Source organism: Tachysurus fulvidraco, chromosome 21, assembly GCF_022655615.1.
Source record: "Tachysurus fulvidraco isolate hzauxx_2018 chromosome 21, HZAU_PFXX_2.0, whole genome shotgun sequence".
Lineage (NCBI taxonomy): Eukaryota > Metazoa > Chordata > Actinopteri > Siluriformes > Bagridae > Tachysurus > Tachysurus fulvidraco.
This window is the reverse complement of record NC_062538.1, coordinates 2,814,341-2,945,266: the sequence shown is the minus strand read 5'-3', so window position 1 is coordinate 2,945,266 and position 130,926 is coordinate 2,814,341. Positions and strand designations below refer to the sequence as shown.

Genomic DNA, 130,926 nt, shown 5'->3' with positions numbered 1-130,926 from the left:
AAAGAATTAATAAGCTAATAAATCTTAGATTCAGTCTATGACTTTTTAAACCCCATTTTTTAGTCCTGGTGATTGTTGAAAGGATGCATTTCAAATATTGCTTTTTAAATCGATTTATTTATCCAAATTTTCTTAGCCAAATAGGAATTGTTTTCTTCAGTTTGCGTCCTGCTGGGGAATCGAACCCGGGCCACGGCAACGAGAGCGTGGGATCCTTAGAGCTTTAGAAACAAATGGCTGCTTTTAACAAATCTGCTTCATTTGTCTCTTATTTATTTTTCATTTTTAATCTGTAGCTTTATTATTACTTCATATTAGCATTTTTTCCCCTCAAATATAGTTCCTCTTTTTTCCATTTGGATAACCATGACTGGCATCACTTCTTTTTTTTTTGTTTTTTTTCCTGTTTCTTTCACGTCTACAAAGCCACCAACTCATGATGTACAAACCAAAGTGCTGAAAAAGCCTTTTTTTTATTTTCTGATTTTATTGCATTTCATTTACCACTAAAGCTTTTGCAATTTCGAACAGAACATAAAGTGCATTAAAAAAAGTATTGGCACCCTTGGGTACTGACTTTACAGTTTTTTGTTTTTTTTTTGATGTAAAGGTATTTATGAGGAAAAACATTCTCTCTGTTTATTTCTCCTTATGACTTTGAACTTTCTTATAAGATTTTAAGTTTCAGGTTTTGTATTTTGGCTTGTTTGTTTATTCTAATTGGTCTAGTTGGAGCAAACATCCTATTTCTGTAAAGCAGAACAAATCAGATAGGAACAAACATCAAAGTGAACAGTAGCAGACTTCCCTTAGCGAAGGCGGTCCTAAATACAAAGTAAGCTGTTTTGATGTACTTGTTTCAGTTTTCTGAGGTAAACCTCAACAGTGTAGTAGCTGACATCGCAGACTCTGCAACTCTTTTTGGTGTTCATTCATCAGACAGAAATGAGCCTGAAATTAGTTTCTAAGATTTTTGACTTGGTGTACGCTTGGTGTATGTCGTTCCACATGGGAAAGGAAAAATCTTCTCCAAAGAAGCTTAAGTAAAGACGCTTCAATGAATTCATGGATTAATTTAAGAGACTGCTGCGGGATGAAGCTGGTGATCAAGATGATCTGATGAAAGGGTAAATAAAGAAGAATTGTACTTAATATTACTTGGATATAAAGCTGTAGGATTGAGTTAAACAACGTAGATGTGTTTAAATTCATTGTGCCCAAACACTTGTACTAGAAATGAATCATTTTTACATGGAATTTTTTTATTTGTTCGTGTTTCTGTTGTTTAAACACGGGATCACTTCATTTTTAAGATGTGCTGCGATTAAACTCAAATAAACAGATCTATCAGCAGAACGGTCAGGACATTGGTTTGCTTGTTTATGGACCAAATCGCAAATAATTTCAAGGGAATCATTTTGTAGGAATCGGTTTTATGGGAATCATATTGTAGGAATCATTTCTTTGTAAGAAGCATTTTTTAGGACTCATTTCATGTGATTCATTTTGAATCATTTATACATGAAGTAGTTCTGAAGTAATTTATACATGAAGTAATTCTATACACTCTTGGTGGCGCTAAAACGTGTGTGTGTGTTGATACGCATTTGTTTTTGGGTGGGTTGATCGGTACGATTAATGATGGTAAGTACTGAAACAATTCGTACATAAATATATGCAAACATCTTAGTATTGTAGCTTTAACAACTGAACTGTCAGGGCCTCAATTATTTGATCATTTAGTTTTTGAGCTGACATTTTTATGGCGAGTTTTAAACAGATTTAATATTGAAGGTGTTATTTATTAATCGTTGTGAAATATAAGGACTTTGTGAACTATTTTTTGTGAACATTTCTGATCAGCATGCAAGAGGAACATTCACAGTTTAAAATGTGAACAACACGCACTGTTTCGTCATTGTGATGGCCGTCCACAGGCCCCTAATATTCCGACAACACCGAGTTTAAAAAAGAAAACTAAAAAAAAAACTAAAAAAAGAAACAAGGATTTTATTTAATTTTATTTACGTTCAAAATGCACAGCAACAAGGAAGTGTGTAGGGTTTAATCTGTCGCTTTGTGGCTTGTTTACCTCCATATCCGAGTAGCATGTTGGACATGCTAACCTGCTAACTTTACAACTTTAGCGATTTCCTCATACGGAAAGCAAGCATGTTGTTGTTTGAAGGAAAAAGAAACGATTTGGAATTGGATTGAATTAGTGAAAAAAAAGGCTTACAAATATCTCATGTAACAATCTATGTGTTTTAGGTAAATGCATTTGGAATGTTTTACACTGAGCTTCTTATCCAACATTTTATGCATTAGGAAGTTTGCTGTAATGTTCTATCAGCAACACTGACAAAAACACTAACACTTAATGACTGAATCCAGTGAATAAAATTAATCTAAAATATTTTCACTATTTGTAATATGTAATATTTGTTACAGCAGTGATCTGCTGTAAAGGAAAGAAGACTGTAATGATGTAATCATAAACGTCTGGACTTTAAAGTTTTTTTCATGACTAAATGAATAACCAAAGAATGCAGTTAGAAGAATGCATTTCGAACAAAATGTCAACCTGGGTGAATTCAATAGAGAAATGATTTAATTGCCATTACTGATTTAATTTTGATTGATAAGGAAACTTAATATTGCTACCTGCTGCTACTGATACTCCTATTACTGCTACTGTTATTGCTTCTGTTGCTGCTACTGTTATTGCTGCTACACCAGTTTGCTAATTCTATTACTACTACTACGTCTGCTACTAGTTCTACTATTACTGCTAATGATGATGATGATGATGATGATGATACAGGGAGACCATCTGACTAAGGAGAAACCGAGCGACCCCTCTGAAGAGACTGTGCCACAGCGCTCTGCTTCAGGTGAACCCGAGCAGGTAAACATGCTGCCTTTCTCAGTAATTCTGTAAGTTTCTAATATAATTGGTCACGTCTTCAGCTCGTAGCTTTTATTCATCAATAGAACAAAATAATAAATTTGACGTGATCATAAATGCTGGTTCAATCTCATGTGAAATTGTCTTTTTTTCTGCTTTTGTAGCTTTCTGAGATGTGTGTCAACGACCTGGAGCCTTTAAACGCAGTGGTCGTTTATGGAGAGGAGGAATTCCCAATGATTAATCAACGACCTGTGAGTTTCCTTCTGTAATGGCTGCTTTCTGCAAACTAAACAAGGCAGCTAATTGGTTGTAGCTCCAGTCAGGCAACTCTTATTGCTTTCTTGTCTGGATTTATTTCCTGTACCTTTCCACTGCAACAAATCACTAAAGAGTATTCAGACACAACAGCAGTATTAATCTGTAATATTTTTCAGATCCAAGTTTCCTCCATTTTTGTATTTACTGTAATCGTGTTGTTTGAAATAAATCTGTAATATCGACTCGTTTCCTTCTTGTTGTTTTTCAGAATGAAGAAGACCCTAAGGAGGACGGTGGCAAATATAATCTGCCATGAATGAAGCAAGATACTTATTTAGAAACTTGCTTTTATTGATTAAATCCTTCCTGTAAAATGAACTGGTGGTCAATGTTATTTGTCAAACAGTTCTGTGTTCCATGTCAGCATATTTCTCTGCTGTTGCTGGGAAAAGAAAAATAATTCAGATTCATTGACAAAGTGTGAGGTGCTGAGAACCATTCCACGATTTATTCGGTAAATTTTATTAAGTAAAATTAATAAGACTGCGGACAAATGGGACACGGTCTTGTGGATGGATCCTGTAGACTGATTGCCATGGAAATGTGTAAGGTTTGTCAGGTCAGTCCTGAGAACACTGGGTGTGTAGAGGGAAAATACCCCTAAAATCCGTCTCAGTGCATCTACTGCAATGGCTTTGAGAGTCAGGAGGAACCCGGAGAACCTGCAACAAACTCGTATGGACACTGGGAGGAAACAAACAGCAGACTGAGCATAGGATCGAACCAGGCCCGTTGGAGCTATGAGGTTGTCAGGCGATGCTGCTTTGCTCCACCCTATCCTCACAATCAGCCAATCACGTTGCAGTAGCACAATGCATACAGTCCTTCAGATACAGCTCAAAAGCCTCAGTTCATGTTCACATCAAACACTAGAACCTTGTAAAGAGAGAGAGGTCAGAGGAGCACATCCATCTGTTTTGTGCTGACTTTGAGGAAACTCAGTTAACTACTCTTTTCAAACGTGGTGAGCAGAAAAGCATCCCAGAAACATCTCCATACACACACAATATGCAGCAAAATGAACACTGAACACAAGAATCTGGCTTCCCTTAATGTTTGTTCTTTGTGTAGTTTATATAGGATGTTTTTTTCTTACCACCATCATGACTGGCTTGCTGATTAGAGACAAAATTAAAAATGTACATCAAGATTTCTGTAGAGCTGCTATGTGTCCTTTCATATACATTGTTCGAAGTGATACAGAAATGGAATCTATGAAATGGAACCTTGAGGCTACAATATGGCAAGTGCACATCCAGTTCTGACTCTACAGTGATCAGAGTCTTAACCAAACCAGACAGCTAAAGATAAGAAAAAGACCAGATGCGAGTGTTTTCCCCACTGCAGCATTGAATTCCTGTTGAGCCGAGAAGGAAGTTTGATTCGTTTGATCACCAGAAAAAAAACAGGTCTTGGAAGATTTCATTGGCTAGCAGCAACTGATCAGTGATCTAGTGAGCTAGCTGGGTAGCTAAACATCATGTTAGTTTTTAGTGTGTTAGCTTCAGTGTGTTACTAAGTGGTTGCTATTCTATTGCAGGTGGTTGCTATGCTATTGCAGATAGTTGCTATGCTATTACTATTAGGTTGCTATGTTATTTCAGCTGATTTCTATGATTTTACTGAGTGGTTGCTATGCTATTGCAGGTAGTTGCAATGATGTTACTAAGTGGTTGCTATGCAAATTCATGTGGTTGCTATAATGATACTAAGTAGTTGCTATGCTGTTGCAAGTTGCTTTGATGTTACTACGTGGTTGCTATGCTATTGCATGTGATTGCTATGCTATTGTAGGTGGTTGCTATGGTGTTACTATGTGGTTGCTATGCTATTGCAGGTAGTTGCTATGGTGATACTAAGCAGTCTATACAATGTTACAAAGTGGTTTCTATGCTATTGCAGGCGGTTGCTATCCAATTTCAAGTGGTTGCTATGGTGTTACTATGTGGTTGCTATGTTATTGTAGGAGGTTGCTATACTGTTGCAGGTGGCTGCTATTCTATTGCAGGTGGTTGCTATGCAATTGCAGGTGGTTGCTATGCAATTATCTTCATTTGGAATATCAACCTTGCTGCAGGTTTTTTCCCAAGGCAGATTCTCATTAATAGTTCTGAGCTAAACTATGAACTCTGATCAACAACTTGCCGCTATATAAAAAAAGGGTTGTAGATGAGATTCTGTGAATTATTAGCTGCTGTCCTGTTGACGTGTGCTGAGGGATGTGTAGGTTTTTGCATACAAACTACCAGAGTACATTTGCATGGAAGTGTATGTTCCCTTTCTAACAAGCAGGAAGACCAACGTCTGTGTTTTTATTTTTTAATTTCCTTTAAGCATTTTAATATCTAATTTTAACTGTAGGCCTGTGTGCTTTGTGGTCGCTCTTATTTCATATCAATAGCAGAAATTAAACTACAAGAATAAAGTTTGTGAAGGAACTTTGACATTGGCTTGATAGAGACTACTGAAGAATATAGGACATGGTTACTAGGGCATTGCTAAAGGGTCTAATTGCTAATGTGATTACTAGGTGTTGCTACAGTAGGTGGTGGTGATACTATTCCAGTGGTTAGTGGGGTGTTGCTTGGTGGTTGCTATAATACTTTAGGTGGTAGCAACATCTAGCATCCAGCTGCAATAACATAGCAACCCTAATCCTAACCCTAACCTGGAATATCTTAGCAACTACCTAGCAACACTTAGTAATAACACAGAATATCATTATACCACCTAGAATATTATAGCAACCACCTAGCAACACCCCATTAACCAGCTAGAAGAGCATCACAACCACCTAGCAACACCCAATAACCATCTAAAATTATAATAGCAACTACCCAGCAACACCCCACTAACTAGCTAGAAGAGCATCACAACCACCTAGCAACACCCAATAACCACCTAGATTGATAATAGCAATCACCTAGTAACACCCCATTAACCACCTACTGTAGAATAGCTCTCAACCACCTAGCAACACCCAATAAACATCTAAAATGATAATAGCAACCACCCAGCAACACCCCACTAATTAGCTAGAGTATAATAGCAACTACCTAGCAACACCCCACTAACCACCTAGAATAGCATCACAACCACATAGCAACACCCAATGACCACCTAGAATATAATAGCAACCACCAAGCAACACGTACACCACTAACCACCCAGAATATAACAGCAACCACTTAGCAACACCCCAATAACCACCTCCAATATTGCTTAATGCTCTCTATCAAACCAACATCATACACAAACTTTAGCCTTCTAATTTGTTTATGCTAATGATATGAAAAGGCAAATTCAAATACAGTACCTGCGTTGTGACCTACACATCTCACTACACAACACATCTCACACTACAGAACACAGCAGCTAACAATTCTCATCGTCTCTCCAACAAAAGTGTTGTTTCTATACATCAGTCCAGAATTATAATTAAACTGATGACCTTTAAATCAGTTTTTATCCAGAGCTTCACTTTGAAAAAGAACTTTTAGGTGAGATCTTCAGTTACTTTGAGGAAGATTAAGGAAGGAAGATGCTTCAGTTGTTCATTGGACTGCAAAGGTTTAAAATGATCGACTTTAAAAGAACTCACTGTGGCAAGAAGGAGCTGACAGCCAGGATGGATTTCACAAGCTGGTATGTACTGAACTGTGTTAATATTGTTTATACATGTAACACGCTAGATTTGAGTTAAACCTACAGTGTTACATACATAAACAACAAGTTTGTTCAAAATTTTAATATCTATATTATCATTAGTCTTCTTTGCAATGAAATATTCATTTGAATCTGATGTAGTACGTTCAGTGTCGCTTTAATGTCCAGGCTTTTAACGTACTTCCGCTACGTAATACACCGGGTCATGTGGTAGTACTTTTTTTACAACCAACTCACATAAGACAATGGTAAGTTGCTGAATCGTTATATTTATTAGCTTTAAATTTTTTAGCTTCTCAATTTGTTTATATAAGTATATGTATATAGTCTTAACACTTTAAAATAAATTCTTTACCTAGCATTTACCTTCATAAACTACCATTGTTTATTTCTTTAGCGATCATCAGACAGGCGTCGACGCACCAGTAGGCCTCAAAACCTGAATCTCTGTCTAAATAAACTAACAAATGATGATTTTTGTCATAATTAAGTTCAAAATACACAGTAATTGTGAATGCTTTATTTTATTTAGCACTTCTTTAACCAGTTAATGCTACACTGATAAATAATGTATATCTACATCCATGCTAGCATGATAACCTCTGTTCGTTGCTAATTGTGAAGTTAGGAGCTAATTCGAACTGTTGGTAGTGTAATAGCTATAATACAGATAGAATAAAACTACATAGATGAATGAGTTTCATTCATATTTTGTCATTTTTAACTGTTATATCTTTTTATATTTTTAATGTGACATTATTCACTCTTTTGTAGTATTACTACTGTAATGTTCTGTAGAAGTAAAACATTACAATTAAATGCTAATGTCTTGGTTAATCATTAAGTGTGTAACATTTTGAACAAGTCTCAATGAAGTAAGTTGAGATGTGTATTAACTGATATTAATTGATAAAGGCAATAATGTTAGTTCAGGAATTCTAACCTAATATTTGTATATTTGTATGATGATTCAGGGAGGGAAGGTTTCAAAAAGAATCAGTGATGTTGAAGAGACGGTACCTCTGTGCTCTGCTTCACCCGAACACGAGCCGGTAATCATCCTCCTTTTACCACAAATCCCATTAGTTTCTATTGTCCGCGGAAATTTCTTCAGCTAGAAGATTGTATTCATCAGAAACACTATAAATAAGGTGACTTTACAGCACGCAAATGCTGGTTTAATCCCATGTGTAGTTTGTAACGTAGCTCTTTTTTTCTGCATGCTTTGTAGTTACCTCAGCAGTGTGAGGATGACCCAGTGCCATTAAACGCTGTGGTCGTATATATAGATGAAGATGAGGAATTCCACATTACCAACCAACCACCCATGACTGTAAGCGAATAATCCAAATAATCGAGTCATAAATGTGGACTTTAGTCATTCAGTAATGAATAAACATGATTTTGTGCTTTTGTATTTACTTAGCAACATTTTAGACATGTTAATTAAAGATGTGCTTCAAGTTGGATTCTGAAACTTAAGCTAATGTTAAAATAGATGTTTACTACAACTACTACAAATACTACTACTACTACTAATGATAATCGTATGGCAGGGGTTCATACCTGAGGGAGAGACACACTCGGAAGAATACGATCCCTTGATGACATCTTCAGCTGAACAGGAGGAGGTACGTATTTAATTACTTATTTACTCACATTCTTATTCATTCATTCATTAATTCATTAATTCATTCATTCATTCATTCATTCATTCATTAACTTATTTATTTACTTAATTAAATAATTAATTACTTATTTAATTAGTTAAACACTTAATTACCTAAATATTTATTTATGTGTTTGTTTATTTACCTACTAATTTCTTTACTTATTTCTTTACTAATTAATTAATTACTTATTTCAATAATAGATTTTATTATCTGATGTCTAAAGTTTCAGACAGCTTTTTCATTTGTTTTATTTCCACATAGGATTTTTAACTTAGGTCTTTTTCTCCATGTCTTTTTCTCCAGGAGATGGATGAAGTATCAAGTTGCTTGAAGCTACATTTTTGTTTTGGTTAAATTAGACAGATAATTAAATATAAATATTAGAATATTTGATATGTAATTAATTAAATATTGTTTAAAAAACCTGCTGTTTACTGTGTTATTTGTGAAGTGATCGTTGTGCTCCACTACACCACCAAGACAACACAACTACCAGCAGATGGTAGCACTGAGCTTCAAGGTCTGAGTGGCATTTTAGTCACTAACTCCTGAGCTAAATGCTGTTACTACACAAATAACACCTCTTTTCTATCGTAGTAATGTAGAGAGGCAGCTACAACCACATTTTGTGTAGTACCAGCGTTTAGCTCAGGAGTTATTGACTCGGGAAATTCCAATCTGTGAATATGTGGCCAACTTCCTGCTCCTTCAGTTCTCTCCAGTGCTGGAAAGCTGATCCTATATTAACACATCCTACTTCTTACCTCATCGTTAACCTTTCTTCGCTTTCTTTCTTGGTTTTTATCCTTCATGTCAGTGTTAAAACCGCTTTCTGCTAATGTCACACATGCGCACTGAACACTCTCTCCGCCGCATATTGACAAGACCCGCCCCTTTCTGCTCATTGGCTACACGTTTGTTTTGATTTTTGTTTAGTTTGGCGGCCCGACAGTTTTCTGAAGCATTTCTCAAATATCGGAGACCCTGCCTTTACATGAGATTCTAAAATTGGCTGCTACTCAGGACATAATGCATATGCAGGCTAAAAGATGCCAAGTTTCAGGGGCAAATTAATAAAATTAATTAGTTTACTGCCACATAAGATTTTAAGTGTGTGGAGTCAATTCATGTTGTAAAGAATCATTTGATGTTGCATCTAAGGTGAAGCACCCTGCAATTGACTCAACAATTTGTTTCTTTTGCTTTTACACAGTGACACAAATCAACACAGCCATACACTCATAGCCGTACAGTCAGTATTTTAGATAAGTTTACAGCATTGTCAGCTTTAGATCAGTTCATACACCCTGAGGGCCACTGTAGCTGCACCTTTGTTATTGTGAAAACATCACAATTACTTGTTCGGGCTAAACACTGCTTTTGCTCTTTTGTTAATGTCTTTTTGTTGCTCGGAGTTTTCCAGAAATTCATCACAAACCTCCCAACAACTTTTTTTATTATGATGTTATATATAATAAGATATGAGTGCAGTGCAAGTATTTAGACACCTGGGGGAATCAGTACTGAATTAGCAGCATGGTATGCGACAGCTTTTTCTTTCTTTATTCTGAAAGAAACTTTATTCAACACGTGGAAGTTTCGCCAGTTCTTTGGTGACTTGGACTCTAATTTAAACATTGAGGACTGAATTGAGGAGGCTGAGGCCTGCATTGGGGATGGGAGTTGGACTGTACAAGAAAGGGTAGCATTTTTGTTAGATAATTTGGGAGGGGAAGCCAGAATGGAGATCAAGTGCCGACCAGTAGCTGAACGGGAAACTCCTGAATTAATATTTCAGGTGTTGAGAAGTATGTATGGTGCAAAGCAGACATTTATGCAGTTGCAGAAGGGGTTTTATGATCGAAAAAAAAAAGAGGGTGAATCCCTGGTTTAATTTTATCATGCACTTATGTCTTTGATGGATGCTATTCACATAAGTTGTCTAGATGGTGTCCCAAATGCTGACCAATTTCTTCGTGACCAGTTTGTAGAGCATGTTAATGATGTATCGCTTAAACGTGAACTTAAACGTTTTGTAAGGCAAACTCCACAGTGTACTTTACTTGATGTTTGAAGTGAAGCCATAAGATGGATTGAGGAAGGGAAGAGTGAAGTTAGTCAGTCTGCTGCTCAGTTATGGTGTAATGCTGCTCGAAGCAGAATAAGTCAATCACAGATGCATAAGGAATCTACTGGGTTAAAAGAAATGAAGGAGCTGTTAAAGCAACAACAAGCTCAAATTGATGAGATTACCAAGCGACTTGATTAACTTAAACCCTTGAGTAATGAACCTTCTGCCTCTTTGACAAGGCAAAATACCTCTCAAAAGTGTTTACGTTGTAATTAACAGGGTCATATCGCCCGATATTGTAGACAACCATGGCCTGTTGAGTCTGGATCTAGGTCAGCTAGGGTGACAACAAGAGAAACACTTGTAGAGGAGGAAGAATCAATCTGCCTCCCTTGTGGTTTTAGTCAGACTACTGAAGTAAGCAGTGAAGGTTTAAAAACCTCTAGCCTTGTTTGTCCTATGGTGATACAGCATCTTATTGGCACATGTCCTACTGTTAGCATTCAAATGAGGAGTGTTCCTGTTTCATGGTTACTGGATACTGGGTCAATGGTAGGAATACCCTGTTCTTTCATCCTTGGTTATAGACGGGACGTCAATTTAAATTTAGGGGTGTGTATTGTAATGGGGTAGAAGGTGTAGGACTACAAATTAGGTGGACTACAAATCCCAGGAGTCAAGAGAGTATAAAAGCAAGTAAAACTTGGTGACTTCCTCTCTGTGTACCATGTGCTAGGAAAACTTGTTCGGTGTTTTTCAAGGCTGTGCAATAGCAGATGAAAAGACCAATTGATTAATAAACAGTATAGCAGCCTAGAACTGAATTGTAAAGTGTCCTCAAGTTGTGTCGAGTGGTGCCTCTGAGAATTAAACAGACATATTTAAGAGTACAGATAATGCATGATTGCCGTTTACTTTTATTGAAAGCATTGATGGCTTAATGGTTATTTGTTTTCTTGTTTGTTTCATTTATCTTGGACCAACTAATGACAGTGGGTTTTTTTTTACCTTATATATGTGGTGTACTCTGTTAATGTGGGGGGAAACAACTTGTTGTGGTTTGAGGTTGCAAGAAATGACAGAAACTGCAGAAATTACAGCAATTGGGAGACATTCAGTTTTTACACTCAATATACATTCAAAGCGGAACTTCATTTAAATTACCAAAAGGGAAAACTGTGTATAATGCTTGAGCAGGATTTGGTCTGGTTTCTTATTGACTCAAATGAACCCAAAGTACGTCATGTATTTTGTCACTATGCTGGAATAAACTTCTTGTTCTTCATTAAGATCTTCAACATCATAGTCTTATTTTTACACTACGCATTTTTTATTTCTTACAAGGTTATGATTTACTGTTGCTGTGGAGTGCGGATTGAACGGGTTTTTTTCACTTATTTGCAGAGCAGCAACTATTATTAGGGCCTTTTTACACCTGGTCACTTCGTGTGTTTTCTCTGATCCGATAGCTATCTGATTTGTTAAAACTGTTCCATTTACGTCAGGCCACATAAATGCGACTTGGCAAATCAGATATCGATCTGATCTTTCTACCCCCGACCAAAATGCAAATACATTTTTACCTCATTTCCGGGGTAATTGAAATGGAACATGCTTTGGTGTATGCGGTTGCTACAAAAAACAGCATTTACTGTTTGCTGCATTTTCTCTGGTGACAGCAGTGCATTTTAAGACTCAACGAGACACCTGGGTGAAAGATCAGAGCCAGCGCTGGTGGGAAAACATATTTGTTTCTGGCGCGATGCACGACTCGCGAGTCACCGGCGAGTGCCGTACTTCCGTCGGGAGGAGTTATAGCGCTGACGTATGTGGCTTGAACAACCACATGCATTTACACCTGTCCAGTTTCATCTGAAACGCGTCCCAGACCACCTCCTGAAGGGGTTTGAACGATTGGATTTATATCCGTCTCCAAACCGTTTCGGAGGGCATTTACACCTGGTCTTTTTACCATCGGATAGCTATCGGGTCACAGAAAACGCAGGAAGTGACCAGGTGTAAAAACCCCCTTAGATAGGATTGGGAACCCTGTTGTCTTTAATGGTTACAAGATAGTTATTTTTCTTTGTTTGTTTGTTTGTTCGCCATTTTTTTTTCGTTGTGATGCTACTTGTAAATGTTGTAAAATAAACCTTGTCATATTTGCAAAGAAACACACTGTAGTGGTTACCCTTAATTTTAAGGTTCTTCTCATGATGGGGTTACACTAGTATTGAATTTTGTCCAAATTGTATAAGAGATTGTGAGACAATGAGGTGGATGTTCTCCATGTCAAATTATTAGATTAGATTAGAATAGATTAGATTAGATTAGATTAGATTTTATTGTCATTGCACATGGGTACAAGGCAACAAAATGCAGTTAGCAATTAACCTATGTAAATATAATCTATATATGAATATATAGAGAATATACATAAGATATTGTTGGGATATTATGACAAATCCCTTAATACACACTTGCTGTGGGTTAAAACAAACCACTAATCATCTTAACAATAAAGCCTGTTGTGTATAAAAGCTGACTTATTAAACACAGATGGGGTGTTTTTTCCTCTTATATTGATGGGTACAGAGGAAGTTGTGTTTGAGGTCATTTGACATTGGGGTTTCTATAAACCATTGCTTTCTGTGTGTGTGTCTCTCTCTCTCTCTCTCTCTGTGTGTGTGTGTGTGTGTGTGTGTGTGTGTGTGTGTGTGTGTGTGTGTGTGTGTCTGTGTGTATGTCTCTGTGTGTGTGTGTCTGTCTGTGTGTGTCTGAGTGTGTCTCTGTCTCTCTGTGTGTGTGTGTGTGTGTCTGTGCCTGTCGCTGTGTCTGTGTGTGTGTGTCTGTGCCTGTCTCTGTGTCTGTGTGTGTGTCTGTGCCTGTCGCTGTGTCTGTGTGTGTCTGTGTGTGTGTTTGAGTGTGTCTGTCTCTTTCTGTGTGTGTCTATATGTCTGTGTGTGTCTGCGTCTGTCTGTGTATGCATCTGTCTGTGTCTGTTTCTGTGTGGGTCTGTGTCTCTGTCTGTGTGTGTCTGTATGTATGTGTGTGCGTCTGTCTGTGTGTGTCTGTGTGTCTGTATCTGTCTCTGTGTGCATCTGTCTGTGTGTGTCTGTGTGTCTGTCTCTCTGTGTCTCTGTGTGTGTCGTTGTGAAAAATCCTAGAGATGTGTGACATAAAATAGTTAAAAATAACTAATCTGAATTAATAAACCTACATTGTACTAAAACAATAAAAATAAAAGCTTTATAGCAAATAATCAATTAAGCTTAAGTGCCTTTAACTGTAGTAGATAAGCTAAACAAAACAAGACGCACACACTCATGCTCCAAAGTGCGGATACAGATGGAGCTCAAAACCCACAAGTTGACTAACACACCAATGTAGGTTTGAAATATAGGTTTCCTGTGTCCGAGTTGTCCGATTCTGAAGAACAGCACAAAATTTTTTTTTGATCTTCTCACTGTTGTTACTTTACTGTCAGTATAAAAAAAATCTAATCAAATAATGAAATAAAAAAAATCTATACTAAAGATTTCTATGAGCAGAAATACATCCTTGAAATTTCACAGTGCCTAAATTTTACATCACAAATGCTTAATGACAAGAAAAACGTTTCTGATGGACTGTTATAATTTATAACAATAAAAAATGTAAAAAACAAACAAACAAATAAATAAATAAAAATAAGTATGAAGTTTCTTTTACTCTTTTTGATAAAAAAGGGATGAAAAAATAAAATAAAATGATGCATAAATATAGAGTAATATGAAAGTTCTTGATATGTAGACCATAAGAGATTCAAATTAACCACAGGAAAGGAAAAAAGACCCAAAAACAAAAAACACAATTTCCTGTTCTGTAGCTGCCCTAAACGAATACAACGCCCACACGCAGTGACCATAGAGAACTGAACTACATGTCAGTAGGGAACGTGACCTTCTTCAGGGAATCACCTTACAGACTAAACCAGCTTTCAGCTTGCTTTCATTTAGTTAAGCTTCCCTCATTTAGTATTACTAATTTCACATGGAGACTAAACTTCCAACAGAAATCTTCAGTTCTTTTGAAAAAGACAGGAACAAGCTTTAGCAGTTGATCAGAGCTCAGGAACAAACTGGACTTAATTCAGGACAATCTACAATGAGAAGAAACTGGAGACCAGGATGATTTCTGTAATTTTGTGGTAAGTAATGACTGGTGAGTTGAGTTCCGTATTAGACCCCTTATATACACAATAATATGCATGAAGTGAAATAAAACTGCAGCTAACTCTGTGTATGAATTTTAAGGAATATTACTTAAATATAAAAGTACTGGTTGGAACAAAGCATCGTATTGAAATTCATAACGAATATAGATACATTCATATAAACAGGGAATAAACAATTTGTCTAAATTTATATAGCAATCGATCCTGACTGTTTTTTTATGCACCATGTTATACAGGGCGTTATCAAAGGAATCAAAATCAGAATCAGAAAGAGCTTTTTTTGCCAAGTATGTTTTCACATACGAGGAATTTGTTTTAGTGACAGAAGCTCCACAGTGTAACAGAATGACATTGACAAGACACGAACACACACACACACACACACACATTATATATATATATATATATATATATATATATATATATATATATATATATATATATATATATATATATAATATAGACAGTTTGTATGTACAGTGGAAAAATGTGCAAATTGAAATATAAATGTGCAAATTGAAATATACATAAGTAAGTATGTGTTTTACGTAAATAACGTAAGAATAGTGTTGTGTGTTCCGTGTATGTGAAGTGTTCATCAGATGGATTACCTGAGGGAAGAAACTGTTCATCTGTCTGGTCCTTCCGGTGCTCAAGTCTCTGTAGCATCGACCAGACGGCAACAGTTCAAAGGGAGAATAGTGTTGTGTGTTCTGTGTATATGTCAAATGTTCATCAGATGGATTGTTAATTTTGTTTATATATTTTACACGCTAGACTAGATTTCTATATTATCATTAGTCTTCATTGCAAAGAAATATTCATTTGAATGTAATACACCGGGTCACGTGGTAGTACTTTTTTTACAACCAACTCACGTAACAAAAAAAATGGTAAGTTGCTGAATCATTATATATTTTTTTAGCTTTAAATATACCTCAATTTGTTTATATATGTATATAGTCTTAACACTTTAAAATAAATGCTTTAGCTAGCATTCATGGGTAATCTTCAGCTACCATTGTTTATTTCTTTAGTGATCATCAGACAGGAGTCGATGATCTGAATGCTTTGTTTTATTTAGCACTTCTTAGCCAGTTAATGCTACACCGATAAATATATCTACGTCCAGGCTAGCATGATAACCTCTGATCAGGTTCTAATTGTGACATTAGGAGCTAATTCGAACTGTCGGTAGTGTAATAGTTATGAAACAGATAGAATAAAACTACACAGATGAATCAGTTTCATTCATATTTTGTTGTTTTTAACTGTTATATCTTTTTTTAATGTGACATTATTCACTCTTTTGTAGTATTACTACTGTAATGTTCTGTAGAAGTAAAACATTACAATTAAATGTTAATGTCTTGGTTAATCATTAAGTGTGTAACATTTTGAACAAGTCTCAATGAAGTAAGTTGAGATGTGTATTAACTGATATTAATTGATAAAGGCAATAATGTTAGTTCAGGAATTCTAACCTAATACTTGTATATTTGTATGATGATTCAGGGAGTGAAGGTTTCAAAAAGAATCAGTGATGTTGAAGAGACGGTACCTCTGTGCTCTGCTTCACCCGAACACGAGCCGGTAATCATCCTCCTTTTACCACAAATCCCATTAGTTTCTATTGTCCGCGGAAATTTCTTCAGCTAGAAGATTGTATTCATCAGAAACACTATAAATAAGGTGACTTTACAGCACGCAAATGCTGGTTTAATCCCATGTGTAGTTTGTAACGTAGCTCTTTTTTTCTGCATGCTTTGTAGTTAGCTCAGCAGTGTGAGGATGACCCAGTGCCATTAAACGCTGTGGTCGTATATATAGATGAAGATGAGGAATTCCACATTACCAACCAACCACCCATGACTGTAAGCGAATAATCCAAATAATCGAGTCATAAATGTGGACTTTAGTCATTCAGTAATGAATAAACATGATTTTGTGCTTTTGTATTTACTTAGCAACATTTTAGACATGTTAATTAAAGATGTGCTTCAAGTTGGATTCTGAAACTTAAGCTAATGTTAAAATAGATGTTTACTACAACTACTACAAATACTACTACTACTACTAATGATAATCGTATGGCAGGGGTTCATACCTGAGGGAGAGACACACTCGGAAGAATACGATCCCTTGATGACATCTTCAGCTGAACAGGAGGAGGTACGTATTTAATTACTTATTTACTCACATTCTTATTCATTCATTCATTCATTCATTCATTCATTCATTCATTCATTCATTCATTCATTCATTAACTTATTTATTTACTTAATTAAATAATTAATTACTTATTTAATTAGTTAAACACTTAATTACCTAAATATTTATTTATGTGTTTGTTTATTTACCTACTAATTTCTTTACTTATTTCTTTACTAATTAATTAATTACTTATTTCAATAATAGATTTTATTATCTGATGTCTAAAGTTTCAGACAGCTTTTTCATTTGTTTTATTTCCACATAGGATTTTTAACTTAGGTCTTTTTCTCCATGTCTTTTTCTCCAGGAGATGGATGAAGTATCAAGTTGCTTGAAGCTACATTTTTGTTTTGGTTAAATTAGACAGATAATTAAATATAAATATTAGAATATTTGATATGTAATTAATTAAATATTGTTTAAAAAACCTGCTGTTTACTGTGTTATTTGTGAAGTGATCTTTGTGCTCCACTACACCACCAAGACAACACATTTTACCCTCTAAGGCAGGGGTGTGAAACATACGGCCCAGGGAGTTCAGTCCGGCCCGGGGGATAAATCTGCAATATGAAAAAAAAAAATCATTTTCGGTGGAACTACCAGCAGATGGTAGCACTGAGCTTCAAGGTCTGAGTTGCATTTTAGTCACTAACTCCTGAGCTAAATGCTGTTACTACACAAATAACACCTCTTTTCTATCATAGTAATGTAGAGAGGCAGCTACAACCACATTTTGTGTAGTACCAGCGTTTAGCTCAGGAGTTATTGACTCGGGAAACTCCAATCTGTGAATATGTGGCCAACTTCCTGCTCCTTCAGTTCTCTCCAGCGCTGGAAAGCTGATCCTATATTAACACATCCTACTTCTTACCTCATCGTTAACCTTTCTTCGCTTTCTTTCTTGGTTTTTATCCTCCATGTCAATATTAAAACCGCTTTCTGCTAATGTCACACATGCGCACTGAACACTCTCTCCGCCGCATATTGACAAGACCCGCCCCTTTCTGCTCATTGGCTACACGTTTGTTTTGATTTTTGTTTAGTTTGGCGGCCCGACAGTTTTCTGAAGCATTTCTCAAATATCGGAGACCCTGCCTTTACATGAGATTCTAAAATTGGCTGCTACTCAGGACATAATGCATATGCAGGCTAAAAGATGCCAAGTTTCAGGGGCAAATTAATAAAATTAATTAGTTTACTGCCACATAAGATTTTAAGTGTGTGGAGTCAATTCATGTTGTAAAGAATCATTTGATGTTGCATCTAAGGTGAAGCACCCTGCAATTGACTCAACAATTGGTTTCTTTTGCTTTTACACAGTGACACAAATCAACACAGCCATACACTCATAGCCGTACAGTCAGTATTTTAGATAAGTTTACAGCATTGTCAGCTTTAGATCAGTTCATACACCCTGAGGGTCACTGTAGCTGCACCTTTGTTATTGTGAAAACATCACAATTACTTGTTCGGGCTAAACACTGCTTTTGCTCTTTTGTTAATGTCTTTTTGTTGCTCGGAGTTTTCCAGAAATTCATCACAAACCTCCCAACAACTTTTTTTATTATGATGTTATATATAATAAGATATGAGTGCAGTGCAAGTATTTAGACACCTGGGGGAATCAGTACTGAATTAGCAGCATGGTATGCGACGGCTTTTTCTTTCTTTATTCTGAAAGAAACTTTATTCAACACGTGGAAGTTTCGCCAGTTCTTTGGTGACTTGGACTCTAATTTAAACATTGAGGACTGAATTGAGGAGGCTGAAGCCTGCATTGGGGATGGGAGTTGGACTGTACAAGAAAGGGTAGCATTTTTGTTAGATAATTTGGGAGGGGAAGCCAGAATGGAGATCAAGTGCCGACCAGTAGCTGAACGGGAAACTCCTGAATTAATATTTCAGGTGTTGAGAAGTATGTATGGTGCAAAGCAGACATTTATGCAGTTGCAGAAGGGGTTTTATGATCGAAAACAAAAAGAGGGTGAATCCCTGGTTTAATTTTCTCATACACTTATGATGGATGCTATTCACATAAGTTGTCTAGATGGTGTCCCAAATGCTGACCAATTTCTCCGTGACCAGTTTGTAGAGCATGTTAATGATGTATCGCTTAAACGTGAACTTAAACGTTTTGTAAGGCAAACTCCACAGTGTACTTTACTTGATGTTTGAAGTGAAGCCATAAGATGGATTGAGGAAGGGAAGAGTGAAGTTAGTCAGTCTGCTGCTCAGTTATGGTGTAATGCTGCTCGAAGCTGAATCACAGATGCATAAGGAATCTACTGAGTTAAAAGAAATGAAGGAGCTGTTAAAGCAACAACAAGCTCAAATTGATGAGATTACCAAGCGTCTTGATGAACTTAAACCCTTGAGTAATGAACCTTCTGCCTCTTTGACAAGGCAAAATACCTCTCAAAAATGTTTATGTTGTAATAAAGTGGGTCATATCGCCCGATATTGTAGACAACCATGTCCTGTTGAGTCTGGATCTAGGTCGGCTAGGGTGACAACAAGAGAAACACTGGTAGAGGAGGAAGAAACAATCTGCCTCCATTGTGGTTTTTAGTCAGACTACTGAAGTAAGCAGTGAAGGTTTAAAAACTTCTAGCCTTGTTTGTCCTATGGTGATACAGCATCTTATTGGCACATGTTCTAATGTTAGCATTCAAGTGTTCCTGTTTCATGGTTACTGGATACTGGTTCAATGGTGACCACAATAACAGAGTCTTGTTTTGACCAACACTTTTGACAGTTTCACCAGATTTTTAAAAAAACTTGTGGTTGGCTTCAGCTAAAAGCTGACAATGGTAGAAATACCCTGTTCTTTCGTCCTTGGTTATAGACGGGACATCGATGTAAATTTAGGGGGATGTATTGTAATGGGGTAGAAGGTGTAGGACTACAAATTAGGTGGACTACAAATTCTGGGAGCCAAGAGAGTATAAAAGGAAGCAAAACTTGGTGATTTCCTCTCTGTGTACCATGTGCTAGGAAAACTTGTTGGGTTTTTTACAAGGCTGTGTAATAGCAGATGAAAACACCTATTGATAAATGAACAGTATAGCAGCCTAGAACTGAATTGTTGTGTTGAGTGGTGCCTCTGAGAACAAAACAGATATATTTAAGAGCAGAGGTCCCCAACCTTTTTTTCACTGCGGACCGGTCAATGTATGACCACTACAATGCTAAATCAATGAGAACCCTGAGCTTGTTTCTTTGCAACGAGACGGTTCCATCTGGTGTAATAGGAAACAATGACACCCGAAATGTGTTGCACTATTGGTGTTAACTTCCCCTTAGTGTTAGATTTTGCTAACACAAATAAGAGTTAATGTCCCTCAGTGTTAAATTGTGGTGACACTATTAAGAGTTAATTTCCTTTAGTGTTAAATGATAGTAACTCTATTCAGTGTTGAGCAGTGTTAAATTTTTACTCCACACAGAGTTAATTTTACTCTGAATATTTAACACTATGTCAAGAGTCATTTTATCACCTAATCTGAGTGGGACCAAATACACTCGGATCTAGTGTTAAATTTAACTCTTAAAGAGTTATTTTAACACTGCAAAATTTACTGTGTAGTATTGAATTTTGTCTAAATTCTATAATAGATTGTGAGACAATGAGGTAGATGCTCGCCATGTCAAATTTTTAGATTAGATTAAATTAGGTTAGGTTAGATTAGATTAGATTTTACTATCATTGCACATGGGTACAAGGCAACGAAATGCAGGTACACTTGCACACAGATTTTGAAGGAACTCGGCTGGTAGGTTGTTCCAAACATCTTGGAGAACTAACCAAAGATCTTCTGTGGATGTCGGCTTTCTCGCATCCTTCTGTCTCTTCATGTAATCCCAGACACACTCGATGACGTTGAGATCAGGGCTCTGTGGGTGCCATGCCATCACTTCGAGTACTCCCGGTTCTTATTTACACTGAAGATAGTTCTTAATAACTTTGGCTGTATGTTTGGGGTCGTTGTCCTGCTGCAGAATAAATTTGGGGCCAATCATACGCCTCCCTGATGGTATTGCATGATGGATAAGTCTTCTTCTTTCGGCTTTTCCCTTCAGGGGTCGCCACAGCAAATCATCTCTCTCCACCTATTCCTATCTTCTGCATCCTCAACACTTGCACCCACTAGCTTCATATCCTCATTAATTACATCCATATAACTCCTCTTTGGCCTTCCTCTTTGCCTCCTGCCTGGCAGCTCCATGTCCACAAAGTCGGCAACAACCAGAGCTCCAAAAAGATGAAAAAAATACTCTGCTTCATTTTTGATGTGACGTTTCAAGCACACAGGCTCTTCTTCAGACACATTTAACACTGTGTATGATGTGTCTGAAGAAGAGACTGTGTGCTTGAAACGTCACATCAAATAGCTACGAAACTATGAGTTTTTAATAAAAATAAACTTTTGAAGCCCTGGTTTGGAGCTCTGGTTTTGGCAACTTTGGACTTTATTTTTAATACCATTCAACAACCCTAACTAAACACATGGGATCCTGACAATTAAGGTCTCGCTAGGTAAACATTTTTAAGCAGGTGTGAGCTGCTTGGAGCAAAACTGACTGAATGCATTTAGAAAGCAGAGCTTTTTCTCATTCATTAATCACATTACCATTTCGTTAAAATCAACACATTTAAACGAACAGATCCCTTAGTAATTACATTTGAACAGAATTTGTTGTGAGCCTGCGGCATGCAAGAGATGTTATCAGACACCGGCATGTACTGGATGGAGTTACAGGACTCTACATACCTGATACTGTTTTTCTTAATACTGGTCCTCAGCAAATAAATAATAATAAATATCAAGGTACACCACGACCAATTATTAACTTATCTGGCAATAGACAGACAGCCATAGATAATACAAAGAGGAGGAGAAATAGGGAAAGAAAAGCTAAATGTAAGGGGAAGAAACAAAGAAATATTGATGTAAAAATGCAAAAGGTTGAAGAATTGGTTGAAGAGTTAAAAGATCTGAATATGAGTGTTTAAAAGAACCGAGGGATGAGACGCTGTACCTAGACAGCTGGAGAAGATTCCAAAAGAAAAAAGAAGACTATAATGCATTATGTGTTATTATGTTTTATTTTCAGAATGTTCAAGAAAAATTCTGAAATGCTTTTCTTTTACTTATAATCATGTATCCTCATGTAATAAAGTTGATTAGATTAATCTTGTGTATTTTACTGTAAACTTTCTAGTAGTAAACACTTATAAAGCCTACTGTGTATTACTGAGAGTATCTGCACACACGTGTTTCAAGGCCTGCTGTTAAAAGTAAAGCCTTCTGTGTATTGGCGGGGAGTAACCTGCATGCGCAGTGTTTTATAGCTTGCTGTCAAATTCCATGGCGAAAGAAAGCTTCAGTTCTATATAATCACAGCCTGAGAAGTTGCAGGAAGTATGACAATATATAGAAGTGTTAACCGTGAGGTTAGAAAATAAAAGAAATAAGCAGCGCACACAGAGTCGGCTGGTGAGATATGTTTGAGAAACCGAGAAGTATTTATGAAATAAGATGGTAGCCATCTAAAAGGCACAAAGCCAACCAAACCTGACAGCCAAATCTGGCCACAGTAAAAAAGTATAAAAGCCTGCCTTGAATCACATCGAGTGTGCATTCTATTGTAGACAGCCTTAGTGCATGTTATACTTTAGGTGCATCATAGAACAAATGCAAGTTTACACTTGGAGATTGTTTCTTGGTTTGTTATAATCTTTGCATCTTAATACATTTTACTTATTCTAGTACTGTTTGATTATTTGAAGGAAGATTTTATTTGTAATCTTTTTCTTTTTCTTTTACATATATTACACACACCTATTTGTATTACACTACTTTTAATAAAAACAAGGCCTCCCATTGTGAGGATCCTGAAAAGACAAAAAGGTCTAAGTCTGCCTCCTTCATTTAAAGATTCAAACAATAGTTTAAGTAGAAGACCTTGGAGAGGATCCTTTGTTAGAAGACCGAGGGGACTTCGAAGGACACCTGCGTTCAAGGTAAGACCAACTTTTAATAGTTGATCTTGTTTTTCCAACACGACTGTCACGCTTGTGACACGGTGAGACAAAAAGGCGAGTGAGGATCCAAGTGCAGTTGAAGATTTAATGACAAAACAGAAAACAGATAAGCAGGCAAAACAGGCTATAACATAGAGTGGAACAGGAACAGGAACAGGCCACATAACACACCAAGCACCAACACAAACAACGACCAACAACAGGGAAGTGAACAGACAGAGTAAATATAGTAGACAGGAGCCAATCACAAAGCAGAGACGATTAGAGACAAAGACAAGACACCTGGGGAAGAGATGGAATGTAATTAGTGTCCATGGTGAGCAATGAGTGGGCGGAGCAAACAATTAACATCAGGGAGAGACGGCAGACAGAAACAAGGGGAAAACACAGACAGACACGTTACAACGACCTCGTGCAAATTAAGATACACTCCTTAGTGGGGGTGCGTAAGGTTTCCTACGCAATCCGAAAACATGTGTCGCTAAGGGGCAAGTATATCAGTATAATTACTTCACATTCAAAAATCAGATTTTGATTTAGGTAATGACTTGAGGTCATCATGTTCATATGTAACAGAATAAATCAGTGATGACTGAGAAACTGCAATCTAGACTAGATGACTAAATGTGCAGTTTAAATAAACATATGAAATATACATATGCAAATAAGTATACAATATATACAATTTGTATGTACACATGTGCAATTGTGAAGTGTGCAGTTGAAGTAAACAGTACAGACAATATGTATGCATGTATGTACAGAGTGCAAGTATGAAATGTGCTATTGAGGTATACATAGTGCAAATATTAGGAGTTGTGTGTTCCATGGTGTTAATTGTTCATCAGATGGATTGCTTGAGGGAAGAAACTGTTCCTATGTCTGGTCGTTCTGGAGCTCGGGGCTCTGTAGCGCCGACCAGATGGTAACAGTTCAAAGAGGGAGTGTGCTGGATGTGAGGGGTCCAGAGTGATTTTCTTTGCTCTTTTGCTCACTCTGGAGGAGTACAGGTCTTGGAGAGTGGAGAGAGATGTGCCAATGATTCGCTCAGCAGTCCGGACTACCCTCTGTAGTCTTCTGAGGTCGAATGTGGTGGCTGAACTGAACCAAACAGTTACTGAGGTGCAAAGGATGGATTCGATCATGGCAGTGTAAAACTGTTTCAGCAAATCCTGTGGCAGGTTGAACTTCTTCAGCTGACAAAGGAAGTACAACCTCTGCTGAGCCTTTTTCACAATGGAGTCAATGTGAATGTCCCACTTCAGGTCCTGGGAGATTGTGGTTCCCAGGAATCTGAATGACTCCACTGCTGTGACAATGCTGTCCATGATGGTTAGTGGGGGAAGAGCAGGGGGGTTTCTCCTGAAGTCCACTATCAACTCCACTGTCTTGAGCGTATTCAGCTACAGGTTGTTAAGGCTGCACCAGACAGCCAGCCGCTCAACCTCCAGTCTGTAAGCAGACTCGTCACCGTCCTGGATGAGGCCGATCTGTGTGGTGTCGTCTGCAAGCTTCAGGAGCTTGACAGATGGGTCATTAGAGGTGCAGTCATTTGTGTACAGGGAGAAGAGTAGTGGGGAGAGAACACAGCCCTGGGGGGCGCCAGTGCTGACGGTGTGGGTGCTAGATTTGAGTTTACCCAGTCGCGCTAGCTGCTGCCAGTCTGTCAGAAAGCTGGTGATCCACGGACAGACAGAGGAGGGCACGGAGAGCTGGGTTAATTTGGGCTCTAGTAGTGATGGGATGATGGTGTTAAAGACAGAGCTGAAGTCCACAAACAGGATCCTCACATAAGTCCCTGGTCTGTCTAGATGCTGCAGAACATAATGCAGTCCCATGTTGACTGCATCATTCACAGACCTGTTTGCTCTTTAGGCAAACTGCAGGGGGTCCAGTAAGGGTCCCGTGATGTCCTTCAGATAAGCCAGAACCAATCTTTCTGATTTCATGACCACAGATGTTAGAGCCACAGGTCTGTAGTCATTAAGTCCGGGGATTTTGGGTTTCTTTGGGACGGGGATGATGGTGGAGCTTTTGAAGCATGAGGGTACTTCACACAGCTCCAGTGACGTGTTAAATATCCGCGTGATGGTGGGGGCCAGCTGATCAGCACAGGCTTTCAGACAGGCTGGTGAAACACTGTCTGGGCCTGGAGCCTTTCTTCTCTTGGTCTTCCTGAAGACCTGACACACATCATCTTCACTGAAGTGGATTGAAGGTGTGACTGATTTGGGGGTTACGGAAGGTGAGAATTGGGCTTTTTCAAACCTGCAGTAGAACTCATTCAGGTCGTCTGCCAGTTGTTGAGTCACCACAGTGCTGGGGGATGGTGTCGTGTAGTTGGCGATGGCTTTCAGACCTTTCCACACTGAAGCAGAGTCATTGGAGGAAAATTGAATCCGTAATTTTTCGGAATAATTCCTCTTTGCCACTCTGATCTCCTTTTCCAGTGTGTATTTGGCCTGTTTGTACAAGACTCTATCCCCAGTTCTGTGAGCATCCACTTTGGCCTGACGGAGCTGGCTGAGTTTCGCAGTGAACCATGGCTTGTTATTGTTGAAGGTTAAGTGAGTTCTGGTAGGAATACACAAATCCTCACAAAAACTGATGTATGATGTTACAGTCTCTGTGAGCTCATCCAGGTCGGAGGCAGCAGCTTCAAAAACAGTCCAATCCGTGAGAGCAAAACAGGCTTGTAGATCCTGCTCTGCTTCCTTAGTCCATCTTCTTACAGTCCTTAATACAGGTTTAGCTGTTTTTAGCTTCTGCCTGTAGGTCGGTATCAGATGGACTAAGCAGTGATCAGAGAGTCCTAGAGCTGCCCGTGGGACAGAGTGATATGCATCCTTTTTTACAGTGTAACAGTGATCCAGTGTGTTACTGTCTCTGGTGGGACATGGAACATGCTGTCTGTATTTAGGCAATTCACGTGAGAGAATCGCTTTATTGAAGTCCCCAAGCATTATTACTACAGAGTCCGGGTGTTGTTGCTCACTCTCTGTGATCAGATCAGCGAGTGTCTGTAAGGCCGAGCTCATGTGCGCTTGCGGTGGAATGTAAACACCCACCAGAATGAACGAGGAAAACTCCCGCGGCGAGTAGAACGGTTTGCAGTTAATGAAGAGTGTTTCAAGATCTGGACAGCACATCTTCTTTAACACAGTTACATCAGAACACCACCTTTCATTGATGTAAAAACACGTCCCGCCGCCACGCGATTTTCGCGTTGATTCCGCGTTGCGGTCCGCTCTGAAGTGCTGAAAGCCCGGCAGACTTAACGCGCTGTCTGGAACAGAGTCGTTCAGCCAGGTTTCCGTGAAACAGAGAGCAGCAGAGTTCGAAAAATCTTTATTTGTCTGGGTGAGCAGAAGGAGTTCGTCTGTTTTGTTGGATAGAGAGCGGAGATTTCCCCAGATGAATGCTAGGCAGCGGTGTTTTTAAACCACGCTGTCTGAGTTTCACGAGCGCGCCGGCGCGCTTTCCCCGTCTGCGCGTCCTGAAACGCTTAAACAGCGCAGCCGCTCCTCCAACTACGATATTCAGCAAAACGTCTGAATACTCAAAAACAGGAAAAATATCTTGTGGTGTATGCTGCCGAATGTTCAGCAGTTCATCTCTGGTGAAACTGATCGGGTTTTCTTTGTAGAGAACAGAAAAAACTAACAAAAACAGAACAAACACTGCGGAGCTAAGCACTGAGGCTGCCATTCACGGCGCCATCTTGGAATTAAGCAGCAGTAAGACATCTGTATGTGTTATGTGGAGTAATCAGGTTCCTGAAATGTTAGACAGTGATGAGAACTCAGAAAACTCTGACTGTACAGTTAAGTTCCCCATGGCTCCAGTTCACTTGACTACAACTACGCGTGCTAATGAAGGAGCGGAGGATCCAGTGACCTCTAATATGGTCAGAGGGTTTAAACCCAATGAGCTAGAAGCTGTGATTAGAAGTATTGGTAAATTTGATCCTGCCAAACAAGATCCATTAGATTTTCTAAAAGTTTTTGAACTGTATGCTGACATTGACAAATTCACAGATTGTGATGAATGTGTGTTGTTAACTGTGTGTTTGCCTGACACTTTGTCTGGAGTGTTAAATCAGAAAGTCAAAACTAGAACTGCCAATAAGTTAGAGAGGAAACAGGCACTGCTTGAAGTCCTAGGTGTAATGTCCATTGACTGGGATAAAATGTGCACATGAGGAAAGGGAGCACCCCATGGCATTTTCAGAGCGATTATTGGAGACATTTAAAACTTTCAGTGGCAATCCTGACATCACACCGAATGATGTCAGTTTCAAATCTGCTTTGATTAACAAATGTGACTCACGCACTTGTTCTGCTGTGTTGATGTTTGTAACCCATCTCTCTGATTATAATGTCATTATTGCTAAAATGACACCGTTTTTCAACAACAAATCTAACACACAGAGAACCCATCCTCTTTCAGCAGTACTTGTTAAAAATCTCAATAAGAATAGAGCCAGCCAGGTTTCCCGGAAAAAAGAAAACTACACTACTGGAGATAGAAAGGAAAGACTACACCCTTGTAACCCTGATAACCTCCTGGTTTGTTATTCATGTGGCAAAGAGGGACATAGAACAGGTGCCAAAAAGGACTTAAACCAGTTACAGGCTACAGTAAACAGACTGAGAAACGAGCTCAAAAATCTGTGTAACTCCTTGCCTGTTGTTTTTCACCAAACTACAACAAATTTGGCAAAGTCAGAAAAACAAAATGCATTCTGGTCAGAATGTGCACCATTACAAATTTGAAAGTAGTGATGACGTTGTGGTAAAGAATTACCAACATGAGGGCTCATGGTCTGCTAAATGGGGTAGACTACGCAGGGATTCACGTCACAAAACTAAAAACCGTCAACCTGGTAAGAGATCATTCCACATAGATCCATTAATATCATAAAAAGCTGATGGCAGTCATCAGGGCCATGTGAATAGGCAAGTTTATATTGTATGTGTTTGTAATGTTTTTGGGTGCGCTGTGTTTAAAAAAAGGGGGGGGGGGGTTTATAAATTCAAAAATATGTTTTCAAGTGTTTTTCGGGTCAAAAAGAAATAAAGATGTGGGGATGGACTAGGAAGGCAGCTCTGGTGACAGAAGTGCCCAACACTGTACCAATGTGCTTATCTACAATGGATCCATGTTCGGGTCTTGGTGAACCTTACAGCCTGATCTCCAGACCCAGATGAACAGTGTAACAGGAATGTATAAGGTCTTCTTGACAACAGCGTTCCTGAGGTATCACAGTGATGTTGCAACCAGTTCATCACCTCCTCAGAGAACATCTTCAAGTAAATAATCTCAAGGATTTGAAAGGATTTGAAGAATTGTTTGAAAGGATTCTAAGCATGGACAATTTGGGAATATTACAGAAGAACGTATTAAAGAATGGACTTTAAGGACTTTTAGGTTTATCACACAGTTACCATCAGGAGAATGGTGAGGACTGGACATAGAACACTGTGACAAAACTACATTGGTTTTATTTGCAAGTGTGATGCCTTGGAAAAACAACCATTATGTGGGGCTCCCACACTAATTATGAGGCTTGTGAAATCGACCTAACACATGTCCTAAATAATTGTACAAGAGTAATAGTTTCACACAGGAATACATGTCACCACAACTAATGATCATTTTTTCTATCTTTCTTAATGATAACCACATGATAACACTTTGTCCGATTGTATAATTCCAGAGACAAGCTTGGTTCATAGGAAAATATTACTTTCCATATGTTAATTTCACTCTACAGACAATGTCATTGAATCCAGCAGACAATTAGTCTTTGAGGAAGATGTACCAGAATTTGATTTTGAGTTATCAAAAGGGGGTTCCCTGAATCAAAAACAGCGTAAAAGAAAAATATTCCGCTTTTCTTAACTTTTCCCAATTTCTTTTTTTGGAATCCTCCTGGCTGGCTCACCAATGTAAGAGATAAAAAAATGCGTAGTGTGAAAATAAGACGATAATGTTGAAGATCTTAATGAAGAACAAGAAGTGTATTCCAGCATAACAGTGACAAAATACATGAAGTACTTTGGGTTCATCTGAGTCAATAAGAACCCCGAACAAATCCTGCTCAAACATTTTATACAGTTTTTCCCTTTTGGTAATTTAAATGAAGTTCCACTTTAAATGTGTATTGAGTGTAAGAACTGAGTGTCTCCCAAATGGTTGGGTCACACTTTGTTGTCTAGCTGATTGTCTTTAAATGTTAATCATGGTCATGTATACCTTGTCTTGGTATTGTTACAATTGTTATCAACCAAATGGTCACTTTAAATGGTAATCGTGGTCACGTAGACCCTTTGTTCGTGGTGATCCTTAATGTTCTGCTGTCGTTTTCATATTTATAATTGAATCAAGTTTATACATTTAGAGCCCTAAATGTATTACCTTATGATACTTGAACCTTTTTAGGAATGAGCTCTTTTAGATGTGTACCTTGGAGTGGAATTTGGGTTCAATTTCTGTAATTTCTTACAGTTTCTGTGTGTGTGTGTGTGTGTGTGTGTGTGTGTGTGTGTGTGTGTGTGTGTGTGTGTCTGTGTGTCTGTGTGTGCATATGTCTCTGTCAGTTGTTGTGAAAAATCCTAGAGAAGTATGTGTGACATAAAATAGATAAAAATAACTAATCTAAATTAATAAACCTAAATTGTACTAAAACATAATAAAAATAAAAGCTTTATAGCAAAAGCTTAAGTCCCTTTAGCTGTAGTAGATAGGGATGAGCGAGTACAGCATTATCTGTATCTGTATCTGTTTACCATATGAATGATCTGTATCTGTATCTGCACTCGGAGTGGGTGAGGCCTAACCCGGAGGTGGGCGGAGATTCTCTGAAATGGGTGGGGCTTTAACCGGTATGTTATTTTAAGCATGCAATTGATATGGGTTGATAAGAAATTGTTATATTTGTTGCTGATTAGAAAAATATTTACAGGACAGCATCAGGATTGAGCTTCAGATCAATGGTTTTGATCACGATAGCAAACGAACTATATTACAGAACAAGTTTTGCAACAATGAAAACAAAACAATGCAGTGCAATTAAGAAGTAAAATGTAATGAACAACATAAATTTCTTTTTTAACTTTAATTTTTTTTATGATCAGTGTGATTTTTTTATTTATTTATTTTTATTTTTTGGTTCTTATTTATTTTTCTATTTCCACACCAGGGGTGTGTGTGTGTGTGTGTGTGTGTGTGTGTGTGTGTGTGTGTGTGTGAGTGAGTGTGTGTGTAGCTTAATAATTAATTTGTATTATTTATAACACGAGCTTACTACCTTTTATGTTTTTTGAAATACAGCAAAAACGTGTCAGGCACTCAGTGTCTGGTTACTGGTTAGAGACAGCTGAAGGTTTAAAAAAGAAAAAAAAAATCTCCGACAGGCAGAGACGCAATGCGAGTCGCATTCTACCAAGCAAGCATCAGAACTCTACTGATTAGTAAGTATGTATTATTAACGTTGCAACCAGAAGTAAAAAGCTGAAGAAACAGTAAACGTTATCAGAAAAGACCCGCAAACCCGAGTGACTGAGGGAGAGACAGTGAGCTGTTCTGTGTGTGACTGTGTGTGGGCAGAGCGAGACACAGCAACAAAATACATCAGTATGTGTATAGGAGAGCGGCGCTGTGACTAGTCTATCACAGAACGCTGACACAATCAGCTATCCGAGCACAGATATTGACTCGTATTTCTCATATGATACTCGTACTCGACAGAATTGCATTATCTGTACCGGATACTCGACTGAAACGAGTATCCGGCTCATCTCTAGTAGTACATAAGCTAAGCAAAACAAGACACATGCACTCATGCACTCATGCAGGTACAGATGGAGCTCAAACTCCAATGTAGGTTTGAAATATAGGTTCCCTGTTGACAAGTTGCCTCATTCTGTAGATCAAGGTCAAAGGTTTCTAAAAGGTTTTCATCTCCCACTGTTGTTACTTTACTGTCGGTATAAAAAAATCTAATCAAATAATGAAATAAAAAAAATTCTGTTCTAAAGATTTCTATGAACAGAAATAAACGCTTACAGTTTTTTTTTTTTACAATGGCTATGACATATTTTTCAATACACATTTTTCATCCCTTTTTTATCAAAAAGAGTAAAAGTCGCTTTCTTCATTCTTCACAGCAACATATATATATTACATTTTTTATTGTTATAAACTATAACAGTCCATAAGATTTATTTATTTTTTTTTTTGTCATTTGTCATTAGCATTTGTGATGTAAAATTTAAGCAGTGTGGAATTTCTTGTTTATTTCTGTTTATTTCTGTTCATAGAAATCTTTAGAACAGAATTTTTTTCATTTCATTATTTGATTAGATTATTTTATACCGATAGTAAAGTAACAACAGTGGGAGATCAAAAACTTTTATAAACCTTTGAACTTACAGAATCAGGCAACTTGTCAACAGGAAACCTATATTTAAACCCAAGGTGTTAACCTTCTTTGGAGTTTGTAGGTGTGAGCTCCATCTGTATCTGCACTTTGGAGCATGAGTGCATGCATATTGTTTTGTTTAGCTTATCTACTACAGCTAAAGGCACTTAAGCTTAATTGATTATTTGCTACAGTATAAAGCTTTAATTTTTATTATGTTTTAGTACAATTTAGGTTTATTAATTCAGATTAGTTATTTTTATCTATTTTATGTCACACATACTCCTCTAGGATTTTTCACAACAACACACACAGAGACACACAGACACACATACACACAGACACAGACCCACACACAGATACAGACCCACACAGACAGAGAGACACACAGACACACACAGACCCACACAGACAGACACAGACAAACACAGACACACACAGAAAGATACAGACAGACACAGAAAGACACTGTAAGAAACAAAAACGTAAGAAAATAAAATGATGAGGGTGAAGATCTTAATGAAAAACAAGAAGTTTATTCCAGCAGTGACAAAATACATGAAGTACTTTTAGTTCATCGGAGTCAGTAAGAACCCAGGACAAATCATGCTCAAACATTTTATACTGTTTTCCCTCTTTGTACTGTAGTTTAAATGAGGTTCACGCACGCACCTGGTATCCAGTTTTATACAGTTTTTTTTACAATGGCTATAACAGTTTTTTCAATACATTTAACAAGTTACACTTGTGCTTTTTTTTGTCATTGTGTTATGATTGACTAAATGTTCCTGTTGGAAGAGAACATGTGTTAGTGTTTTGAATAATTATTTGCTTTTGAAACATGTTTGAGTATTTTGTTAGACATAGTGTATTGTGTTAGTTTATTATTGTATTTTGAAAATTAGTTTTGGGGTTTAGTTTAAAATGTGTGATTTTGCGCATGAAATTAACCATTTTGCCAATTGTGTGTTTTAGGTGTGTTGGTGCGTTAAGAGTTTAGGAAACTTGTTAAATGTATTGAAAAAACTGTTATAGCCATTGTAAAAAAAACTGTATAAAACTGGATACCAGGTGCGTGCGTGAACCTCATTTAAACTACAGTACAAAGAGGGAAAACAGTATAAAATGTTTGAGCATGATTTGTCCTGGGTTCTTACTGACTCCGATGAACCCAAAGTACTTCATGTATTTTGTCACTGCTGGAATAAACTTCTTGTTTTTCATTAAGATCTTCACCCTCATCATTTTATTTTCTTACATTTTTGTTTCTTACAGTGTCTGTCTGTATCTTTCTGTGTGTCTGTCTGTATCTTTCTGTGTGTCTGTCTGTATCTTTCTGTGTGTGTGTCTGTGTTTGTCTGTGTCTGTCTGTGTCTGTGTGGGTCTGTCTGTGTGTCTCTGTCTGTGTGGGTCTGTGTCTCTGTGTGTATCTGCGTCTGTCTGTGTGTGCGTCTGTCTGTGTGTGTCTGTGTGTGTTGTGAAAAATCCTAGAGAAGTATGTGTGACATAAAATAGATGAAAATAACTAATCTGAATTAATAAACCTAAATTGTACTAAAACATAATAAAAACAAAAGCTTTATACTGTAGCAAATAATCAATTAAGCTTAAGTGCCTTTAGCTGTAGTATATTAGCTAAACAAAACAAGTTGCATGCACTCAGATACAGATGGAGCTCAAACCCACAAACGGTTTGAAATATAGGTTTCCTGTTGACAAGGTTTCTAAAAGATTTTGATCTCCCACTGTTGTTAATTTGTTGTCGGTATAAAAACACCGAATCAAATAATGAAATAAAAAAAATTCTGTTCTAAAGATTTCTATGAACAGAAATAAACAGAAATAAACAAGAAATTCTACACTGCCTAAATCTTGACAAAAAAAAAAAAACATTTCTGATGGACTGTTATAGTTTATAACAATAAAAAATGTATATATATATATATATATATTGCTGTGAAGAAAGCATGAAGTTTCCTCTGAAGTTTCCTCTAAAGTGACTTTTACTCTTTTTGATAAAAAAGGGATGAAAAAATAAAATAAAATGGTTCATAAATATAGAGTAATATGAAAGTTGTAACTATGTGTGATATAAAATATGTAGAACATAAAAGATTCAAATTTACCAGAGGGAAGAATAAAAAACGAAAGCATCACCATGTGCTTTTCGGAAGCTGGCCCAAAAGAAACACCCACACAGTACTTGTCACTGACTACAAGTCACTGACTACACCTCACCATTTCTCAAATGACTACATTCTTCCAGGAATCACTTTACAGAGTGATCCAGCTCTCATTCTTCACTTATTTAAGATTCCAATAATTAGTATTCTTAATTTCACATGGATACTAATCTCTAATCTTCCAACAGAAATCTTCAGTTCTTTTGAAAAAGGCTAAAAACAGGAACAAGCTTTAGCAAATGATCAGAGCTCAGGAACAAACTGGACTTAATTCAAGACAATCTGCAATGAGAAGAAACTGGAGACCAGGATGATTTCTGTAATTTTGTGGTAAGTAATGACTGGTGAGTTGAGTTCCGTATTAGACCCCTTATATACACAATAATATGCACAAAGTGAAGTCTTTTCCTCTTTAGACTGGGTGTATGAATTTGTGCAATTTTAGAAACTATTCATGAAATTAATTAAGGAATATTACTTAAGTATCAAAGTACTGATTGGAACAAAGCGTCATGTTGAAATTCACAACGAATATAGATATATCCATATAAACAGGGAATAAACAATTTGTCTAAATTTATATAGCAATCAATCCTGACCGTTTTTTTATGCGCCAAGTTATACAGGGCACTATGAAAGGAATCAAAATCAGAATCGGAATCAGAATTCTGGTGCTCAGGGCTCTATAGCATCGACCAGACGGCAAAATTGTGAGTTAGTGGGCTGGATGTGAGGGGTCCAGAGTGATTGTCTTTGCCCAGTGGCGTAGAAGACTGTAGCAGGGAGGAAAAGACACGAGGCAGAGCTGTAGGTAGCAGAGATGAGGATGTTGAGGTTCTCTTTAAGAGTGACAATGATGGACAGGATTAGGAACGAGAACATCAGATGGACATCTCAGGTTGGCTGTTTTGAGGAAAAGTTTGGACATGTACAGAGGAGGGAGATGGTTATATTGGTAGAAGGATGTTGGAGATGGAGCTGCCAGTTTAGAGGTCAAGATTAAGGACAAAGAGGAGATATGTGCGAGAATAGAGAATGCTGAGGATAGAGTTAGGTAGAAACAGATGTATGATTCGATGGCGACCCCTAACGGTGAAGTATAAAAGGTGCACTAGCTGGTGCTAGTGCACCAGCTAGTGCACTAGCACTAGCTGGTGCACTAGCACCAGCTAGTGCACCTTTACACTAGCTGGTGCTGTTTTTTTTTGCCTCTGTAGGAAAGGCGTGTACGACAATGGTGAGCTACCATAGCCTTAAATATGATATTCATATATATGTTACACAGTATACATTTTTGCGTTAAACTCACTTCGACTAACAGAATGCAAATATCATGTACTTTAATTCCTAACGTTCGTAATCCAGCTTGTCTCGACTTCTTAGGATGTCATTTATGTGTTTAGTTGTAGTCGAGGCCTCCACAAACGCGGACTTCCCATGACGATGCTAACGAAGTAACTCGGATAAACTTAAGTACAAAACATAAACTTAAACAAGTACTTAAACAAATAACAATATTATTAACTTACCATCAGTTAACTTACCATCTTAAAACTTGTGATGTTTTCAGCTACCAAGTAAAATATACTCGATTGTTCTATTAGTGTGTAGTATTTAGAAGTATTTTGGATAAATTCTTGCACATGAACATAAACAAATTAGCAGTTTTGAAAAACAGCTAGTAAAATGATCAGCGTGGCTGTAATTCAACTTTTGTTTAATTTATGTGGATTTTAGTCATTTCATACTGAATAAACATTAAAGAATGCATGTGTGTTTAGTGAGCAAGTTCTAAACAAACGGCAGTAATGTACGTTGAGAAACAAGAAGTGACATTACTGATTAATTAAGTAGTAATTAATTAATACAATTTAGTATTAATTTACATACTTAATTTAGTAAATTAATACAATTTAGTTTATTAACCAATGAGTGACTACTACTAATACTACTAATGATGATGGATTTCAGGGGTGTATACAGTGCAAGATTCATTGTTTGTGCTCTGCTTCAGCTGAACAGGTAAATACGCTGCCTTTTTACTCATTACATTCATCATGTAGAGCATTTAGCAGATGTCTTTAACCATGATGATGCACAGAACTGCTTTGTCGTCTCTATCAAAAACTTGCTCACATTCAGGAACTTTTCCCAGGGACTATTCACTGCCAGGTCACCAGAGGAGGTGCTGGCAGCCTCAAGACTGAGAGAGACTGGGAAAGAAAGCGAGAGAAAAGGGAGAGATGGAGAGAGAGCGAGAGAGAGAGACAGACAGACAGAGAAAGAGAGACAGAGACAGAAAGAGAGAGAGAGAGGGAGAGAGAGAGAAAGGGATGGAGAGAAGGAAAGCGAGACAGAGAAAGGGTTAAGAGCCTTGCTCAGGGGCCCAGCAGTGGCAGCTTGGTGGACATGGGATACAAGCTTGCTACCTTCTGATTGGTAGATCCATCAACAAGATCAGGGACTCACCGGTAGTTCGTGTCCTTCTGGGATTCTCTTAATGTACTCACCGGCACCTTTGAGAGCGTCATGGCGGGTAGCATCACTTCCTGTTTCATGAACAGCACCATGCAGGACAGGGAGCACTCCAGAGGGTGGTGCGGTCAGCTGAAAGTACCATCCACACCGAGCTCTCTGACCTGCAGGACATCTACAGCACGCGGTGCAGGACCAGGAAGATTGTAAAGGATCTCAGCCATCCTGACAATGGACTCTTTTCTTTGGCACGTTCAGGGAAACGCTTCTGCTCCTTGAAAGCAAACACAGAGAATGAGGAGAAGCTTCTTCCCGCAGGCCATCCAGAGTTTAAACCAGGAAACACCCAGCATCTTTTACAGGACCTCTTTCTTTTCTGCACACCTTTTTTGCACTATGACACTAACTCTGGACTTGCGCAGCACAGTGCCACTTTATACACACCATACTGCACATGGACACTTTAAAGACTGTCATTAAATCCATACGTGTTTATGTATATACATATTTTTCACATATATTTTCATATATTTTATATAGTTTATACTTTTTATCTATCTACCTCCTTTTGGTTTTATTTTAATCCTTCATTCCATTCCTTTTTATGCTTGAATACCAGACAGACGTAAAAAGCATTGCACTGCATGTCGTACTCTGTATGTATGTGTGTGTGACAAATAAAATGTGTGACAAATAAATTGTGACAAATAAATTGATTTGATTAGGATTTGATTCAGCAAGTGTTTTACTCTAATAGTAAATAAAGAACAAAGAATGATGAATCATAAGGTGAGTTTTTTTTACCGTCACCTACAGATGCGAGATCCATCGAGTCCACCATATTTTTCTAGTGACATGACATTCCCAATCGTAATTACAACTTTGATGGAACACTTATGATGAAAAGAGCATTAAAATAGTCTAATTACTGCGTAAAGAGAACATTCTTGCATACAAACGGTTTCATTCTCATGTTTGAATGTAGGAATTTTTCTCTGTTTTATAGCTTCCTGTGCAGAGTGTGGACGACCGGATGGGAGAAAATGCTGTGATCGTCTTTGGAGATCAGGAATTCCGGATTCTGCTGCGAGTAAGATGCCTTCTGTAACGACCGCTCTGTTTAAACCACATTCAGATGCCGTAAGAGACAAATGCTGTACAAAGACTAATTGCATTCTGGGTATTGTACTGCCTTGATGCTTCTTTAATGAGGAAGAGTTAAATTCTTCACTTAATAAAAAAGTTATTTACCATCAAATGCTACAGATGAATGAGTGTCTGTGTGCCCTGCGATGGGTTGGCACTCCGTCCAGGGTGTATCCTGCCTTGATGCCCAATGACGCCCCGAGCTAGTTCGGATAAGCGGTAGAAAATGAATGAATGAATGAATGCTACAGATGCTACATCCTTTGTTTCCACCATGTTTACTTACAGACACGTCTCCGACTCGGTGCTTACAGACAATCCAGTTTAACCCTCATAACGACAGCTTTTTTTGTTGTTTGTTTACCTTTAACTTGTAAATATGAATGAAAGGTTTCCTCTCTCTTTCTAGAAGAGACAGCAACAGAGACTGTGCGAGAGAGCGCACCTCTTGCAGGGGCCAAGGCCTTGGAATTTGAACACACAACCTTCCTATCCTTAGACCAAGGTCCTAACCACTAAGACACCAATGTGAGTCTGTGAACCATAGAATCTGAAGACAATGTTGTACTAATCATCTCTTTGTTCTGTTTTTCAGAAGGAAGATAAGGACGAAGGCAACAAAGAAGATCTTAAATGTGTTTTAGGGGCCCCAACTAAGTATTGAGTGCTGTACATGCTCATACTTTTCATATTCATACTTTTCAGTTGGCCCAGGTTTATAAAAATTCTTTCTTTGTATTGGTCTTAAGTAATATTCTAATTTTCTGAGATACTGAATTTGGGATTTTCCTTAGTTGGCAGTTATAATCATCAAAATTAAAAGAAATAAACATCTGAAATAAATCAGTCTGTGTGTAATGAATGAATATAATATACAGTACCGTATTTTCTGCACTATAAAGCGCACCGAATTATAAGGCACAGGTCTAAATTACGGGGTCTATTTCTGTACTTAACCCATACACAAGGCTTATGCTAAAACATACGGTCTACAAAAAAGGTAACAGAAGCAAAACAGTGAGTTTAGTTGAACTTTATTCTACTATTTAACACACATTATTTTTTAATCAATCTTCTCCCACAAATCCATCAAAGTCCTCATCTACTGTGTCTTCTTAACTTGCCGCAGTTCATTTTCTTGCTTCCTCCACTTCTGAACCATAGATTCACTGATGTTGAAATCTTTTACAGCCGCTCTATTCCCATTTACATCCACGTAACTGATAGCCTGTAGTTTGAATTGTGCCTCGTAAGCATGTCTCTTCACTGGTGGCATTTTCGGGGGTCCTTAGACAAACAAAGGTTGTCTTTGTGATATAATCAGGTTACTGTTATAATATGACGTGTGTATTTTGTCCACTAGATGGCAATAGAGTTTGGAGTATGCGGGGATGTGTTGGTACTGAAGAAGAGTTGTTGTTGCCTTATGTACGGTGGCTGAGAGGTGCAAAACAAATGAACAAATCCGAAAACAAATGAACAAATCCAAAAACAAATGAACAAATCCAAAAACAAATGAACAAATCCAAAAACAAATGAACAAATCCAAAAAGACAACGACAAGTCAGACAGCCTGGAAACGGTAGGTATCGTTTTTCAATGGAAACTTACCGATCATTGGACAAGCCACCTGTCACTCAAGATATACAGGTATAGAATCTTATGTGTAATGTGTAAAGTTCTTTGTTTAAATTTAAGAAAATAACAAAATTAATCCACAGTAATCCACAGTAAGGACAATACATTTTGTACACTTTTACACATGTGTTACGTCCCTAAAACTGTTGGGGGGGGAGGTTCCCTCTCTCTCTCTCATCTCGTACTTTTAGACACTTCCGGGATCACTGATTGGCTCGGGGAGACGTCAATCCTACTTCGGCGTGACCTATCTGCTGGCAATGAACTTCAGCTGGCAGATATAAAAGCGCCGGGGAAAGAAGCGACGGGAGAACCCTTCCGCTTTGTCTGTTGTTGCCGCGTTATGCAGGGTGTATGCTAATTCGACATAGGGGAGACCCTTTCGCTTAGATTTTTGTTTGCTGTTGCCACATTACTCCGATTGTATACTAATTAATTTATCGCATTTCCTCTCTGTCAAAGGAGCTTTAGCTCCTTTTTTGTTTATTGTGTTATACCAGAGGAAGTGGGACAGGGAAGATGTCGCGCGACTTTTTATAGCCCCACACGTAGGTAACTCGATGTTAGACACACTAGGTAAGAGGTGTACGCCACCCCCTGTATGTTTTGTTAAGTAGGATAGAGTAGGGAAGGATACGACGCTCGGCGCTGGAGTTTTGTTTCTTGTTTATTTCATTAGATAGGTTAGAGGGTTAAAAGAGTTAGTATTGGGTTTTTGTTATTTTTCTTTCCTTTCTTTGGCGTCACTACCGTCTTATTTTCTCTTGATTTAACTTTTTCTTATGTTCTTGGCTTGAGTTGTCCCGTTACCTCTTTTTTTTTTTTCTGGCAATAAACCATTTCATGGTCATTTTCTTGTCCCTGCAGTTCTTTGCCTACCACACCCCCAAAAGAACCACAGCCATAAAAATGTTACTCCTTGCTCTAGACCCCGCATAAAAAGGTCGTAACATTAAGTGGGGGCTCGTCCGGGATTGTTATTAAAATAATTCAATGGTAACTGTGAAAATTTGTGGTTGTGATGGGCAAAGAACAATGCTTTAGTTGTTGTAGGTGGCAGCATAGGAGCCGCGAGTCGCTCAAACGGTTAATAAAGTTTGGATTGCGTGGTTGTCATTGTGGAAAAGTTTCACTTGGAGGATTTTGTAACTAGTCCATCTCTAGAACAGATAGAATTATGCAGAAAGCAGGATTTGATGCAGATAGCGGATCACTTTCAGATCCCTTTAAGTAAACGAAAAAAGAGTTAAAACAAATGTTAATCTTGCGTTTAAAGGAGTTGCAGGTATTGTCTGTGTCAAATGTGGAAGATGGTGTTGAAGATGTGCATGGCGAGGCTCATGAGCAGTTCAGTTCTGGTGAGGAGGATAAGCGGAGTGGCGGAGTTGATGCTGAAGCAGAGGCGGAGGCCGAAGCTAAGGTCGGCTTACCACCGTTTGATCCAGTTACACCCAGTTCTGTTGGTTCACTGGAAGTGGCGCGACTAAAAGTCCGTATGGCCCGTTTGCCTTATGAAGCGCAGGAGAGAGCCCAGACGCGCCAAGCTGAATTGAACTTGAAACTGGAAATACGAAAGCTGGAAATCGAGGCAGAGAAGCAGGTGAAGCTGAAGCAGCTCGAGTTAGAGGCATTAAAAAAATGCTACTGGCTCAACTGTACAGCCGGACACGGCTCACTCCCATGTTTCTTCACCGCAAGGTGGTTTGTCACCCAACCCTTTTGACGTGAGTAAGCACATTGCACTTGTTCCTCAATTTAGAGAAACTGACGTAGACACTTACTTCAGTGCGTTTGAACGCATTGCCATTTCTCTTCGTTGGCCTAAGGAGGTCTGGTCATTGCTGTTACAATGTAGGTTATTTGGAAAAATGCAAGTAGTTTGTTCTACATTGTCAATTGAAGAGAGTCTGAAATATGAATCTGTAAAATCTGCTATCTTGCGAGCATATGAGTTGGTCCCAGAGGCTTATAGGCAACGTTTTCGGAAACACAAAAAGAGTTTTGCACAAACATTCGGGGAATTTGCGAGAATCTCACAAGAATGTATTTTCTTCTCCACGTCCTGAAAGGTTACAGACTGACAGTTCGCTATCACGTTCAAAATTTAGCTTCGCTAATAAAGAGGAGCGTGAGTGTTTTTATTGTCACAAGAAAGGGCATGTGATCGCTGATTGCTTGGCTTTGAAATGCAAGCCGCAGCCACCACCAAAAAGTGTGGGGTTGGTTAAAGCATTAAAGTCTGCGGTCGTTGTACAGCCTGTTGCCGGTGTCACGGAAGAAAGTTATCACTGCACAGAAAGAGGATAAAACTCTTGTGCCTTGTTTTGATTCTGTTAATTCCCTTGATGTGGCTAAGAATAAGAAATGTGCTTATTTCCTAGATAATGACTTACTGATGTGAAAGTGGCATTCTAATGCTGATGAGATTCTAGACTGGAATGTTGTGTATCAAATTGTGGTTCCATTTTCCTATCGTCAACATGTCTTGTGCTTGGCTCATGATCACCAGCTGGCTGGTCATTTAGGTGTTACCAAGACATATCGTCGGATTTTGAGACACTTCTTCTGGCCTGGGCTAAAGAAAGATGTTGTCCACTATTACCGTACGTGTCATACTTGTCAGATTATTGGAAAGCCAAATCAGCGAATTCCACCCGCTCCTTTATCTCCTATACCTGCGATGGGAGAACCATTTGAACATGTGTTGGTAGACTGTGTTGGTCCATTACCAAGAACAAAGTCTGGAAATCAGTTTTTTATTAACCGTTATGTGTATGGCCACCCGATTTCCTGAGGCGATTCCACTAAGAAAAATCACAGCACCTATTGTTAGTAAGGCATTAGTGAAATTATTTTCCACGTCGGACTTCCAAAAGTAATACAAACTGATCAAGGTACAAATTTTCTATCAAAACTTTTTAAACAAGTACTGGTAACATTGAAAATTTCACACCGAGTCTCAAGTGCATACCACCCGCAGAGTCAGGGCGCACTTGAGAGGTTTCACCAAACCCTTAAGGCAATGTTAAGGAAATATTGTCAAGACACCGCTAAGGACTGGGACGAAGGGGTTCCTTTAGTCTTGTTTGCGGTAAGAGAAACTACTCAAGAATCTCTTGGATTTAGTCCTGCTGAACTTGTGTTCGGACATCAGGGTAGAGGACCGTTAAAGGTTCTTAAAGAACAGATCTTGGAGCCTACGCTGAGTTCTGAAACTAATGTATTGGATTATGTAAGCACTTTTCGAGAACGTCTTCATACTGCTTGGTCATTAGCTAAAGAGTCGCTTGCGAGTGCTCAGAAGGACATGAAGCACAAATATGATAGACGCGGTAGCTCGGTCATTTCAACCTGGAAACAAAGTGCTGGTGTTGTTACCTGTGTCCGGATCATCTTTGTCTGCTCGTTTCTTTGGTCCATATGTGGTGAAAAAAAAGATGAGTGAAACTGATTATATGTTGTGTACACCTGACCGAAAACGTAAAACCTGTGTTTGTCATCTTAACATGTTAAAAGCTTATCATGTCAGAGCGTCGTCAATGGCAACCAGTGCTGCGGAAGAGACTGCCGGCCCAGCTACCTTATCTGTAGCGATAGCCGTGGATCTGACGTCACCTGCTAATACGTTGGATGCAGACATAGATGGAGTGGTGTTTCGCCATGAATTTCAGCAGAGTGCAAGGTTAGCAAATCCTGAAATTTTAGAAGATCTTTCCTCATATCTTGACCATCTAACTGTGACTCAGAGAATAGACATTGTAAAATCATCAGTGATTTTAAATGTTTGTTTGTTGATGTTCCTACACAAACAAATGTTCTGAAACATGACATTAATGTGAATGGTGCTCGACCTATCAAGCAACATGCCTACCACGTAAATTCATTGAAACGATCGGTTATGCGTACGGAGGTCGAGTATTTACTGAAAAACAATTTAGCTAAGCCCAGTTGCAGTCCCTGGTGTTCTCCGTGTCTATTGGTTCCAAAACCTGATGGCTCCTTCAGGTTTTGTACAGATTACCATAAAGTAAATGCTGTGACTGTACCGGACAGCTATCCATTACCTCGCATGTGCCTAATTGCAACGCCTATCTCGATGATCTGATGCTGTATTCGTTAAGTTGGAAAGAACACATTTGTCTGTTGAGAACCGTATTTGAACGATTGAGAAAAGCAAACGACGCTTAATTTAGCAAAATGTGAATTTGGTAAGGCAACAGTTACTTACCTTGGAAAGGAGGTCGGTCAAGGCCAAGTATGTCCGGCTAAAGTCACTGCCATAACAGATTTTCCGATTCCTACGACCCGTAGAGTGTTGCGAAGGTTTTTGAGTATGGCAGGCTATTATCGGAGTTTCTGTAGAAATTTTTCGACTGTGGGGAGTCCTCTTACTTCACTACTTAGCCCATCAAAATCTTATGTGTGGACTGCTGAGAGTCAGCATGCTTTTGAGACTGTGAAAAATTTGATGTGTAATGCACCTGTTTTAATGGCACCTGACAGCACAAAAGTTTTTAAACTAGAGGTGGATGCAAGCTCCATGGGTGCTGGTGCTGTTCTTATTCAGGAGGATGAGAATGGAGTCGAACACCCGATTAGTTATTTTTCTCGGAAATATATTAAACATCAGCTGAATTATTCAACAATTGAAAAGGAAGCCCTTGCTTTGCTGCTTGTGTTACAACACTTTGAGGTTTACCTTGGTTCCAGCAGTTTACCAGTGGTGGTCTACACGGATCACAACCCTCTTGTGTTTTTATCTCGTATGTATAACCAAAATCAGCGCTTAATGCGCTGGGCACTTATAGTCCAGTGTTTTAACCTGGAAATCAAACATAAGAAGGGTTCGGATAATGTCTTGGCTGATGCTCTATCGAGGATGTAGGTGGGGTAAAGTGTGTTCACAAACAAGTTTGTTCTTAAGGGTGGGAGTGTTACGTCCCTAAAACTGTTGGGGGGGGGGGGGTGCTGTTTTTTTTTTCTCTCTCTCTCTCTCATCTCGTACTCTTAGACACTTCCGGGATCACTGATTGGCTCGGGGAGACGTCAATCCTCCTTCGGTGTGACCTATCTGCTGGCAATGAACTTCAGCCGGCGGATATAAAAGCGCCGGGGAAAGAAGCGACAGGAGAACCCTTCCGCTTTGTCTGTTGTTGCCGCATTATGCAGGGTGTATGCAAATTCGACAAAGGGGAGACCCTTTCGCTTAGATTTTTGTTTGCTGATGCCACATTACTCCGATTGTATACTAATTAATTTATCGCATTTCCTCTCTGTCAAAGAAGCTTTTGCTCCTTTTTTGTTTATTGTGTTATACCAGAGGAAGTGGGACAGGGAGGATGTCACGCGACTTCCATAGCCCCACACATAGGTAACTCGATGTTAGACACACTAGGTAAGAGGTGTATGTTTTGTTAAGTAGGATAGAGTAGGGAAGGATACGGCGCTCGGCGCTGGAGTTTTGTTTCTTGTTTATTTCATTAGATAGGTTAGAGGGTTAAAAGAGTTAGTATTGGGTTTTTGTTATTTTTCTTTCTTTTCTTTGGCATCACTACCGTCTTATTTTCTCTTGGTTTAACTTTTTCTTATGTTTTTGGCTTGAGTTGTCCCGTTACCTCTTTTTTTTTCTGGCAATAAACCATTTCATGGTCATTTTCTTGTCCCTGCAGTTCTTTGCCTACCACACCCACAAAAGAACCACAGCCATAAAAATGTTACTCCTTGCTCTAGACCCTGCATAAAAAGGTTGTAACAACATGCATTCCAACTTTTCCCTGTGGCAGACTGTTGAACTTCATGTATACCTTGAGTGACAGGTGTCTTGTCCAATGATCGGTACGTCTTCCAATCACAAACTATACCAACTCTTCTGGGTTGTCTGAATTGTCGTTGTGTTTTCAGATTTGTTAATGTGTTTCATGCAGCGATTCAGACAACCCAGAAAAAGGTAGGTATAGTTTGTGAATGGATACTTACCGATCATTGTACAAGATACCTGTCATTCAAGATATACAGGTGAATGAAAGGTGTCTTGTCCAATGATCGGTACGTCTTCCAATCACAAACTATACCAACTCTTCTGGGTTGTCTGACTTGTCGTTGTGTTTTCGGATTTGTTAATGTGTTTTCGGATTTGTTTATTTGTTTTCGGATTCGTTAATTTGTTTTTGGATTTGTTAATGTGTTCTGCACTTCTCGGCCACCGTACTTATGCAAGCTGAGCAGTGAATGTAGTCACAGCATGTTTCTGTCCGTTGCTTAATCTTCTTCATCTTCTTCTTTTGGCTTTTCCCTTCAGGGGTTGCCACAGCGAATCATCTCTCTCCACCTATCCCTATCTTCTGCATCCTCAACACTTGCACCCACTAGCTTCAAATCCTCATTAATTACATACCTCTTTGGCCTTCCTCTTTGCCTCCTGCCTGACAGCTCCATGTCCAACATTCTCCTACCAATATAATCACTCTCCCTCCTCTGAACATGTCCAAACCATCTTAATCTGGCCTCCCTAACTTTGTCCCCCAAACGTCCAACATGGGCTGTCCCTCTGATGTACTCGTTCCTAATCCTGTCCAATATTGTCACTCCCAAAGAGAACCATACAGCATGGCCGGTCTCACCACTATCCTGTACACCTTCCCCTTGATTCTTGCTGATATTTTCCTATCTCACAGAACTCCTGACACTTTTCTCCACCCACTCCAACCTGCCTGCACTCGCTTCTTTACTTCTTTACCACTCTCTCCATTACTCTGAACTGTTGACCCCAAGTACTTAAACTCCTGTACCATCTTCACCTCTTCACCCTGTAACCTTACTGTTCCACTTTCCTCCCTTTCATTCACACACATGTACTCAGTCTTACTACGACCGACTTTCATTCCTTTTCTCTCCAGCACAAACCTCCACCTCTCCAGGTTTTCCTCCACCATCTCCCTGCTCTCACTACAGATCACAATGTCATCTGCAAACATCATCGTCCAAGGAGACTCCTGTCTGGCCTCCTCTGACAACTGGTCCATCACTATAGCAAACAGGAAGGGGCTCAGAGCTGATCCCTGATGCAGTCCCACACCCACTTTGAACTGCTCTGTCTGACCTACAGCACACCTCACCACTGTCCTGCTCCTCTCATACATGTCCTGCACCACTCTGACATACTTCTCTGCTACTCCTGACTTCCACATACAGTGCCACAGCTCTTGGCACTCTGTCATACGCTTTCTCCAAGTCTGCAACTCCCTCTGACCATCCCTATACTTCTCCATCAACATTCTCAAAGCAAAAATTGCATCTGTTCTGCTCTTTCTGGGCATGAAGCCACACTGCTGCTCACAAATTTCCACCACCATCCTTAACCTAGCTTCCACTACTCTTTCCCACAGCTTCATTGTATGGCTCATCAACTTTATCCCCCTATAGTTGTTGCAACTCTTCACGTCCCCCTTATTCTTAAAGATCGGCACTAACACATTCCTTCTCCATTCCTCAGGCATCCTCTCACTTTCTAAAACCCTAGTTAAAAACTCCACTGCTGCCTCTCCTAGACACTTCCAGACCTCTACGGGATGTCGTCAGGACCAAATGCCTTTCCACTTTTCATCCTCTTCAAAGCCTTCCTGAGTTCATCCTTTATAATCTTATCTACTTCCTGTTCCACAGATTTCACCCCTTCTACTCTTTTTTCCCTCTCATTTTCCTCATTCATCAGCTCCTCAAAGTATTCCTTCCATCTCTTCTGTACACTCTCCTCACTTGTGAGCACCCTTCCATCTCTATCCGTCTGCCTAGCTAACCTGTACAAGTCCTTCTCTCCATCTCTAGTGTCTAACCTAGTGTACAACTCGTCATATGCCTTCTGCTTGGCCTTAGACACCTCCCTCTTCACTCTGTGCTGTAACTTCTTGTATTCCTTTCTTTTCTTTTCAGTCCTGTCCATATCCCACTTCTTCTTGGATAACCCCTTCCTCTGGACAGTATCCTGAACTTCCTCATTCCACCACCAAGTCTCCTTATCTCCTTTCCTCCTTCCAGATGACACACCCAGCACCTTTCTTCCTGTCTCCCTGATCACTTCTGCTGTAGTTTCCCAGTCATCTGGCAGCACTACCTGACCACCCAGAGCTTGCCTCAACTTCTGCCTACTTTGTACCAAAAGTTAATCTTATTCATGAGCGTGCACGATTTCACATGAGAGTTCAGTGGCCAGGGGAAATGGCCGAAGAATATATTTGCAGCCTGCATGAACTAGCCAGTACATGTGACTTTGGGGCGGCAAAGGATGAAAACATTCTCGATCAGCTTGTGATTGGGATTTTAGACAGAAAACTGTCAGAAAAGCTTCAATTAATGCCCGATTTGATGCTCAAACACGCCATAGAGCTCGTGAGACCGTCTGAACAGGGACGAGGACACATTAATAAACAAGCTGCGTGTGTTAGTACTCAAATCAGTGAAGTGACTGGTGCCAGAGGAAAATCACATTACAGTGGAAGAGGTAGACAACACATAGGCTCAAAATCAAAATCAGACAGAGCAGGCAATAGAATGGAGATGTAAAAGATGTGGAAGAAATCATGGAAAAGGGGACATATGCCCAGCAAAAAGTGCTGAATGTCGCAAATGCAGAAAAAAGGGCCACTTTACTGCAGTTTGTAGAACCCAAGCAGTCCATGAAGTCACCAACCACCAGAGGGCAGCAATGTCACACACTTCCTTGGCGAGTTGACACAAATTAATGATGCAAATGGAGCATGGATGGTCACACTTCCAATTCAAGGCACAGACACAGACTTTAAAATTGACACGGGTGCTGACATAAGTGTACTTTCTGAGATAACATTCTCTGTTTTGAAGTACAAGCCACAACAAGAATACAAATGTGAAACTTGAGAGCCCAGGGGGAACATTGCACTGCAAAGGACAGTTTAAATCCGTCACAGTCTACAGAGATCTGAAGCAACTCAATAAAGCTGTCAACTATCGACGACATTCTACCTAAGTTAGCACATGCTGAAGTTTTCTCACACCTTGATGCTGCTAGTGGTTTCTGGCAACTGCCACTTGATATGGAATGTGCAAAACTAACAACATTTATTACTCTTTTGGGAGATATTTCTTCCGTAGGCATTTGGAATAACGAGTGCATCAGAAATCTTCCAGCGTGAAATGTCAGCAATCCTCGACGACCAAGAAGGAGTCGCAGTGTTCATGGATGATATTTTAGTTTATGGCAACACTCCTGAGGAACATGCGCAGCGATTGCAGAGGGCTTTGGCAGTCATTGACCGGGCAGGTTTGCAGCAGAATAAGGAAAAGTGTCTACTGAGACAGAATCAACTCAAGTATTTAGGACACAAAGTAACAAGTAATCACAGGAGCTCCTGTTCTTGCGTTTTATGATGTCACAAAGCCCACAGTTCTCAGCGCAGATGCCAGCAGTTATGGTCTGGAGGGCGACTTGCTGCAAGACCATGACGGGCGACTATAACCAGTGGCCTATTCCTCCAGGATGCTGACAGATGGTGAAAAACGGTATGCCCAGATCGAAAAAGAGTGCCTGGCAGCCATGTGGTCCTGCGAGAAAGAGACTTGCCCACTCTGTTGTGTTTTGCTGTACGGACTGGAAAGTTTTGTGTTGCAAACTGACCATAAACCACTCATTCCGTTGATCATGCAAAGGATCTGGATTCAGTTCCCCTGATATGTCAAAGACTGTTATTGCAAATAATGCGTTACAATCCTGAGGGGCAGTATGTACTGGTGGTCGCTGACACGCTGTCTCGACACCCTCAGCCCACCAATTCAGCAGAGGTTTCTGAATTAGTGCTGGATGTGGAATCTTACGAGAAAGCTGGCAGTGATGCATGGCCAATCTCTCAACCTAAACTGGATTCTGTGAAAAGAGAGACGGGACTGGATTATGAACTACAAATGGTGAAGACGTACAGTATGTGGCTGATGGCTGGCCTAGATATGCAGCCAATGTCCCTCAAGCTTTGAAATCATACTACAGTGCACGTCATCACCTGTCAGTTTTCCAGGACTTTGTGATAGGATCATAATTCCCCAGACAATAAGGTCAGACATACTCCAGAGATTGCATAGCGGTCACCAAGGCATTGTGAAATGTAAGGAGAGAGCCAAATGTAGTGTGTGGTGGCCAGGATTAAGTAAAGAAATCCAGTCACTTGTTAATAACTGCAAAGACAAGACCTTCCCAGAAAAAGGAGCCACTCCTAACCACTCCCCTGCCAAACCGCCCATGGGAGAAAATTGGTGCTGATATATGTGAAGTGGATAAGCAGCATTAATTGATAGTTGTGGATTATTTCTCGAGGTATATTGATATAGCTCATCTTTCGGACCTGTCAGGAAAAACATGTGCTTGTCTACAGAACATGTTTGCACGATGGGGCTGTCCCAATGTTTTGTTTTCGGATAATGGGCCTCAGTTTAGTGGACGGGCTTTTAAAGACTTTACAAGAGACTATGATTGTCAGCATGTTACCTCAAGTCCTCACTATGCACAATCAAACGGTGAGGCTGAAAGAGCTGTGCAAACAGCTAAAAAGATCTTGAAACAATCGGACCCGTTTGCAGCTCTGATGAGCCACACCCATTCAGGCTACAAGTGTAAGTCACAGCTTATGATGGGTAGACAAATAACCACTGTTCCCACATTGGAGTCAAACCTGCAGCCTGAGTGGCCAGATCTTCATCAGCTGAGAAAGTTGGAACGAAAAGCTAAAGCAAGCTATCGAAAATATTACAACAAGAGGAACAATGTTCGTACATTACCTGAGATTTTACCAGGTGATTCTGTGGCAGTGAAATTGGATGATGAGAGAGGATGGATAAGGTTGAGAAGTGTGAGTCACCCCGGTCTTACGTTATACAATCTGAGGCCGGATTACTTAGACGAAACCGGTGACATCTAATGCCTACACCCAGTGACAAAGGACCGACATCTACTTCAGCTTCACAAACTCAAGTATAGCAAGAAATCAACAGTCCCGACCATCTTGCAAATGAAATGCTTAATGCTGTTCCAAACATTCCAGAGTCAATTGAACAACCTGTAATTAATTTACCTGAGTCGGATTCTAGCCAAACAACAGTTCCTTCACCAAAGGTGGTAAAAACAAGATCTGGATGATCTGTCTTAATTCCACAGAAGTATAAAGACTTTGTGCAAATGGCTTAAGAAAAAAAAAATAGCAAAAGAGTTTAAGTGAAACGTTATGAGAACGTAATTAATTAAGTCTGATTAAATATTGTTTAAAAAACCTGCTGTTTACTGTGTTATTTGTGAAGTGATCGTTGTGCTCCATTACACCAGCAAGAAAACACATTTTACCCTCTAAGGTCTTAGTTTATTATTTACGTTAATGGTTAAGTTTAAGTCTATTATTCAGGAATTACAATAAAATAATCAGAGGTCTTGAAAAATCATAAAAACCTCCATGGTGTGAAAGTTTGTCTAAACAACTAACAATTTGAATGATGGCTTTATTTTAATACTTTCTGTTAACATTTATACATTTGCAGGAAAGACAGAATTCTGAGTTACTAAATAATGAGTTACAGATGATTAACACATCAAATCTCTGGATTTTAATTACAGAAATGAAAATGTGATTTAAATGATGTATTATTGCATTATAATAGTTTTATTAATATGTTATTTTTATTAAAATGCCTCGCCACATAAATTGAAGCCTGTTACAGCTAATTTACTTTTTTCATATTTAAGACTGGACCCTATTGTCAGCTGTGGTGAGAAAAAACTCCCTTAGATGGAAGCGAAAGAAACGTTGAGAGGAACCAGACTCAAAAGAGAACCTCATCTTCATTAAAGGTGACACTGGAGGGTGTGACTATAGACTGTTATAAACACCTCAGTGTCATTATGAATCATGTCCTTTCTACAGTCAGATACAGTCTGATAATTGTGTATTGATGAGGAGTTTATAACAGTTTATAGTCACACCCAAATGAGGATGAGGGTGTGACTATAAACTTTTATAAACACCTCAGTGTCATTATGAGTCCTTTCTACAGTCAGATACAGTCTGATTATTGTGTATTGATGAGGAGGTTGTTGTCCTCAGAGACCACATGGAGTTGGCATCTTCTCTTAGAATGTCTGAAATCATCATGAAGTTGAACAGTACTGGAGCTGGTTCATCTCTTGGTACCTCAGGATCCTCACAGGGTTCATCTTTTCTCACTGAAGGTCTGAAAACATTACGAAGTGGAACACAACTGGAGCGGTTACCTGAATGCCTTTGGGTGGGTAGAAGAAAAGAAGCAAGTGGAGATATTAGCGTAGCTTCTGTAACCCCATCATCCCTTCAGTGTTTTTTTTATTTTTTATAAAGAATCATTTGATGATTGTGTTACTGAGGTGAAGCACCATGAGATAGTGATGGCGAAGTGAAGCTTTTTTGAAGCAGTGTGTCATGGTTGAAGCACCTGCCTCGTTCCTCCAATCGCCACCAGAGGGAACCTTCCCCTGAGTACTAGTAGCTTCCGGACTACACTTCCCATAATCCCCTTACCGGGACTGATTACACCGCCACCTGCTTCCAATCACCCACTTCCTATATAAACGAACTTGAACTTGGCTTTTGTGCAAAGTCTCGACTTGCTCGGCTGTCATTCTGAGCGTTTCGTGATTTGTTTCTGTACTCTTGCCTTCCGACTGTTTGCCGCCAGCCCTGACCTTCTGCCTGTTATTATTGACCACGTTTGTGCCTCGCCCACTCTGTTGTGTTTTGCTGTCATTTGACCCTGCCTGTCATTATACGAGAATGTTTAATAAAAGCTGCAAATGAATCCTCAGCCTTACAATGCTTCATTACACAGTGAAGCTTTCAACCCAATTGTTTTGGAAAAAGGTTCATTACTCGAAGCTTTTCAAATCAGTGCTTGATGAGGACCTCTGCTGTTGAAAGTGCTATCACAGAATTTTTCACAACCAAACAACGTATTAATTTTAGAAGCAAAAATGAATGGATTGACAAATTAAGGATAGATAATGTAATGTACGTACTATGGGGTTTCATAGTTTTGTGATAAGCCTGCCCCCTAGTGGTGACCTATAGTGATGTATTGAGATTTGCATTCAGTTCCGGTTCAGTAAAAGAATAATGCGAGTTACACAGCAACCCATGGTGTCGCGTTATTATTATTCTGCCCACAGACACAACAGAATTGGCGACGAGTTTCGGATCGACAACCACAGATGCAACAAAAAGACCTGAATGGACAAGAAACGGAAAGGAATATTCACAAAAAGAGCGCGTAAGTTACATTAAACAGAAAGAGAAGCGAAGACTTATGGACTACTTCGTAGTCTGTTAACCCCTGAAAAGCCAGCGGATAAATCGTTCCAGCAAGTAGTGGACATTTTAAATGAACATTTGAGCCCCAAACCCTTAGAAATTGCGGAAAGATTCAGATTCCACAAGCGAACCAAGCTAAAGGAGAAAGTGTTTCCAAATACATAGCTGAGTTACACCGATTGTCAGAGCATTGTCAATTCGGAGCTGGAATGGCAGATGCATTAAGAGACAGACTTGTTTGTGGAATGCATAATGAAAGTACACAAAAATTTGACACTCGATCGTGCATTGAACATTGCAATATCCATGGAGACTGCAGCAGAAGATGCATTAGAATTGCAACAAAAATCAATAGAATGTGCAACAAATAATCTGGCACTGAAATCGGAAAGAAAACAGAAATGCTATCGCTGTGGAAGAATGTCTCATGAGGCAAATGACTGCTGGTTCAAGGATAAAGAGTGTAGAAGATGCCATAAAAAGGGGCACATCGAGAGAGTATGCAAAATGGATAAACAGAAGGTACAGAAAGTACAGAAAGACTGAATGTACAAAGTGAAACATAAATCTGCCACTGTACATCAAGTAACTGAAAATGAAGCGAACACAAGTTCAGATACCGATGATGTCTCAAGCCTGGAACTGTACAGTATTAAAGAGACAGATTGAAGAGTTATTTGGCTTACACCAGAAGTGTCAGGTGTTAAACTCAAGATGGAGTTAGACACTGGATCTGCCTTATCGGTCATCTCAGCTGATTACAAACGACTGTTTTCAAAAATACCACTGCAACAGACATCAATGATATTAAAAACTTATACTGGTGAAAAAGTCTCTCCAAAAGGAAAACTACCAGTAACTGTGAATTACAAAGAAAATCAGCAACAGCTCAACCTGTCTGTCCTGGAAAATGGAGGGCCTGCATTGTTCGGACGCGAATGGCTGAGGAAAATACCTCTGGACTGGCACGCAATAAAAACTTGAATGTTTCCCAGCAAATTACAAACAAAGAGACACAAATTACTTTATCGCAAATTGTACAAAATGCAGAACCTGTGTTTCAGAAAGGAATAGGAACACTTAAAGGAATAAAAGGGACTCTGGAGTTAAAAGAAGACACTTCTCCAAAATTCTTTAAATCCCGCCCAGTCCCATATGCAATTCGTCCCAAGGTGGAGGCAGAGGTGGATCATTTGGAAAAAACAGGAATCCTGACTAAAATTGAACGAGTGAATGGGCAATGACTATAGTTCCTGTGATCAAAAAGGGTAAGACAGGGGATGTGCATATTTGTGGGGACTTTAAAGTGACCATTAATCCAGCTCTTCATGCAGTACAGTATCCCCTGCCATGAATTGAAGATATTTTTGCATCCTTGTCCAGTGGAGAACACTTCTCAAAAATTTACCTGGCCAAAGCATACCTCCAAATGGAGATGGATGAGCAATCCAAGTTCAAGTTCAAGTTTATTTGTATAGCACATTTACAAACAGCCACACTGCTGACCAAAGTGCTTCACAGTTCATTTGACATTTCAGATACACTTAAAAATATGCACATACACAATAAGATAGTTCAAGAAACTAAAATAAGAATTATTTAAAAAAAATAAAATAAAAAAATAACCAGTTTAAAAGAAAGTAATATAGATATTATATAACCATAAGATATAACCTAGGCAATAAGATAAAATCCTAGGCAATCATGAAAAGGCTAGAGAAAATAAGTGGGTCTTTAGCATGGACTTAAAACTAGAAATGGTGGGTGCCATCCTAATCTCTAGTGGCAGGGAGTTCCATAATTTAGGACCGGCCACAGAAAAGGCATGCTCTCCTCTACGCATGAGCCGTACACGAGGGACAACCAAAAAAGCCTGGTCAGATGAACGAAGACTTCTAAGAGGAAAGTAGGGATGAAGAAGTTCAGATAGGTAGAGAGGAGCGGTATTATGGAGAGACTTATAGACAAAGAGTAAAATCTTAAAATCTATTCTCTGAGAAATCGGCAGCCAGTGTAGAGATTTGAGAATGGGAGTGATGTGTTCATATTTGCGACAACTAGAGAGAAATCTGTCAGCAGCATTTTGAACGAGCTGGAGACGCGTAATCTGAGTTTTAGATGTACCGCAATATAAAGAGTTACAGTAGTCTAAGCAAGAGGTAATAAATGCGTGAACAGCCATTTCTAAGGTCTTAGGGGTAAGAAAGTGTTTCATTTTGGAGAGAATCCGCAGTTGGTAAAAGATAGACCCAATAACAGATGAGATGTGTTTGTCAAATTTTAAGTGCTGATCAATAAACATGCCAAGATTCTGCACCCGTGAAGATCTAAAAACAGATAAGCTCTCCAGGTTGATGCTTTAGGACTGAGAGTTCTCATTTGGGCTAAACACTATTACCTCAGTCTTTTCTTCATTTAAAAACAGGAAAGTTTGTGCCAGCCAAAATTTAACCTCTTCTAAACATTTTAGAAGAGATGAGATTGCTGAAGGATTGTTTTTCCTAATTGATAAGTAGATTTGGGTGTCATCAGCATAGAAGTGAAAGGAAACACCATGCTTCCGGAGAATAGAGTCCAAGGGTAGCATGTATAATGAAAATAGAGAAGGAGCTAAAATAGAGCCTTGTGGAAGGCCATAGGACAGCGCGGCAGGGGAGGAGGAAAAGTTACCCAGTTTCACTATGAATTTTCTGTCAGTCAGGTATGACTGAAACCAGCTCAAAACATTTGCTTTTAGACCTACCCAGGTCTCAAGCCTCGATAATAAGAGGGAGTGGTCTATGGTATCAAAAGCAGCTGATTAATCCAATAAATTCTTGACCATCAACACACATACTGTAAAGGGCTCTATCAGTACAACCATCTTGTTTTTTGAATTGCATCAGCCCCTGCCTTGTGGCAAAGAGTGATAGACCTGGTGCTGCAGGGTATTCCAGGAACACAGTGTTACCTGGACAATATCATTGTAAAAGGGAAGGATGATGCAGATCACCTCCAAAACTTACAATGTGTGCTGACTTGACTGTGTGAGTATGGACTAAGAGCTAACAAAGAAAAATGTGAGTTCTTCAAGTCTCGGATTTCTTATTGTGGTCATGTGATAGACAAAGATTGTCTACACAAGTCACAGGACAAAATTGAAGCTGTGTTAAATGCACCACACCCACAGAACGCGTCTCAACTCCGATCATATCTCGGACTTGTGAACTATTATCACAAATTTCTTCCAAACCTCTCGACCGTGCTACACCCATTGAACGCACTATTGCAAACAAGAACACAGTGGAAATGGTCAGACAGTTGCGAACAAGCTTTCCAAAAGACCAAGATGCTCATAACTTCTGGTATAGTGCTGGCACATTTCAATCCATCCATCAGGCTGGCATGTGATGCATCGCAGTATGGAATTGGCACTGTGCTGTCACACAAGTTTCCAGAAGGCACAGAAAAACCGATAGCCTTTGCATTGAGATCACTAACGGCAGCAGAATGTAACTATGCACAAATAGACAGAGAAGCACTTAGTCTTGTGTGGGGTGTAGAAAAGTTCCACCATTACCTATATAGTCAAAGATTCACCCTGATCACAGACCATCAGCCCTTGGTCTCGATCTTCAATGTGCGGAGAGGTGTTCAAAGGCACCAAACTACATGGTAACGCAGACGGCTGGTCAAGTCTGCCTCTGAAGTCAACAGACGGCATTCTCAGCGAGAACAGCTTTCTGTGTGTCAAGGGACGCTGATGTGTGGATTAAGAGTTGTCATTCCCTCCAAATTGCGCAGTAAGATGCTGGACACGTTACATAAAGGGCATTTGGGCACAGTAAAAATGAAGAATCTTGCGCGTAGTTATATGTGGTGGCCAGGAATCGACAAGCAGATTGAGGATCTGGCAAAGGCTTGTCCTGGATGTCAAAGGACCCAGAACTCTCCACCATTAGCTCCGTTGCATCCCTGGGAATGGCCGTCAACACCATGGCAACAAGTGCATGTTGACTTTGCTGGACCATTTAGGGACTCCATGTTCTTGATCGCCATGGACGCACATTCTAAATGGCCTGAAGTTGTTCCGATGAAGACAACCACATCTGAAAACACTGTTTCGGTATTGAGAACAATATTCTCCAGGAACGGTTTGCCAGAGCAGATATGCACAGATAATGGATGACAATTCGTCTCAGATGAGTTTCAGAAATTCATAAAGCTGAACGGTGTCAAACAGATCACTTCTGCGCCATTCCATCCTACAGACTTTCAAGAAAGCAATGGACAATGACAGCATTTCACTACAACACAAAATAGACAACTTTCTTTTCATGTACAGAAATGCAACACACGCCACAACAGGCCAAACACCAGCAATGATGTTCCTTAAGAGAAACTTAAGATCTCGCTTGGATCTCATCAAACCCAATGTTCGTCGTTACGTGGAAAATAAACAAATTGAGCAGATGAAGGACAGACCTACAAGAAATTTCCGAGTTGGACAAGAGGTATTACACGCGACTACAGACTGGAAAAGTGGAAACCAGGTACTATCACCACCAGAACTGGACCCTTGACGTACACAGTGAAGGTTGGAGAGAACACTTGGAGACGCCATGTAGATCAGTTGGTGGATCGCCAGACAAAATCCCCACCTTTACCTGCCCTTGAGTCGAATGTCAAGGACAACAATGCTTTCAACACTACCCCTCCTACATCAGTTAATGTGAATGAATCTCATGTCGCATGAAGATGAACCTCCTCAAAGGCTTGATTTGTAGCTATGTTTAATTCATGTTTCTCAGTATAATTAATCTAGTGGGGGAGGAAAGTGTAATGTATGTACTATGGGGTTTCATAGTTTTGGGAAAAGCCTGCCCCCTAGTGGTGACCTATAGTGATGTGTTGAGATTTGCATTCCGGTTCAGTAAAAGAATAATGTGGGTTACACAGCAACCCATGGTGTTGCGTTATTATTATTCTGCCAGCAGACACAACAGATAAATAAATAAATACATAAATAAATAAAAGATATAAACAAACAAACAAATAAATAAATAGTTTTAAATACATGGCCAAAACATGTTCCATTTCATACGCATGGTAACTCCAAATAAAAATGTAATAAAGATAACTTTTTGTATGGTGAATGTGGACATTTTGACTGTTTTTAGAAAAAAAATCAGACTCATGAATGTTGAAGGTACATTAGTGCAGACACACTTTTACACTATTATAAATCTGCCTTACAGACTACTGTACTGTAGGCTAGATGGATGCTTTGTGCTTATTATGTTTTATTAACAGAAGTCAGCAATCAGGTGTCTACCTGTTCAGCATGACTATATAGACACACAGTCTTATTTGTAAGTGTGAACTTGTGAAATGGATATTGTAAGTGTTCTTGAATGAGTGACATGGATGATGTATTATTATTATAGGCCAGATGCTGGGAGCAAATCAAACACTGGACCTAAAAACAGATTAAGGATAGACCTTGTCTCAAAAGTATAAAGTGTGAACCATTAAAAAAAAGATCATGGTATTAAGCGGTGCACAAAAGGCTTTTCTTGCATTCCTATATTTTTCAACTTATTACTACTATCCAATAAATATATATGACAAAATATACGACATGAAATGTTACATTGAATCGGATAATTGCCCAATGATGAATGAGAGTTAAGTTATAAATATAGGCTTCACAACAAAACCATATATAACCATATAACCTTATTGGGTGAAATCAAATGAAAGTGTTCCCACATTTCAAATCTTTTTGTAAAAGGCTCCATTGACAACTCACAACAATGAGCTCTCCTAAACTCGCTATACAGTAATAGATTCCATTTAATACTCCAATACAACACACGAGGGTGCACCGCGTGTTGAACACGATTTTAAACCTTTGAATCAAAATTATGGACGTTTTAAGCAGCAAAACAAGTGGGTATACCGAGGGTATAGGCTAATATTAAGCCATAGAAGTCGTTATATGCAAACAGCCCTGGGGAAAAAGTAAGCATACTTCGTATATATACTTATCAGAATCTCAAAACTTCACCATCATCATTATTACTATGCTCACTTGCACACTTGCTCTTTTTTTTGCATTGCTGCTCACCATTGCCTTACCATTGTACAGTATATATCCACCTGATTTCTGTTTATAGTAACAGCAATATATTACTGTATATTATGCTCATAGTACATATCCTCCTGTATATTTCTGTTTATAGTAATAGCCATATATTTGGTTTATAGCACATACCCTTCTGTAAATTTCAGTTTATAGTAATATTCATCTGTATATTATATTCAAAGTACATATATATTTCTGTATATTATATTCATAGTACATATATATATTCATCTGTATATTATGTTCATAGCACATATACTGTATATCATATATATTCATCTGTATATTATATTCATAGTACATATATATTTCTGTATATTGTATTCATAGTACATATATATTCATCTGTATATTATGTTCATAGCACATATATATTATATTCATAGTACATACACATCTGTAAATTACTGTTTATAGTAATTGCCATGTATTTTGTTTATAGCACATACCCTTCTGTAAATTTCAGTTTATAGTAATAGCCATCTGTATATTATATTCATAGTACATATATATTCGTCTGTATATTATATTCACAGTACATATATATTCATCTGTATATTATGTTCATAGTACATACACAACTGTAAATTAGTGTTTATAGTAATAGCCATATATTTTGTTACATCCTTCTGTAAATTTTAGTTTATAATTATAGCCATCTATATATTATGTTCATAGTACACACACATCTGTCAATGACTTCCATATTACCAATTTATTTAACTTATCTAAATCTTGTAAACTCTATATCCTGCACTTGCTGCTGTTGCACTCTGGTTAGACCTAAACTGCATTTCGTTGCCTTGTACTGTACTTGTACATGTGTAATGACAATAAAGTTTTGAATCTAATCTAATCTAATCTAATCTAATTATCGTTATTGAGGAAAACTTTACTGCAATACAAGTTAGTTATTTTTTACTAATCACCCAGATACATGATAGTAATTTCTGTTAATTCTTCCTTTTACACCTACACTGTACACTCTATAATTTGACTTATAGGACATTTAACTCATCTCACAGTCTGTTATAGAATTTGGTCAAGATTTTAAAGGATCATGTTGAGAAGCTGAAATCACGGGCACACACACACACACACACACACACACACACACACACACACACACACACACACACACACACACACACACACACACACACAATTACATTTATAGCATTTGGCAGATGTCCTTATCCAGAGTGACTTACATTTATCTCATTTATACAGCTGAGCAACTGAGGGTTAAAGGCCTTGCTCAGGGGCACAGCAGAGGCAGCTTGTGGCCCCGGGGATTCAAACTAATAACCTAGTCCAACATCTTAACCAGAGCTACCACACACTGAGATATGACCTTTGTTTTTTGTGACTAGAGGGTGGAATATACTGTATCAAACAGTCAGAAAAGATTTCCCCCATTGTGTGGGATTATGTACTTTGTAGCCTGTTTGTGATGATGATGATCTTCCTTCTCGTAAAGTGCTGTTTTCCCAGCACCTCACTATCTTATAATCTTTGTCGATGTTATATATGAAGTATGAAGTATTGTGCGGCTGTTTATCGTTATAAAACATCACAATTACTTGTTCCGGCTAAACACTGCTTTTACTCTTTTGTTAATATCTTTGTGTTGCTCGGAGTTTTCCAGAAATTCATCACAAACCTCACAACAACCTCTTTTTTATTAGGATGTTAAATATAATAAGATATGAGTGCAGTGCAAGTATTTAGACACCAAGGGGCTTGTTATCATAAAAGGATGATAAAAGGAAGGTTAAATAACTGAAAACTGAGACCGAGAGGAAAATTCCACTGCTTAATAATCCTAGTATTGAATTTTGTCCAAATTGTATAAGAGATTGTGAGACAATGAGGTAGATGTTCTCCATGTCAAATAATTAGATTAGATTGTCATTGCACATGGGTACAAGGCCACGAAAAGCAATTAGCAATTAACCTCCGTATATGCAATCTATATATGATTATACAGAGAATATACATAATATATTGTTGGAATAATATGACAAATCCCTTAAGATGCAAGTGTATATTAAGGGATTTGTCATATTATTCCAACAATATCTTATGTATCATCTTTAGGGGGTTTTAGCCCTCAGTGAGAATTTAAAATAAGAAGAGTTTTATATTATATGACTACATAGTAAACCAAAAGTTATGTTATTATTTAAAATGGAAAAAGTGGACACCAACATTTTATGCATGATGTAATGATGCCAGTCTTGAATCAAATCAGTTCATGTATGTGTGCTTTCTCTACAAACAGTGTGTCCAATGAATGCAGTCATTAATAAAACAAATATTCACAAGACAAAGACCAAATCAATAAATGTTATTTTTATTTAGTATTGAATGGATTGTTTGCATTAATATTTTGTTTGTGCCATCAACTCTGGTAATAAGAATAGTGACATTTCACTGGTATAATTGATTTTTTTTTAATGTCAACACAGTACTGTACATACACTACAGCCACACACAAATCTCAGTACATTAAGTTCACTACTATAGCATAAACATGCAGAAGTAGTACAACTTTTTATAACTGTACCAACAAACTTTTACTTGTGGGATGACATAAAATACATCCTCACAATACATACATTTTAAAAGAAATGTCTCCAATTAAATAATAAACACTACTATAGTGGGCTTATAGAAATATATTTTCATTTGAAAAACATGCTTTTGTTGGGGTAACAGACACAAAACACAACCTTGCAAACAATTTGAACACAAATAGCATAACATTGTACAACAACATGAGTACCAAATTCCCTGGATTTGTGAAAATTCTTTGCAGTTTTTATAAAATACCTTCTATGACCGTTTTTGCGGTTTTCCGCCTATTAACATTATAGATAAACGCCTCCAGCTCTGACTGCGTGTGCACGCTGCGCGTGCCTGTGCTTCTCCGTTCGAATACAGCAGACAGCTGATGATGCACTATTCAAAGACTACAACGCACGCGCGTAAAAGCAAAGTAAAAAAAAAAAAAATTAAAATTGCTCTTGGATCAAACTGATGAATAATTTCCTTTCCCATCGACGCATTTTAACGTAATTTTTATTTTTTATTTTTGAAAGTAAAAATTATACTTATAGTTTTAGGGTGGCTGAGATCACAGACAGAGGGGCTGGAGTCACCCTAAAAAAGGGCTAGAACTGCCCCTGCTGTGAACCAGTAATCAGTCTGTTGTGTCTGTGTGAGTCTTGAACGAGAGAAATCTTTATGAGAATTGAAGAGCTGACTGATTAAACACTGATGGGGAGTTTTTTCCTCTTATAAGGTCTGAGTGTGTCTGTTTCCTCATAGTCTGGATGACTAATATTGTGTTTTAGTGGTTGATGTGTGCAGAGCCCAGGGGCGGTTCTAGACCTTTTTAGAGTGGCTCCAGCCCCCTGTCTGTGATCTCAAAGTGTGCTTGATAATTCAACAATATTATGTCATGACCATCCGTTTTATTTAATTTCAACTGATTTCTGCAGGCCGTGAATTCTCCTTCATTGCACTCAAACCACTTCCCAGGTAATGTTACTTGAATGTAATGATCAAATTTGAACACTTAGAATTCGTGGCTTGCAGAAATCACCCAATTGCAAAGGTGGACGCACGCATTACCCGTGAGAATCAGCATCCGTTGCTATGTAGACGGAGCCAGTCCGCTTTGTGATTGGTGATTTCTGCAGGTTTTCAGGGTTTCGTGAATTCTATGTGTTCAAATTTCACACTATGTGACGAACTGCCGTTAGACTGGGCTGGTATAGCAGTTATGTTTGTAATCATGAGATATTGTGGTTTCTAGAAACTCTTCTTTCAATTTGATGTGTGCTGTGCACACAGAAACCTTCCCCCTAACAGAGACAAATGATTTAAATATATGAATTATTATGAATATATTATAATATATATTTTTAATGTAGTTTCAGTCCTTTCTCATTAACAGAATTAGAAAGAACACATTTACATGTTAGTTATAATAGTCATAATGTATTTATATCAAAATACATTTAATAATTCACCCACCAGTGAGGTTCCTACTGTTATGGCTTCTCTCTCTCTTTTCTCACCAAGTTGCCACTGCTGGGCCCCTGAGAAAGGCCCTTGACTCTGGGGAGGAAGCTCTGGGGAGACTCTGGGGAGGAAGTTCTCATGTTTTGGCAAGCTCACTCAGAGTAAGTCTGACCTGGCGAAGCATATGGTGTCATTTACAAGGTGTCTATGTGTCTGTCTGTCTGTGTGTTGTTGAGAAAAACACTCACCCACAAACACTTACTCATGCACTTGTGTTCATTTGATCAAAGTGCAGATAGAGATGCAGCTCAAACCCACAACAAACCCACAAGTATGTAGGCTTCAAATGTAGGTTTCCTGTTGCCTGGAGCTCAACATTTTATTTTCTTACAGAGGTGGGAGTAAGTTACACATGTGCAAGTCGCAAGTAAGTCTCAAGTCTTAACCTTCAAGTCTCAAGCAAGTCCGAGTCCATTTTTGTGAGAGTCAAGTAAAGTCGTAGCTTGAGTCAAGCAAGTCACTCAGATGTTTGATGATTTAAATAAATGTATATATCACTCACTCACTCACTTTCTACCGCTTTATCCGAACTACCTCGAGTCACGGGGAGCCTGTGCCTATCTCAGGCGTCATCGGGCATCAAGGCAGGATACACCCTGGACAGAGTGCCAACCCATCGCAGGGCACACACACTCTCTCATTCACACACACACACACTACAGACAATTTTCCAGAGACAATTTTCCAGAGATGCCAATCAACCTACCATGCATGTCTTTGGACCGGGAGAGGAAACCGGAGTACCCAGAGGAAACCCCCGAGGCACGGGGAGAACATGCAAACTCCGCACACACAAGGCAGAGGTGGGAATCGAACCCCGACCCTGGAGGTGTGAGGCGAACGTGCTACCCACTAAGCCACCATGCCCCCATGTATATATTAAACAAAGTTAAATCTACAGTATTTATGGACTAGGAGAGTTTTATTTGCAACAAAAAATGATTATATGCATTTATGAAAAGTTTCAATAGGCCTCAAACATGGCAGAAGACCATGGAAAGACAATGGTTTCTATGCAACCAAATGGCATTTTTTGAACAGGCATTCACTTTTAATGGGACATGAACACATCCTTAAATTAGATCCTTTCAACAGAATGAAAAAAATGTAAATTATTGAATCACACAAACCTTGAAGTGAATTAATTATTAGAGAGAGAGAGAGAGAGAGAGAGAGAGAGAGAGAGAGAGAGAGAGAGAGAGAGAGAGAGAGATGATTGAAGTGAGTTATACAAGCCTGTATAAAATTCTTTGTTTTGATGAACACACACGTAGATATGTTGAGGAATGTTTGTAACCAAATCATTCATGAGTGGGAAAAAAAGAATGCTATGGAAGTGAATGAGGCTAATGAATGGCTTGGTTACAAACATTATATACCTTTAAAATATCCTTCACCGTCTTCATCAGAACATAGAAATGTATACAGGCTTGTAACATCATGAGGGTGAGAAAATGGACAATTTTCATTTTTGGGTCAACTATCGAATGTGTGCTCATTTTCATGGGAGTCAAGAATATGGCTGTGCTTATGTTTTACCACAGGAAAGAAGAAAGCACCACAGTTTCCTGTTCTGAAGCTGCCAAAAATGAAAACAGCACCAACAGTTATATTGAAACTACAGCTCATCAGACCTCTCAAATGACTACCTTCTTCAGGGAATCATCTTACAGACTAAACCAGCTTTCAACTTGTTTCAGCTTCCCCAATTAGTATTCCTAATTTCACATGGAGACTAAACTTCCAACAGAAATCTTCAGTTCTTTTGAAAAAGGCTAAAGACAGGAACAAGCTTTAGCAGTTGATCAGAGCTCAGGAACAAACTGGACTTAATTCAGGACAATCTGCAATGAGAAGAAACTGGAGACCAGGATGATTTCTGTAATTTTGTGGTAAGTAATGACTGGTGAGTTGAGTTCCGTATTAGACCCCTTATATACACAATAATATGCATGAAGTGAAATAAAACCTCAGCCATTTCTCCTTAGACTCGGTGTATGAATTTGTGTAATTTAATGAACTATTCATGAAATTAATTAAGGAATATTGCTTAAATATAAAAATACTGGTTGGAACAAAGCGTCATGTTGAAATTCATAACGGATATAGATACGTCCATATAAACAGGGAATAAACAATTTGTCTAAATTTATATAATTTTTTTTTTATGCGCCACGTTATACAGGGCGCTATCAAAGAAATCAAAATTAGAATCAGAATTAGAAAGAGCTTTTTTGCCAAGTATGTTTAAACATACGAGGAATTTGTTTTAGTGACAGAAGCTCCACAGTGTAACACAGAATGACATTGACAAGACACGAACACATAATATAGACAGTTTGTATGTACATTTACATCATTTGGCAGACACCCTTATCCAGTGCGATGTACATAAGTGCTTAAATCTCTAGCATTGAATACATTAATGCTGGCTCACTAGGTTACATAAAGATACCATGAGTTTAAAAAAGTTACAATGAAAAAGTGTCAAAGGTTGTTGTTTTTTTTTTAAATGCAAAAGATAGGGAAAGAAGTGCTAGTTGAAGAATTTCCTGAATCAGTAGGTCTTCAACCGCCGCTTGAAAATAGCCAGTGACTCGGCTGTCCGGAACTCTAGGGGAAGTTCATTCCATAACAATTTAAGTAAATAACGTAATAATAGAGTTGTGTGTTTCGTGTATGTCAAGTGTTCATCAGATGGATTGCCTGAGGGAAGAAACTGTTCCTGCGTCTGGTCGTTCTGGTGCTCAGGGCTCTATAGCATCGACCAGACGGCAACAGTTCAAAGAGGGAGTGCGCTGGATGTGAGGGGTCCAGAGTGAGTGCGCTGGATGTGAGGGGTCCAGAGTGATTGTCTTTGTCCAGTGGTGTAGAAGACTGTAGCAGGGAGGAAAAGCATGAGGCAGAGATGGAGGTAGCAGAGATGAGGATGTTGAGATTCTCTTTAAGAGTGATGAGGATGGACAAGATTAGGAACGAGAACATCAGATGGACAGCTCAGGTTGTCTGTTTTGAGGACAAGGTCAGAGAGACTAGATTGAGATGGTTTGGACATTTACAGAGGAGGGAGATGGTTATATTGGTAGAAGGATGTTGGAGATGGAGCTGCCAGTTTAGAGGTCAAGATTAAGGACAAAGAGGAGATATGTGCGAGAGTAGAGGATGCTGAGGATAGAGTTAGGTAGAAACAGATGTATGATTTGATGGCGACCCCTAACGGTGAAGTGAAGTGAAAGGTGCACTAGCTGGCGCTGTTTTTTTTTTTGCTTCTGTAGGAAAGCCAAAATGGTGAGCTACCATAGCCTTAAATATGATATTTATATATATGTTACACAGTATACATTTTTGCGTTAAACTCACTTCGACTAACAGAATGCAAATATCATGTACTTTAAATCCTAACGTTCGTAATCGAGCTTGTCTCGACTTCTTAGGATGTCGTTTATGTGTTTAGTTGTAGTCGAGGCCTCCACAAACGCGGACTTCCCATGACGATGCTAACGAAGTAACTCGGATAAACTTAAGTACAAAACATAAACTTAAACAAGTACTTAAACAAATAACAATATTATTAACTTACCATCAGTTAACTTACCATCTTAAAACTTAAAACGTTTTCAGCTACCAAGTAAAATATGCTCAATTGTTCTGCTAGCCGATAACAGCTGCTAGTTATGCTAACATAGAAATTAGTAATAAATATGAATTGTTTTCTTTCCATTTTTTGTCTTTTTTACATTTTTTTGATTAAACAATTTGATTAGCTGATAAAAACTAATAATATAAAGAACACCAAGTCGACTTTCTAGACATTAAATCGATCTCGAATGTGCTATAAGGTCGAGTACAGGAAGCTGAAAGCATTTTAAAGAAACGTACAAGAAAATAAGTCGATGATGGAGTGCACTAAATGTATTTAATCGAATTAGTGTGTAGAAATTAGAAATATTTCAGATAAATTCTTTCCCATGAACATAAACAAACTAGCAATGTTGAAAAAGGCTAGTTGAGAAAATGATCAGCGTTCTCAGGACATTATTTATGTGTTTAGTTGTAGTCGACAGCTGTTTATTGTTTACAGAGCGATTCGGTTTTCTATTTTAAGACGTGAACAGACCTTACACAGTAATTTGCACATACACGAGTGTTAGCCATCAATAGTTATGAAATATAACTGAAATATTTAATTCGATATTAAAGTTTTATACGTGGATTAGTTTTGCATCATCATGGGAAGGCCTCGTTTGTGGAGGCCTCAAACCAACTCTGATAAACTTAAGTACAAAACAAACTTAAACAAGCACTTAAACAAATAACAATATTATTAACTTGCCATCAGTTAACTTACCATCTTAAAACTTGATGTTTTCAGCTACCAAGTAAAATATGCTCGATTGTTCTATTAGTGTGTAGTATTTAGAAGTATTTTGGATAAATTCTTGCACATGAACATAAACAAATTTGCAATGTTGAAAAACAGCTAGTAAAATGATCAGCGTTCATTACGTGGCTGTAATTCAACTTTTGTTTAATTTATGTGGACTTTAGTCATTTCATACTGAATAAACATTAAAGAATGCATGTGTGTTTAGTGAGCAAGTTCTAAACAAAGGTGACAATTTAGTATTAATTTACATACTTAATTTAGTAAATTAATACAATTTAGTTTATTAACCAATGAGTGACTACTCCTAATACTACTAATGATGATGATGATGGATTTCAGGGGTGTATACAGTGCAAGATTCATTGTTTGTGCTCTGCTTCAGCTGAACAGGTAAATACGCTGCCTTTTTACTCATTACATTCATCATGTAGAGCATTTAGCAGATGTCTTTATCCATGATGATGCACAGAACTGCTTTGTCGTCTCTATCAAAAACTTGCTCACATTCAGGAACTTTTCCCAGGGACTATTCACTGCCAGAGAGAGAGAGAGAGAGAGAGAGAGAGAGAGAGAGAGAGAGAGAGAGAGAGAGACAGACAGACAGACAAAAAGAGACAGAGACAGAGAGAGGGAGAGAGAGAGAAAGAGATGGAGAGAAGGAAAGCGAGACAAAGAGAGGGTTAAGAGCCTTGCTCATGAGCCCAGCAGTGGCAGCTTGGTGGACATGGGATACAAGCTTGCTAACTTCTGATTGGTAAATCCATCAACAAGATCAGGGACTCACCGGTAGTTCGTGTCCTTCTGGGACTCTTAATTTACTCACCTGCACCTTTGAGAGCGTCATGACAGGTAGCATCACTTCCTGTTTCATGAACAGCACCATGCAGGACAGGGAGCACTCCAGAGGGTGGTGCGGTCAGCTGAACGTACCAGCCACACCGAGCTCCCTGACCTGCAGGACATCTACAGCACACAGTGCAGGACCAGGGCCAGGAAGATTGTAAAGGATCTCAGCCATCCTGACAATGGACTCTTTTCTTTGGTGCGTTCAGGGAAACGCTTCTGCTCCTTGAAAGCAAACACAGAGAGAATGAGGAGAAGCTTCTTCCCGCAGGACATTCAGAGTTTAAACCAGGAAACACCCAGGATCTTTTACAGGACCTCTTTCTTTTCTGCACACCTTTTTTGCACTATGACACTAACTCTGGACTTGCGCAGCACAGTGCCACTTTATACACACAGACACTTTAAAGACAGTCATTAAATCCATACGCGTTTATGTATATACATATTTTTCACATATATTTTCATATATTTTATATAGTTTATACCTTTTATTTATCTACCTCCCTTTGGTTTTCTTTTAATCCTTCATTTCATTCCTTTTTATGCTTGAATACCAGACAGACGTAAAAAGCATTGCACTGCATGTCGTACTCTGTATGTATGTGTGTGTGACAAATAAATTGATTTGATTAGGATTTGGTTCAACAAGTGTTTTACTCTAATAATAAATAAAGAACAAAGAATGATGAATCATAAGGAGAGTTTTTTTTACCGTCACCTACAGATGCGAGATCCATCGAGTCCACCATATTTTTCTAGTGACATGACATTCCCACTCGTAATTACAAATTTGATGGAACACTTATGATGGAAAGAGCATTAAAATAGTCTAATTACTGCGTAAAGAGAACATTCAAGCATACAAACGGTTTCATTCTCATGTTTGAATGTAGGAATTTTTCTCTGTTTTATAGCTTCCTGTGCAGTGTGTGGACGACCCGATGGTAGAAAATGCTGTGATCGTCTTTGGAGATCAGGAATTCCTGATGGTGCTGCGAGTAAGATGCCTTCTGTAATGACCGCTCTGTTTAAACCACATTCAGATGCTGTAAGAGACAAATGCTGTACAAAGACAAATTGCATTCTGGGTATTGCACTGCCTTGATGCTTCGGAGATGAGGAAGAGTTAAATTCTAAGAAATTTACTATCAGATGCTACATCCTTTGTTTCCACCATGTTTACTTACGGACACGTCTCTGACTTGGGAACACTGTGCTTACAGACAATCCAGTTTAACCCTCATAATGACAGCGTTTTTTTGTTTGTTTACATTTAACTTGTAAATACGAATGAAATGTTTCCTCTCCCTTTCTAGGAGAGACAGCAACCGAGACGGAGCGAGAGAGTGAATGAGGGCCTCTTGCAGGGGCCAAGGGCTTGGAACCTTCCTATCCTTAGACCAAGGTCCTAACCATTAAGACACCAATGTGAGTCTGTGAACCATAGAATCTGAAGACAATGTTGTACTAATCATCTCTTTGTTCTGTTTTTCAGATGGAAGATAAGGACGAAGGCAACGATGTAGATCTTAAATGTGTTTTAGGGCCCCAACTAAGTATTGAGTGCTGTACATGCTCATACTTTTCAGTTGGCCCAGGTTTCTAAAAATTCTCTCTTTGTATTGGTCTTAAGTAATATTCTAATTTTCTGAGATACTGAATTTGGGATTTTCCTTAGATGTCAGTTATAATCCTCAAAATTAAAAGAAATAAACATCTGAAATATATCAGTCTGTGTGTAATGAATGAATATAAAATACCGTATTTTATGCACTATAAAGCGCACCGAAGTATAAGGCGCAGTCTCAATTACGGGGTCTATTTCTGTACTTACCCCATGCATTAGATTAGATTAGAATCAACTTTATTGTCATTGTGCAAGGTACCTGTACGGAGCCAATGAAATGCAGTTAGCATCTAACCAGAAGTGCATAGATGGCTTATTTACAAGTGGCAGTGTAATAAATAAGGGTATGAGGTTATACAGAAGGTGTAGTAATATGTAACATATAACTGAATAAGGGTATACTGACACTGAATAGTGTGGTTACTATACAAGTATGATACAGTATGAAGTGGTATGACAGATATAGCTGTACAAAAGAAATGTCCTTATGAATATATACAGTCAGGTCCATAAATACTGAGACATCAACACAATTCTAACATTGCTGGCTCTACACACCACCACAGTGGATTTGTCACGGTTAGACAAAGGCGAGTGAGGATCCAAATGCTTTGAACATATTTAATCAAAAAATCAAGAAACAGGCAGGCAGGCAACACAAGGCAGAACACAAAGCAAAACAGGGACCAGGAACAGAGACAAACATACAACATACCACAATGACTAACACCAGGGAAGTGGACAGAGAGTAGATATAGCAAACAGGAACCAATCACAAAGTGGAGACAATCAGTGACAAAGACAACACACCTGGAGGAAAGCCTGAGTTGAATTAGTGTCCATGGTAACAAATGAGTGGGCAGAGCAAACAATTAACAGCAGGGGCAAGACAGCAGACAGAAACAGGGCAAACACAGACAGACAGATTACAGGAAAAACCCTCCCCCCCACGAGCGGCACCCCGGGTGGTGCTGCAGACGGAGACAGAGCCCCGAGCAGAGCTGGAAGCCAGGGTGGTGCCACCGGTCGAGCCAGAGACCAAAGCGGAGTTGGCGGCCAGGGTGGTGCTGGAGGTGCTCTGGACCTATAGATGAGGACAGGAGAGAGCGAGGCCGACAGTCAATGAAGCAGAACTAGAGACAGACAGGGCAGATAGGCTGATTAGTTCGGATATAGTCAGTTTGGGCCAGGCAGAGAGTTCAGGACTATCCCTCTTGGACTGGACAGTGGGTCTATGGAGCTTGGGCGCAACCATATTAGCTGGGCTACACGACCCAGAACATTCCAGAAGTTCCAAGACAGGCTCAAGATTTAGGACAGCAGATTCCGAAGGTTCAGGTTTGGCTAGCTTGGTCGGAATAAAGAGCTCCAAAGACCCGGTCGGCCCGGCTGCCCATGGTTCACGAGGACCCGCCCAGGTGCAACGCTAAGTTGACAAAGTCTGGCAACGACCCCATTTTTCGGCCAGCCGGCATTAAATAACGCACCTTGTTCTCCAGTCCATGTCTGAAGTTGTCTTTAGACAGCAGACAGAAACAGGGCAAACACAGACAGACTCATTACAGGGTTGAAATGAAACGAACAAGTTGTGCTTTAACTGCAGACTGTCAGCTTTAATTTGAGGGCATTTAATCCAAATCAGGTGAACGGTGTAGGAATTACAAGTTTGCATGTGCTTCACACTTGTTAAGGGACCAAAAGTAATGGGCCAGAATAATAATCATAAATCAAACTTTCACTTTTTTAATACTTGGTTGCAAATCATTTACAGTCAATTACAGCCTGAAGTCTGGAACGCATAGACCTCACCAGAAGCTGGGTTTCATCCCTGGTGATGCTCTGCCAGGCCTCTACTGCAACTGTTCAGTTCCTGCTTGTTCTTGGGGCATTTTCCCTTCAGTTTTGTCTTCAGCAAGTGAAATGCATGCTCACTTGGATTCAGGTTAGGTGATTGACTTGGCCATTGCATAACATTCCACTTTTTTCCCTTAAAAAACTCTGGTTGCTTTTGCAGTATGCTTTGGGTCATTGTCCATCTGCACTGTGAAGCGCCGTCCAATGAGTTCCAGTCAGCAGTCACATCATCAATAAATACAAGAGAACCAGTTCCATTGGCAGCCATACATGCCCACGCCATGACACTACCACCACCATGCTTCACTGATGAGGTGGTATACTTAGGATCATGAGCAGTTCCTTTCCTTCTTCATACTCTTCTCTTCCCATCACTCTGGTACAAGTTGATCTTGGTCTCATCTGTCCATAGGATGTTGTTCCAAAACTGTGGATGCTTTTTAGATGTTTGCTTTTGAGGCTCACCAATGGTTTACATCTTGTGGTGAACCCTCTGTATTCACGCTGGTGAAGTCTTCTCGAGTGTTGACTTTGACACACATACACCTACCTCCTGGAGAGTGTTCTTGATCTGGCCAACTGTTGTGAAGGGTGTTTTCTTCACCAGGGAAAGAATTCTTCGGTCATCCACCACAGGTGTTTTCCGTGGTCTTCCGGGTCTTTTGGTGTTGCTGAGCTCACCGGTGCATTCCTTCTTTTTAAGAATGTTCCATACAGTTGTTTTGGCCACGCCTAATGTTTTTGCTATCTCTCTGATGGGTTTGTTTTGTTTTTTCAGCCTAATGATGGCTTGCTTCACTGTTAGTGACAGCTCTTTGGATCTCATCTTGGAGAGTTGACAGCAACAGATTCCAAATGCAAATAGAACACTTGAAATGAACTCAGGACCTTTTATCTGCTCATTGTAATTGGTATAATGAGGGAATAACACACACCTGGACATGGAACAGCTGAGAAGCCAATTGGCCCATTACTTTTGGTCCCTTAACAAGTGGGAGACACATATGCAAACTGTTGTAATTCCTACACCATTCACCTGATCTGGATGTAATGCCCTCAATGCCCTCAAATTAAAGATGCGTTACCAGCTAATATGGGGTGGCTAACCCAGGCTCTTTTAAATAAATATCTAACAATATTAAGCCCTATCAATTCGTCTCATCTTTACCTTGAGTGTGGGTTCTATTTATAATTAAATATATCAACAGGTACCGAGAAAAATGAAACACACTAAATACAGACACAACACAATTTAAACAATATGAACAGTTTACTAAATGTGTGGTCAGATAAAATATTGTGCAGATTGCTTTCAAAAAATCAAGGTCAAGTTTAAATGAAAAATAAATCAATATCAAATTATTACTCAAACTTGTCAGAAAATAAATAATAAAAGCCGGCAAAAGTAAATAAAAACTGCACTCAGTCTACCAGTTGCAGGCCTGTACGTAGCTGGGGTTCGTAGAAACCAAAACAAAATGGCTACTTCACCACGAGGGCAACAAACGGAAAATAGTACCTTGATGAAGATGGTTTGTACTCCTTACACACGTCAGAAAGAAAAAGGGCACTGAAGAACACAGACAGAGCTTAGATGCTTCACGGGATACTCCTTCACCACATGAAGTCCTTGCTAGTTATCCGCCAGTCCGTTAGCCAAGTTCGTGCACATGGCGCAGTAATCCACCACTTAAATATCCGTTCGTCAGAGGCGAGGTCAACGTCTTTCCGATGTCTTTACCTACCTAAGAAACTATCGCTTCTAAATGTTCGGGTTGAACACCTAATTAGCTTCGTTACACTAATTAAAGAACAGATCGTACATCGTTTAAGTGCAGCAGCAGCTCCATTGTCTCATTCTCCCTCCTTTTTTCTCTCTCGTTTTTTCTCCCCCATCTCACCGATCATCATGTGACACAAACTTAATAAAACTTAAACAAAATACAAGTTCTTTTTAAATAATTTTTACCAGCATATGTATATTATTTAAAAAAAAACACACACAATTAACAAATAATTAATTATTTTTAAATTACGGTTATCTTATACAGGTATCATGTGACTCATTACTGGCCAATGAATTTTAACTTACACAACATTCAATTGGACAACTATTTATATGGAACATAAACAATTGGTTTTTGCATAAATGCATAAATCTAAAACAAACACAGAATAAATATGGAAGGACATACAGTAGTGTAATGTTAGTTTTTTGGTGGTGCAAGGATGCATGATTTTAAAGTGGTGCAAAATAGTGCAAAACACAGAAGAATAAGGCGCACCGTATTATAAGGCGCATGCTAAAACATACGGTCTACAAAAAAGGTAACGGAAGCAAAACAGTGAGTTTAGTTGAACTTTATTCTACTATTTAACAATACACACACATTATTGTTTTAATCAATCTTCTCCCACAAATCCATCAAAGTCCTCATCTACTGTGTCTTCTTAACTTGCCGCAGTTCATTTTCTTACTTCCTCCACTTCCGAACCATAGATTCATTGATGTTGAATTATTTCGCAGCTGCTCTATTCCCATTTACAACCGTGTAACTGATAGCCTGTAGTTTGAATTGTGCCTCGTAAGCATGTCTCTTCACTGTTGTCATTTTCAGGGGTCCATAGGATGCTTTCACATCTACAGTTCGGTTCATTTGGTCCGGACCAAAAGCAAAAAATGATACATTGTAGCTTTTTATCAGTTTTGGTTCCTTTTCACACCACACCGATCGTTCTGTTCCGCACCAGTTGAAACGAACCCAAATGCAGTCATGCGATAACATCCACATCCCTCATTGGCCACATGTATTTCCTAAACTGCTTCTCGATTGGTCAGAATAAACGTGCGGGAAATTTCAACGAAACTCCGGAAGTAAACAAAAAGAGGAAAATACAGCATACAGTACACCATGGAGAGACGACTGCGTGCTGCAAATATGTTCGTGGTTGTAATCTACTACATCGCTTGTATACAGCATTCTATGCAAAGTCTTAATTTTCAGAATGAAGCGCGGATGCGGCTTGAAAATATCATTTTAATGCACTGCAAATGGCAAAGACGCATCGCAAGACACTTCAGGAGGCGGCGAGTATTACTTTTGCGAAACTGTGACATGCCAATCTTCCGAAAATATTGCACAATACTTTTTGCAGTTAGGTCTATTCGATCTCGGATCGTGTTCTCACCACAAACGAACCGTACCAGAATTCGTTTGAAAGCGTACCGAGACCTCCTTGAAGAGGACCGTACATACTGTTATTCAGTACCAACACATCCCCGCATACTCCACACTCTATTGCCATCTAGTGGACAAAACACACACATCATATTATAACAGTAACCTGATTATATCACAAAGACAACATTTGATTGTCTAAGGGTGCTTTCACACCTGCCTTGTTTAGTTCGGTTGAATCGTACCAGAGTTCGATTGCTCGTTTGGTGCGGTTCGTTTGGGCAGGTGAGAATGCAGCAATCGAACTCTGGTGCGCACCAAAAGCGGACCAAACAAGCGTACCGAGACCTCCTTGAAGAGGTGGTCTCGGTACGCTTTCAAACAAACTCTGGTACGGTTCGTTTGTGGTGAGAACACGATCCGACATTGAATAGACCTAACTGCAAAAAGTATTGCGCATTTTGGACTAAACCAGCTGCCGTAGTGGGTCGTTGGCAATATTTTCGGAAGATGAGCATGTCACAGTTTCGCAAAAGTAACGCTCGCCGCCTCCTGAAGTGTCTTGCGACGCGTCTTTGCCATTTGCAGTGCATTAAAATGATATTTTCAAGCCGCATCCGCGCTTCATTCTGAAAATTAAGACTTTGCACAGAATGCTGTATACAAGCGATGTAGTAGATTACAACCACAAACATTATTGCAGCTGTATTTGCCTGTATTTTTCTCTTTTTGTTTAAGAGTTTGAGTTTCGCTCAAAGACATGTGGCCAATGAGTGATGTGGATGTTATCACATGACTGCATTTTGGTTCGTTCAACTGGTGCGGAACAGTACGATCGGTGTGGTGTGAAAAGGAACGAAAAGTCCTGTGCTGCAGGAGAAATAAATGAACACGACCTGCAGGCTATCTGTAATTTGCCATTGTGGTTATGTAGGATTGGTTATGTGCAAAAGTAAATTTGTGGGTTTGAATACAAGAAACAAGACTTTGATTTCTTTTTTCATATGGAAATGTGTGTTTGCATCTGCAGGGGGTAATTTTGATGAGCAATAGTGGGATGAACAGATTTATGCTGTGGATAGATTCGTTCTGCTTTCATGTCTAACTCTTCTCCTCATGGCACAGAGAAAATGTCTGTTTTGTCAGAGACTATCAAACAGTATCGATCAAGCTTGTGTCTGCCCTCCCGTGTGTGCACACACACACACACACACACACACGCAGTCACACACACACTCTTACACACACACACACACACACTCACCCAGCACACGTCTCACTCAGTGTTTAAGGTTCGATCATATACATTATATATGTGTGTGTATGTATATGTTCACAGAGGATAATTAAATTTAAACCCTTCTATGTTGAACAGAAAATTCAAAGATCTGTGAAGAATTTTCATTAACCTCCAGACTTCAGCTTTTCCATCACACAGAAACCTGGTGCTCCTGTTTATTGCCTTCCAATCTCAGAGATTGCTCAGGAGAGAAATTAAGTTTTCTATATGTGAAATTGGGATTGACCCGTTTAATAAAATGGATTCTTCTGTCTTGAATGATGGACAATTAGGAAGCATCAGTAAGTGGTTGCTGCAGAGGTTTGGAGAATTGAACAGGGGGCATACAGTAGAAGCCTTTATTGTTGCCACATATTCATTACAACATAGTGGAATTCTTTTCGTCACATACCAGAGTGCAGGGGCAGATATGATTGAATAGACCTAACTGCAAAAATTATTGTATAGTGGGTCGTTGGCAATATTTTCGGAAGATGAGCATGTCACAGTTTTTTCATTAACACACATAACTGATACATGATTATAACTGACATCTAAGGAAAATCCCAAATTCAGTATCTCAGAAAATTAGAATATTACTTAAGACCAGCTCGGAGAAAGAGGGGCGCGTGGGGAGGGGGAGGCGGGGGGACGGAGGGACGGGGTGGGGGAGTAGAGGAGGGGGGGTGGAGGAGGGGAGATGGGGAGGGGGGGGTGGGGGAGGGGGGAAGGGGGGGGAGGGAGGGAGAGGGAGGGGTAAAAGCGGCTAGGCGTGAAGGAGGGAGGGCGGGGGGAGGGGGGGGAGGGGAGGGGGTAGAGGGGGGAGAGAGAGGGGGGGGGGAAGGGGGGAAGGAGGGATGGGGAGGAGGGAGGGGGAGGGGGAAGGAAGAGGGGGGAAGGGAGGAGAGGGAGGAAAAGGGAGAAGAGGGGAGGGGGGGGGGTAGAAAGAAAGGGGAGGGGGGGGAGGAAGGGGGGACGGGGGAAGAAGGGGAAAGGGGAGGGGAGTGTGGGGGGGGGGTTGAGAAGAAGGAGGGGGGGGGAGAGAGGCCGGGGAGGAGGAGGGGAGGGGGGGGGTGAGGGAGGAGGGAGAGGGGGGAAACGGAGGTGATGGGGAGGGGGGAAAAACGGAGGGGAAAGGAGAGGGGAGGGAGGGGGGGGGAGGGTGGATGAGAGGGGGGATCGAGGGCGGGAAACCAGGGAAGGGAGGGGGAGGGGGCGGGAAGAAAAGACGGGAACAAGGAGGAGGAAGTGGAAGGAAGGAGGAAACAGCGGGGAGGAGAAAACAAAAGGAGGGAGGCAGCGGAGCGGAGTGAGGAAAGGGCGGAAGAAGGGAACCGCGGCCGCACGCAGAAAAGCATAAAGGCCAAGACGAAGGTGCAACAATACCAGAAGAATGCCAATTGTCTTTGTACAGCAGCGAAGTGTGAGAGCGAAAGAAGAGGGAGGGTTGGGGGAAAAAGAACTGACGGGGCGCGGGGGGAAGGAGAAAGAACGAAGGAAAGGACATGAAGGAAATGGGTAAGTTGAAGCAAAGAAGGAGCGATAAGATAAAAGAGGTGTTGGAAATACAATCGGGTCGAGTCCAAAACACACCCAAAACTGCAACAGGAAGCTTAATTGATTTAATTTTATAAAACATGGAGAAAAATTGCCACATTCAAACATGAGATGAAACCTTGTATGCATGAATGTTCTCTTATTTGTGATCCAATTTATAAGTAACTGAGAGCGGGTAGCTGTTTTGTTTACAGCTCAGCTTAAATGAGTTTAATATAACAAGAATAGCCTAGAATCCATTTATAACCATAGGGGGAAGGAAAAAAAAAAAAAAGGAGAAAGGACAAAGGACAAGTGAGACCACGATGACGGCGGGCGTGGAAGGGGGTGGGGGGGGGGGGCGGGGGGGGGGGGCTCGGGGGTGGGTGCGGTGGACTGGTGGGCCGGGCTGGGGGAAGGAGAAAGGGAAAGAGGGAAGGGGGAATAGCGGGGCCAAAAAACCAGTGATTAAGAGGAAGGAATGAACTAAAGGGGGAAGGGGAAGAGGGGGGCAGACGGGGGAGGGGGGAAGGGGGGGGACCAAAGCTCCTGGGGGGCGGCGAGGGCTGAGGGGGAAAGGGCAGAATCTTCGCACCGAGAAATGACGCGTAGGGATCCTGGAAAACAGAAGAGGGCCGCTCCTTACTCTGCCCCCCTCTACCACCCCTCAGTTCTACTCTCCTCCCGCCCTTTTCTCATGCCGTTGGAACGTCCGATGGATCCGGATCCCGAGTGGTTGGATAAAGATCTGTTAGGTGACGGGTTTGGTTTTAAAAAAAAATAAAAAAAAAAAAAAAAACTCACCTTATGATCATTCTTTGTTCTTTATTTACTATTAGAGTAAAACACTTGCTGAATCAAATCCTAATCAAATCAAATTTTATTTGTCACACACACATAGATACAGAGTACGACATGCAGTGAGATGCTTTTTACGTCTGTTCAGTATTCAAGCATAAAATGGAACAGAATGAAGGATAAAAATAAAACCAAAAGGAGGTAGATAGATAAAAAGTATAAACTATCGAAAATATATGAAAATATATGTGAAAAATACATAAATGCGTATGGTTTCAATGACTGTCTTTAAAGTGTCTATGTGCAGTATGGTGTGTATAAAGTGGCACTGTGTGGTATGGTGTGTATAAAGTGGCACTGTGTGGTATGGTGTGTATAAAGTGGCAGTGTGTGGTATGGTGTGTACAAAGTGGCACTGTGTGGTATGGTGTGTATAAAGTGGCAGTGTGTGGTATGGTGTGTATAAAGTGGCACTGTGTGGTATGGTGTGTATAAAGTGGCACTGTGTGGTATGGTGTGTATAAAGTGGCAGTGTGTGGTATGGTGTGTATAAAGTGGCACTGTGTGGTATGGTGTGTATAAAGTGGCAGTGTGTGGTATGGTGTGTATAAAGTGGCACTGTGTGGTATGGTGTGTATAAAGTGGCACTGTGTGGTATGGTGTGTATAAAGTGGCACTGTGTGGTATGGTGTGTATAAAGTGGCACTGTGTGGTATGGTGTGTATAAAGTGGCACTGTGTGGTATGGTGTGTATAAAGTGGCACTGTGTGGTATGGAGTGTATAAAGTGGCAGTGTGTGGTATGGTGTGTACAAAGTGGCACTGTGTGGTATGGTGTGTATAAAGTGGCACTGTGTGGTATGGTGTGTATAAAGTGGCACTGTGTGGTATGGTGTGTATAAAGTGGCACTGTGTGGTATGGTGTGTATAAAGTGGCACTGTGTGGTATGGTGTGTATAAAGTGGCAGTGTGTGGTATGGTGTGTACAAAGTGGCACTGTGTGGTATGGTGTGTATAAAGTGGCACTGTGTGGTATGGTGTGTATAAAGTGGCACTGTGTGGTATGGTGTGTATAAAGTGGCACTGTGTGGTATGGTGTGTATCAAGTGGCACTGTGTGGTATGGTGTGTATAAATTGGCACTGTGTGGTACGGTGTGTATAAAGTGGCACTGTGTGGTATGGTGTGTATCAAGTGGCACTGTGTGGTATGGTGTGTATAAAGTGGCACTGTGTGGTATGGTGTGTATAAAGTGGCACTGTGTGGTATGGTGTGTATAAAGTGGCACTGTGTGGTATGGTGTGTATAAAGTGGCAGTGTGTTGTATGGTGTGTATAAAGTGGCACTGTGTGGTATGGTGTGTATAAAGTGGCAGTGTGTTGTATGGTGTGTATAAAGTGGCACTGTATGGTATGGTGTGTATAAAGTGGCACTGTGCTGCGCAAGTCCAGAGTTAGTGTCATAGTGCAAGTGAAGATGGAGAGAGGGGTCCAGTTAAAGATCCTGGCTGTTTCTCTCACCCTCTGGAGGACTTGCCTGTCCTGCATGGTGCTGTTCCCGAAACAGGAAGTGATGCTACCCGTCATGACGCTCTCAAAGGTGCAGGTGAGGAAATTAAGAGAATCCCAGAAGGACACGAACTACCGGTGAGTCCCTGATCTTGTTGATGGATTTACCAATCAGAAGGTAGCAGGCTTGTATCCCATGTCCACCAAGCTGCTACTGCTGGGCTCATGAGCAAGGCTCTTAACAGGCTAGGGCTCTGTACTCTCGTATCTACCTTGAGAGGAGAGAGAGAGATGTATAGCGGACATCGCTCATCGATTGTCGAGAGAAGAGCTATAGAGAGAGAGAGAGAGAGAGAGAGAGCGAGGAGATGAGAGAGATAGCGCAGTATGCACTGACAAGAGAGGAGGGTAGGCGAGGGGATAGAGAGCGCGGGGAGAGAGAGAGCAGAGAGAGAGCGAGAGCGAGGAAGCTCTAGCGATCAGGGTGCCTCTCTGAGTCATCTCTCTCTCCTCGTCTCTCTCTCCCCCCTGTCTCTCTCTCTCTCTCTCTCTCTCTCTCTCTCTCTCTCTCTCTCTCTCTCCTTTCCCAGTCTCTCTCTCTCTCTCTCTCTCTCTCTCTCTCTCTCTCTCTCTCTCATGGGGCAGTGGGGGTTAACGTTTTAATCTCCAAGTTAAACCCTGATGTTTTAAAGACTTGTCCTTTTTGCACAGAAACAGAAACTGTTTTTCACTGTTTTTTACATTGCAAAAGACTTAACCCTCTGTTTGAGCTGCTGAAAGCACTTTTTATCTCTTTTAGTGAAACATGGTCCCAGGTAGGTTTTATCTTTGGGGCTGGGTATAAAAAAAGAGAAAAACAGAAATGGGAACTGATCAATTTTATTGTTGGAGAGGCAAAAATGGCCATCTATATGAGTCGAAAAAACAAAATAGAGAAGACAGGATTGATCAGTCCCACTTCTGTTTTTAAGGCTCTAGTGAAAGCTAGAGTCAAAATTGATTTTAATTTTTTTAAAGCAATGAATGATTTGAGCGCTTTTATGTTGAAATGGTGTTATGCAAATGTTATCTGTTTTATTGATGATGATGAGCTAATTTTTAACACCCTTTTACACTAAACATCTTTTTAAAAAAAAGTGCTGCTAGTTTTTAACATTGTATCGTAAATTATTGCTAATTTAATAAAGCTGAGTTAAAAATCAAAAAAAAAATCTCTCTCTCTCTCTCTCTCTCCTTTCCCAGTCTCTCTCTCTCTCTCTCTCTCGCTCACAACCCTCCTCTCCGTGCCCAGGCTGCCTCGCGATCCCTCCCCAGCTCCCTCCCTCTCTCGCTCGCGTCCGCGCTCTTTCCCCCCCCCTCTCCTTTCCCAGTGTCCCTCTTTCTCTCTCTCCTCTCTCTCTCTCCTCTCTCTCTCTCTCCTTTCACTGTCTCTCTCTCTCTCTCTCTCTCTCACCCCTCTCTCTCCTTTCCCAGTCTCTCTCTCTCTCTCTCTCTCTCTCTCTCTCTCTCTCTCTCTCTCTCTCTCTCTCCTTTCCCAGTCTCTCTCTCTCTCTCTCTCTCTCTCTCTCTCTCTCTCTCTCTCTCTCTCTCTCTCTCTCTCTCTCTGTGCATGCTGGGAGTGTTTGGGTGTGTGAGTGGTCACAGGAGCTGAGAGCTATCGTGCGATTTTTTCTGTTTTTTCTTTTACTTTTTTCGTTAGAGTTACCCTCTTTCGAAGGAGTAAAGAGAACAGAAAGTTTAATTATAGGTTTTGTGTGAAATATTGTAGTTTATTTAGATAGGTAAGTTAGTCAGGTGTGTAGTAGCAGGGCGGGAGCGGGAGCGGGATGGCGTCCCTCACGCAGAGGGGGACGTCACCTGTCTCCCTCCGCCATGGCGTCAGGTGTATGCCGGCTAACGGCGTGAGTGTGGAGGAAGTTTTACTGGCAATGGGGAAGGAGTTTGGAAATGAGAACATTTTCGCCGCTTCCCGCATGAACAAAGCGGTGGTGGTTTTTCTGAAAGAGGAAAATCAGGCAAGACACCTGGCCAACACCGGCGTTGTGGTAAGTGGTGAATTTGTTATAGTCTCACCGCTGGTTGCTCCGACCGTCCGGGTAACTATAGCTAACGTGCCTCCGTTTATCCCCGATGAGGATATAGAGCGCGAGCTTAAACGCTATGGAAAGGTAGCTAGCAAGATCAAAATAGTTTACTTGGGCTGTAAGGACGTAATCAAACAATTATGTCAACAGTACACTGCAAATGTCACAAGGGAGTTGGCCCAGTCCATAAGCCAACTGGAAAATGAAATCATGATACTCCAATCTCTTTTACAGCCTTCAGGAGAACAGGCCCATGTTCAGACCCTTACAGCAAAGAAGAAAAAGCTATCTGACCTCCTAGGGTTAAAAGTACAAGGTGCGCTAATAAGATCTCGCTTCCAGAATGCAGACCAGATGGATGCACCATCTAAGTTCTTTTTTAACCTGGAAAGAAAGAATGGCCAGAAACGTTTCATTCACAACTTGCAATCCGAAACTGGTGACATTTTATCCAAACCCACAGACATACGCAAGAGAGCAGTTAGTTTTTATGAAAAGCTTTACACCAGCGAGCTCAAAGTGGACCAGGTCACAGAGCAGGCTTTCCTGGGAGGACTGCCCAAAATCCCTGAACACCTAGACCCAGCACTCAGTGGAGCAATAACTTCAGAAGAGCTTCTCAATGCTCTACAAAATACAGAGAGTGGAAAAGCGCCGGGTATAGATGGACTTCCAGCAGAGTTCTACAAGTGCTTCTGGGCCGTTGTGGGGGAAGACTTGCTGGAAGTCCTCAACAACAGCTTAACTGGAGGGTTGCTTCCACTGAGTTGCAGGAGGGCAGTCCTCACGCTACTCCCCAAGAAAGGAGACCTAACCAACATAAAAAACTGGAGACCTGTGTCCCTATTATGCAGCGACTACAAACTGCTCTCTAAGGTTTTAGCCACCAGACTGGGAAGTGTTCTGGAAGAGGTGATCCACTCCGATCAAACATACTGTGTACCTGGGAGGTCAATATTTGATAACGTCTCACTGGTTCGAGACCTTATAAGTGCCTCAAAACTATTCGGGCTGAAAATGGGTCTGGTCTCCATAGACCAGGAAAAGGCTTTCGACATAGTGGAGCATGATTTTTTTATGGAAAACTTTCGAAGCTTTTGGTTTTAGCTCTGTTTTTATAAACAAAATAAGAGTTTTATATTGTGACATTGAAAGTGTACTGAAAGTTAATGGTGGCTTATGTGCTCCTTTTAAAGTGTACAGGGGAGTCAGACAAGGTTGCTCTCTGTCAGGTATGCTCTACGCCCTAGCCATAGAACCTTTTTTAAACATGCTAAGAAACAAATTGAAAGGGTTCTCATTTCCGGGTTGTGGGACCACTCTCCGTTTGTCAGCTTATGCTGATGATATAGTGGTAATTTTGGACCAACAAATTGATATCGACACACTATGTAGAATCTCCAGGGAATATGGCAAATTATCCTCAGCCAAGATCAACTGGGATAAAAGTGAGGCCCTTCTGGTCGGGCGTTGGTCAGTTAGTGCACCCAAACTCCCAGGGGGTTTACTCTGGAAAAAAGATGGTTTTAAATATCTAGGAGTTTACCTGGGAGAAGAGACTTTTATGCACAAAAACTGGGAAGGGACCCTTTTAAAGTTAAAAGGTCGCTTAGATAAATGGAAATGGCTTTTACCAAAGATGTCTTACAGGGGACGTGTGCTACTCATTAACAACCTGGCAGCGGCCTCCCTTTGGCACAAAGTAGCATGTGTGGACCCACCTGTGACACTTTTAGCGAGAATCCAGTCAATGTTTTTAGACTTTTTCTGGGATAAGTTGCACTGGGTGCCCCAAAGTGTTTTATACTTACCCAAAGATGAAGGTGGGCAGGGCGTAGTGCACCTACAGAGCAGAACCGCTGCCTTTCGTTTACAGTTTTTACAGAGATTTTTAGGTGGTTCAATGTCTGTAAGTTGGAAATGTGTGACCAGTACTATTTTAAAGTCCTTCAGAGATCTGGGACTTGACAAACCCTTGTTCCTGATGGACCCTCGAAAGCTGAACACTTTGAGACTACCTGTTTTTTATCACAATGTTTTTAAAGTGTGGAGTCTTTTTAAGACAGAGAGAGCCACAGACCCGAACTCACTAAACTGGCTACTTCAGGAGCCCCTCATCTACGGAGCTCGCCTGGACATTGCTGACAGTGCCCTCACTCAGACTCTACAAACGTCTGGTCTCATCACGCTGGGACGCCTGGTGGACCTGGCTGGACCAGAGCTCAAAGACACCAGTGGAGTAGCTGCACGGCTGGGCGTGAGATCAATACGGATCGTGGCATGGCTACTTCAGAGGTGGCACTCTGCTCTCTCACAAGAAGAACAACAAATGCTAGTGGAGTACTGTGGGGGGACTGAACAGCCGGATGAGGAGGACCCTTTTCCTGAGCTTTCTCTGTCTCCAGACTTAGAGGGAAGTACTGGTCACTTTTTAGAATGTAAAAGCTTCACAAATATGGATTTTTACATGGTCTCTGGGAAAATGTTTTATAAAGCCTGTGTTAAGGTTTTTAACAAGAACAGTCTTAATGGTAGAGTGGACACACCGTGGCGCTCTGTCCTCGGGCTGAGGGAGGAAGAGCGACCACAGTGGAGGACACTCTACAAGCCACCATTAACTAAAAGAACTGGAGATTTACAGTGGAGAATCCTGCACGGAATCATTGCTGTTAATGCTTTTATCTCGGTTCTGTGTCCGGAGACAAGTCACAAGTGTCCCTTCTGTTTACAGAGGGAGACAATATTTCACGCTTTTACGCAGTGTCTTAGACTAAAACCCCTTTTTACCCTTTTGCAGACTGTTTTTAGCGCTTATAACAAGTCCTTTTCAGTCCAAACTTTTATCCTGGGGGTAAAATATACTAAGAAAAGGCAAACAGAATGCCAGCTTTTAAACTTTGTTGTGGGTCAGGCAAAGATGGGCATTTACATCAGCCGAAAAAATAAAGTAGAACAGAGTGGCAGCGATGATGCAACAATGGTGACAACAGCAATGATGAAGTCCAGGATTCTAGTGGACTTTCACTTTTACAAGAAAACGGCGAACTTGACAAGGTTTGAAAAAATCTGGTGCATTAAAAATGCACTCTGCTCAGTTTTTAATGAAGAACTGCATTTTGCACAGAACATGTCTTGAAGGACATCATGTACATTTTAGTTTTTATGGTTTCGCACTTTTAAAGCTATTCTATTTATCTATTTTATTTTTCATTTTATTTATTTATTTCTTTTCCTGCATTAAGTTAAGTTAAACCTTTTATCGGACATGTTTGAAACTGAGCAATCGAAATAAAGGTCTTTTTCAAAATCAAAAATCTCTCTCTCTCTCTCTCTCTCTCTCTCTCTCTCTCTCTCTCTCCCCCCTCTCCTTTCCCAGTGTCTGTCTCTCTCTGTCTCTCTCTCTCCTTTCCCAGTATCTCTCTCTCTCTCTCTCTCTCTCTCTCTCTCTCGCAACTCAATATCAAACAAGTTCCTTTTATTGTACAAATGTGGGAGGATTTAAAGGCTTTAAGAGGGGGCAAGGCCAAAATAACAAACCTAAACCCTCTAACTACTAAAAAGAAACTAACTAAACTACAAAAGAAGACAAAATTTACAATACTAAACTAACTCCCTAACTGGCTTAAACAAGAGAAAACATGCGAACGAAAATGGCACCCACCTCTCTACAAATCCCTTCCCAAAGAATTAACAATGTAAACTTAATAGCTAAAGAAATAATAATTTCTCTGATAATAAGAAACCTGTACAACAAGACAACTAACCCAATAACACATTGAGAGAAATTCAATCAACGCTTTTTAGGTTGAGGACACACAAACACACACACACACACACACACACACACACACGCGCGCCCATACATATTACTTCCTGCTTGTGAGAAGTAGAGAAAGGAAACTGGACGAAAAGCGAAAAACACAAAAAACATACTTCCTTGGACGTAACAATTGTAATGAGTAAAAAAGCAACATACTGTAGTTACCTGTTCAGCTGAAGGAGAGCACAAACGAATAAACTTGTTCACTACACAGCCCTGAAAGCCATCATCATCATCATTAGTAGCAGTAGTAATAAACTAAATTAAATTAATTAATAATTAATTAATCAGTAATGTCACTTCTTCTTTCTCAACATACTTTACTACCATTTGTTTAGAACTTGCATTCGTTAATGTTTATTCAGTATGAAATGCCTAAAGTCCACGAATCAAAACGAGTCGAAATGAGTCATAAACGTAATGAATGCTGATCATTTTCTCAACTAGCTGTTTTTCAACATTGCTATTTTTGATCATGGGCAAGAATTTATCTGGAATATTTCTAATTTCTACACACTAATTAGATTAATTACATTTAGTGCACTCCATCATCAACTTATTTCTCGTACGTTTCTTTAAAATCTTCAGCTTCCTGAACCAACTAAAATGCGTTCAGCTTCCTGTACTAACTCAACCGTATAGCACATTCGAGATCGATTTAATGTCTACATAGTTGACTGGGTGTGTTATATTATAGTTTTTGTCAGCTAATCAAATTGTTCAATCAAAAAAAAATGTAAAACTAAAAAAAATGGAATGAAAACCATTCATATTTATTGCTAATTTCTTTAGTTTTAACCCACAGCAAGTGTGGTTCAAGGGATTTGTCATAATATTCCAATATCTTATGTATATTCTCTGTATATTCATATATCTAGCAGTTATCTGTAAGTTAACTGATGGTAAGTTAATAATATTGTTATTTGTTTAAGTACTTGTTTAAGTTTATGTTTTGTACTTAAGTTTAACGGAGTTATGTGGACGATGCTTCAACTAATCCACATATAAAATTTTAACATTCTGAATATCGTATTAAATATTTCAGTTAAATTTCATAACTATCGATGGCACTCGTGTATGTGCAAATCACCACGTAAGATCTGTTCAAGTCTTAAAAGAGAAAACTGGAACACTACGACTACAACTAAACACATAAACGATGTCCTGAGAAGTCGAGACAAGCTCGATTACAAACATTAGGAATTAAAGTACATGATATTTGCATTCTGTTAGTTGAAGTGAGTTTAATGCAAAAATGTATACGTGTGTAATATATATATAAATATCATATTTAAGGCTATATGTAACTCACCATTGTCGTACACGGCTTTTCTACTCCTAAACCTTGTTCCAGTCTTTAGCCTTTTTCAAAAGAACTGATTTCCGTTGGAAGTTTGGTCTCCATGTGAAATTATTACTAATTCGGGGAATCTTTAAATGAAGAATCTAAGCTGGATCACTCTGTAAGGTGATTTCCGGAAGAATGTTTTCATTTCATTTCACATTTCAGAAATGTAGTCAGTGACTTGAGTGACGTGATGTTTGTGTGGGTGTTTTTTTTGGGCCAGCTTCCGTAATGCACACTGTGATGCTTTCGTTTTTCTTCTTATCTGTGGTAAATTTGAATCTTTTATGTTCTACATATTTTACATTATACATAGTTACAACTTTCATATTAGTCTATTTTTATGAACCATCCCTATTTCATCCATTTTTTTTTATCAAAAAGAGTAAAAGTGACTTTAGAGGAAACTTCAGAGGAAGCTTCATACTTTCTTCACAGCATACTTTCTTCATACTTTCGTTATTTCCTAGTTGTTCATTTTTTTATTTAATTTATTTTTTATTTGCCTTTTTTATTGTTATAAACTATAACAGTCCATCAGAAATGTTTTTCTTTGTCATTCGTCATTAAGCATTTGTGATGTAAAATTTAGGCAGTGTGGAATTTCAAGTGTGTATTTCTGCTCATAGAAATCTTTAGAATTTTATTAATTTATTTATTTTGATTCGATTTTTTTATACCGACAGTAAAGTAACAATAGTGGAAAAATCTAACCCTTAGGTTTTGTTTGTGCTGTTCAAGAGACTCAAAACTCCTAGACAGGAAACCCACATTTCAAACCTTCATTGCTGTTAGCTTTTTTTTTTACACTTGTGATTTTGCAGATGCAGATGGAGCTGTAAAAAAAAAGTTGTTTTGTCTTGTTTAGCTTATCTACTACATCTAAAGGCACTTAAGCGTAATTGATTATTTGCGATAAAGCTTTTAATATGTTTTAGTACAATTTAAGTTTATTAATTCAGATTAGTTATTTTTATCTATTTTATGTCACACATACTCCTTCTCTAGGATTTTTCACATCAACACACACAGAGATACACACACAGACATACATAGAGACACACAGACACACACAGAGACACACAGACACACAGAGAGACACACAGAAACACACAGACACAGAAACACACAGACACACACAGACAGACGCACACACAGACACAGACCCATACAGACACGAACACACACAGAAGCACACACAGACATACACACAGACATACACACACATACAGACACATACACACACATACAGACACATACAGACACATACAGACACATACAGACACAGACGCACACACAGACACACACACAGACGCACACACACAGACACACACATACAGACACACACATACAGACACATACAGACACAGACGCACACACAGACACACACACACAGACACACACAGACACACATACACAGACACACGCAGACACACACAGACACATACAGACACACACACACACATATACAGGCACACACAGACACACACAGACACACACATACAGACACATACAGACACAGACACACACACACAGACACACACAGACACAGACACACACATACAGACACACACATACACAGACACACACACACACACACACATACAGACACACACAGACACACACACACACACACACACACACACACACACACACACACACACATACAGGCACACACAGACACACACATACAGACACACACAGACACACACATACAGACAAAGACACACACAGACACACACACACACACATACAGAGACACACACACAGACACACACAGACACACACACACACACATACAGACACACACAGACATACACATACAGACACAGACACACACAGACAGACACACACACATACAGACACACACAGACACACACAGACAGACACATACAGACACACACACAAAAAGACACAGACACACACAGACACACACAGACACACACAGACAGACACACACACAGACAGACACACACAGACAGACACACACACACACATACAGACACACACACAAAAAGACACAGACACACACAGACACAGACAGACACACACAGACAGACACAGACACACAAAAATACAGACGGACACAGAAAGACACTGTAAGAAACAAAAATGTGAGAAAATAAATGTAAGAAATGTAAGAAAAATGAGAGTGAAGATCTTAATAAAGAACAAGAAGTTTATTCCATCTTAGCAGTGACGAAGTACTTTGGGTTCATCAGAGTGAGTAAGAACCCAGGAAAAATCATGCTCAAACCTTTTATACTGTTCTCCCTCTTTGTAGTTTAAATGAGGTTTCACTTTGAATGTGTTTTGAGATATATACTGTGTAGATATAGAGACAGCACAAATCGAAAGCAAGAGTTTCTAGAAAGTAAATAACCTCAAACACAATTTCTGTGTAACCTCAAACACAAAAAATAACCTCAAACACACTTCTTAGGTAGAACTGTGCATGCCGCACTAAACTGTGCAATCTGTCTCTACCCCCTGACGTCCCAGTCTGTCGGGCCACAGATTTTCATCCACATCACAACAGATATCATCCCTTGCAATACAGAGTGGAAAAAATCTTCTGGAATGTCTTATCCAGCCTCTGCAGGTCATGTGGCTGGCAATCATAGACCTTCCACCTCCATGCTGAATAGAACACCTCAATTGGGTTGAGGAATGAGGAATAGGGTGGGAGAAATTTCATCAGCATCCTGTTATGGGTCAGAAAACCATTCCCTGATGCTGTTTGAGTGATGGAAACTCACATTATGTGTATTATATTATAATCACATACTTTGGTAATTCATCTTGAAATGGACCCCTCTCATCATCAGGGATGAGAGCCCTTATAGAGGGTCTCTAAGAAGGTGAGGACATGCTGTGTGTTGTATGGGCCTATAAGGGGAATATGAGATAGCACACTTATTTTACACACATATTTTCCCCATGCTGGTGGGGGAGAAATATAAGAAGTTTATGTAAATTAGATAAAGTATGCCCATAGATGATTTACCTGTATATACTGGTACCGTTGCTCCTTCACTCTGCCACCATTCCTTTGAAATGGTACACGGTACAGCTGTTTCATGCTCATGTGGTGTCTCTTTAACACCCTTTCGATAGTTGAGATGCTAACAGACTGGATGTTTTCAAATACATTATTATTATCTACAACAGCCTTTTGTATTTCCCTTAACCTAATGGCATTGTTTGCTCGGACCATGATGCAAATAGCCTTCTCTTGGTGTGGTGTGAAAAGGGGTCCTCTGCCATCCATATGAGTTAATCCTGCAGTCCTGTGTGGAAAAAATGCACTAATGCAATACATTTACACTTAGATGTGTTAGAGAATGTATACACACACTATAACAGCACAGTCCACACTGGTGGATTACATACCCATTCTCATGTTCATTTCCTAGTTGTTCATCCATTTTCAACAAGTGTAAAGCTGTGTTTTGCTCTTATTACTGTACATACTGTACACTCGCCAATTTAAAGGTTCACAAGATTCAGCCTTGACCTATATAAGAGAACTAGTTGATTATTGGTACATCTGAAGGTGTACATGCCCCTTCATTAGTGACATTCAAGGTTCATCTGCACAATTCCTCAATTCAAGACACATTTACAAGAAAAGTTTAATAGAACTGTGAAGAAGAAGAAGAGCTTGTTTAACCATTTTATGCTCAATGACTTGTGCAATGAACTGATGCCTAAATGTTTTGAGGATTCAAACCAGTTAGGTGAAACCAGTATAATACATTTTGATCAACATAACATAAACAACTGATAATGTAGGAAACACCAGACACTTGTACACAATCCATTAAAGGTGGGGTCTCCGATTTTTGAAAGTCAATGTTGACATATAAAATCACCAAAACAAACACGCCCCTAACCCAAATGGGTCCCACCCCTGTATCGATGGCTCCGCCCACACATACGTACGTAACCCAGGCAACTAATGAAAAGAACTGTGTCTTTATCATAGCTGAAGGGAAGAACAATACGATTAACAAACTGGCAAAAATGACACACAAGCATAATCATGTAAAGGTCAAAGTAGATATTATTTCTGTGTAACAAAGCAAAACCAACGTTACTCACCTATCGAGAACATCGGCTCTTAAAGTCAAAAGATGGGTTTCCCCTGAGTTAAACGCTGTTTTTTGTTTTGTTTTTGAGTTTGTGGATTACACAAGCGCCATCTAGTGGATGCTGTGTAAGAGATGATCGCTGCAAACAGAAAATATAATGTGATGCAAAAAAAATTTCTGAAAAAAAAATGTTCTGACAATAAAGTATCATATCATATCATAGTCTCACAATTTATTATAGAAATTATCAAATTCAATACTAGGATCAATAAGCAGTGGAATTTCCCTCTCTCCCCAGTTTTCATCCTTTTATGATAATGAGCCCCCTGGTGTTCAAATTCTTGCACTGCACTCATATCTTATTATATATAACTTCATAATAAAAAGAAGTTGTTGTGAGGATTGTGATGAATTTCTGGAAAACTCCGAGCAACACAAAGACATTAACACAAAGACATTAACAAAAGAGCAAAAGAGCAAAAGCAGTGTTTAGCCAGAGCAAGTAAGTGTGATGTTTTATAATGATAAACAGCCGTACAATACTTCATATATAACATCGACAAAGATTATGAGTCAGTGAGGTGCTCGGAAAACAGTAGGCTACTTTACGAGAAGGAAGATCATCATCATAAAAAGGTGACAAAGTACTGTAAGAAATTACAGATAACTGCACCCAAATTGCGGGGGGCACGGTGGCTTAGTGGGTAGCACGTTTGCGTTCGATTCCCGCCTCCGCCTTGTGTGTGTGTGTAGTTTGCATGTTCTCCCCGACTCCAAGATACACATCTAAAAGAGCTCATTCCTAAAAAGGTTTACATATCATAAGTATCATAAACTTGATTCAACTTGATTCAATCGTTAGTATGGGAGCGGCAGCAAGACGTCAAGGATCGCCACGAACAAAGGGTCTACGTGACAGCGATTACATTTAAAGTGACCATTTGGTTGATAAAAAATGTAATAACACCAGGACAAGGTGTGCGTGACCATGATTAACATTTAATGACATCTGGCTAAATAACAAGGTGTGACCCAGCCATTTGTGAGACACTCAGTTCTTAAGCTCAAAACACATTCAAAGCAGAAACTCATTTATATTTCCAAAAGGGAAAACAGTATAAAATGCTTGAGCAGGATTTGTTCGGGGTTCTTACTGACTCCGATGAACCCAAAATAGGTATTTTGTCACTGCTATGCTGGAATAAACTTCTTGTTCTTCATTAAGATTACCATCATCGTCTTATTTTTACACAGATTTTTTTTATTTCTTACACTGGCGAGCCACACAGCGAGGGATTCAAAAAAAAAAAAATAATAAAAGGTAAGGGAAAGGTAAGAAAAGCGGATTTTTTTTACTTTTACATTGTTTTTGAATCAGGTATGGCGAGATGGAACAAATGTAATTGTTACAAGGTAAAGCTATTTCTACCTGTATTGTACTGTGCAGTGGTTTTTCGCCGCGGACCGGTCAATGATTGATCATTTTACCGCGGCCCGCTGGGGGTGGGGGGTGGCGGCTATACAATTAAATTAAAATGAATAATTTTAATTTAGTTGTATTTAAACATGCCTTTTTAACTCACTACAACGCTAAAGCAATGAGAACCCTGAGCTTGTTTCTTTAGAACGAGACGGTTCCATCTGGGGTAATAGGAGACAATGACACCCGAAGTGTGTTGCTTATGTCCAGTTTATTCCGTTGTGTTGTTTTGGTTGCCGTCACTGCAGAAATCCCCGCTTCACACAGATAGCATGTCGGAAATGGCTCCCCCCACAAGGGAGTTGTCACACTTCAGGCAGGAATTTCTTTCTTTTATTTCTTCATGTTCCATACAGTATATTTCATATTACACATAGATGAAGTTTTCATCTGAAGCTTCCCCTAAAGTGACATTTACCCTTTTTTATCAAAAAGGGTCTTTTTGACTTTTATATCAGAAAGGGTAAATGTACACCTCCAGACTTCTCAAAGTACCGTACATCTCATTAAAAAGTTCTTCAGGAAATCACCTTACAGACTAAACATTCTTGTTTCACATGGATTCTAAACGTCTAGCAGAAACGTCCCGTTCTTTTGAAAAAGGCTAAAGACTGGAACAAGTTTTAGCAGTAGGAAAGCCTTGTTCGACAATGGTGAGCTATGATATTTATTTATATATATATATAATATATATATTACACACGTATACATTTTTGCGTTACACTCACTTCGACTAACAGACTGTAAATATCATGTACTTTAATTCCTAAAGTTCATAATCGAGCTCGTCTCAACTTCCTAGGATGTTTATGTGTTTAGTTGTAGTCGACAGAGTGATTAATTTTTTGCATTTAAAACATGAACAGATCTTATGCGGTGATTTGCACGTACACAAGTGCCATCAATAGTTATGAAATATAACTGAAATATTTAATTCGATATTCAGAATGTTAATGTTTTATACGTGAATTAGTTGAAGCATCGTCATGGGAAGTCCACATTTGTGGAGGCTCCAAAGCAACTCTGATAAACTTAAGTACAAAACATAAACTTAAACAAGTACTTAAACAGATAACAATATTATTAACTTACCATCAGTTAACTTACCATCGTAAAACTTAAAACGTTTTCAGCTACCAAGTAAAATATGCTCGACTGTTTTGCTAGCCGATAGCATCTGCTAGTTATGCTAACATAGAAATTAGTAATAAATATGAATTGTTTTCATTCCATTTTTTGTCTTTTTACATTTTTTTGATTGAACAACTTGATTAGCTGACAAAAACTAATAATATAAATAACACACAGTCGACTTTCTAGACATTAAAGCGATCTCAAATGTGCTATACAGTAAGTTAGGAAGCCATTTTAAAGAAACGTACGAGAAATAAGTCGATGATGGAGTGTAGTAAATGTATTTAATCGAATGAGTGTGTAGAAATTAGAAATATTTCGGATTTCTTGCCCACTAACATAAACAAACTAGCAATGTGGAAAAACAGCTAGTTGAGAAAATGATCAGCGTTTATTACGTGGCTGTAATTAATTTTGACTCGTTTATGTGGACTTTAGCGATTTCGTTTTGAATAAACATTAAAGAATGCAGGTGTGTTTAGCGAGCAAGTTCTAAACAAAGGTCAGTAAAGTACGTTAAGAAACACGAAGTGACATTACTGATTAATCAAGTATTAATTAATTTAGTTTAGTTCATTAACCAATGTGTGAGCTTAGAACTACTACTATTACTAATGATGATGATGATGATGATGATGATGGATTTCAGGGCTGTGTACTGAGCAGGATTCATCTTTTGTGCTCTCCTTCAGCTGAACAGGTACCTACGCTGCTTTTTACTCATTACATTCATCATGTAGAGCATTTAGCAGATGTCTTTATTCATGATGACACACAGAACTGCTTTGTCATCTCTATCAAAAACTCGCTCACGTTCAGCTTGCTACCTCTGATCGGTAGATCCATCAACAAGATCAGGGACTCACCGGTAGTTAATATCCTTCTGGGATTCTCTTAATTTACTCAACTGCACCATTGAGAGCGTCCTGACGGGTAGCATCACTTCCTGTTTCGGGAACAGCACCATGCAGGACAGGGAGCACTCCAGAGGGTGGTGCGGTCAGCTGAACGTACCAGCCACACCGAGCTCCCTGACCTGCAGGACATCTACAGCACGCGGTGCAGGACCAGGGCCAGGAAGATTGTAAAGGATCTCAGCCATCCTGACAATGGACTCTTTTCTTTGGTGCGTTCAGGGAAACGCTTCTGCTCCTTGAAAGCAAACACAGAGAGAATGAGGAGAAGCTTCTTCCTGCAGGCCATTCTGAGTTTAAACCAGGAAACACCCAGGATCTTTTACAGGACCTCTCCCTCCATCTTCACTGTTTTTTTTACACCTTTTTTGCACTATGACACTAACTCTGGACTTGTGCAGCACAGTGCCACTTTATACACACCATACCACACAGTGCCACTTTATACACACCATACCACACAGTGCCACTTTATACACACCATACCACACAGTGCCACTTTATACACACCATACCACACAGTGCCACTTTATACACACCATACCACACAGTGCCACTTTATACACACCATACCACACAGTGCCACTTTATACACACCATACCACACAGTGCCACTTTGTACACACCATACCACACAGTGCCACTTTATACACACCATACCACACAGTGCCACTTTATACACACCATACCACACAGTGCCACTTTATACACACCATACCACACAGTGCCACTTTATACACACCATACCACACAGTGCCACTTTATACACACCATACCACACAGTGCCACTTTATACACACCATACCACACAGTGCCACTTTATACACACCATACCACACAGTGCCACTTTGTACACACCATACCACACAGTGCCACTTTATACACACCATACCACACAGTGCCACTTTATACACACCATACCACACAGTGCCACTTTATACACACCATACCACACAGTGCCACTTTATACACACCATACCACACAGTGCCACTTTATACACACCATACTGCACATGGACACTTTAAAGACAGTCATTAAAACCATACGCATTTATGTATATACATATATTTTTCACATAAATTTTGATATATTTTATATAGTTTATACTTTTTATCTATCTACCTCCTTTTGGTTTTATTTTTATCCTTCATTCCATTCCTTCTTATGCTTGAATACTGAACAGACGTAAAAAGCATCTCACTGCATGTCGTACTGTATGTATGTGTGTGTGTGTGACAAATAAAAATTTATTTGGTTAGGATTTGATTCAGCAAGTGTTTTACTCTAATAGTAAATAAAGAACAAATAATGATCATAAGGTGAGTCTTGTTAATTAAGCTCATTAAGCTGGGCTGTAAACCTCTTAAGCTCATCAGTTTAGTTAATAAATCGGATCACAGAATAAAGACAACATTCATGCACACAAACGGTTTCATTCTCATGTTTGAATGTAGGAATTTTTCTCTGTTTTATAGCTTCCTGTGCAGTGTGTGGACGACCCGATGGGATCAAACGCTGTGATCGTCTTTGGAGATCAGGAATTCCTGATGCCTTCTGTAGTGACCGCTCTGTTTAAACCACATCAGATGCTGTAAGAGACAAATGCTGTACAAAGACAAACTGCATTCTGGGTATTGTACTGCCTTGATGCTTCTGAAATGAGGAAGAGTTAAATTCTTAACTTATTTAAAAAGTAATTTACCATCAAATGCTACAGATGAATGAGAGAGTGTGTGTGCCTTGAGGTTGGCACTCCATCCAGGGTGTATCCTGCCTTGATGCCTGCGATGACGCCTGAGATAGGCACAGGCTTCCCGTGACCCGAGGTAGTTCGGATAAGCGGTTGAAAATGAATGAATGAATGAATGCTACAGATGCTACATCCTTTGTTTCCACCATGTTTACTTACGGACACGTCTCCGACTTGGGAACTCGGTGCTTACAGACAATCCAGTTTAACCCTCATAACCACAGCGTTGCTTTGTTGTTCGTTTACCTTTAACTTGTAAATACGAATGAAATGTTTCCTCTCTCTTTCTAGGAGAGACAGCAACCGAGATGGAGCGAGAGAGCGAATGAAGGCCTCTTGCAGGGGCCAAGGCCTTGGAATTTGAACACACAACCTTCCTATACTTAGACCAAGGTCCTAACCACTAAGACACCAATGTGAGTCTGTGAACCATAGAATCTGAAGACAATGTTGTACTAATCATCTCTTTGTTCTGTTTTTCAGATGGAAGATAAGGACGAAGGCAACGATGTAGATCTTAAATGTGTTTTAGGGGCCCCAACTAAGTATTGAGTGCTGTACATGCTCATACTTTTCATATTCATACTTTTCAGTTGGCCCAGGTTTCTAAAAATTCTTTCTTTGTATTGGACTTAAGTAAAATCCTAATTTTCTGAGATAGTGAACTTGGGATTTTCCTTAGATGTCAGTTATAATCATCAAAATTAACATCTGAAATATATCAGTCTGTGAATGAATGAATATAATATACCGTATTTTCCGCACTATAAAGCGCACCGAAGTATAAGGCGCAGTCACAATTACGGGGTCTATTTCTGTACTTACCCCATGCATTAGATTAGATTAGAATCAACTTTATTGTCATTGTGCAAGGTACCTGTACGGAGCCAATGAAATGCCGTTAGCATCTAACCAGAAGTGCATAGATGGCTTATTTACATGTGGCAGTGTAATAAATAAGGGTATGAGGTTATACAGAAGGTGTAGTAATATGTACATATAACTGAATAAGGGTATATATAGTGTGGTTATTATACAAGTATGATACAGTATGAAGTGGTATAACAGATATAGCTGTACAAAAGAAATGTCCTTATGAATATATATATATATATATATATATATATATATATATATATATATATATATATATATATATATATATATATATATTCACGGAGTGAGGAGGTCACAAATATACTGGGGATATATATATATATATAAAATGCGGCAGCGAGATTACTGACTGGCACCAGAAAACGTGAGCACATTACCCCAGTACTTGCCTCATTACTTTGGCTCCCGGTTAAGTTCCGTACTGATTTTAAGATTTTACTTTAAGTTTTTAAAGCTTTACATGGTTGTGCTCCCCAGTATATTTGTGACCTCCTCACTCCGTACCCTACCCCTAGATCTCTTCAGTCCTCTAATCAATTCCTTCTCTCGGTACCTCGTGCACATTTTCAAACCAAGGGCGATCGGGCTTTTGCCACTGCAGCTCCAAAGTTGTGGAACAATCTCCATCTTCATTTAAGATCTGCTACCACTGTCTCATTGTTTAAATCTGCTTTAAAAACCCACTTTTACTCTGTATGTTTTACTCTGTTTGAAGGTTTTTTGTTTTTATTTTTGCACTGTTGTTTGTTTTTACTTGATGTACAGCACTTTGGCTGCAACGGCTGCTGTTTTTAAATGTGCTTTACAAATTAATAAACTAAACTAATATATATACTGTACATATAAGCCTTATAGTGTGCAAAATACGGTACAAGTTTCACTTTTTGAATGGAATTAGTGAAATAAATCAACTTTTTGATGATATTCTCATGGCTCTCAAGTTTTGAAGACAGGCAAGCGTGACATCTCCAACCCCCCCGCAACCCCAATTTTTTTCATTGGTTGTTGCGTTAAATCTTTCCCAGATAGTGCTATTTGCTGATTGGCTATTGTGTAGCCTCTTTTTTTTGATAAGTGTCAGGCTCGACTAAGAACTGAGACGCGCTTGATTCCTGCCCAGTTCCATAGAGACAGCGGTGCGGACTGATACATTTTGGGTGCTGCGGCCTAATATATATATATGATAAATAGTCAAAAGGTTTTTCTGCGTGAGAAATGTGATGTGTGGTGGGAGAGCGGGAGAAAATACCCAAATGCGTGACTGTCACTCTCAATGTGTGACACTTGACAGCCCTGTATTCTAATTATATGACCAGCACCTGTAAATCTTTTAAAAAAAATTACCTCTGATTTTGGGCCAAGACGTCTTATGACATCATCACAACACATATTTAGCAATGTTGGAATCACGTGCAAAAGAAATGAGTTCAGCTCTCATAAAAACTTAATTACTGTACATGTGTCTTCACTGGTAGGAGTTATCTTGTGCCTCCAGTTTCACCAATACAAGTAGTTAAATATACAAAAAAAACAAGGTTTTTCATCCACAACAAATCATCTGTGATACAATCATGCTCAAGAGATATCAAGGAGTTTTATTATTATTATTTTCAAGTAAGAAACACGTGGAAAATACACATCTTTTAAATCATGACACAAACTGCATTTAAATAGAAAAGTATTTAAGTCTTCACCACTGGCCCTGTTGCTGCTGCCGCCGTTACACCAGTAAGACTTGCAAAGTTTCTTATACTAGTGCTACAAGAAAAGCTACAACTTCTAATTTGGTCCTTAGGGCTGTAAAATTACACTGAATCAATTCTATATATCTACTGATACCCATCGGTTTAAACTGAGTAATAATAGCGCCCTCTTGTGGAGAATCTTCAGCTTGGAAAACGTGAGGAACCATTACAAAAGTACATTGATGACACTTCAGGAATATTAAAGTCTAAAATTAATCACAGTATGTTTGAGTTTCGTTTTCCATCCCTGGAGACTAGACATCTGACTAGTAGATGCTAAACAATTAGCTAGCTGAGTGACTGACCGACTACCCAGTTACGTCTCTAAAGTGACACGTTACAGAATTAAAGCTCTGTAACGAACCAGAAAAGTCACAAATCAGTGCCGCTATGACCTATACAGTAACGTGTGAAATTTTTTGCTAGATAGCTAACAAAGTAGCTAAAAACAGAACGTGCATTATTTGTATAACATGATAGACATACTGTAGCTTAGCTAAACGTTCCTTGCGATAGTGTTCTTTGTATGCACTCGATAATGGAGGTGGTGGCATTTTTCCCAACCAGCTCACTTGGTTAGTTAGTAGAATGTTTTATACAGAAGGTACTCAGATTAGTGGTGAGACATTTTGTTCAGTAACTGTTCACCACTTGTTTATGACTTTCGCTTTAAATAATTATTATTATATCAGTACTTTTACTTGACTCAATGTTTTGTGAACAATTCTTCTCTGTATATTAGCAGTGACACGATTTCAAATCTAACAGGCCGATTAAACTAAAAAAAAACTATTAGCCTACTTTTTTTCTACACCCATCCTATTGTCCCCAAACACTCCTATGTATATGGGAGAAGAATGTCCGTACTGAGACGGAACCGATTCCCCAGTCCTGCTAACTCAAGTCCTTGTCCACTTCCTTACACTTTATTGAGGTTTTTCCTCAAGACTAAAATCGACAGTGGACAAACGGCGACCATATATAATCATGCCTTAATAATAAAGGATGATTTTACTGGATTGCTTCAACTCCTTTTAACTCAAGTCGGGTTAGTTGATTATTCTCTGCACCACATCTACAGAAGCTTTGATGAAGATGGCGTTGTCTCTGATGTAGTTCCTTTGCTTCATCTGCTCGTGCGAGATAAACTTGGGGTAGCCGAATCCCAGCATACTCTCGTCCAAAAGGCTGGTACGTACGCTCCCGATTGCTCCAGGTCGAGGTCTCTGGAAGTTCTTCCAGTTGGGATCTGGGCTGAAGCTCTCGGTGACGTGTTGAGGTTTGGACAGTGCTGGGTCGCTCTGGTCCAGCAGCGAGAAGGTGACGCGGTGAGGGAACGGCCACTCCAACAGGCCGTCGTACTCCCCCGGGAGCACTCTGATATAGACGGAGAGGTATGTTCCTTCGCCGCTGCCGTTCCCGTTCGGAAAGACGGACACTTGGAGACGGTATCCGTAGCGATGAGAGTAGAAAACGGGGCTGAAGAGCTCCGACGTTCCATTCGAGCAATTTCTGGTTTCTTGTAGGTGACGGCTGTAGTTGGGGATTTTCCAAAGCAAAGTCCCGTCTTGGGTTCCGGAAAGTTCCTCGACACGACGCCTCAGCTCTCGCAGCTCGAGTCTCTGCCTAGAAACAAGGCTGCTGAGTAAAGACAGGTGAGAGTGAGCGGCCTCATCCAGGTGAAGGGACACTGCAGGCTTGGAGCACTGGCAGGGAAAGACAAGGTGGAAATGATTAGTAGTGATTAATGACTCGAGTTATGGCTGGAAAGAGAAACTCGAGTCCGTACTCTGTATTTGCAGCCGGCGTCCTTAAAGGGACAGAGCACCATGGAGGTCCCACAGCTCTCCTTAACATGAATGGTTAAATCCTCTCGGGTGATGCCGGGTGTGCCACAGCTGTTAGGACACTGCACTGGGACGCGTGGACACTGGCTCTGATGATTCTGTTTAAAACACACACACACATGGAAATAAAAATGACACACGATTCAGCCTGCTAACAATTTTCATACAGTTCAGAGTGTAATCAGCGTCTCAGCTTTACTCCACAGACCTGAATGGTGTCGTACAGGAACTCCTTGCTGCAGTATTTGCAGGACAGTTTGCGTTTAGGACATTCGGACACGCTGTGCTGCGTCAGCAACCTGCGCACCATACGAGCCCCACACTTATTCTCACAGTACACACTCTCCTCTGGACACATGTCCTGGTGTCTCTGTTACAGGATGGAGACATTCATCACACACTTAATTCAGATTGTCATCTAATACAGTCAGTCGTTCATCTTCAGTAACTGTACATAGTGGATTTAGGGTTTATATGGGGAACCTCAGGTACGGTGTAGAAATACACACTGGGTACAACAATAGTCTATCACACACACACACACACACACACATACACACACATACACACACATACACACACATACACACACATACACACACACACATACACACACATACACACACATACACACACATACACACACATACACACACATACACACACATACACACACACACACACACACACACACACACACACACACACACACACACACACACACACACACACACACACAGTCCTGTCATTAATGTAAATTGTAATCCTTAATCTGATACATGCTATTTGCAAAAATTAAATTAAAAAGACAGAGATTCAACACTTATCAGCAAATCTATATCCATCCCTCCATCCATCCCGTTCTCTCACCCATCCATGACTCTCTCCATCTCCCACTCATCCATCCATCTCCCTCCCATTCATCCCTCTCCCCTTTTTAATTTCAGCGAGCTTTACTTTTTCTCTCCCAATCATCCATCCGTCTGCCTCTAATTTATCCATCTCCATCTTATCCAACCGTCCCTCTCTCCCACTCCTCCATCTATTTTTCTCTCTCTCCCCCATTCATCCACCCCCTCTAATTAATTTCTCTCTCTCACCCTTTCTTTCTCATCCATCCATCCATTCTTCTCCCCCATTCATCCACCCCCCCTGTAATTCATCTCTCTCTCCCTTTCTTTCTCATCCATCCATCCATCTCTCTCCCCTTCATCCATCCATCTCTCTCCCCTTCATCCATCCATCTCTCTCCCCTTCATCCATCCATCTCTCTCCCCTTCATCCATCCATCTCTCTCCCCCTCATCCATTCACCCACCCATCTCTTCCCATCTCTCAGAACAACAGACACAGACATTATATATCTAGTTGATTTTCGGATTATATGGAAAGGGTTCTGACCTCATGTGCTTCCCCTGTGAACTCATCAGCGCAGTGGTCACAGCGCAGCTTTCTCTTGGTGCAGTCATGCTGCAGGTGCTGAGGAAGATCACGGCGCAACAGTTTCATCATGCAGCGGTTTGGACACGGCACCACGTTATAGGTACATACTGAGAGATGGACCTAAAACACATAACAGTCAGAGACACAGTGATGTGGCGTAAAACTGAAGAGTTAAAGACAGGTGAGTGATTTTCTCTCCTCAGACTACGCAGCTCCGTCGTAAAGCAATTCTCTAAAACAGTGGTAGGAAGTATGATCGACATCTCAGTGCCACCAGGTTGGACGTCGCAGCCCCACGTCGTATTTATTTCTTCCTGCAGGAACAGCACACTGTCGCAGTTTAGCGGTTAAACAGACTGTCGACGGGATCCAACGGCTATCGCTTCTAGACCAGAAGAAATATCCAGTATGTTTTTTTTCAAAACACAGCCGAACAAACTGGTAGACCGTCGCCGCTAAAGCTTATTTTTCAGCTTTGTTATGACATGAATAGAAAAAAATCAAGTGTAATACGAGATGAATAAAAAGTTGTTTTTTCTCTTTAATAGTGTTAGTAGCTAGAAACTGTATCCTTTATATTAGTGCTCATCAACAGGATAAGATGGATTACCAGTTAAACCAGTTCAGCTTGTGGTTTGGTAGCTGGTCAGATCAAACATTTCATAAAGAAAATGTTTAAAAAAACAAAACAAACAAAACAAAAACAGGTTTTGAATAGCGAGAGAAAATCCTCCACCATAGAGCTTTAGCGTTTTGGGATCACGAGATCAGATCCCAATGATTCCAAATCCGTTAGCGATCGAGAGCAACGACGGGAAATTTATCTGTGATCTCTGGGTGAATCCGAAGTAGTTACCATAGAAACAGTTACCCAGTTCGACCAGAGTCCGTGTCGTTGTTATAGGAAATAAATGAACATCTACTGAACAATCAGATTCCAGAATTCAACAGCAAAATTTGAGCTTCTCCACTTTTCCCACTCGCACATTAATCTAAAGCGTGTTGTTTTTTTGTTTACCTGTAGTTGTTTATTCTGTCCTGACCAGCGGCAACCTTCCTCACTGTGAATGCAGCGGATGGGCAGAGCCAGAATCTGCTGCTCCAACTCGACATCTGGGAAAATCTACACAGCGCATTAAAGAGCGTTATTTCCGCATTATAGACAGGACTCATACAGTATATTCAGTGAAAGGTGTGCTGAGGTGACGTAGTGACCCCACAATTAAACCCAAGCGCTTGTACTACTTACTTTAGCGTAGTCGAGAGGCATCTGATCTTCTGGGCACTTGAATATGCCGGCACTGTGGAACAACATGCAGAGTCGAGCGTTAACACTATTGACTTGATCAGATCTCGGTTGATGTTTGCTTCAGATCACTGGAGCATCCTGACTGTAGATTTTGTTGCGATTATTAACAACACGACCTCAAAATAAGTCTGAAGCATAACTGTGTGTAAAAGAGCAGAGTTTCAGTTCAGTTCAGTTTCCTGAAAATCCATAATCATTAACCAGAGTTGCCAGATTTCAGCCTAAAAGCGTTCCTGTGAGCGTTTTTGTGAGAAACAGCTTCATTACATTATGTGATCATCATGTCGACAAAATGGCACAAGTAAAAAAAAGACACACTGCCTGCACTGACAAGCTTGCAGAAATCTATTAGCTTTAATTCTGAATATGCTTTAAAACTAGATCACGGTGTTTGGAAATTCATCCGGTTTGGAGGGAAACCCTGCCGTTAAATTCCCCGTCTGTTACTGGGTCACTGAGCAGAGGGCAGCATGATTCCTGCCCCAGGTGACTGGAGCACTGGTAAATCGCTGCTCACTCAAAACGGTTGATTGATTTGTATTTAAACGCATGGAGCAGCGAATGGGTTAAAGTTTTGCTTTCTTAATAAAACAAACGAATAAGGAGCTTATAACTGTGCGTCTGTCATCAAATCCGTATTTCTGACTCGCGGCCTCTCCTTACGTTGCAAAACTCCTCGTTTAAATTCCTGTGTCTTTATTTCTTGCAATGGCGTGTCATGATCTGTTCTTCACATAACGTGCAATCACGTACATGCCTGAAACCTGTCACGAAGAACGCTGGGAGCTCCTCGAACCTGCTTCTCAGCCTCCGAGCTCTAGAACCTAGTTTAGATTTATTTGGTGATGAGGACCAACATCTTTACTGCTTAGGGCAGAAAATAACCAGCATTCAGAGAGAAGACGGTTTCATGTCTGTAGTCGGGACTGTGAAATATTACCAGCTATGGAGTCAGGAACTGCTGGGTGGCAAGAACTTATTTTATTTATTTATTTATTTATTTTAGGAAGCTTCTTCAAATATTGTGTCTCCAATATCCAATATTGTGTCTCCAAATTAGCAGTGAGATGGACTGCCATCATTTATTTATTTATTTATTTGTTTGTTTATTTTCTGCAGTTCTTGTATCTAATTTTGTGTCTTAATTCGATTCCTTTTTTTAATTCTTTTTAAACCTCAGTATAAATTGCCTCTATTTTTAGACCGAGGCCAGTCACAAACAGCAATCTGCTTATTCGTGTCATTCTGTGTATAATTATTATATAAAAAAGATCAAATTTTATTAATTTTTTTCTCCTCTGCATTTTGTGGCGTTTGCTTGATTTTACGTTCATTCCTGAGATCAGAAAACATCACGATAATAATAATAACTACCGTGTTACACTGCTGCACGTCGTCTCTGATATAAAACGCTGCCGCGCAAATAACTGGCGGTCCAGCAGAAATCAGTCCCACGCTGTCAGGTATGCATTAGACTGATAACGAGAGAAGTTACTCAGCTCTAACTGTGATAACACTGGTGTGAACAATGAGCGCCTCTGTATACAGTCCACGAGAGTCTTTTAGAGGAATTTTAATTTAAGTGTAGATTAAAGACCTCTCTCTTTAGCCAGGCGTACACATGACACATAATACAGCCTATAACCGTGTGCTCCAGTAGATCTGATCCAATACACGTTATTATCTAGTGCTGGTTAATATTTTGTACAGCAGTTACACTAATTCCTCTCCACTTGCTTCCCTTTTTCTACCGAGAGGCATCGAGAGACTGTAACAGCTCCAGTTGTGTTCCACTTCATGAAGATTTCGGACCTTCGGTGAGAAAAGACCGAGCTCGTGAGGATCCTGAGACACCAAGAGATGAACCAGCTCCGGTTTCATTAAGCTTCATGAAGATTTTAGTCATTCTAAGAGAAGATGTCAACTTCATGTGGTCTCTGAGAACAACAACCTCCTCATCAATACTCAATTATCAGACTGTAGAAAGGATGGTATTCATAATAACACTCTCCGGTGTTTATAACAGTTTATAATCACACCCTCCAGCGTCACCCAAATGAGGATGCGGTTCTCTTTTGAGTCTGGTTCCTCTCAAGGTTTCTTCCTTTCCTCACAGACTTGTTCGTTAGAGATAACGACACGCTGTAACATAACGATACAAGCACGAGCCTCTCTCCTAACCATAACCGTTGTATCATTATAAACAAATTAATTTGTATGAAATGGTAGAAATTTGCAAATGTGACCACAAAAACCGCCACTGTGCAAATGTGTTCCCTGGTTCGAGGGAAACTGTTGCTGTTGTTTTTAAACATCCGTCATCTTGTTCCACCGGTTCTACTTTAACTGACACTCTTCAGTCACGTCTGTCTTTAGAAATAGACGGTCATTTATATGAACTAATGCAGACCTTAAAAAGCCATAGTGTGTTTTGCGTACATGAACCAGTCTAAAGTTCTCATCTGACCTCTCATCAGCAAGACATTACTACCTGTAGCACTGGATGTTTATTTTTTTTGCACTGTGTAAACTATTGTGCGCTAAAATTCCTGGAAATTGGCAGTTTTTGAATTAGTCAAACCAGCCTGACAGCCAGCCGTATAACGGTCCGAGTTAATGTTTGACGTGAACATTACCTGAACCACTTTACCTGTATGTGCATGATTTTATGCATCATGTCTGGCTGCTAAGTTACTGTCTGAAGACGGTGAGTGTATTTCTTAATCTATAATATGATTACAATCGTTGCTGCTTCCTTAAATGTTCTCCAGAAGTGTGTTCAGTGCAGTTAGATTAGATCAGACGTTGACGGTGTCATTGTGTTGTACTAATATACTGTAAATGCACGAGTGCATGCATGGAATGCGGTTTTGTAACTAACCAGATAGTTAGATAGAAGAGAAGTGTGTATATATAGGAATAGTATGAAAAGGCCACGATTCAAAACTAGCCATCACAGCCATGTGTCTTTGTCAATGTATTCCTCATTTCCTGTTATAACAAGCTCCAAGCTTTACATTTCTGAGCGTGACTGTTGGGATTTCAGCTACTGTACAAAGCAGTTAGTGAGATCAGGCAGATGGAGATCTGGGGTGCAGTCGGTGTTCAGTGCGGTTGAGTCACAGTCAGAGGCTCTTTCAAGAGCTCGCTTTGTTTACTGGGACATCGTCATGCTGGCTCTTTTAGTTCCAGCGAAGGGAAACGACAATTCTACTGCAAACAAAAACATTCTTAAGAAGCCTTTATCATTGTCACATATACATCACAGCACTGTGAAATTCTTTCTTCACATGTCCCGGTTTTGGAGGTTGGGGTCAATATACAGGGTCAGACATGATACAGTGCCCCTGGAGCAGACAGGGTTAAGGGCCCAACAGTGGCAGCTTCGAAGTGCTGCGGCTTGAACCCTTATCGTCCCACCAGTAACCCCGCACCTGAGCATGTCCCCATTATACACATGCTATGAGCTTCAAACATTGTGGACAGATTGATAAATTTCAAACTGCCACATGCACTGGATGAAAATGTAACCTACACTACAAACTCCTTTATTTCCCCAAATATTATAAATATACATACACACACACACACATATATATATATATATATATATATATATATATATATATATATATATATATATATATATATGTGTGTGTGTGTGTGTGTGTGTGTGTGTGTATGTATATGTATGTTGTATAAATATATATATTTGGGATAAACAGGTAGCAATAAATAGGTAACAAACTATAATAACAAGGTCACGTGACAATTGAGACCAAAACATGCACTACGTCAGACACCTCACAGGCTCCTCGCGCACTAAGTAGTATGCGTAAAAAGTACACAACCGACTCTAGTGTTCTTTTATTTACGTACTATTAAGTGCACTAGTATGGAGACTCGGGTGTAGCCAGAAGGGAAACCAAAGGCGCGTCACAGTAAGTGAATAAATCGTGTCTTAAAGTCCGTGCACGCGCTACTTACCTGAGAAACTCCTGCAGACAGGTGTCACAGAACCTGTGTCCGCAGGTGGACACCTGGACAGGTTCCCTCATCGGTTTACTGCACAAAGGACACAGAAAGCGGCGTCTCGGTCGCTCCAGAAACTTGTAATCTAAACCAGGCATAGCAGAGTGTGTACTAAGCAAAAGTAGACACGATAAAATGAGTTTAAGTCGTGTTTACACTCGCGTGTTAACGTGTAATAACTGGCTAAACGTGGCGTTGTTCCTGTGTGACATTTCCGGATTCAATGCGCTTCAGAACTCAGAAAGGTGTAATTTGACTCACCTGAATCGGCTCCTCCCTCTCACAAAAAAGGGAGGGGCTGCATTATTTTTTTTGTGTGTGTGTCGACCCAAAATACACTTTTTTTTTCTTTCTACTTTTCTTCTTTTCTTTACTTCACTCCAAGAAGATTTTTGACCCACATGACACCTGTCCGATTCCTGTCCAAATTAATTAGACTTATTCTATAAATATATACTGATTAGTAATTAACTAATAATAATAATGATTACTACCAATAATAATAAAAATAACTAATAATAATAATAATAATAATAATAATAATAATAATAATAATAATAATAACAATAGGTGTGTTTTGGGTAAAGTCTCAGAAATATAATCATAGTAAATTCAGATTTATTCTGTGTATTTGTGTTTGTTTGTTTGTTTGTTTGTTTGTTTTGAGCTTATTATATTGTAGGATTTTTCTTTTTAAATATATATTTTAAATGATTTAGAAGATTAGAACTTTACATACAAATCTCCAAATTTTGTATATCTAAAATACAAATTTTCATGTAAATTAGACCAAATTTCAGAATTTCATATTTGTTTTTATTACTTTGACCATGTTTACCGTATTTATAAAAAAAATGTCTTCATTAAATTTTTTTTCCAAAGACAAATCCAAAGCAAATCTAAAACAAACACCAATTCCCGCAAACGTACGACAATAACATACGGAACATCGTTCAATTTATTATTTTCAGTTTTGTCAAAAATCTGTGCTTTCGTCAGGTTTCAAACACGAGAGCAAAAGTAAATTAATGGGAAAAAAATTTTTTTGTCCCTTTGTATAGAAACAATGTATTTTTTTTAACAATCCAAGAAAACGTTTTTCTAAATAAATGTAATCGATTCATCAATGAATCTTAATTGTAAGGTGTTTCAGGCATCATGTATCATTACTCATGACAATTTAAAAAAAACTATCATTATAATTTTGTTTGTGTTTGAAGCTGGCCACACCCCCTCATTATGATGCAACATTTATTTATTTATTTATTTATTTGTTTGGTTATTTTTGTTTGTTTGCTTGTTTGTTTATTATTGCAATTAAACCCACTGCATGGGTTTAATATGTGATGTACATGTTTGCAGACTTTTATCTTTCACCTGGAAATATGGGCATACATACATAAATGAACCATAATTCTAACAATTCTATAGTACAGATTAATAGCTACGCTACATATAGCTAAGATACGATACTTAAAGTACGAATGGTATTTGTTAACAGTGTCGTGGAAACTGTTTAGTTCTTTCTTTTTAAATGTAAACCAATAATTACTACATACCTTCATTCCTAAACCTTTACCTGACTCACTAAAACCTCCCACCTGACCATCTAAGACAAAATACTACTTTTCCAAAAAATTCTAAACACGCTGAAACCATTCTGTCTGGTCTACATGAGTCGTGAGTCACGACCTAAGCCTAGTGACTCAACAGCTATTCAAGCTCAAATCTGTACAGTCTTTTGCTATACTAGCTGCATTTGCTTCATTCTTTGATTTTTTTTTTTTTGATTTTTTTTTTGGTTTCATCGAAACATGCTCCAGCTTGCAGAGCCAGTTTTACTTCCTAATTCCTTAACGCTTTAACTGACTCAGTTCAGCCTGATCCAAGAAGTAAATGCTATGTAATTCACTACAATTCACTACGATGATGTTTCAAATACTTTACTTATGTCAGGTGAGATGAAAACAGATCAGCTTACTGCCTAGTAGAGAGACAGGTTTGCACAATGCAATGCAATAATAGACCACACACTAAAGTATGTATTGTATAGATATGTATGTACAGTATATTTTTTATCTTCATAAGTGTGTTCTTTATTAAAAGTGTTAATTAAAAAAAGAGAACTGTGCTTTTAGCTAAAATATTTTACTCTCTAAAGTCTTTCATATACGATGCAGATGATTAAGCACTAGTCTACTATCTAGTAAATGTTTTGTGGGAACCTTGTGTAAGAATCTACACTATAGACTATACAGTTTTCCAGTGTGTGTGTGTGTGTGTGTGTGCCAGGTTTTAGCAAAAGAAAATCTGGCCCAACTACATTGTAGAGAAAAACCTCTCAATAGTCATATAATAAAAAAACGGTCACTTTTTTTCAACATGGTAAACAAGAGGTGTGTCTCAAATCACACAAAGAACCGACAGACTCGTCTATATCATATAGCGAAAGATTTGATCCATATGACACCTGTCCAGTTCACTCATACAGTGTTAAATCAACACAGTATGAGTACATTTGTATATAAATAAACAGTAATAATAGTGTGTGTGCTTTGGGTAAACTTAAAAAAAATAATTATAATAAATTCAGATATATTTTTCTTGTGAATTCCCATTTTGCCTGAGGCATGAGTCATTTCTGAATGTGAGTCATTTCTGAATCTTTCTGTGGTGTATTTCATAATTGTATAGTTCTGCCAGTGTTTTATAATTTTTAAAAAATATATTTTTTTAATTTATTTTAATCTTGCTACAGGGTAAGATTTTTCTTTTTAAATATAAATATATAAAAAAATAATCGATTTAAAAGATTTTTAAATATTAATCTCCAAATTTGAAACATGAAAAATACAGAATTAGATGTAAATTAGGGCAAATTTCAGAATTTAAAATTGTTTTAATTGTACTTTAATTTAAAAATGTTTTTTTCCAAAGACAAATCTGACCCCTAATGAGAAATTCAGATATGTTTCTGTGTATTTGTGTTGTTCACATATGATTCATTTCTGAACTCTTCAACGTTTCAAATATGTTCATTAGGTTCTTTTTTTTCTGTGGTGTATTTCATTTTTTATATACATGGTGTGAGGGTTGTAGTGAAAATACCACTAGTAGTGAAAATACCAACAAAGAAGAAGGACTTCAGGTATGATGAACTTATCCAACGTTGTATATTGCTTAGGTAGCGGAAGAGGGGCGGGGCTTCAGGGTGCTGATGCTGGATGAATAAACATTTTTTTTTTAAGATGGCCAACGGCACTCGATGTCGATGAAACGTCTTACAAATATCTTTCAAATTAGTTCACGTTAATGTTTAATTTGAGACATTTCAGGCACTAGATCTCTCCCAATCTTTGCAGTAAATCTTCCAATAGAAATGGTTCTGTATTTTATAGACACACTGTCTGAAATTAGACATTGAAATGTAATGTATTAGGTTTAATTTTAGTTATTTGTAAAATATAAGACGTTGGTAGATGGTAAACTATCCCAATTTGACAAAAATGTCCTCATTCATACTGTAGATTGAGAGTGGGGCAGCTTGATTCCTGCCTTAATGGGTTTCTGTAGTTTTGGTTGAAATTCCCATTTTGACCACTAGGCACAACAATAACTCTTATCGAACGAGGCGGCGAAGACGTCACACAACGACACCTTAAAGGCAAGAACATCAACGGAACATCGGCTTCATCTGTCAAACAGCAACGTTTCCAATCTGTCCTTCACCTAAATAAAGGAAAGTAATTAAATACTCCAATGAAATTTTAAATGTTTAGCGTCGTGTGTCATTCTTGCAGACTTTTACTAAAGCGTACTGAAGAGTAAAGTTGGTTACATGGATGATCTAGAACTGAAAATATCAACATATAAGTGTTTAACGGACGTTTAAAATGCTCAGTTTGCATATCCGTGTTTCACAGAAAGAAAATTCAAGGTTCTTCGTTTCATCGCTGTAAAAATTGTTTTATTTTACAGGTAAGAAAATGTTTTCATAAAATCTTATTAATCTCATTAATATTCAACAAAGATTTGAAAAAAAAAGAAAAGAAAAGAAAGTTTGAAATGACAGACCGATGATATTATAAAGTGACCCGATTATTTCATGATAAACTAAAGTAATGGATTTGCACCCAGTTATGACGTCTGACTGGACACTGATTGAAATGATCGTTGAAATAACGTAGTCAGTTCCGGTCCTGGAGGAACTTCGGCACACCTCATATTCTTCATCGAGGGCCTGCTAATAGGTTGATGAATTCTAACTTGGTGAGAACAGTGGTGAGTAAATTCAGTCAAAGTGCAGATGTAGAACTACACCTTCTGGCTCTGAGGCACATTTCTGCAGCAGAACATTTAAGCTCTGATAAAGAAATCAGTCCTAATGGACCCCGAAAGATATTCTGCTGAATTCCAAGCAGAACAGCATGGCCGCCGTTGGAAAGGTGAAGTTTTACCCTCTTACCCTCTTTATAAAATGGAGGTAAACTTAAAAACTTCATTTGAAAAATATCTACATTGGGGTTTAATTCCACATTCAGAAGCACTGCAGTAATAAGAAATAGTTTATAAAGCATTCCTTGCATACTGTGTAACGCTTCATATGAAATGAGAAGACGTTGAAAATCACAACAACACAGAGTCGTGTAGCGGAAGAGGAGCGGGGTTAAAAAAATCCAAGATGGCCGACAACACTCTACGAATGTCTTTGAAATTAGCTCACGTAAGAATTCGGTGTATTCTGCTAAAGCTAGCGGCGTCGCATTACGTGCGTTTGACATCACTTGCCATCGACTTCCTGTTGCTAAAAAAAAGCGCTAGTGTTCTGTTTGCAAAGACACGACCCTTCAAACATTCACACACTGGACGCTAGATTACGTAGTGCATAGTGTAAGTGCTCACTTAATGTTATGCTGTTTAACTGTAACTCATTTTCCACCTTTTTGGTCACCTGCCAAGTCCCACCCAAGAGCCGGTCCTCACAAACTCCTGTGATTGGCTAGTGATGTTATGATTGACAGAAGTTTTTGTTTCTTTATGTCCCAGCCATGATCAGCTATAAATATCATCATCAGCACTTGAACTCACACATCAGATGCCAGTCTCATCCCGAAAGTTATTGTTTTGTCTCTCATTACTGCATGTGCATAGAATTAAGAAATCGTTTCATTATGACTTCACGTAGTTACGAAGCTCATACACAAAGCCACGTGACCCGTTTTCATGCCCTCAGAGTGAAGTGGTGATCGATGTGAGTTCGTGACGCAGGTGAAAGGCGACACACTCTTACAGAAAAAGGTTCCTCAGGGTTCTTTAGAGAACTCCGGGGGTCTGAATATGGCCAGTAGAACCGTTCCCTGAACCGTTGTTCTTATGTAGAGAAAGAGGTGCTTGGGTTAGATGTAGAACTCTGGGGTTCCTGGAAAACGGTTCTATGTCAAACTCTTGGATGGAGACGAGCGGTTTCTGTAATTCAGGGAGTGTGGAATGTGAAATCGATCCTGTGTTAAATTTTTTCATCCACAATGTTGTTTTTTTTGTAAAAATAACTTCATACTGTGTTTGAATTTGTGGTATTTTCTTAATAATATTAATAAGAAGAAAAATGGAGAACCACATTGGTTTCTTCAGTGAATCCTTCCTTATGGTTCTATATAAAAAGTCATTTGATGTTCTATATAGAGCCTGAGATATTCCTTTAAAAGTGTGTGTGCTTTCTCCGACCTGATGAAAGTGTGCCGTTGGTAAAATGAATATAGTATAAGTTAAATGATAAGGGGAAAAGAAACAGCAGTATCATGTTTGATATCTGTATGCTAACACTGTATGCTAATTCACAGACGTTTCCTAAGAAAGGAAAATGACACGATGCGACGATTAGGAACGTTATAAATCCCTTCTTATGCAGAGATACTACACCGACGATGCTACATAGATTTACTCTTAAATTATTTCTTGTCCTTCATTAAAATTGATTAAATAATTAAAAATGATTATAAACAGAATGACGGAAAAATTAGCGAATCACAGTTGAAAGTGGCATTAAGGTTAACGTCACGTCGGTAAATTATTATAACGAATTTGGATCCTTCATTAGATGCAGCACTTGATTTTAAAAGCGACTACGTTCGAGGCTGAATGTCGGACACGTTCGGGTTAAGGAGGAGGAAACGGAGCAGCCGGGACTGTCGGTTTCTTCTGAACTTCTCGGCTCAGTCAGCAAGGAATCTCTGTGAAGAACAAATGGTTAGTCAAGAGACGTTTGAGCGGTTAAACACGGTACAGTGTTGTACATGTAACGGTGCAGTAAATAATTCTGATACCTGAACCATCACGGCAGCGGCGACCACGAGCAGCGCCATGAGAGCGATGCGAGCCAGCTTGCCCATTTCTACCTGTCTGAGGATGAAGAAGCGAGCCCAGCCCAGTTTCTTTGTGGTGTGCGGCGGGTAGCGCATGTTGTTCAGTCCTTCCATCTTCAGCTGCTTAATGAGGCAGCCTCGCAGGTGACTCAGCTGGTCAAAGGTAAACTTGCCGTGGTAGCAGCCCATACCGCTGTTGCCTGAAGGGGGCACCATTGTCTTACATTTAAACCTTTATTATCAGCTAAAACTGTAACAAATGCAATTTTGTTTTTATTAAAAATTCTTAAATATATGTATTTGTAGATTAAATGCATTTTTCTGTATTTTAAAGCAAAACTTACAGGATTCCAGATTCAGCACTTAGGCAATCGCAGTCGTCTTCTTTAATCCATAAGTTACATAAAATTGTATAGTTTCTGTTTGTTATTAATTTTTATAAAAATCTCACAACTTAACCCATACTTTTACTTTACCCCACGGTTGCATCACAAACGTCACACTTATACACGATTCTATGCCATTGTATAACACAAACTGTCTTAGTAGCGTGTTCACGCTGAAAATCCCTACAACACAGAGTCGTGTAGCGGTAGAGGGGCGGGGTTAGCAGGCGCTGACACTGGATGGGAAAAAAGATCCAAGATGGACGACAACACTACGAATGTCTTTGAAATAGCTCACGTTGTGTGTTTTAAGAATTCGGTGTATTCTGCTAAAGCTAGCGGCGTCGCATTACGTACGTTTGACATCGCTTGCCATCGACTTCCTGTTGCTAAAAAAGCGCTAGTGTTCTCTTTGCAAAGACACGACCCTTCAAACATTCATACACTGGGCGTAGTGCATAATGTAAGGGCTCGCTTAATGTTATGCTGTTTAACTGTAACTGTAAGTGCGTAGTGTACAGTAGGTCATTTGGGACACGGTGCATTAGGTCGAGTTTAAGAAAAAACACATTGGCAGAAACGTGGTTGTTTTAAATCCACATACTTTCTCCATGGAAATCACGATACCACGAGGTTCTATCAAACACCTGAATGCTTCCTATACACAAACTCTGTTGCTAAGTAACAATGCATTAATAACGGATACAAAACCGTGAGAAATGTAGTGACTGGGTGAAATCTGAGCGAGTAGGTCATCTGCTTACCAACACCACCAAAAGGCAGAGAGCTGACGGAGAAGTGGACCAAGCAGTCGTTGGCCAAAACTCCTCCACTGGATGTCTCAGAGATCATACGCTTGATGAGCTAAACCAAGAAAAAAAAAAAGCAAACGATTTTATCATTCTGAAAATAACCAGAATGATATCTGGTGTGAAAAGGAAAGTGTTCTCAAGCTGACTGGGGCAACCGGGTGCTTCTTTACCGTGAGATTTCTAAAAACGTAGCAGAGCTCAGCGGCGGTTTTCTAAGAATTTTTTTTATCGGTAAAAGGAATGATAGTGTGGAATTAGTGACATCCATGCTTGTAAGAAAATCCTCGAAAGTATTCGAATATTGAGAATTCGAACGAGCAAAACCAAACCACGAGTCGGGGGAAAAGTGTTGAACAGTTCACCAGGGTTTTATGGGCGTGGCTTTGTCTACAAAAAGTTCTCGAGGAGTTTCGATGTTGTTGTGCGTGAAGAACTTAAATGCTAGAACTTCAGTCTTTAACCACATCACGATGTCGAGCATAACATCTGAAATGTCCATTGTTCTAACAGTCTCAAGGCCTTTGAACATATTTTACACCACAGCGCCATCTGCTGGCTCTGAATACAAAAAAAGCTTTCCAATATTTCACACTTCTCACGTAGCTGAATTCCCCAGTGTTCGTTTTCATGCCCTCAGACTCAAGTGGTGATCAGAGTGAGCTGATGACGCTGGTAAAAAGCACTACACAGTCTTACAGGTTCTCTGGGGGTCTGTCTGTTTACATGCTTATTGTTTACAAACTGTTTACATGCTGTTTTGCACAGTCCTTTTGCTAATACTACAAAAAAAAATTCAGTCATTTTGCTCATATTGTACAATATTTCAGTTGTTGCTGTTTTTTGCACAATCTTATACACTATCCCAGGGACCTGCTGCTAAGAAACTGTGTTCATTCTAGTATTACTGCACGCAATATTGTCTGAACTTACAGTATTTACATACAGTATTGACACTGGGTGGTCGGCACTGTTTTTTTTTTTTTTTTACTGTCTTTTTTGTATTTTGTGTATTGTCTTGTAACCTTTTGTCCTTCACTTTCTTGTTTGTATTGTCCTGCACTGTTTTGTTTGTCTTGTCTCACACCAAGTTGCACTTTATGTATCTAGGACTTACTTACTAAGTCCTTATAGCTGTCTTTGTTCTATGTAGCACCCTGATCCTGGAGAAATGTTGTCTCATTTCACTGTGTACTGCAACAGCTATATATGGTTGAAATGACAATAAAAGCTTCTTGACTTGACTTGACTTGAGAAGAACTGTTTCCTGAACCATGGTTCTATGTAGAGGAAAAGCTGTCTGAATTCTATGTAGACCTAGAAAATGCTACTCTGTCGAACTCTTGTAGAGAAACGAACGGCTTCTATAATTCAGAGCGTGTGGAAGGTGAAGCCATGGAGGTGCCATTACTTTTAGAGTGTTTTAAGGAAGAACTACGTGCAGATCAACTTTTCCTGTAATGCTAGACGCTACATCTACCTTGTTGTCAGAGCTGAAGACGTAGAGGGCCAGCGGTTTCTCTCTCTGGTTGATAAAGTCGATAGCCTCGTCCACGCTATCGACAGTCAGGATAGGCAGAATGGGTCCAAAGATCTCTTCCTGCATGACCTTTGCTTCGGGCTTCACGTCTCTCAAGACGGTTGGAGCTGTGGGTAAATCAGACGGTACGAACATCAGGCTTTTCATAATACCATGATCAAAATGAACACATTTTAGACTGAACGCTGAACGTTTACCGATGTAGCACTCGGACTGGTCGTTTTCTCCTCCCACAGCCACCGTGCTGTCCTCCATCAGCGCCATCACTCTCTTGAAATGTCGACTGTTGATGATGCGTCCGTAGTCTAGACAGGATTTGGGGTCGTCTGTGTAGAAATCCTTAAAACATAAAATAAACAAACAAACAAACAAACAAATAAATAAATGATTGGTCTACCTCAGTTATACAGTTATACATGTCAGCTTTGGTGCATGTTCACTACAATGCAGTGAGAAGAACGAGTTTTTATTCTCGGTTTAATTCTCGATGCTTCCTCGGGTCCTCACACCGTCTCTACGCTCCGTTAACACAAGTATCTTTCAGTCATATTTCAGATTATTCTTATTACTCTGAGGTCAATCATCTGAGAGTGTGTCTGAATGTGTGAAGCAATCTGTATGGCGTCGAGTGCCGAGCTAAACATTTCATTTTTTCTTAGGACAGAATGTTCTCAGTGCAGAACGTGTAAGAATTTCTGTCTATGTGAATATGTAGTACAGCAGATGTTAATAATCTCTCTCTCTCTCTCTCTGAGAATGTGCTCAATCTCATTTCTCTCTTGCTTTTCCTTAAGCTGATTTGGCAAGCAAAGTTCCATAAACCTCATGAACGCTCACATGTATAGCATAAAGCTCTTGTACTGGTTGAGTCCATGTTGAGCACTGAATGTCTTTATCATGTTTCGCTCCACAGTAAGAAGCTCATATGAAAGGCGGCTGTTTATTTCTAGCCTATTGGTGAAGATATATTCATGGAAAAGTTAAAAAAAAAAAAAAAAACACTCGTTTTTGAAACAAATGTTTGTATCTTCAAAGTAAATGTTGATATGAACCCATTTCTGCTCTCTGAGATGTTCTGAGTGCTTGTTCATAAACAGGTTTTGCTAAAATCCTGTGTGTTATGAACACAGAATGGAAAAACACACATATCACACTGAAGGTACCAGTGAGTATAATATAGGCCATGATAGGGACAGTGGTGGCTCAAGTGGTTAAGGATCTGGGATGTTGGTCAGAGTTGATCAGATTCAAGCCCCAGCATGGCCAAGCTGCCACTATTGGGCCCTTGTGCGAGGCCCTTAACCTTCTCTGCTCCAGTGGTGCTGTATCATGGCTGACCCTGTGCTTTAACCCCAACCTCGAAAAGAATTTCACTGTGCTGTGATGTATATGTGAGATGTTCTACGTGTTGTGAGAGCTGAGAGTTAAACATGAAGCTCTGACACTGAGAACCGAATCAGTCATTACTGATGATTGGGTGGTAGACTGTAGACCTGACCGAGTCATATGCATACCTTCACGTTCTTCTTAATCTCTTCTATGACTCTGTCCTGGATGCTGGGCTCACAGAGGATGTAATCTGGTGCAATGCATGTTTGCCCACAGTTTGTATACTTTCCCCAAGCGATACGTCTGCAAAAGTGGAAAAGAAATGAATTTCTTGTTCAAAGCAGGTCTGTTCGATTTAAAACACCTAGAATTGTTTAAAGGAACATGTCAGTGATCTAACTGACCGACAGGCGATGGCGAGATCGCAGCTCTTATCGATGTAGCAGGGGCTCTTTCCACCCAGCTCCAGGGTAACAGGAGTTAAGTGTTTAGCAGCTGCCTCCATGATCACTTTACCAACCATGCAGTTACCGGTGTAGAAGATGTGATCAAATCTCTGCTTCAGCAGCTCCTGAGTCTCTGGAACTCCACCGGTAACTACCGGGTACATCTCCTGAAATAAGCAGATGAGTTTATTTCACTTAGAAAACAGGCGCTAAAGCAATCTGCTTTTTGCCGAAAGATGAAATGATATAAAAAAAGCAGGTGTAGAGATGGTGTAGTGTTTCAGAGATATCGAACCTTGTCGAGGTACAAAGGCAGAAGATCCTCCATCACTTTGGACGTGTGAACACACACTTCGGACGGCTTAATAACGACCGCATTCCCTTAAAAACAAACACACGTCCGTTTATTTCATAATAATCAACTTATAAAAACCTAAGTACTTAAATAGGAACGGTGAAGAAGGATCACTACAGTGGTGAAGACAACCTAACACATGCTAAGTTTTATAACACAAAACCTCCTGCACTGAGGTCTTTCATAAAGCGTCATGAAAAATGCATCGGCTGGCTTCGTTCTCAACGTTCAGATACCGATGAAGAGAAATTTAAAAGCCGGTTGTGTAACTGCACTTAACCTTGAATGTGACTCGAAGCTCTTTGTGTCTACCTTTAACCTGAATGATAACAGGAGGGAGGGAACCTGGAGCGTACTCTGATCTGTTAGTCAACACAAGACTGGTTCGAAGTGCGAAAGAGAGAGAGAGAGAGAGAGAGAGAGAGAGAGAGAGAGAGAGAGAGAGAGAGAGAGAGAGAGAGAGAGAGAGAGAGAGAGAGGGAGAGCAATATCGCAGAAAATAAACATTAAATCCAGAATGATAATTATAATAATAAATAGATTATTAATAATAACAACACATGACAAATATTATCTTATGCTTTAAAAACTCCTATATTATTTTCTCTTTCCTATCTATATATTTAATTCTAAACAAATCCCAGGAATTTCATCAAAAAATTACATTATAGTTTTATTGTATACTTATATGTATACATATAAATTATATGTCCCTGACAGCTGAAAAGAGCATTTCACTGTGTTGTATGATTGTGTATTTCAGCAATACAATTTGAATTAGAATGTGGAAACTCACTTCAGGTTGTATTTTTGTCAATAATAAATGACCTCGCCGTTGTTCATCATCATCATCATTTGTGTATCATTTTAATACATAAAAAATGATCTTGCTAGGATTTTAGCATATGCATATAACAGGGCTAATAATAATAGAATAACAACATATTAACGTTTGGTCTGTGTTATGGTAACGTGTAAAGTTGTAAACTTTCTAAAATCATGTCTTTCACTAAACTGAATAGAATTTTTGGAGGGTTACAGGAGCAGCAGCTGGTCAGACTGCTAGCTGTTAGCAGTTTTCTACAGTAGCTAGCTAGCATGTAGCATGTAGCCTGCTCTCCACTCCTATTAGCTATTTAGCTTTCCTGAAGGCTTTGTTACTGCACCATAAGCAAAGAAACTGCCAGCAATAAACCTGTCAGATTGTATGTTTGTTATCTTTAATCACTTCATTAAAGATGATATTGGAACTGGCTGACGTAGCTGGCTGGTTAATTCGGTTGTAATTAGCTCCATAGCTAACAATTCTTTAATAAAAAAATCTGTGTGAAAACTACAACAGTACATGAAAATTTGACGTAATTTTGATATGTGGATAAACGTGTTATTGTTTCCTGTTGGCTGTTTATTGCAGGAAATTAACATTATGAGTCTGGATAATGTTACTAAATCAATTAGCTGATAGCTAATCTATCTCTATTTATTGATTTTCTCTTTTTTTTCCTTTGTGAATATATTTACAATCCAACTAACTATTAGACTTCTCTCATATTTCAACAAGTGAAGTAAAAAATGTATTAAAAATGAAAATTGTTTTAGAACATGCTGTGTAAAAACAAATTTCAAAAGCGGAAGCTAATCCAGCTCTGAGCGCGTTTCTCTCTGGCTCAATGAGGCGGTTTGTGTTTGCGAAAGGTGGCTAAAAAAACATCAGCAGTGTTATAGAGATATCGGCATGTTACCCGTGTTTGTTATGTTGAAGGAGCTTAAAGTGTTTAGTAAATGTAAACTCGTAGGCTAATATGATCTTAAAATGTCTATGGGATACTTTTATTCTTATACAGACTGAGATGGTGTTATTATAAAAAGACACTTTTATTTTGAAGAAATTTTGTATTAGATTTGCACAAAGCCGAGGAATAGTGTGCTATTCTGGGTTTTTTTTTATAGCCCCAAGGGCTTTGTGTTCTTTTGATTCGGACACAAAAGAGCGTTTTGTGAGAGCCGCGTGCTGATTGGTCCGTTTCAAACATGAGCATTGTTACTAAGACAAACAAAGCTGCACTGTGTACTGAATAGAATAAGGCGGATGCCTTGACAGGTATACTGAGCAAGATCTATTGAATTTGTGGAGAGCTGTGTTATTGTTTGTTGTACCTGCGGCGATGGCGCCGATCAGAGGCTGGATGGTGACGGCCCAGGGGTAGTTCCACGCCCCGATAATCAACACCACTCCCAGAGGCTCGGGTTGGATGTAGACCTGATCTGAAATGGTCAGCAGGTTTTTAGTCACCGGCCTTGGAGCTGCCCACTCTGCTAGCTTGCTGATAGCCATGTTGATCTCTCCCTCCAGACCCAGCGTCTCGTACAGCGGCGTGCCGAACTCGCTCTGCCGACACAAACAGCCGTGCTCAATATTACACCTTTTATCATTGGATCTAAAATATATGCAAATTACAAATAAAGACAAACCGTATTAGGCTGAAACATAGAGTGTAATATATTAGGAATGTAAATCATTGTAGATGTTTTCTCTACACTGGGTGTGTGTGCATGTGCGTGCGTGCGTGCGTGTGTGTGTGTGTGTGTGTGTGTGTGTACCTTCAGGATGAGCACATTTTTTAAATTCCTCATACATATTATAACATAATAATAAAAACTAATTATTTCATTAAAAATTTCTTAATATTCCTCACGTCATTAATACTGATGTAAACGCACCATGTTTACAAACCACAGGAATTTAACATGTAATAAATGCATGTTTTCTTTGATTTGTTAATAAGAGCTAAATTTCAGCTCAATCATAGTATCAGTCGAATAATTGTGCAAACACAGTGACGTGGCACCTTGTTGAGGTCCTTCTTGAGAGCACTGGCGATTTCCTTCTGCCTCTCTGCAAACAGGCGCTGGAGGTTCTTCAGCTGGGTGATACGGTACTCCAGCGGTTTGGTGCGGCCCGTGTTAAAGGCCTTCCTGGCGCGTTCCACTGCCTTCTGCTGTTGAGCCATTCTGTAAAAACAGTAAAACACTTTTTTCACTATGGCACCATTTCTGGCACGCCGTAAGCTTACTTCATTATAATCCGTCCAGAGGCAGCTGAAGAGGAATTCTCATCCCGGAGGTCAATGCCTCAGAAAAATTACTGCTGAAATCCACTTATAAACACCATCAGCAGATCCACATTTATTATGTTAGTCCTTTCTGGTAAATATAGATCAATTTATAGTAATTACTGGATAATATGCACGAAAAGTACACAAGGTGATATAACAATATAATATAGATGGAAAATTTTATCTTTGTTTCTTTTTTTCTTTCTTTCTTCCTTTTTTTTAACCATTAAATATCTGCATAAAGTCTATATGTGATATATCATTCATTCATTTTCTACCACTTATCCAAACTCTCGGGTCACGGGGAGCCTGTGCCTCATCGGGCATCAAGGCAGGATACACCCTAGACGGAGTGCCAACCCATCACAGGGCACACACACACACTCATTCACTCACACACACACACACACACTACGGACAATATTCCAGAGATGCCAATCAACCTACCATGCATGTCTTCGGAGCGAGGGAGGAAACCGGAGTACCCGGAGGAAACCCCCGAGGCACAGGGAGAACATGCAAACTCCACACACACAAGGCGGAGGCGGGAATCGAACCCCCAACCCTTTGTAAAGAATTATATCCTATAAGTTAGCAAGGAATCTTTTGTAAATTACATAGTTAAAATTTATAGCAAGTTATATTTATTAGCTTGTTAGATTAGACAGCTAGTTAAAGTTTGTGAATTAGATTGTTAGATCAGACAGCTAGTTAAAGTTTGTGAATTAGATTGTTAGATCAGACAGCTAGTTAAAGTTTGTGAATTAGATTGTTAGATCAGACAGCTAGTTAAAGTTTGTGAATTAGATTGTTAGATCAGACAGCTAGTTAAAGTTTGTGAATTAGATTGTTAGATCAGACAGCTAGTTAAAGTTTGTGAATTAGATTGTTAGATTAGACAGCAAGTTAAAGTTTGTGAATTAGGTTGTTAGATTAGACAGCTAGTTAAAGTTTGTGAATTAGATTGTTAGATTAGACAGCTAGTTAAAGTTTGTGAATTAGATTGTTAGATTAGACAGCTAGTTAAAGTTTGTGAATTAGATTGTTAGATTAGACAGCTAGTTAAAGTTTGTGAATTAGATTGTTAGATTAGACAGCTAGTTAAAGTTTGTGAATTAGATTGTTAGATTAGACAGCTAGTTAAAGTTTGTGAATTAGATTGTTAGATTAGACAGCTAGTTAAAGTTTGTGAATTAGATTGTTAGATTAGACAGCTAGTTAAAGTTTGTGAATTAGATTGTTAGATCAGACAGCTAGTTAAAGTTTGTGAATTAGATTGTTGGATTGCATAGCTAGATAAATGTTGTGAAATAGTTTGCTAGATTGGAGAACTAGTTAAATTTTGTACATTAAAGTCAAACTTTAGGGGTGTGAGAGTTTACAGAATATTTCCCTCATGAACTAGTTAGTCATCCGGGGATGATTCTCATTCTGATTCCCTTTTTCTTCTTTCAGTTATTGACTTTGTATATAGACTTTATATTTTATGAAGTAGCCTACACAGATTTCTGAAGTCATGTATAGAACCCTGTTCCTGGGTGTAGAGAAAATCTCCTGGTGAATTCTACAACACTTTATAACACTGTAACACTTCAGACCGAGATGTCGCAATAACGCTGCATGGAAGCCAACAGCTGAAAGGTGTCTACGGCCCAGACTTTCCCTGTGTGCAGCAGCAGCAGCAGCAGCAGCAGCAGCAGCAGATGTTTCCCTTCATCTCGCCTCGACATTCTGTTTAAATCCAGTGTTAATCTGACCGCTGCATCACGTGACGTTTATTTTGCGCGACAGACATCACTAGCTGCGTAGCGGATGTCCATCTAACTAACTAACAAGCTCACATAGGTTAATTAAACATATGCTGAAATCTCTTCGGTACATTGTTTACATTTAGTCTGCAATATTATTGTCCACAGATATCGGCTTTCTCTGGGGATTCAGAAAGACTCGATACTTAAACACTTCCCTTTACAGCTCAGAAAACACGTCATGTGTTTATTAGAAACAAGGAACACACTGAATCCCAAATAAACAAACCGTAACGTAATAAAATGTTACCCGACTTGTGTTCCTGTCCTCTTCCTGTCCTTCACAGTCAAGCTGATCGGTGCTGTTGGGGCCAAACAGGGCGCACGCGAGCAGCCCGTTAACGGCAGAACCAACGGAGTGGGCGGGGCTTTGTGAAGGAGGCGGGGCCTTACGCTGAATATACACAACACTATATAAAGGTGTATCATAGGATATATATATATATATATATATATATATATATATATATATATATATATATATATATATATATATATATATATATATATATATATATATATATATACAGTACTGTGCTTAAACATTTATTTTTATAACTAGGTTTGTTATACATAGTATAGGCAAAGAAAAAAGTATCAAGCTACTATATAGTATTCAGTATTGTTTCTATAGTAGAAATAGTATTCAGTATAATAGTATTCAGTACTGTTTCTATAGTAGAAACAGTACAGTATTCAGTATTATAGTATTCAGTATTGTTTCTATAGTAGAAATAGTATTCAGTATAATAGTATTCAGTACTGTTTCTATAGTAGAAACAGTACAGTATTCAGTATAATAGTATTCAGTACTATTTCTATAGTAGAAATAGTATTCAGTATAATAGTATTCAGTATTATAGTATTCAGTACTATTTCTATAGTAGAAATAGTATTCAGTATAATAGTATTAGTACAGTTTCTATCCAAACTTTATTCTCATTGTTGTGTAGAAGTGTAAGATTGCAAAAGCTTAAACCTTTCTCAGGACTGGCTATGATTTGAACGTAAGCATTAATTATATCAGTTTTATTAAATTATAGGGAAAGTTTGTTTGAACTTCCTGTTTGATGCTGGCCACACCTCTTTATATGAAATTATCTAAATCATATAAATAAATTAATCCTAATTCTCTCATGCTTTTCTGAGAGCTAAATGACATCATTTAGGAAATAAATGCTGATGTCTCATCACACTTAAATTCATCCTATAGGATCACAATAAGGTTCATATGGAAAAATAAAAAATATGTTATAATATTATTGAAAAAAAGCTATAATACCAGCTATAATCTTTTATTATCTGTTCCTTTCTGTATGTTATAATCTGTTCCTTTCTGTATGACCAGCACTGCGATGCAATTCATCCGAATCCCAAAGACAGCTATTCAAACACATATTTGACACATATTTGTGTGCGTGTGATCTGTCAAAGCACTAAACCCTCTTTCAGTTAAAGTCCCAAGGCATAAATTTGCACCTGAATTAAAAATTCTTTCTTCTTGCACTTTTTCCCTAAAGCAGGCATACTGGCAGGTTGGCTTGAGATTTCAATGCAGGTTTACTGGAGACATTGTGATGTGTTGCCACATCAAACAGTGCACAGGATTCAAGTGTTTACATATTGTGAAAGAAGGGGAAGCTCCGTGGACGTGGCACGTCATGAGCACCTGTGTGTTAGGGTTGTGCTGTCAGACGTGGAAAAAAAATACAAGGAGTCCATTGCGCTGAGGTCAGTATATCCCAGCGCGCGCGCACACACTCTCACACACACTCACACACGCACGCGCACACACGCACGCACGCACACGCTCTCTCTCTCTCTCTCTCTCTCTCTCTCTCTCTCTCTCTCTCTCTCTCTCACACACACACACACACACACACACGCGCGCGCGCACACTTTCACACTTCCTCACACACTCTCTCTCTCTCTCTCTCTCTCTCTCTCTCTCTCTCTCACACACACACACACACACACACACACACACACACACACACACACACACACACACACACACACACACTTTCACACAAGTGAAGAAGTGTGTGAATCACTGAATAGCAGATATGTTATGATGTTATAACATAATCAGAGATTTAAAACCTGTTATCTGGTATCTCTTCTCATTCTGTCTGCACATCACATCATAATGCCCCTGATCATAATCACCATGTAATAAATTATCAGTAATAAAATTAAGTTGTTGGTTTTTTTTGACAATGCACATGCACAAAGTTTGACTTTATAGCTTTGGAAAGGGTTAAATACTGGTCAAAGGCAACATTGGCGGTTCAATATTTGATGGAATATAACATAAGATAACAGACATAGAGATAACAGATCATAGTCTTGCTAGATCTGAAAATAAAACAGAAGATAAGACCTGGAACCACAAAAATGTGTTGTTATTAATTTGAAAAAAAGTAATAAGAAATAAAATATTATTGTTAGTAGCTAAATAAAACTTCTGATCTATTGGGATTTTCTTTTAAATGAAGAATTCTACGAACTGCTGAATCTGCTCCATAAAATGTTTTGCATGGTTACGACTCTTTTCGCCAGCAGAGGGCGCAGCTGTCCGTCTCATTCATCGCTGCGGTTTGAGAATTAACCAGAGATTAATAGAAAAAATAATAGAAACAATTGTAAAATCTAATAATAATAATAAAACAATAATAATAATAATAATAATAATAATAATAATAGAAATATATACCCTGATTTTTTCTTTCTTTCACATTTCTAAATGTGTCTTTTGTGTCAAAACGACACTGAAGCCATTCCACATATTTCTTGGTCGTGCAATCTTACCACACAGCTTTGGGAAGATGTAAGTCTGTTCATCTCTTGCACCATTATAAAAGTTATTTCTAAAGTATTTTTTTTTCAGAAGAGTTAAAATATTATTTAATTACAATTTCACATTGACTTAACAAATGACACACAACAGGTATAATTTGCAGGGCTTATAAACTCTATCCTATATTTAATTTGTCGTTTTTATTCATATGTACTGTATAATGCACTCCTTTTGTCCTCTTTTTTTCTTTAGTTATTGTCTAGTCAGCTATCTGTATTGGTATTGATTGTTAATGAGAACTGTTAATGTTTAATCTTTACTGTTATACGTCTCGGTTATTGCTGTATTTTATTGTGTTGTAATATAATATGATATATTCAAGTAATGCATTGGGAAAAAAAGAGCAACATCTACAGTACATGAATTTCTCATTTCTCTCTCTCTCTCTCTCTCTCTCTCTCTCTCTCTCTCTCTCTCTCTCGTTCTCTCTCTCTCTCTTTCTCTCTCTGTCTCTCTCTTTCTTTCTCTCGCTCTCTTTCTCTTTCTCTCTCCCTCTCCCTCTCTCTCTCTCTCTCTCTCTCTCTCTCTCTCTCTCTCTTTCTCTCTCTCTCCCTCTGTCTCTCTCTCTCCCTCTCTCTCTCTCTCTCTCTCTCTCTCTCTCTCTCTCTCTCTCTCTCTCGCTCTCACAATCTGAGCTCATAATTCTTTGAGCTTTGAGTGTGTGAACATTGAGAAAGTACACTTTCTGATGTGGAAAGTGGTAGCTCAGTATTTAAGATGTTGGACTACTGATCATAAGGACATTATAGTGTGAATCCCAGGTCCACCAAGCTGCCACTGCTGGGCCCCTGTGCAAGGCCCTTAACCTTCAATTGCTCAGTTGTATAAAAAGAGCTAAAAAAGTTGCTCTGGATAATGGCGTCTGACAAATGACATACATGTCAATCTATCTTGTATCTAGAGCTCATTATTCATTAGACAAAGATTAATAAACGATCACTTCAGCATTCATGCAGAGGGTTACATCAGTTTATTATGTAGTAATTACGTATGCTCATTGGTTCTAAGTCGTAAATAGAGAACCCAGTAAAATATATATCAACTTATCTTTGTTACATGTTTCCTTTTGAATAACCACTGAAAAATGATTTTCTACCTTAATCCTCTACAGCAAAATTGATTGGATTACAGTCTCGTGTACTAGCGTGTATCTCATTTTTAGTGAGTTTGAGACTTTTTTTTTTATCTTTTCTCTGCCAGCTCCTTCACTTTACATCCCAGCCAGTACTTTCTGATAGATCTCGGGTATGGAGGGGTTACATAGTCGATGCGTTTGGTCTTGAGATCCACTCTGTAGTATTTATCTGAATGAAAACAAATATTGCAGGTTTAAAATCTTAAAGTAGCTAAAAAGAGAATATAAATAATTACGAATAGCAAATGTCTATTTTAGCCTTTTGGTGGATTTTTTTCCAAAATTTTGATGAATTGCTTTTAAATTAAATATGTATAGATTAATTAGCGATTAATTAGTGAAGTATTAATGAAAGAATGAGTACAAATGTCTTGAAACAGGTTCATTAATCTTATATTTTGTTTGTTGTAGTCTAATAACAGGACATACGTCTGCAACGTCTGTAAACCTAAAGTCCAGAAGGTTGTGAGTTTAAATCCCAGAATCACCAGGCTGCCATGTTTGAGATCTTAAGAAGTTAAGACAAAAGTCTTAACTTCCTCTGTCCCATTCCTGTACTGTTAATACTGTTTGGTAGAGAATACTGTACCTTTCTGGAAGAAGTAGACATTTTGCACAGGCGTTGCTTTCTCCAAAGCAAGCTCCACATCAGCGTAGTCTGTGTCATCATCGCTGTAGTAGTAGAACTCCGGTCGTTGTCCACGGCCCTTCTTCTGACCTTTATTTTTAGTTTTTGCTCCAAAATACCTTGTCAGAATAAAAGTTTACTTACAGGATCACTTTGTTTTTCATACAATCTCTAGACTGTGATAACATTAACTGCACAGTAAAAAAGTCATGGCCTAATGGTGGGGCAAGTCATGGCCTAATGGTGGGGCAAGTCATGGCCTAATGGTGGGGCAAGTCATGGCCTAATGGTGGGGCAAGTCATGGCCTAATGGTTAGAGAGTCTGAATCGTAATCCTAAGGTTGTGGGTTCGAGTCTGGGTCCCGGCCACGACTGAGGTGCCCTTGAGCAAGGCACCAAACCCCCCCAACTGCTCCGCGGACGCTGCAGCATAAATGGCTGCCCACTGCTCCGGTTGTGTGTTCACGGTGTGTGTGTGTGTTCACTGATGTGTGTGTGCACTTTGGATGGGTCAAATGCAGAGAACGAATTCTGAGTATGGGTCGCCGTATGTCACGTCACTTTAAAGTCTTCTTTTGGAAAGTGATACTAAAAAGTTACCTAAAACATAAGGGTTTGTCATAAATAAAGCATGTACCTCTCTTCATAATCCAATCCAAAATCTTCCCAGAAGTCTGAACGGCTGGTTCTGCTTCCTCTGCCTCTACCTTTCTTCCTGCGACCGCTCCGGGTCCTGCCACGTCTACCTGGAGCTACAGGTGAAAGTGAAGGCGCAGGAAAAGAAGAAGAAGAAGAAGGTTTGGGGCTCAAGTACAGCCGTCCCACCATCGCCGCGTCTATCGGAGGTTCGATGCCCACCCAGTCTTTCTCAATTAAGCGTGGCCCTTTTTGATGTCCTGATCCTGGAACTTATAACAAAGAACAGGAGACAAGAGACAGGAGACAAGCTGGTAATATTTGGCTTCATTAGAAAATAAAAATAGAAGAGTAGTCTCGGTCTTACACATTTGGAAGATTGAGGCATAAAGGTCATCCCAGTTGTAGTCACAGTACAGGTCAGTGTAGCGAGTAAAGAGTACGGACGGGGATGCTTTGGTCATACGATCACAATCCCCATGAGATGGCTGGTGCTTGAACTCGTACTGGTAATACCGATCACCTGAGAAGCCACAGCACAGCAGGATATATTTGTACAAAATGACATATTATAGTAACATACTGTACAGTATGTGAATAAAAAATGGTAACAAGTATCTTTCTAAACTCTTGTCCGGAGATCATGAGTTTGAATCCCGATAACGCTACAGTCATTCGTGATCGGGAGTCAAGTGAGCTGTACTGTCTGGGTCGGAGAAAAAGCATACTCTCTCTTTCGCCATGTCAATCATAGAGATACTGACCAATCGTGAGCATCTTTGAGATTGTGTATGTGGAAGAGGGCAGATCAGCAACGATGCTTTTGTTTCTGAGTGTTTTACAGAACTGGCTTCACACGGCTCAGAGGAAGCAGGTGTTGGCCTCCACCCTCCCCAGTTAGTATCGTATGACGGTCATATGATGGATAGAGCTAGCAGGCAGGTGGGTGGGTATTGGCAAATAAAGGGGAATAAAATCGCTGATAAACCCAGTGTAGGTGTATACAAGTAAGAAGTACTTTTTGTACAGGTAATGCTGAACAGAGATCATAAGAAATCTTGTAAATATAGAATTCTAGAATAATAAACCATTTAGTAGTAATCATATACCGTACTATATTAGTCATGACTACTATCATTCATTCATTTTCTACCGCTTATCCGAACTTCTCGGGTCACGGGGAGCCTGTGCCTATCCCAGGCGTCTTTTTGGGCATCGAGGACCACTTGAACGGAGTGCCAACCCATCACAGGGCACACACACTCTCATTCACTCACACACTACGGACAATTTTCCAGAGATGCCAATCAACCTACCATGCATGTCTTTGGACAGGGGGAGGAAACCGGAGTACCCGGAGGAAACCCCCGAGGCACGGGGAGAACATGCAAACTCCACACACACAAGGCGGAGGCGGGAATCGAACCCCCAACCGTGGAGGTGTGAGGCAAACGTGCTAACCACTAAGCCACCGTGCCCCCCATGGTTACTATGACAACACAAAATGTTTTCCAAAAAATCAACACCATGATCTAAATCATCAGTTAATTACATTTCAACTCTACCCAGGAAATGGCTGTAATGGAACAAAGCTACAATCCTGATATCTGTTCAAATCCAAAGATGAGAAAGAATTATTCGCTTGCTTTTGTGTACACACCTTTAAAGAAATACGCTTTCTCCTTTTTGTTGTGTGCTGGGGCAGGAATAGCAAATGCAGCATCAACATCATCTGGGATGTTTTGAAACCCCACTGAGATATTTCTCGGGTAATCTTCATCCAGGACGTCGCCCTCGAAGCGCCAGTACTTGTTACCCTGAGTGACGTTAAACATCATGTCAAGTGTCAAGTTTTCAGTCATTAAATAATTGTCTCAAAGTTCTAGTCAAGGAAAGTCTAGGTGACTAGATTAGGTGACAAGAGGCCTGTAAGCTAAAAATCTATTTATGCTTTGAACATAACTTGATTTTGACAAACGGTCCAAATAGGCTTCTGAATTTAACCATCACGCAGTGCACAATGCACAGGACCCTTACTAATCCTCCTGCTGGTGGAGTGA

The 130,926-nt window shown here is 39.4% G+C and overlaps 3 protein-coding genes and 4 long non-coding RNA genes across 16 annotated transcripts in view; 3 read left to right on the top strand and 4 right to left on the bottom strand.

Moving 5' to 3' along the window:
• Positions 1 to 33,741: 33,741 nt before the first annotated feature.
• On the top strand, positions 33,742 to 38,162 carry LOC113661196. 7 transcript variants are annotated; one of them, XR_007138980.1, is made up of 5 exons: positions 34,090 to 34,621; positions 35,695 to 35,745; positions 35,879 to 37,288; positions 37,754 to 37,849; positions 37,940 to 38,162. It is a non-coding gene; the product is annotated as an uncharacterized LOC113661196 (long non-coding RNA). The 7 variants fall into 7 exon arrangements; XR_007138981.1 differs by lacking the exon at positions 34,090 to 34,621 and adding an exon at positions 33,742 to 34,067 and having other exon boundaries at positions 35,695 to 37,288; XR_003444994.2 differs by lacking the exon at positions 34,090 to 34,621 and adding an exon at positions 33,743 to 34,053 and having other exon boundaries at positions 35,695 to 37,288.
• Positions 38,163 to 61,925: 23,763 nt separating this feature from the next.
• LOC125139852 lies at positions 61,926 to 62,652 on the top strand. Its single transcript, XR_007138986.1, has 2 exons — positions 61,926 to 62,004; positions 62,551 to 62,652. It is a non-coding gene; the product is annotated as an uncharacterized LOC125139852 (long non-coding RNA).
• Positions 62,653 to 64,113: 1,461 nt separating this feature from the next.
• On the top strand, positions 64,114 to 69,499 carry LOC125139850. Of its 2 annotated transcripts, XR_007138983.1 has the most exons (5): positions 64,114 to 64,442; positions 67,277 to 67,327; positions 68,698 to 68,781; positions 69,100 to 69,188; positions 69,279 to 69,499. It is a non-coding gene; the product is annotated as an uncharacterized LOC125139850 (long non-coding RNA). The 2 variants fall into 2 exon arrangements; XR_007138984.1 differs by lacking the exon at positions 67,277 to 67,327 and having other exon boundaries at positions 64,118 to 64,442.
• An 11,546-nt stretch (positions 69,500 to 81,045) lies between these two features.
• LOC125139851 lies at positions 81,046 to 87,220 on the bottom strand. Its single transcript, XR_007138985.1, has 3 exons — positions 86,779 to 87,220; positions 84,821 to 85,682; positions 81,046 to 81,091 (listed from the first exon to the last, which is right to left on the bottom strand). It is a non-coding gene; the product is annotated as an uncharacterized LOC125139851 (long non-coding RNA).
• An 11,436-nt stretch (positions 87,221 to 98,656) lies between these two features.
• traf4b (tnf receptor-associated factor 4b) lies at positions 98,657 to 107,700 on the bottom strand. Its single transcript, XM_027177375.2, has 7 exons — positions 107,412 to 107,700; positions 103,365 to 103,416; positions 103,134 to 103,238; positions 102,074 to 102,235; positions 100,882 to 101,043; positions 100,616 to 100,771; positions 98,657 to 100,532 (listed from the first exon to the last, which is right to left on the bottom strand). Exons 1-7 carry the CDS (start codon positions 107,552 to 107,554, stop codon positions 99,876 to 99,878), a joined length of 1,437 nt encoding a protein of 478 aa, XP_027033176.1. The 5' UTR covers positions 107,555 to 107,700; the 3' UTR covers positions 98,657 to 99,875.
• Positions 107,701 to 111,406: 3,706 nt separating this feature from the next.
• On the bottom strand, positions 111,407 to 123,988 carry aldh3a2b (aldehyde dehydrogenase 3 family, member A2b). Of its 2 annotated transcripts, none has more exons than XM_027177321.2 (11): positions 123,863 to 123,988; positions 121,533 to 121,695; positions 120,841 to 121,072; positions 118,624 to 118,709; positions 118,287 to 118,495; positions 118,068 to 118,185; positions 116,751 to 116,892; positions 116,494 to 116,660; positions 114,969 to 115,068; positions 113,780 to 114,018; positions 111,407 to 113,686 (listed from the first exon to the last, which is right to left on the bottom strand). In XM_027177321.2, exons 2-11 carry the CDS (start codon positions 121,692 to 121,694, stop codon positions 113,669 to 113,671), a joined length of 1,473 nt encoding a protein of 490 aa, XP_027033122.1. In that variant the 5' UTR covers position 121,695; positions 123,863 to 123,988; the 3' UTR covers positions 111,407 to 113,668. The 2 variants fall into 2 exon arrangements, with proteins under 2 accessions (XP_027033122.1, XP_027033121.1); XM_027177320.2 differs by having other exon boundaries at positions 123,858 to 123,983.
• Positions 123,989 to 127,422: 3,434 nt separating this feature from the next.
• Positions 127,423 to 130,926, bottom strand: part of vtnb (vitronectin b) — a 5,455-nt gene continuing 1,951 nt past the window's right edge. The window contains exons 5-10 of one of the 2 annotated variants that reach the window (XM_047806025.1): positions 130,527 to 130,683; positions 129,234 to 129,389; positions 128,868 to 129,138; positions 128,192 to 128,349; positions 128,032 to 128,110; positions 127,707 to 127,771 (exon numbers count right to left, since the gene is read on the bottom strand). In XM_047806025.1, coding sequence (XP_047661981.1) covers positions 127,768 to 127,771; positions 128,032 to 128,110; positions 128,192 to 128,349; positions 128,868 to 129,138; positions 129,234 to 129,389; positions 130,527 to 130,683 — 825 coding nt within the window. In that variant the 3' untranslated portion in view covers positions 127,707 to 127,767. Of the gene's footprint in view, positions 127,772 to 128,031; positions 128,111 to 128,191; positions 128,350 to 128,867; positions 129,139 to 129,233; positions 129,390 to 130,526; positions 130,684 to 130,926 lie in introns of both variants that reach the window. The other variant, XM_027177194.2, reaches the window with a different exon arrangement.

Bases quoted from the DNA above. Each gene is read 5' to 3' on its own strand.
- traf4b (XM_027177375.2), bottom strand. From the start codon at position 107,554: ATGCCTGGTTTAGATTACAAGTTTCTGGAGCGACCGAGACGCCGCTTT. The intron at 103,239-103,364 runs GTAAGTAGTACA...TGCGCTGTGTAG, and splicing joins TGCCTCTCGACTACGCTAAA to ATTTTCCCAGATGTCGAGTT. The intron at 100,533-100,615 runs GTACGGACTCGA...TTTCCCTGCCAG, and splicing joins ACGCCGGCTGCAAATACAGA to TGCTCCAAGCCTGCAGTGTC.
- aldh3a2b (XM_027177321.2), bottom strand. From the start codon at position 121,694: ATGGCTCAACAGCAGAAGGCAGTGGAACGCGCCAGGAAGGCCTTTAAC. The intron at 115,069-116,493 runs GTAGATGTAGCG...TTCTTGGTTTAG, and splicing joins TCTTCAGCTCTGACAACAAG to CTCATCAAGCGTATGATCTC. The intron at 114,019-114,968 runs GTAAGCAGATGA...TGCCCCCTTCAG, and splicing joins TCTGCCTTTTGGTGGTGTTG to GCAACAGCGGTATGGGCTGC.